The sequence below is a fragment of the Mustela lutreola genome, chromosome 17 (assembly GCF_030435805.1).
Source record: "Mustela lutreola isolate mMusLut2 chromosome 17, mMusLut2.pri, whole genome shotgun sequence".
In the NCBI taxonomy this organism is placed as follows: Eukaryota; Metazoa; Chordata; class Mammalia; order Carnivora; family Mustelidae; genus Mustela; species Mustela lutreola.
The window spans coordinates 33,717,677-33,861,855 of record NC_081306.1 but is presented as its reverse complement, the minus strand read 5'-3'; the positions used below and the strand labels follow the sequence as shown (position 1 = coordinate 33,861,855).

Sequence of the window (144,179 nt, the reverse complement as noted above, 5' to 3'; positions counted from 1 at the left end):
TTCACTGAAGAGACAGTCCTTTCCCCATTTTATATTTTCTGCTGTGTCATAAGTTAAGCCTAAACATGTGTGGGTTGGCTTCTGAGGTTTCTCTTTTATCTTTTCTTTCTCTTCTTTCTTTTCTCTTTCTTTTTCCTTCTTTCTGGTCTTACAGTTTATTTGTTGGGAAAATATTTTTCCTGTTGGAATATATGCAGTGTGTACTTCATCGGTGACATCTTCATACTCTTTGTTATGACTTCTCTCTGACATCTATGGTTTTGTAAATGAGTAGTTGGATCTGTAGCTTCCAACACGTTGCTCATTTGGGCAGAACTACTGAAGTAGTACTCTGTTCTTCCATCAGACTCCAGATTGTGTCTGATTGCCTTCTTTTGTGGTGTTCGCAGTTGTGATGATGGATATCTATGTTTCCTTTTCCATGGTAGGTTTATTAAAGTGAATTTAATTTTTCCTAAAAGTGTGGATTCTAAATCACCCTTATTTTATAATATATGTTTCTGTAAATCAGCATGTTTAAAAAAATGCGTTTATTGGAAACAAGCATTGGAACCAGACATAAATATTAATTCCCATTCAGAGTTAATAATTCTTTTTTTTCAGAGTTAATAATTTTATCAGAGCTAAGTTTAAATATTCCTTTAATACATGAATGATTAAACTTTGCCAAAAGTACTATGATTATGTTTCTGAGCTTTCTGTTGTATTCCATTGACCTGTGTGTCTGTTTTTATGCCAGTACCATACTGTTTTGATGATAACAGCTTTGTAACCTAGCTTAAAATTGGAGTGTGGTGACTCTTAGTCACTTGCTCTCTCTTTCTGTCTTCTTTCTTATCAGGGAGATTATTTATTTATTATTTAAAATAAATGATTTATATATTATTTATTATATTTATTATTTATTTTTGCTTAGTTTACATGTATATTCTAAATGTTTTTCTTTCACTTTTACTATTACCATCATATAATGTGTTCGTTTTAGGGGTACATGTTTGAGATTCTTCTGTTTTACACAGCACACAGTGCTCACAGCAGCACATGCCCTGCCCAATGCCCATCACCAGTCACCCCATTCTCCCATCCCCCTCCCCTTCAGAAACCCTCAGTTTGTTTCCTGAGATTAACTGTCTCTTTTGCTCTGACTCCCTCTCTGGTTTCATCTTTTTTCCTTTTTTCATCTCTTCCTTTATGATCCTCTATCTTGTTTCTTAAACTCCATATATCAGTGAGATCATATGATATTTGTCCTAAGATTGACTTATTTCACTCAGCATAATACCCTCTAGTTCCATCCATGCTATTTCAAATGGCAAGATTTTATTTTTGATGGCTGTATAATACTCAATGTTAACTATATCCATATATATCCATTCATCCATCAACGGATGTCTGGGCTCTTTGCATACTTTGGCTCTTGTGGGCGAAGCTGCTATGGACATTGGAGTGCAGGAGATCCTCCAGGGCACTACATTTGTTATCTTTGGATTAAATACCCAGTAGAGCAGTTGCAGGGTTGTAGGGTACTTCTATTTTCAACTTTTTGAGGAACCCCCACACTGTTTTCCAGGGTAGCTTCACCAGCTTGCATTCCCACCAACAGTATAAAACACTTCCCCTTTCTCCACATCCTTGTCAACATCTGTCGTTTCCTGACTTGTTCATTTTAGCCATTCTGACTAGTGTGAGGTGGTATCTCATTATGGATTTGATTTGTATTTTCTAATGTGGAGGGATGTTAGCATTTTTTTATGTATCTGTTGGCCATTTGGATGTCTTCCCTGGAGAATTGTCTGTTCATGTCTTTGGCCTATGTCTTTTTTTTTTTTTAAGATTTTATTTATTTATTTGACAGACAGAGATCACAAGTAGGCAGAGAAGCAGGCAGAGAGAGAGGAGGAGGAAGCAGGCTCCCCGCTGGGCTCGATCCCAAGACCCTGAGACCATGACCTGAGACGAAGGCAGAGGCTTAACCCTCTGAGCCACCCAGGTGCCCCTGGCCTATGTCTTGATTGAATTATTTGTTCTGTGGGTGTACAGTTTGGTAAGTTCTCTCTAGATTTTGGATACTAGCCTTTCATCTGATATGTGACTTGAAAATATCTTCTCTCATTCAGTTTGTCTTTTGGCTTTGCTGACAGTGTCCTTTGCTGTACAAAAGCTTTCTATCTTGATGAAATCCCAACTGTTCACTTTTGCTTCTGTTTCCCTTGTCTTTGGAGATGTGTCTAGCAAGAAGTTGCTGTGGCTGAGGTCAAAGACGTTGCTGCCTCTGTTCTATTCAAGGATTTGAATGAATTCTTGTCTCCCTTTGAGGTCATTCATCCATTTGGAGTTTATTTTTTGTGTATGGTATAAGTAAATGGTCCAGTTCCATTATTCTGCATACGGCTGTCCTGTGTTCCCAGCACCATTTATTGAAGACACTTTTTTTTCTCTCCCATTAGGTATCCTTTCCTACTTTGAGGAAGATTAGTCAACCCTAGATTTGAGGGTCCATTTCTGGTTTCTCTATTCTGTTCCATTTATCTGTGTCTGTTTTTGTGCCAGTACCATTACTGTCTTCATGTTAAAGCTTAGTGATAGAACATGAAGTCTACAATTGGGTTGTCACCAGCTTTGGTTTTCTTTGTCAACATCTCTTTGGCTATTTGGGGTCTTTTCTGCTTCCATACAAATTTGGGGATTATTTATTCCAGTTCTGTGAAAAATGTGGATGGTATTTTGATAGGGATTGCATTGGATCTATGGGTTGTGCTAGGTAACATAGACATTTTCATGATATTTGTTCTTCCAAGCCATGAGCATGGAATATTTTTCCATTTCTTGGTGTGTTCCTCCATTTTGTTCATGATCCTGGAATCGTTTTCTGAGTGCAGATCCTTTGCCTCTTTGGTTAGATGGATTCCTAAGTATCATCTGGTTTTGGGTGCAATTATACATTGGATGGACTCCTTAATTTGTCTTTCTTCTGTCACATTGTTGCTATAGACAAATGCAAGTGATTTCTGTGCATTGATTTTACATCCTGCCACTTTATGGGATTCTTGGATGAGTCCTAGCAATTTGGGGGTGGAGTCTTTTGGATTTTCCACAGAAAGTATCCCATTGTCTGAAAAGGGTGATAGTTTGACTTCTTCTTTGCCAGTTTAAATGCCTTTTATTTCTTTTTGTTCTCTGATGGCTGAGGCTAAGAATTCTAGAACTATGCTGAACCATAGTGATGAGAATGGGCATCCCTGTTGTGTTCCTGACCTGAAGGGAAAAGCTCTCATTTTCCCCCCATTGGGAATGACAGTCTCTGTGGGTTTCCCATACATGGCCTTTATGATGTGGAGGTATGTACTCTTTATCCCTGCATGGTGAAGAGTTTTGATCAAGAAGGGATGCATTAATTTGTCAAATGCTTTTTGTTCATCTATTGAGAGGATCCTATGGTTCTTATTCTTTCTTCTATTTAGGTACTGGATTCCATGGACTGATTTGTGGTTGTCCAACCACCCTTGCAGCCTAGGCATAAATTCGATTGGGTCATGGTGAATCAGACTTTTAATGGGCTGTTGGGTCCTATTGGCTAGTGTGTTGGTGAGAATTTTTGCATCCATATCCATCAGGGATAGTGGTGTTTCTGTTTTTGGGTGGAGTCTTTGTCTGGTTTGGGGATCAAGGTAATGCTGGTCTCATCAAAAAGTTTTGGAAGTTTTCCTTCCAGTTCAATTTTTTTGGAAAAGTTTCAAAAGAGGTATTAAATCTTCTTTAAATGTTTGGTAGAATTCCCCTGGAAAGCCATCTGGTGCTGGGCTCTTGTTGCCTGGACTATTTTTGATGACTGCTTCAAGTTCGTTGCTGATTATGAGTCTCTTCAGGTTTCCTTTTCTTCCCAGTTCAGTTTTGGTTATTTCTGTGTTTCTGGGAATACACCCATATTTTCAAGACTGCCTGATTGGTTGACATAGTGTTGGCATCCTATGTTCTTATACTTGTTTGTATTTCCTTGGTGTTAGATGTGCTCTCTCCTTCTTGAGTCATGATTTTATTGATTTGGGTCCTTTCTGTTTTCTTTTTGAGAAGTCTGATCAGCAGTGTATCAATCTTAGTAATTCTTTCAAAGAACCAGCTCCTAGTTTCATTGATTTGTTCTACTGTTCTTATGGTTTCTACTTCATTGATTTCTGTTCTCATCTTTACTATTCCTCTTCTCCTTTTTGGTTTAGGCTTTCTACACTGCCTCTTTCACCAGCTCCTGTAAGAGTAGGGTTAGGTTGTGTATTTGTGGCCTTTCTTGGTTCTTGAGAAAGGCTTGTTGCTGCTGCCCCTCGGAACAATTTGTTACTTAAACTGTAACCCCTGGAGGATTTTACTAGTTGCCAAGCACATTTCTATATGGCCTTAAGAAATACATATACTGACAACAGGTCTTTGGGGAGAAGGACGATATACGACCGTGAAGCTGGGCAGCTGGGGATGCCGGGCTCGCTCAGGGCAGAATGCCGCCCCTTCACAGAAGCCAAGCACCCGGGAACGCTGGGTCAGCTCAGGGTGGAACGAAAACCGCCTGCTTCCCTTTTTCCCGTTATCCCGTTATCGCTCATTTCTCTTCCCAGAAGTGCTCGTTGTTAGTTAGATGAGTCCTTTGAATGTGCTTGGTTAACTAGAAACTTGATCCTCCTTCTTGCTTGTCTGCAAGACGGGATTAACGTTTGACCTTCATCAGTCCTTCTGTTGGCTATTGTTTTCTATCTAATAAAAGTGAGACTGTGGAGTTGCTCCTGGCAGCAGTCCTTTCGACTGTTGTCCCCTGCTCCCAGTCTTTTGCAGCTGACTTGTTTGTACCTAATTCTTCTCTCGTCGCTGACTGGAAGCAGCAAGTGGCGCCCAAACAGGGACCGGGGCCAGACCAGACCCGATCTGATCAGAAATAAAACAGGAGAAGAAGCCCCAACATGAGTTTTGCACGGCCGTGCCTTTTTCCCGCTGGTGAGCTGTGGGCAATTATCGCAGGGTATGGGTAATCTAGAGAGCACAAACGATTATCGCTCTTACGTGTGTTTATTGAGAAGGCTCTTGAAGGTGGGAGGAGCAAAAGTCAGCGAGGGCCAACTTACAGAGCTTTTAAAGGTAATGAAAGAACATTGCTCCTGGGTCCCTATATTAGGGACTTTAGATTTACAAACATGGGAAAAAGTAGGTCACGAGTTAAAACTTTCATATACGAAAGGAAAGCAAATTCCAGTCACTATATGGCCTCCTTGGACCCTCATTCGCTCCGTTTTGGAGCCTTTACAAACCCCTGATTCGGAGAGCGATAATGAATGTTTAGGAGAAACTAAAACAGAGGAACCTGAACATGCCATCCAGGAAGAGAAAGAAACTATTAAGGCCACCAGAAAGGAATATAGAAAGGAGGAAACTCCTCCTCCTCCGGTAACAGAGCAAAAGGTGCCCATGTCACTGTTGCTGTCAGAAGAAGGCTGTTCTATAAGAAGGCACCCGTTAATGAAAAAGATGGAAAGTACAGGCTATCGGCTGTTCGTAAGGCCTCCTTGAAGCACAGCGAGCGGGAGACCTAGATGCCTTGCCTTTTAATTTCCCGGTTATTATTACAGAACATGTCACTCCAGGACATGATCCTAACAACCCTAATGGTGTCTATGAGGCCAAGCATGAGCAATTTCCCTTCAAATTGTTGAAGGAACTAAAACAGGCAGCAGTCCTTTTCGACTGTTGTCCCCTGCTCCCAGTCTTTTGCAGCTGACTTGTTTGTGCCTAATTCTTCTCTCGTCGCCGAATGGAAGTGGCAGCCTGTAGTGCTCTATACTCTTAGTGCTTCCCTAAGATATCGGACAGTTGTATTTTCATTCTCTTGTGTTTACATGAATTTTTAAAATTTATCTTGAATTGACTGGTTGACCCATTTAGTCTTTGGTAGGATGCTCTCTATCCTCCATGTATTTGAGTTCTTTCCAACTTTCCTCTTGTGACTGACTTCCATTTTCAAAGCACTGTGGTCTGAAAATATGCAAGGAATGATCCCAGTCTTTTGGGATGAGAGTGAACATGGCAGCCTCCCAGTCTCTGGCCCTGGAGCTAAGAGCTAGAGCTAAGCCCTAGAGTTTCATGACAAAAGACACTTGTAATATGATAACTTAAGAAAAGACTGAAAATGGGTAAGGAAATTATGTCAATCCTGAACCTGCAGGCGAAGAAAAACGATTAAGGAAAGTCTGTAACAATAGCTTTGATCCTACTGTCCAGTTATAATCAGGTGAAAGTGCTTCCTGTGTCAGGATCAATTGTATGAGGGGACAGATAGGAGGTTGGTCACATGGGCAGATGATTTAAAATCACTGTTGTTGGGTTTTATCTGATGAAAACAACTGTACCTCACAGACAACAAGTGGAAGAAATGCAAGATCAGCTGCAGGAGGCCAAGCTCACCTTCAATCACCAGGTAACCTGAGTTGGGTCCAATACACAGACCCCTTAGAACCCCCTGCAGGTGATGGAAGTGGCCCTTAGAGCCCTGAACATGGGCTTCTGGTGTGTTGGCTTTTTTCAGATCACAGTTCAGGAGAGGAATGCTCTGGCTAACTGGGTAAGTGTTTTCTATTTCCTTATCTCCGTTTGGGGCACAGACCGGCACAACTGAAGGTGGGTGTATTTTTCTCCCATGGATGAAGGCTCAGGATTGGGAGAGGAAGATAGTGCAGCAGAGCAGGGAAAACACCTATGTGGAGCAGGTGTGAGAGTTTGGTTAATTTAATTTTTTTCTTTTTCATTTTTTGTTTTTTTTTCCTCGCCTTCGGGTAAAAATTTTTTTTTTTTTAACTGTTACCTTTTTCTTTTTTAACGATTTTTTACTAGTTTATCTAATACATATATTTTTTCTTTTTTATATTTTTCTTAGGTGTTTTCTTTTTTTTTTTTAATTCTTTTCTTTTTTTTTCTTTCTTTTTTCTTTTTTTTTTTTCTTTTTTTCTTTCTTCCTTTTTGAACCTCTTTTTATCCCCTTTCTCCCCCCTCACGATTTGGGATCTCTTCTAATTTGGTTAAAGCATATTTTCCTGGGGTTGTTGCCACCCTTTTAGTATTTTACTTGCCAGCTCATATACTCTTCTCTGGACAAAATGACAAGACGGAAAAATTCAACACAAAAAAAAGAACAAGAGGCAGTACCGAAGGCTAGGGACCTAATCAATACAGACATTGGTAATATGTCAGATCTAGACTTCAGAATGACAATTCTCAAGGTTCTAGCCGGGCTCGAAAAAGGCATGGAAGATATTAGAGAAACCCTCTCGAGAGATATAAAAGCCCTTTCTGGAGAAATAAAAGAACTAAAATCTAACCAAGTTGAAATCAAAAAAGCTATTAATGAGGTGCAATCAAAAATGGAGGTTCTCACTGCTAGGATAAATGAGGCAGAAGAAAGAATTAGTGATATAGAAGACCAAATGACAGAGAATAAAGAAGCTGAGCAAAAGAGGGACAAACAGATACTGGACCATGAGGGGAGAATTCGAGAGATAAGTGACACCATAAGACGAAACAACATTAGAATAATTGGGATTCCAGAAGAAGAAGAAAGAGAGAGGGGAGCAGAAGGTATACTAGAGAGAATTATTGGGGAGAATTTCCCCAATATGGCAAAGGGAACGAGCATCAAAATTCAGGAGGTTCAGAGAACACCCCTCAATATCAATAAGAATAGGCCCACACCCCGTCACCTAATAGTAAAATTTACAAGTCTCAGTGACAAAGAGAAAATCCTGAAAGCAGCCCGGGAAAAGAAGTCTGTAACATACAATGGTAAAAATATTAGATTGGCAGCTGACTTATCCACAGAGACCTGGCAGGCCAGAAAGAGCTGGCATGATATTTTCAGAGCACTAAATGAGAAAAACATGCAGCCCAGAATACTATATCCAGCTAGGCTATCATTGAAAATAGAAGGAGAGATTAAAAGCTTTCAGGACAAACAACAACTGAAAGAATTTGCAAACACCAAACCAGCTCTACAGGAAATATTGAAAGGGGTCCTCTAAGCAAAGAGAGAGCCTACAAGTGGTAGATCAGAAAGGAACAGAGACTATATACAGTAACAGTCACCTTACAGGCAAAACAATGGCACTAAATTCATATCTCTCAATAGTTACCCTGAATGTTAATGGGCTAAATGCCCCTGTCAAAAGACACAGGGTATCAGAATGGATAAAAAAACAAAACTCATCCATATGTTGCCTCCAAGAAACTCATTTTAAACCCGAAGACACCTCCAGATTTAAAGTGAGGGGGTGGAAAAGAATTTACCATGCTAATGGACATCAGAAGAAAGCAGGAGTGGCAATCCTTATATCAGATCAATTAGATTTTAAGCCAAAGACTATAATAAGAGATGAGGAAGGACACTATATCATACTCAAAGGTTCTGTCCAACAAGAAGATTTAACAATTTTAAATATCTATGCCCCCAACGTGAGAGCAGCCAACTATATAAACCAATTAATAATAAAATCAAAGAAACACATCAACAATAATACAATAATAGTAGGGGACTTTAACACTCCCCTCACTGAAATGGACAGATCATCCAAGCAAAAGATCAGCAAGGAAATAAAGGCCTTAAACGACACACTGGACCAGATGGACATTACAGATATATTCAGAACATTTCATCCCAAAGCAACAGAATACACATTCTTTTCTAGTGCACATGGAACATTCTCCAGAATAGATCACATCCTGGGTCCTAAATCAGGACTCAACCGGTATCAAAAGATTGGGATCATTCCCTGCATATTTTCAGACCACAATGCTCTAAAGCTAGAACTCAACCACAAAAGGAAGTTTGAAAAGAACCAAAATACATGGAGACTAAACAGTATCCTTCTAAAGGTGTGAGAGTTTGAAGTGCGTTTTTATGGGTCTTTGGAGGGGTGACGGCTATGCTGTCTAGGAGAGGACGTGGTGTTGTAATTCTTAGAGATGTCCATTCTTTTTCTGTGTTCAAGACTGCACATGATGAATGGAGAGATGCTGCCTGAGAGATCCAGGAGGCAGGAACTGATGCCAGAAAGCCCTGAGTTGCAAAAGCCTCTGTGGCAAGGTAGGGAGCATGATATGAAATGCAGCAGCCTGATTTCTGCTGTGAAACCACACAGTGTCCTTCCCGTTCCTGTGGGTGATCGCTGTGTGTCCTGGAGAGAATCACAAGCCTGCAGGTTGTCTGAAGGGGTGACAGGGTGCTTTCCTCATATGTCCCCAGGCATCAGGGGACCTACCCGTGACAGGTGAAGCTAACGACCCTCCCCAACTACAGACCTTGCCAACCCTTGTACCACCTCCAGAAGAACTGAGCCTGGATGAGTTGGGAGCCCGAGCTCCATCCCCACTTTGACTCAGTGGCCGAGCCTTTTGGGAAAAAAGGACTATTTGAGAAAAAATATATTTATTTATTCTTTATAGTGGTTCCTGTTTTTGTTTTATTTATAATCTACTGTACTACATTCATTAATGAAATTTTTGCATTTCACTCCTCTAATGTTATTGGTATAATGCCTCAGCTTTCTGCTCATTTTCTTTCTTTCTTTCTTTTTTTTTTTTTTTTTGTTGTTGTTCATGACTGTTGTAGTCCATTTCTTTTTAAAATATTTATGTAGTGGCCAGTCACACGTTAGGTCTCATCTATAGACTGAAAGATGGAGCCATCAACCTACAGCCTGAGAAAAGATTGCATGTGTTCACATTGAGGTTTTAGTCATTTTTTAGCAGGTTGAGCTGGGAGCCCTCTACTGCTGTTCTCTTAGCTATGAAAACACCTGAAGCAAGTTTGGGGGCAGTGGTTCCTTCCTTGAGGAGAATGGGTGAGTCTCTCCCTTGTCCTCTGGGGTCAACAGAGACATGTGGGAAATGCTCCGTGTCTGAGAAGGGACCCGAGAATGGGAGAGAGGAACATGGTGGGGGTGGGTTTGGAGGGCTGGTGTGAATTCTGCACAGTCATTGCCCGTCTGAATCCACCTGCATCCATTCTAGGGCTTTGGTCTGACGCTGAAGCTGGCAGGGCTCCCATTAAGAATGATGGCACTGAGAGTAACAGAGACCCAGAGATGGGTAAGGTAACTGCGGTGGCCTTTTTCAGATGTTCCTGAAAGTGTCCCTTTCTGAACAGCACCTGTTCTGGCCTTGTTTCTATTGGGTGGGTCCTGCAGTTTGTCTGTGGCATTGTTCACCTTTCAAAATACAAGCTCTTCACCTGGAGCCCGACAGGCTTCTCTATGATAGATCCCTCCCAAAGCCACAGGCGCTTAGAGAAGGATGGCAGGGTGCTTACCACATGAATTATGCATGTGTCTGCCTGTGTGCGTGTGTGCATGTGTGTGTGTATGCACCCCTGCCTGACCACAGTGCACACTAGGGGAAGTAACTCATGGGAGGAGGACCCCTAACTCCCCAGTGAAGTCTTCTGGCTGGCCGGATGGTTGATGACGAAAGGTGGCATGTTGACTTGTACGTGGATGCCTCTGTGTCTGGAATGTGCTGCTTTACAAGTTTGCAATGATCCTTTTTCATCTTGAAGACACTACTTCTTGCTGGAGAATGTGGGCCGACATGGGCAGTGATGTGTGGTGACAGGCTATTCCTGTAACAGCCATTGCCCTCTCCCCCCTCATTGGACTGGCCCCAGCTGGGAGGGACATGTAAGTTTCCTAGCATGATGCAGCTCTCCTGGAAGGTGGCATTGGAGAAGGAGCTGGGTGCTGAGAGCTCTTTGTCTGGGTTTCTTCTCTTGGTGTTGCAACTTTTGTCTGTTTTGCTAAAATATTTTCTTGTCTGTTCTGCAGGTCGCTAGAGGTGTGAGAGAGTTCCCTCATTGCCCAGGGCTCCTCCGTATGCCCTACCACATGGGGTGGAATGTACCAGACTTCCCTTCTCCTCATTCACCTCCACAGTGGTGGACATGGGGGCCTCAGCCACACTTGTTTCCTCCACCACATGGTGAGATGATCTGTACTGACATGAGTCATAGAGGCTTATTCATAGTTGAACCACTTTTGTCGGTGGAGAGGATGGAGAGGTGGTACCACAAGGCTTTGCAATGCAAAGATAGGCCTGAGTGAGGACATGGTAACATTCCTCCACTTTGGGTGGGCATCCATCTCGTGTACCGTCTGGTTCACCGTACAGAACTGGGCAGAAGGTGTCTGCCATGGAGAAGAATAGTGACATTTCGCAGAGGACAGACCCAGAAGCATTGCACGGGTGCACTGCGCAGACATGATGTTTTGGGCTCTGGGCTGGACGAAGCACAACCTTCACATCACTCTCATGTGTGGGGGCCCCAGTTGCTCAGCATTATAGATTAGTTCTGGAAACATCTGTTCCCAGGCAGAGTGGTCATATCTGTGGGGGTGAGGGACTGTTCCCTCCTTCGTCCACAGGGGTCAGGGGAATCCTGTGAGAAACATGAAGGACCCTCCAGAGGGAGAGCGGGGAATAGGCTGGGGCAGGGGGAGAGGGTTGGCTTGAATCCTGCATGGTCATCACCAGTCTGAATCCACCTCTGTCCCTTCTAGGGCTTCAAAGGTTCCCAATCAGAAGCCTGTGGAGCTCAAGGGGACACTAGCAGCACCGTGCCCAAGAAGGCCCCAGAGAAGGGCCAAGTAAATACAGGGGCTGTTTTCCATTGTACCGATTTCTGGAGTCCTGTTCCTTTCTGAGCAGCACTGTCTTCTCACCTTGTGTCTTTTGGCATTTTGAAAGGTAAACACCATCACACACAGATCCTACGATATACCCAATCCTTCATGCAGAGCTTACAGGCTTCTCTGTTTCCAGATCAAGCACCTTAGGTGGAGCCTCCTGAAGCCCCAGGTGCTTAGAGGTGAAGGACAGAGGGCATTGCCCCTCTGTGTGTGTGTGAGTGTGTGTGAGTGTGTGTGTGTGTGTGTGTGTGTGTGTGTGTGTGTATAACTAACTTGAGGCAGGTGACATTTCACTCCACAGTGAAGTCGGCCAGTCTGGCAGACTCCTTAAAAGTTTGTTTTCTCATGGGAGCAGGAGCATTGTTGGTTTTGGGGCCAGGAGACTAACCTGGGAGGTCTTCAGAGGTCCTCACAGATGGAAAACGGGAAAAACCATGCTATGTCTCTTACTTTGTGCCACGTGCTTTGGGCAGTTTTGAGTGTTGGCGGAGAAGGTCAGTTGTGACCTCATTTGCGTGCCAGGCAAGTTGCCCCCTGGGTGAGATGATGGTGAACTCTGGCAGGTGCCAGGTGTGTCGTAGAAAACACCCCCTGGAGCAGCAGCCCTGCAGAGGGAATCCCGGTGACACCCCGCAGGGCCCACACCTCACACGTGTTTCAGTTGTGCTCCCGTGAGTGGGTTCTGATGGGGTCTGGTGGCTGTGCCAGCTCATAGCGTCTCTCCTGACCCATCCTTGGAGCATTGCACGTGCTCTCCAGACACACCGGTTTGAATTTGGGGATGTCGAGTCAGCCTGTCAGTGGTTCTCAGCACTAAGGACTATGCATTTGCTCTGAGCCTGTGCTAAGGAGCATCAGAAATTCAGGGATACAGATCCAGAGAGCTGGGTCTTGCTCACTCATAGGGGTCGTGCTCTTCCAGATTTGCTGCAGGATCCAGCAATTCCTCAGTTGTGTCTGTGGCTGTGGACAGCCCATGTGGAGACTAGAAGACCCCCTTGTCAGGGAGGGAATTAGAAGGTGAGGCAGGGGCTGGCTGATGGGCAGAATTTTGACTCATGAGGGGCTGCGATTCCACGTGTGCACACTGGGCTTCCCAGTACTTCTTGTTGTGTTTGTTATCACTGAGTAGACATGACAAGCCACTTGGGCCATGCTGGATGAAGGGGGCAGAATGCTCTCGAACACAGATACCTGCCTATCTGACATACATTGCTTATGGGTCATTTCTTGTGGCGTCTGGTCAACTGGTAGAAGATGACTTGACATCCCGCCTTCTCAGAGATGGATGGTACTGTGTAGTGACACTATATTCTTTCCTTCCCTGTTCCCTGACTGTTTGGTGGCACCAAGTCGGGGGTAAGGTTTTGTGGTGCTGGTGCTCTGCTCTCCTGGATGTTCAGTGTGAGCAAGGGGCCAGATGCTGATACCTGATTCTCTGGGGTTCAGGTTGGTAGGTGTTCTCCTTCTGTCTTCTATAGCAACACACCTTTGATTTCTGTTCTGCAGAACCTATGGATGTGAGAAGATCTCCCCCCTACCCAGTGCACTATGGACACCGTGCACTCTTGGGTCTCCCTTCATCACCATCATGAGGCCCTTGGCACATACCGCTCCACCCACCCAGTGGTCTCTGGGTTGTTGCCCCACACCTACACCACAGGGTAAGGTGATATTAACCATAGGAGTTGACATACAAACAAACCATAATTGTCTTCTGCTTTCATAGTGAGTTGGTGGAGCAAAGGCAGAGTTTGTGCTCAGGGCTTGACATTCAAGGGGAAACTGGGCTAGGGGTGTTGTAACATTCAGCAGTTCCTCAGGACACACATGCATGTGCCTGGCTATTTGCACACACTGAGCAGTGGGCAGGTGCCATTGTTGGGGAGGAAGTGTCTCCATTGCACAATGGCAGACATCTGTCTCTTACCATCGTGCACGTCCAGCATCCACATATGTTGTTCTGGGAGGGATGAAACACCTCTCACTTCATCTGCAGCGTGTAGGGTTTGAGCTGTCATTTCCTTAGTTGTATAAATGCCTGACACAGGGAAGTGGTCCCTTCATTGTTCATTAGCATAGGGGTCTGCCCTTGTCCTCTGCAGTCTGGAAACTTGTGGGAAATGCTCTTGTCCCGTTGGGGAAGTGAGAACGAGAAACAGTGGCATATGCCGGAGGCAGGTGTAGAGATTTCGTTGGAATGTTGCTCAATCACTTCCAGGGGGAGAAGCTTCTGTCTTTTCTATGGCATGGGTCAGATATAGATGCTGGAGCGTCCTCCACAAGGACCAGCGGTGCTGCCCACAGGCCTCTCATGTCATGGCAGAGTGAATGCTGCTAAGGACATGGTAACTTTCTTCCAGGAGTTCTGGAGATAGAATTGATGGACCTTGTCTTCCAGTCATACTAATGGGGTTGGCCAGTCCCTTGTGGTGAGGGAGAGCTGCCCTGTTCCGTAAGCTGGGCACAGCAGGTGTGCACACACACATGGTACAGAGATGCTGCTCTGTGCTCTGGGCAGGATGAGGCCTTCTCAGAAATAGAAGGTTGTGGATGCTGAGAAGCCTGGAGGTGCTCAGGGAGAGGCTGGGCTTCTCTCCTGGCAGGCCAGGAGCTTGAGACTGAGTGTGTGGATACCATGCAGTCTACACTGGCATCTGCATGTGTTCACTCATTTTAGACCCAAAGATGCATCCAGATTTAAAGTAAGGATATGGAAAACAATTTACCATGCTAATGGACATCAGAAGAAAGCTGGGGTGGCAATCCTTACATCAGATCAAGTAGATTTTAAGCCAAAGACTATAATAAGACATGAGAAAGACACAGTATCATATGTAAAGGGTCTATCCAACAAGAAGATCTAACAATTTTAAATATCTATGCCCCTAATATGAGAGCAGCCAATTATATAAACCAATTAAAAACAAAATCAAAGAAACACATTGACAATAATACAATAATAGAAGGGTACTTTAACAAACCCCTCACTGAAATGGACAGATCATCTAAGCAAAAGATTAACAAGGAAATAAAGGCTTTAAATGACACACTGGACCAGATGGACACCACAGATACATTCAGTACATTCCATCCCAAAGCAACAGAATACACTTTCTTCTCTAGTGCACATGGAACATTCTCCAGAATAGATCACATCCTGGGTCACAGATAACGTCTCCACTGGTACCAAAAGACTGGGATCATTCCCTGAATATTTTCAGACCACAATGCTCTGAAGCTAGAACTCAATCACAAGAGGAAAGTTGGAAGGAACTCAAATGACAGAGGAGAGAGGCTAAAGAGCATCCTACTAAAGAATGAATGGGTCAACCAGGTAATTAAAGAAGAATTGAAAAAATTCATGGAAACAAATGAAAATGAAAACACAACTGTTCAAAATCTTTGGGATACAGCAAAGGCAGCCCTGAGAGGAAAGTATATAGTGATACAAGCCTTTCTCAAGAACCATGAAAGGCCTCAAATACACAGCCTAACCCTACACCTAAAGGAGCTGGAGAAGGAACAGCAAATAAAGCCCAAATCCAGCAGGAGAAGAGAAATCATAAAGATCGGAGTAGAAATCAGTGCAACAGAAACCAAGGAACAGTAGAAAAATTCGACGAAACTGGGAGCTGGTTCATTGAAAGAACTAATAAGATTGATAAAGTCCTGACCAGAATAATTAAAAATAAAAGAGAAAGGACCCAAATTAATAAAATCATGAATGAAGGAGGAGAGATCACAACAACACCAAAAAAATACAATTGTTAAGAATATATTATGAGTAACTATACACCAGCAAATTTGACAATCTGGAAGAAATGGATGCATTCCTACAGACGTATAAACTAACAAAACTGAACCAGGAAAAAAATTAAAAAACCTGAACAGACCCATAACCAGTCAGGAGATTGAAGAAGTCATCAAATATCTCCCAAAAAACAAGAGCTCAGGTCCAGACGGCTTCCCAGGGGAATTCTACCAAGCATTTAAAGAAGAATTAATACCTATTCTCCTGAAACTGTTCCAAAAAATAGAAATGGAAGGAAAACTTCCAACACCATTACCTTGATCCCCAAACCAAACAAAGACCCCATCAAATAAGAGAATTACAGGCCAATATCCTTGATGAACACAGATGCAAAAATTCTCACCAAAATACTAGCTCATATGATCCAACAGTAAGTTAAAAGCATTATTCACCATGACCAAGTGGGATTTTTTCCTGGTCTGAAAGGATGGTTCAACATCTGCAAACCAATAATGTGATACAATACATTAATAAAAGAAAGAACAAGAACCACATGCCACTCTCAATAGATGCTGAAAACACTTCTGACAAAGTACAGCATCCTTTCTAGATCAAAACTCTTCACAGTGTAGGGATAAAGGGTACATCCTGCAATATCATCAAAGCCATCTATGAAAAACCACAGCAAACATCATTCTCAATGGGGAAAAACTGAGAGCTTTTCCCCAAATGTCAGGAACACAGCAAGGATGTCCACTATCACCACTGCTATTCAACATAGTACTAGAAGTCCTAGCCTCGGCAATCAGACAACAAAACGAGAGAAAAGGCATCTGAATAGGCAAAGAAGTCCAACTCCCACTCTTTGCAGATGATATGATACTTTATGTGGAAAACCCAAAAGACGCCACTCCCAAACTGCTAGAACTCATACAGGAATTCAGTTTAGTGTTGGGATATAAAATCAATGCTCAGAAATCAGTTACATTTCTATACAGCAACAGCAAGACAGAAGAAAGAGAAATTAAGGAGTCAATTCTACTTACAATTGTACGCCAAACCATAAGATATCTACAAATAAACCTAACCAAAGAGGAAAAAAACCTATACTCAGAAAACTATACAGTACTCATGAAAGGAGTTGAGGAAGACACAAAGAAATGGAAAGATGTTCCATGCCCATGGATTGGAAGAACAAATATTGTGAAAATGTCTATGCTAACCAAAGCAATCTACACATTTAATGCAATCCCTATCAAAATACCATCCATTTTTTTTCAAGAAATGGAACAAATAATCCTAAAATTTATATGGAACCAGAAAAGACCCCAATAGCCAGAGGAATGGTGAAAAAGAAAACTGAACTTGGTGGCATCACAATTCCAGACATCAAGCTCTATTACAAAGCCGGCATCATCAAGACAGTATGGTACTGGCACAAAAACAGACACACAGATCAATAGAACAAAAGAGAGAGCCTAGAATTAGACCCCCAATTCTTATGGTCAACTAATCTTCAACAAAGCAGGATAGAATGTCCAAAGGAATAAAGACAGTCTCTTCAACAAATGGTGTTGGGAAAATTGGACAGCCACATACATAAAAATGAAACTGGACCATTTCCTTACACCACACATGAAAACAGATGATGAAAATGGGATGAAATGGATGAAAATGGATGAAAGACCTCAATGTGAGACATGAACCCATCAAAATCCTTAAGGAGAACACAGGCAGCACCCTCTTCGACCTCAGCCACCACAACTTCTTCCTAGAAACATCGCCAAAGGCAAGGGAAGCAAGGGCAAAAATGAACTATTGGGACTTCGACAAGATCAAAAGCTTTTGGACAACAAAGGAAACAGTCAACAAACCCAAAAGACAACCAAAAGAATGGCAGAAGATACTCTCAAATGACATAATAGAAAAAGGGCTAGTATCCAAAACCTATAAAGAACTTATGAAACTCAACACCCAAAGAGCAAATAATCCAATCAAGAAATGGGCAGAAGACATGAACAGACATTTCTGCAAAGAAGACATCCAGATGGCCAACAGACACATGAAAAAGTGATCAACATCACTCAGCATCAGGGAAATACAAATCAAAACCAAAATGAATGCCACCTCACACCAGTCTAAAATTAACAAGTCACAGGACATGATGGATGTTGGTGAGGATGTGGAGAAAGGGGAACCCTCCTACACTGTTGCTGGGAATGCAAGCTGGTGCAGCCACTCTGGGAAACAGCATGCAGGTTCCTCAAAAGTTGAAAATAGAGCTACCCTATGACCCAGAGATCACACTAATGGGTATTTACCCTACAGATACAAATGTAGTGATCTGAAGGGGCACATGCACCTGAATGTTTATAGCAGCAATGTCCACAATATCCAAACTATGGAGAGAACCTAGATGTCCATCAACGGATGAATGGATAAAGAAGATGCGGTGTATATACATAATGGAATACTATGCAGCCATCAAAGGAAATGAAATCTTGCCATTTGCAACGATGTAGATGGGACTAGAGGGTATAATGCTGAGCGAAATAAGTCAATCAGAAAGACAATTATCATATGATCTCTCTGATATGAGGAATTTTAGATGCATGGCAGGGGGTCTGGAGGGTAGAGGAGAAAACAATGAAACAATATGGGATCAGGAGGGACACAAGCCATAAGAGACTCTTAAATCTCACCAAACAAACTGAGGGTTGCTGGGGGATGGGGGGGGACAGGGAAAGGGTTGTGGGGTTATGGACACTGGAGAGGGTATGGGCAATGGTGAGTGCTGTGAAGTGTGTAAGCCTGATGATTCACAGACCTGTATGCCTGGGGCAAATAATACATTGTATGTTAATAAAAATAAGTTTAAAAAAAATTTAAAAATGGTCCTTCTGCATGCACAATTATAAATAAATGGCCTGACTTAGAAATAATGTAGAACTTCAATGGCCATGACGGGGGAGTTTTGATCATCCCAACCTTAATTTTCCCCTAGCTGAATTGGACAACCATGCCTCTAAAATGGGATGCCTATTTCAATCAGTATTTTGAAGCTTCCAAATGCTATCAAGAATGAAAAAATGCATCTCTCTATATATAATTTATAAACTAAATGAAGTAATCATACAACTACAGACAAAACAGAGCTTCTGAGCCCCCTTCTTCCCCTACCTTACCTTTGTCTACACAGAGGAGGCAACAACCTTGTGCTGAGGCCACACCATCAGGCCCCATCTGGCACCATGTCCCTCTGCTCTCTCTGTGCCCTCTAATCTTCTCTGATCCCACCCTCTTAACCTTTTACTAACCCTTCTTTTCCCTCTGAAGCTCCCTCTGCTCCCTCCTTTCCCAAAACTGTTGAAATCAGCCCCTTTGGAGTTAAGTCATCTGTGGATCTAAATAGACCACCCACTTCCAAGTTTCCTCTTTTTCTTTTTCTTACTACAGTTGACACCCAACATGACATTAGTTTCAGGCTCCCAACTAGTGATTTTATAATTTAAATGTTTAAATGTTATGTTATGGTCACAAGTATATCTACCATCTATCCCATTACATCACTACGATTTATACACTCTGCTTTATAATTCCTGTGACCTACTCATTTCATAACTGGAGGCCTATATCTCCCTCTTCCCTTGGCCCATTTTTCCCACCACATGACAGGAAGTGTGCTATGGGCTCTCCTTTGTTACAATATGTAAATGATTGGCATCTTTGCTACCCTCCTGACAGAAGACAGCATCCACCTGGGAAAACGTGTGGCCTTAAAGGGACATAAAGTCTCTAAAGAAAAACTGCAGTTTGCTCAAACTCACATTAGGTATTTAGGTCACCTGATCTCAGAACAAGGACGACCTCTGGATCCAGGTAGACTCAAGGCATCCTTGGTTTCTCACAACCTTAAACGAATCACCTAAACCCAGGCTTTCCCAGACCAGCTGGCTACTGTCAACAGTGGATTCCAAACTCCTCAGCCACTACATGCTTTACTAAAAACTGACAAATCTAACTATATTAATGAGAAAGAGGGGGATAACACAGCCTTTGAAACCTGAAACAGAAGTCTACCAACAGCCCCTTCCCCCGGACTTCCTCATCAACTTCCCTTTTTCCTCTCTCTACATGACCGGGAAGGGAATGCCCTTGGAGTGCTCACCCCAAAACACAGGGACCACCATCACCCCATAGGCTATTAGAGTCAAGAGGTAGATGCCGTGGCTGGGGGACATGCCCCCTACCTCAGAGCCATTCCTGCCCCTGCCCTCTGGGATGAGGCCACTGAGGAACTCATCACAACATCCTATTTCACCATCCCCATGCCCCATGTAGTAGAAGCCCTTCTGAATTCTCCTCACACTCAGCATTTCCCAGCCAGTCACCTGACCTCCTATGAAATCCTCCTGCTTACCACTCCAACATGACTCTTTCTGGTTCCAACATCCTCAATCCTGCCACACTTCTCCCCTCCTCCACGTATGAAACCCCTCATAGCCGCTTCACACTGAGAGATAGATCACTTGTTGACTCCCTGTGACAACTTGCAGCAAACCACTCTAACCGATGCAGACTTCATGCTTTCTTGATGGTTCTTCTTTAAAGGAGGAAAATGATAAATATCATGACAGGTATGCTACTGAGACTCCTTTTGAAGACACTGAGACAGCACCTTTCCCTCTGGCTGCTTCAGGCCAGCAGTAGAAGTTAGACACCCTTACTCCAGCTTCTACATTAGCTGATGGCACAACCATAAACATGCATGTGGATACTTGGTATGTACTTTGGATAGCTCGCTCATAGTTCTGGAATACTATGTAAACAAAGAGGTATCCTTCCCTACAATGGGGATGAGATGAAAAATGGTTCCCATGCCCAAAACTCATCAGATGCCACACTTCTACCTGCAGATATGGCTATTATGAAGGTCCCAGGGATATTCTGCACTTGACTCCCTGGAGGTCAAAGGAAACCACATCACTGATATTTCAGTCAAAAAAAGCTTCTCAAAGGAAGACTGATATCCAGACCTCTGTTATGTTCAGGAGGGATGTCCTACCAACTGAGAAGTTGGAAAAATTGACCAGACATGTCCAACAATGGGGCCCAGACAAGGAGAAACAATGTTGCAAATCTGATGATACCAGGATAAAAGACATTTTAAAATTCCCACTCCTGACAACTGTACCAGCATTAAACCATTGCTCTGCTGACAACTTGAGAGCATTCATGAACCACTATCAGCAGGAAATGTTAAAAATACTGCAAAATGGTGTACCTTGCTTGTCCCACTTGTCCAAAATACAATCCTAGGAAACAAATCCGTACCTCCCCTGGGCATTTTAAACCACTCAATGAACCATCTGATATTTGGCAACTGGATTTCATGCAATTTCCTGATCTCATGGATATAGGCAGGTGTTAGTCAATGTGCCTATATCTTCTCACTGGACAAAAGCTTTCCCTTGGAGAAAGCCAATGACTCTTCTGCGGCTAAAATCCTGTTAGAAAAAATTACCCCTCCCAAGGACGCTCTCTTGAACTATACACAGTGACCAGGAAATCCATTCTACCATGCAGGCGCTTCACCAATTTGCGATGTTTCACTAGTTTTACAACAATTTCATTGTACGTTACTGTCCTCTATCTTCAAAGTTAGTCTCACACAATGACCACAATACTGGGGACTCAATTGGCAAAATCTACAGAGACTTTCCAGGTCCCTGGGTCAAAGGGATTGCCATCACTCCTAAATCTCAAGTCCAAGAGTCTCCACTTGCAGATAGTCACTGGACTCTGTGCATTCGACCACTGCCTTTTGGATTCACAAATGGGGAAAAGGGGATGTATTTAAATAAAGCAAAATCGAGTTGCATCTATTCAACCTAAACACACTGCAGTAGATCAGACTTTTTCATAGTGCACTCCCAGGGGACACTTAACTTGACTGTCACACCTTGCAACCTGGAGATTCTGTTGGGAAAGATCTCCACAAAGATTCTCTCCAACCTCCCCCGAGAAGCCTCTCTCCAATACTGCTAACCAAACCTTGCACTCCCAAACTCCAGAGAATGGACGCTTGGGTCCACGGGACACCTTTAAAGGAAGAACCAAAGCCTGACTTGACCTATACATCATCTGGTCACAAGAAGGTTAATACTGCACCAACTGAAATACAAATCATCTGGGGAGACAGTCTTCCCCACATGTCTGGACCAGGCCTTCATTCCTCTCCTCACTATTGCTCCTTCTCCATATTCTGTGCAAAGAACATGTCATTTTCTGCGTCTCTGAGTCTATTGCAAAAGGAGGAAAATTCTTTGGATTATGGCCTTTCCAGAAAACACTAATTTTGATCTCGTGAGCATTTCTAGACATTGAGTTTGTTCAGAATTCAAAAGCCAGTCCTTTACCTCTACTATTAACTGAATCCTGATTCTAATCCAAATGCATGGTTTCTGAACTTACAACATAACAGACCACTTTTGATAACACATAGAGTTCTAAACTGTTCTTTTAAAAGAACAATACTGTTTGGAAATGTCCCAGAAGTATTCCTATTCTTACAATAAGTTCTCTAATGAATGTTTCACATTTTTCAGTGTACTCTATGTCCCCAAACACACTCCCTGATTTCATTCAGTGCACTCTCACAGTATTTCACTATTTTGCTCATAGCCACTTGTGGAGGACACTTCCAAGAGGCATATAGGACTCTGAGTTGGCCTTCATATGGAGAAACCCTCCCTCCTTCAGGCCAAACAAGTGCCAATATATATTTTTAGCTGGCTCCTATCATATGTAGAGTCCTGGTTTAGAATCACCATATGGTTTGGAATTGTCTCCTTACTTTGGTTCTGTACTTGCTGTTCCTCAAATCTTTTGTGTTAACACCATCCCCAGTGAGGTGATGCTGGCTCACTGGTTTCAATCTTGAGGAGATACAACCTTCACAAGGGGAGTGGGTGAGAGTTTCTCCCTTTTAAGCCTCTCTGTTCCTCAAGGCTCACTTGAGTAGTTTACAACTGTCATGCACATTCAACCAACATGGGATATGCCAACTAGAAAAGGCTTTGTTGGAACTGAAACACAAAACCACTAAATACAAAGAGCTTGATTGTTGATTTGAAATTCCTCCAAGGAAAGTTTCCTGAAGTTGTAATTTATAGTACAATTAACTCACACACACTGTTGTATTCATTTCAGGTGTATAATCATGATTCAGCACTTCCATGCAATAGCTGGCATTCATCACAAGAATACAACTCAGTCCCCATCGTCTGTTGAACCCATCTGCCCCACCAACACCTCCTTTCTGACTAAGAACAGGTTGTTCTCTAGTTAAGAGTCTGTTTCGTAGTGTGCCTCTTTTTAATTTCTCTTAGCTCATATGCTTTATATCATAATTTCCACAAATGAGTGAAATCGTATAGTACCTACCTTTCTCTGACTGACTTATTTCGTTTGATCAGACGGGACAAAGTCATAAGGGGAATGTCACAGCAGAGGGAAGAGGTTTTGGTAGGGGGTGTTATGACACACTACCACTCCAAATAAATGGGGAACCAACAGGAGGACATGGACTTGATCTTGCACATGGGTGTCCAACTATTCCAGCTAGCAGAACTCTATTCTCATCTCTCTATCCAGCCCCCCTACCTCCTCCAACAGGCCTCACCCATGAAAAGCCATAAAGATTTGTACCACCAGATGCCTCCAATGCACTTCTGGTTCTTAACAGCCTTTCAAATTGCCCCCTGTCTCTGACAAGAGTGAACCTCTCTGAAGTTCCCCAATGTGCCAAAGGATCAGTCACAGCTTCTTTGGCCTACATTCAGTTTTCCTTCCTTCTCAACAAACCCAACATTTGCTGGTACTTCTAACCTTGAAGGTTACAAACTGGATGGCACTTTGTTTTTACCTGGGGCTCTGATTGCAGCAGTAATTGGCAAATGGGCCCCAAGTGCATTCTTCTAAGACACTCTGAGAGTCAGCAAGTTGTGTTTTCAGCTCCCTACTACATGCTGCTCCTGTTCCTCTTGAGTCGGGATTTCTCCCAAGAAACAAGCCAGCTTCTGTAACAAACGAACCATGGCATCTCCGGTATGGCATTCCCGTGACCCCTCCATCCAGGGATCCTTGAGTAAAATAGGTCTTGTTCAAATATCCTCGAGGAAAATGAGGACCAAACTGTGGGAACACCAACAAAAATGTAACAATGAGGCGGCTTACCTACCAGCAGGTTTCTGGAAGCCACCCAGAGCTCCCTCCTCAGCTCTCAGCCAACAAGGCCGCTTCTGCATCGCACCACAGGAGGCACCAACCTGCTGCAAAGCCCCGAGGGTCTCTCCAGGGTAGCATCAGAACTGGCTGCAAATGCAGCCCTGGCCCTCTGAGGGGCCATGGTTCCTCAGCTGGTGGCAGAAACCCTTCTGGCTGTGAGGAACGCAGTGTCAGATGACTCCATGGCTAGCCTTCTGCTCCCTAAGTCTGCTGTGGTGCATGTGCAGACAAAGCGCCCCTGCTGGCCTGAGGCGCTTGGGCACCCTCTGCCTGCTTCCCTGGGAATCCCCACAATGCTCTAAGCTGGGGCTGCTCAGCGGGAGGCACTGAGGCAGCTCTGGTTCCAGGGAGCCTGTTCTCTACACCAGGGCAGGCCTCTGTGTCAGCGCCTCAAACACAAAGAAATCACTTCCTTCTTTCTCTGTGAGTGAAAAATGAACCGAACCTGACAAGTCTCTACATAATGTGTAGTACTTGCACCACTCCATTCAATAATAAGACTACTGACATACAAAATGGAAAGTTGCAGGGGCGCCTGGAGGGCTCAGTGGGTGATGCCTCCACCTTTGGTTCAGGAAATGATTTCAGGGTCCTGGGAATGAGCCCTGCATCAGGCTCTTGGCTCAACAGGGAGCCTGCTTCCCCCCCTCTCTCTGCCTGACTCTGCCTACTTGGGATATCTGTCAAATATATAAATAAAATATTTTTAAAAAATGTAAAGATAGATGCGTTTGCCCACAAAAATTGTCATACTACACAATTACACTACTGTAATTTTTTTCTTTCCTTCTTCTTCCTCTTAGGAATAATTTCCAGTCAGGTCAGGATATATGAAAGTACACTGATACAAGACATCATCTAGCACCATGATCTTGATCGTGAGAGTTTATTTTGACCATGCCAATAAAGTGTTCAGTGACACATAGGTGACAGGGTCAAAATGCAAACCTAGAGGGAGCTTCACATGTGTTATGAATTACTGCATGTCTCTTTAGATCGTATTTTCAATGAAAGGTGCTTTAGATATGGTAGATGGATGAAATCATTTCCATCAGTCTGGTAAGGAACCAATGTTACCTTCGAGTACTAATTGCCATCTCTTCACAGGCAGAAGAAAGCTTGGTGAAGTATGACATTTCTGCTTGGTTGTAGGAGAAGGCTGCAGGGATTGAAGCCATCCACCTAACATCCTGTGTCAGGATGGGCAGTGAACTTGAGGATAGCAACCCCTCATCCTACTGCACATTGCCAGCTCCAGAGGGAGAAGATGGACCTTATTCTCAATACTCTGGGTTGAGATCAGCTGTGCCTCTGTGTCAGTTCCAGGCTGCAGGACCTGGGGCCTGGTTCTGGAACTTGAGATAGGCCCTGCTGGTGCAGGAGGAATGCAGCAGGGACAGGGGCAGGGAGAGAGATGGCTCAGGGCCACCTCCCCACGGGGCAAGCACTAGACACTACCTGCCAAAGAGCAGCATGCTCTCCCTCAAGCCACCTCTCTCCCTGACAGATCCTGAGGCTGGGTCCCACATTTCCAGGCCAAATGATGGGGACTCACCTTCCCAAGTGAAATGGCCGCTGGAGGGAGATTGGAGCCCTGGGCTCAGAGAACTCTGATGCTCGGGATTCCTGCATTTTCTTGCCCCAACACTGAAAGCCCCTCCTCCATGGGCCATGGTTCCCCCTCCACACTCCTGGGCCACGTCCCACCTGTCTTCATGCAATTCCCCTTTGTCCCTTCCTCTCGCTATCCCTGTCACCTCTGACTCTTCCTCTCCTACTTTCAGACACCTGGTGGTGCCACACTGTCTGGGTGCTGTCCAGAAGTCCATTGACAGAAAAGCGTATGATGAACCTGTTGACTTAAATTAGTAAGTGTCATGGAGATCCCACACAGAGCAAGCATGAGAATCAGCTTGTCATTTTTCCATGTATGTACATAATATAAGCTCCACACTGACACCTAGTGAAGTTACAGAGATAAGTGGCGTTTCTAGAGATGTTTTAGGTGTAATACCTTCTCTGTTAATATGGGATGATTTGAACACCATAAATCTTTCTATACAAAGTTGAATTCCCAGGACTGAAGGAAGTCTATATTTTTAAAACATTTTTTTCCATTTATTTATTTTCAGCATAACAGTATCGTTATTTTTTCACCACACCCAGTGCTCCATGCAATCCGTGCCCTCTAGAATACCCACCACCTGGTAGCTTGACCGCCCACCGCCCCGCCACTTCAAACCCCTCAGATTGTTTTTCACAGTCCATATTCTCTAATGATTCACCTCCCCTTCCAATTTACCCCAACCCACTTCTCTCTAACTCCCCATGTCCTCCATGCTTTTTATTATGCTCCACAAATAAGTGAAACCATATGATAATTGTCTCTCTCCGCTTGACTTATTTCACTCAGCATAATCTCATCCATGTTGCTACAAAAGTTGGGTATTCATCCTTTCTGATGGAGGCATAATACTCCATAGTGTATATGGACCACATCTTCCTTATCCATTCATCTGTTGAAGGGCATCTTGGTTCTTTCCACAGTTTGGCGACCGTGGCCATTGCTGGTATAAACATTGGGGTACAGATGGCCCTTCTTTTCACTACATCTGTATCTTTGGGGTAAATACCCAGGAGTGCAATGGGAGGGTCATAGGGAAGTTGTATTTTTAATTTCTTGAGGAATCTCCACACCGTTCTCCAAAGAGGCTGCGCCAACTTGCATTCCCACTAACAGTGTAAGAGGGTTCCCCTTTCTCCACATCCTCTCCAATACATGTTGTTTCCTGTCTACTAATTTTGGCCATTCTAACTGGTGTAAGGCGATATCTCAATGTAGTTTTAATTGGAATCTCCCTGACGTCTAGTGATGATGAATATTTTTTCATGTGTCTGATAGTCATTTGTATGTCTTTATTGGAGAAATGTATGTCCATATCTTCTACCCATTTTTTGATATGATTGTCTGTTTTGTGTGTGTCGAGTTTGAGGAGTTCATTATAGATCCTGTATATCAACCTTATGTCTGTACTGTCATTTGCAAATATCTTCTCCCATTCCGTGGGTTGCCTCTTTGTTTTCCTGACTGTTTCCTTTGCTGTGCAGAAGCTTTTGATTTTGATGAAGTCCCAAAAGTTCATCTTTGCTTTTCTTTCCTTTGCCTTTGGAGACATATCTTGAAAGAAGTTGCTGTGGCTGATATCGAAGAGATTACTGCCTATGTTCTCCTCTAGGATTTGGATGGATTCCTGTCTCACATTTAGGTCTTTTATCCATTTTGAGTTTATCTTTATGTACGGTGTAAGAAAATGGTCAAGTTTCATTCTTCTACTTATAGCTGTCCAGTTTTCCCTGCACCATTTATTGAAGAGACTGTCTTTTTTTCCACTGTATATTTTTTCCTGTTTTGTCGAAGATTATTTGACCATAGAGTTGAGGGTCCATATGGCTCTCTACTCTGTTCTACTGGTCCATGTGTCTGTTTTTATGCCAGTACCATTCTGTCTTGGTGATCACAGCTTTGTAGTAAAGCTTGAAATCAGGTAACATGATGCTCCCCCATTTAATTTTGTTTTTCAACATTTCCTTAGCAACTCGGGTCTCTTCTGATTCCACACAAATTTTAGGATTATTTGCTCCAGCTTTTTGAAGAATACCGGTGGATTGATCAGAATAGCATTAAAAGTATAGATTGCTCTAGGCAGTATAGACATTTTAACAATGTTTATTCTTCCGATCAAAGAGCATGAAATGGTCTTCCATCTTTTTGTGTCTTCTTCAATTTCTTTCATGAGTGTTCTGTAGTTCCTTGAGTACAGATCCAAAGAGGTAATTTGGTTAGGTTTATTTCCAGGTATCTTATGGTTCTTGGTGTTATTGTAGATAGAATCAGATCTCTAATTTCCCTTTCTGTATTTTCATTGTTAGTGTATAAGGAACCCACTGATTTCTGTACATTGACTTTGTATCCTGCCACATTACTGAATGGCTGTATGAGTTCTAGTAGTTTGGGGGTGGGGTCTTTTGGGTTTTCCATATAAAGAATCATGTCATCTGCAAAGAGAGAGAGTTTGATTTCTTCATTACCAATTTGGATACCTTTTAATTCCCTTTGTTGTCTGATTGCTGTTGCTAGGACTTCTAATACTATGTTGAACAAGAGTGGTGAGAGTGGACATCCTTGTCGTGTTCCTGATCTCAACAGGAAGAACGCAAGCTTTTTCCCATTGAAGATGATACTTGCTGTGGGTCTTTCATAGATAGATTTGATGAAGTTCAGGAATGTTCCCTCTATCCCTACACTTTGAAGCATTTTAATCAGGAACGGATGCTGGACTTTGTCAAATGCTTTTTCTGCATCAATTGAGAGGACCATGTGGTTCATATCTCTTCTCTTATTAATTTGTTCTATCACATTGATTGATTTGCGAATGTTGAACCATCCTTGGAGCCCAGGGATGAATTCCCCCTGGTCATGGTGGATAATCTTTTTAATGTGCTGTTTGATACTGATTGCTAGGGTCTTGTTGAGAATCTTAGCATCCATATTCATCAGTGATATTGGTCTGAAATTCTCCTTTTTGGTAGGGTCTTTGCCTGGTTTGGAGATCAGGGTAATGCTGGCTTTAAAGAAAGAGTCTGGAAGTTTTCCTTCTGCTTCAGTTTTTTGAAACAGCTTCCGGAGAATAAATGTTATTTATTCTTTGAAGGTTTGGTAGAATTCTCTGGAGAATCCATCAGGTCCTGGGCTCTTTTTTTTTCTGAGGGTTTTGAACACCACTTCAATCTCGTTACTAGATATTGGTCTGAATGGTTGTCAATTTCTTCCTGGTTCAATTTTTCTAGTTTATAGTTTTCCAGGAATGCATCCATTTCATCTAGGTTGCTAAGTTTATTGGCTATAACTGTTGATAATATATTCTGATGATTGTTTCAACTTCTTTGGTGTTTGTTGTGATCTCTCCCTTTTCATTCATAATATTATGTATTTGAGCTTTCTCTGTTTTCTTTTGGATTAGTGTGGCCAATGGTTTATCGATCTTATTGATTCTTTCAAAAAACCAGCTTCTAGTTTCATTGATACGTTCTACTGTATCTATGGTTTCTACCTCATCGATCTCAGCTCTAATCTTGATTATTTCCCTTCTTATGTGTAAAGTTGGTTTGATTTGTTGTTGATTCTCCAGTTCTTTAAGGTGTAGTGAGAGCTGCTGTGTTCTGGATTTTTCAGTTTTTTTGAGGGAGGCTTGGATGGCTATGTATTTCCCCCTTCAGGCCGCCTTTGCTCTATCCCATAGGTTTTGGATGGTAGTATCTTCATTGTCATTGGTTTCCATGAATTGTTTTAGTTCTTCCTTGATCTCCTGGTTGATCCAAGCATTCTTAAGCAAGGTGGTCTCTAGCGTCCAGGTGTCTGAGTTCCTTTGGAACTTTTACTTGTGATTGAGCTCCAGTTTCAAAGCATTGTGATCTGAGAATGTGCAGGGAATCCTCTCAGTCTTTTGGTATAGGTTGAGTCCTGATTTGTGACCTAGTATGTGGTCTATTCTTGAGAAGGTTCCGTGTGCACTTGAGAAGAATGAGTATTCTGTTGTTTTAGGGTGGAATGTTCTGTATACATCTATGAGGTCCATCTGGTCCAATGTGTCATTCAATGCCCTTGTTTCTTTATTGATTTTCTGCTTGGATGATCTGTCTATTTCTGAGAGAGGCGGGTTAAGATCTCCAATGATTAGTGTATTCATATCAATATGACTCTTTATCTTGATTAACAGTTTTCTTATGTAATTGGCTGCTCCCATATTGGGGGCATAGTTATTTACAATTCTTAGATCATCTTGGTGGATAGTCCATTTCAGAATGATGTAGTGTCCTTCTGGATCTCTGATGACAGTCTTCAGTGTTTAAAATCTAATTTGTCTGATATGAGAATTGCTACCCCAGCCTTTTTTTGAAGCCCATTGGCATGAAAGATGCTTCTCCATCCCCTCTCTTTCAGTCTACGTGTATCTTTAGGTTCAAAATGGGTCTCTTGTAGACAACATATGGATGGGTCCTGTCGTTTTATCCAGTCTGCAACCCCGTTCCATTTTATGGGCGCATTTAGGCCATTCACATTGAGAGTGATTATTGATAGATACGTTTTTATTGACATCATGTTACCTTTGAAGTCTTTCTTTCTGTAGATTGTCTCTATATTTCTGTTCAATGCTATTCTTGGGCTTTTTCCTCCTTTAAAGAAGCCCCCTTAATATTTCCTGTAGTATCGGCTTGGTGGTTGCGTAGTCTTTTAAGCCTTGCCGATCCTGGAAACTCTTTATCTCTCCATCCATTTTGAATGTCAGTCTTGCTGGATAAAGTATTCTTGGATGCATGTTCTTCTCATTTAGTGCCCTGAATATATCTTGCCAGCCCTTTCTGGCTTGCCAGGTCTCTGTGGACAGTCTCATGTTATTCTGATGGGCTTTCCTCTGTACGTAAGGATCTTCTTTGTCCTAGTGCTTTCAAGAGGTTATGCCTACAATTATAATTCTTCATTCTTACTTTTAGGTGTCTCGAGGACTTTCAAGAATCTGTAATCTTGGGGGGAAACCTTTCGGCCTCTAGTACATAAACTCTGGTTCTATTCATGACATTTGGAAAATTTTCATGAAGAACTTGTTCCACTATATCTTCTAGACTTCTTTCTTTCTCCTCCCCTTCAGGGATTCCAATAATTCTGACGTTGGAATGTTTCATGGCATCATTTATTTCCCTGATTCTGTTTTCGTGGCTTCTAAGCTGTTTGTTCCAGGCTTCTTCCTGATCCTTTCTCTCTGTTTGTCCTCCAGATCACTAATTCTATCTTCTGTCTCAGTTACTCTAGCATTGAGAGAATTTAGATTACATTGGAACTCATTGAGACCATTGTGAAGCTCATCCCTGGTAGCTTTCAGCTCTTCCCTAATATTGAAATCATTGTCTCTGGTCCTTTTCCATTCGGCCCTAATCAATTCCGTTTGGTCACCCATGGCTTTCTCCAACCTAGCTATTGCTTGGATAATTGTTAGCCTGAATTCTCTTTCCAACATATTGTCTATGTTGATAGCCATTAGCTCTGTTGCAGAAGGTCCATCCTCTGTATTTTTCTTCTGTTAGGCATTCCTCCTCCTAGTCATTTTGGTGAGAGATGGCTGAACGGGTTTAGCTGGGTGTATTGACTGTGGTGCAGTCAAGGTGCACCCTGGAATGCTTCTAAGCAATCAGGGTTCCCCACCCAAATGAGAGGAAAAAGAAAAGGAAAAGAAAAAAAGAGAGAGGGAGAGAGACAGGAACGAAAAGTGAGATAAAAAGAAGGTTTAGCCCAAATGGGTCCTAGGTAAGATTTATGAAGTATACAAACAGACACAGACAAACAAAAAGACTGATAAAAGTATATGACAAGAGAAAAATATATATATATACATTTGCATATATATATGCAAATAAAGGAAGAACCTCATCAAAAAGAACCCTACATATAAGATTTATATACTATCAGGATAAACACAAAATTACAGAAACACTGGTGGAAGAAAAAGATGGGAGAGTGGTTGTAAATTCTCAGTGTGGGTGAGGAAGGTTGTTTTGATTCTTCCTGGATGTATCTTGATATCTTTGTTAAAGGACTCAACTTTCCTAAGATAAGGGGGGATTAGGAATTGGATTACCTATAGGGGTGGCATTGATTGGGGAAAGGGGCTTACCTTGAAGTTTAACTCTATATGAATATTAGAAAATAAAAATTAAAAAAAGGAATAAACTAAACTAAACTAAAATTTAAAAAAAAGAAATTTAAAAAATAGAAATGCAAAAGGAAAACACAGGTGTATGTATCAAAAAGTTCAGGTTAGAAGGTTATTATGGAATTTGATGTACTGCACATCTCACTGTGACAGTAAATAGGTTAAAAAATTATCTATATAATAAAAAATTAACTATATAAAAAAATTAGCCAGAAAAGTGGGATCGAATTAATAATAAAAATTGTCCTATGAAGTAGTGGTGGTTGTTCTCTTGTCATCTATTTTCTTTTTCCCTTTATGGGTTGGTTTTCTGGGGGAGGGGCCTGCCACGTGGGTTTTCAGTCCCTGAAGTTCTCTCAGCTAAGTCCTCCCGCCCCCCTCAAGGGGGTGGGCTCTGAGGAAACTGTTTTTTTCAGGCTTTTGTTCTCTGGAGGTTTTTATATTTGTTCACTTTTGTTTTTCTCTCTTGCCTTGACTGCTTTTGATGGTTTTTGTAGGTTTAGAAGAAAGCAAACTGCACCCTGACCTCCCTCTCAGAAAGAAGCCTCAGTCTGGCTGCAGAGCCCATATAAATCCCCCCTTGGCCGCTGGCAGAGCAAGTTCCCAGTCGTGGTCCCTGGGGACTCAGGATTTTTCGCTGTCTGGGCAGCTCCAGACTGCCAGAGAAGTTCCAAGCAGTGATCACACACAGATTTTCCTGCTGGCCAGGGCTTGGAGTGCCTATTCTTTCCGGTCCTAGAGCACCTGGCTGGCGTTTGTGTGCACCTCTCTCAGGGAAGGGTGCGGGGCATGACTTGGACTCTGATGTCACAGCAGGGCACTTGCGTGGGGAATGAAAAAGACTGTGCTTCTGTTGGCTGGCGAGCCTCCCAGCCCTTCACGGGAGCCGGGCGCACTCTCAGGCCCACTGGTGGTTCAGGGACCGAGACCTGGTTTCTCTGCTGCACTCTCTCTGGCTCTGTGCCAGGGGTAACTGTCCTGGGTCTGGGGACTTAAGCCCCGACCCTAACAACCCAATCCCAGCAATTCCCCGCCCCCCCACCCCCCGTGATCCTTTGCTCTTTTTGAGTGCTTTCTACCAGACTCCGGAGTTAATGCTGGTCCCCAGGTGCAGGGCACTCTCGTATTGGGATATTACTTTCCAATGGGTCGCTTCTGGTGGCTCCATTTGTTTATCTTCTGATATCTGTCCGACTTTCCCACTCCGCTTTACCTGTCCACTGGCGTCTTCTGCTCCAGTAGAGATCTAGACGTGTATAATTCTTATCTCAGGCTGATTTGGTGGGTGATTGGAGATCTTTGGAAGGTAATCAGCTCACTTTAGGGTGCAGGTTGAAAGGGCGCCTCCTCCTACTTCCCCGCCATCTTGTCTCCCCCCTGGAAGTCTATGTTAATACCACATATGCAGTATCATTTTCATTCATATCATACCGGTTATTCCTATGAGATTCCCTTTTGCAGTTTTATTCAAAAAGCTATTCAATTTCCAAATATATGGGGAAATCCTAGTTATCCTTTCTTGATTAATCCAGCACATTTGCAATTATGATCAAAGAACAACTCTTGTGGTTTTCATTCTTCTGAAATATATTGAGACTTCCTTTATTTCCAATGTATAATTATAGTTGAATTCAATTCCTTCTTTGAAATAGACTAATATCCAGGCAATCCTGGACTCCAGACTGGGGCCCATTCCCCCTTGGAGGGCCAGGATATAAGGAAAGTTAGAGCAAGACCTTCGTTCATACTCACACCCCCTCCTGCTAACTAGAGGGGATCAGGAGAGATGGTGGACCCAAGGAACTTCCAACACCTGAAGAGTAGGAGTCTGGAGCCAAGATGGATCTTGGGAAACCTTGGAGAGCAGAAAAGGAGGAAGGGACATGGAAAGTGGGAGCAGGGGATGTAGGGTTGGATGAGAGTGAGCCTAGGACTGGATCCAAAGATAAGGACTGGACATGAGGTGAGGGTGAGTATATTACCAAGAAGTACCCTTATGGACAAAATGGAAGTCAAAGAAGAACCTTCAAGAGATAGGATGTTTGAACTCAGTAACAGTACCACTGATAATGATACTACAATGTATGTCTCCTTCCAGCCTGAGCATTCCACTTTGTGTGACAAGTTGAATAATCTCACTATTATCTAGGTCACTCTACTGCCTTGCATGCATGGATTTTCAGTTCTCCTACACAAGGGAAAAATGTAAGTTGGTTCTCATGACTGAGCTTTGAGATCTCCCAAGAATGTGTGTGTTTTAAAAGGTAGATCCTCTCCTGGGGCACAGAGAGACAACACCCACCATTGTTGGCAGCACCAGGAGTTATGAGGGGTTGGGTGCCTCAGAAAGTGACTCTAAGACATTGATGTGAGTATAAGTAGTTTCTCTGGAAGGATCTTTGGTGGGAAGAAATGATGGGAGCTAAGATGTGAAGAAGGAGGGCAGCCAACACAGAAGACAGGGTGTTAGTTTAGAGGTCACTGCTTGGGCAACTCTGTCTCCATCCACTGGGAACGTTTTAAATACATGCAGAACAGCCCTGAGTCATCCCATCCAAGTGCAAAAAGACCTGCACGGGATGAGTGTTGCTCTTATGGACATTGGTTACCTGGCTTCCGAGCTCACTGCCATGGCCAAAGAAGCCAAGGAAGCCAATGGACACCCTCGGGTAAAGAGCTGCAGGCAACTGTGAAGGCAGCCACTGTGTGTACAAGACAAGGCTTGTCAGTGAAGATACCAGAGGGCACCAACCCTCTCCTCTCCTCTCCTCTCCTCTCCCTATCATGACCCATGGGATCTGAAATATTGAGAATTTAGTGTAGTGCTGCCCATCATACACCAAATGACTGCCAGGATGCCTTACTTTCCTGATCACTTACAGTCCCAACGCTGATACTTCTTAAATAACAAGTAATTTCTGTCCCATGACTCCTCCAACCCCACTCTTTCACTCCAGAAGTTTCAGTTCAAGCAACTCTTCTTGAAAGCACTCTTCAAATCTTGCCAGGAACAAAGACATGCACCTTTAGCAAGGGATGGAGGACTATCGACAGCGTATACCTTGTGCCAAGAATAATGAACACTTTTGTCCTCCAGGAAAAAATTCCTATTCCTTGCAGTCTCGGAAGTCATAGGATCTGAGGCTTAAGAGTGCTCACTATCCTTGAAATCAGTATTAGTAAGTGCAGCTTTATAAGCTGAACAGCAATTGACAGTAGATTGCAGTAGTGACAAAATAAAAAATCTAATTATGGTCCCTTCCTATAAACATTAACAATTAACTGTGTATCTTGAAATCAACCATTTATACATACATACATGCAAATACATATATATATATATATATATATATATATATATATATATTTTTTTTTTTGAGAACGAGAGAAAAAAGACTGAATTGGTGGAGTGGGCTAGAAGGCGATAGAGAATCTTTTTTTAACAAGGTTTTATTTATTTATTTGACAGACAAAGAGATCACAAATAGAGAGGCAGGTAGAGAGAAGAGAGAAGCAGGCTCCCCACCAAGCAGAGAACATGATGTGGGGCTTGATCCCAGGACCCTGAGATCAAGACCTGAACTGAGGGCAGAGGATTAACCCACCGAGCCACCCAGAAACCCGAGAGGGAGAATCTAAACAGACTCCATGCTCAATGTGGAGCCTGATTTGGGATTAGTTTCATGACCCTGATATAATGACCTCAGACAAAAATCAAGACTCTGATGCTTAACCAATTGAGCCACCAAGGTGGTCCCCCCATATCAACTCTCTTTTAGCCCCTCCAGTAACCTCTAAATAGCCTTTGTTGGTATTAATCATTCTAGTATTACAGCCATGATTTTTCTCTCCATGAGTAATTAGCCCCTGGAATGGCAGGCACCAACTTCATAGAGCGCCATGTAAGGACACACCCATTCTAGATTAGAAAACTACATTATGATAGAATACAAAATGTTATATATGTTTTACCTTAACATAAAACATCTGTAATTGCTCTGTGATTTCTATATTGTGTATTACTCAATTTTGTTAACATAAATGCTATTATTTAAATAAAACAACAGGGGTGCCTGCGTGGCTCAGTGCGTTAAGTCTTTGCCTTTGGCTCGGGTCATGATCTTGGGGTCCTTGGATGGAGACCCACATCGGACTCTCTGCTCAGCGAGGACTTTCTCCCCCCCCCACCCTGCCTATCTGCCTACTTGTGATCTCTCTCTCTGTGTCTAATTAATAAATAAAATGTTTAAATAATATAAATGAATAGATAAATAAATAAATAAAACAATAGAAGAGAATAGGTGTCAATTACTAGTAAGTAGTGGTAGGAATAATTATGCTACATTATGCATTTAAAAATAAAAAAAAGATTACTAATAAACTTTTCACTTTGTAATAGGTTTAGACTTACCAACAAAACCAAATAGAAAAGACAGGACTAAACATTTCCATACACCTAACACAGTTTGCAAACTATTTTCCTTTTTTGTAATTCTTTAATTCCAATATGGTTCACATATATTAGTTTCTGGAATACAACAGAGGGATTCAAGACTTTCATGCATTCTCTAGGGCTCATCAGGACAAGCAGCTCCTTCATCCCTATCACCTACTTCACCCATGCTGCCAACCAACAGTTTGTTGTCTGTCGTGAAAAGTCTGGATAAAAGAGCTCAGACTGAGGCAGGAATCCACCAAAATCCTAGAGGAGAACACAGGCAGCAACATCTTTGACCTCAGCCACAGTAACTCCTTACTAGATGCACCTCCAAAGGCAAGGGAAACAAAAGTGAAAATGAACTTTTGGGATTTCATCAAGATCAAAAGCTTCTGCGCCACAAACGAAAACCATCAACAAAACAAAAAGGCAACCCACAAAATGAGAGAGCTTATTTGCAAATGACACTACAAAGGGCTGATATCCAAGAACTATAAAGAACTTCTCAAACTCAACACCCAAAAAACAAATAATCGAGTCAATAAATGGGCAGAAGATGGGACCAGACACTTCTGCAAAGAAGACATACAAATGGCTAACAGATGCATGAAAAACTGTTCATCATCATTAGCCATCAGGGAGATTCAAATCAAAACCACACAGATACCACCTTCCACCAGGTAGAACCGCAAAAACTGACAAGGCAAGAAACAACCAGTGTTGGAGAAGTTGGGAGAAAGGAGAACCCTCTCATACTGCTGGTGGGAATGGAAGTTGATACAGCCACTTGGGAAAATGGTGAAGAGGTTCCTCAAAAAATGAAAAATGAAGGATACTATATTTTACACCAGGGCTGAACCTGTTAAGAAGATTACATGTGGCCAAGTGATTCATGTTGGCTGGCTCAATTGTTCTCATGATACCTCATTTTTCTCTTCCTCCCCTTCATCCTCTTCAGCAGTAACTAGACAATCAAATATTTCATTTTATAAAGACATTCCAAGACTGGAAGGATGTAGAGTGAGTTCAATGAGTTTCAGGCGGAAGGAAAAGATGTGACAGTAACATGGAACCTCCATATCCTGGGGGACTGACAGGTTTGCAAGAGGGGTGGCCCATCACAGTATTAATCCTTCCAATACTGGGGATATTGAAGTGAGTACACATGAGCCTAAGTAATGCCTTTCTGCAGCCTGGATGGGGTGCGTGGTCTCTGCCTCAGGGATTTAGAAGGCCAACAGTTGTTCAGGGTCTTTTAGAACTGAAGGATTAATCTGGATTGCTTGATTGACTCACTGACTTTATTTATGTTAAGAAAATGTTGGTCACAGTTTCACGACATACAGAATTGAGGCAGGCAGTCAATACCTAAACATCTGCTCTCCAGGGTTATGTTTTTAAAAGACTGGATGTGTAGAAAACAAATCTGACTTAGGTACCAGCCACAGGTCTTTAGCTCATGGGTTGCAGCCTGCCAATACACAGGGGCCATCTCTGGCTCTCTGATATCACAGAACAGAAACAGAATCTGTTACAATGAAGATGTAATATTTCATCATGAAGGTTTTCTTTTTTTCCAAACAAAGGTCACAAATTACTCAAACTCATAATTTATTCTGTTTATTGAAAGCCCAAACTCTGGAAGGATTCTGAATTTGAGTATTATAGATTATTATAGTGTTTATATGCCTAATCATATAGTGATAGTAAGATCTAGTCTTATATGTATAACAAAATTCAAAAATAATTTGTAATGCTACTACAACATTATATTAGACCTGAAACACTATTGACAATATTCAAAGAAAAATGCTATCCCCTGGTTATTGACGGGAAACCGGTAAAGCCCATCAGTGAGGAAAAGCTTCAATTATAAGAGATGTCATATTAAGAATGTCATAAGGGGGGTGCCTGGGTGGCTCAGTTGTTATGCATCTGCCTTTGGCTCAGGTCATGATCCCAGAGTCCTGAGATCAAGCTCCACATTGGGCTCCCTGCTCTATGGGAAGCCTGCTTCTCCCTCTCCCACTCCCTCTGCCTGTGCTCTCTCTCTCTGTAAAGCTAATAAATAAAATTAAAAAAAAAAGAATGTCATAAGGGGAGCACCTGGGTGGCGTTAGAGCCTCTGCCTTAGGCTCAGGTCATGGGTTAGAGCCTCTGCCTTAGGCTCAGGTCATGATCCCAGGGGTCTGGGATTGAGCCCTGCATCGATCTTTCTGCGGAGCAGGGAGCCTGCTTCCTCCTCTCTCTCTGCCTGCTTCTCTGCCTACTTGTGATCCCTGTCTGTCCAACTAATAAATGGAATCTTAAAAAAAAATGTCATAAGGGTGTGCCTGGGTGTTTCAGAGGATTAAGCACCTGCCTTCTGCTATGGGCATTTCTCAAGGTCCTGGGATCTAGCCATGCAGCAGGCTCCCTGCTCAGCAGAGTCTGCTTCTCCCTCTGCCTAACCCCCTCCATACATGCTCTCTCTTTCTCTGTCTCTCAGATTAATAAATAAAATCCTAAAAACAAAGAATTGGGTCATAAAGATAGATACATTAGTTGATTTTCTTAGCATGGAGAAGAAATAAGGATATGTTAATTTATGAAATCAATAAATGGTTTAAAAAAGGATACCGTCAAAAGATTGCTTATATCCATACACTGCATGTTAACTAAGTAGAACTTAAATAAAAATTTGAAAAGAAAAAATAATTGCCCATATCCAGACATAAGATAATGGAGCAACTGCAGCATGTTTGGAAAAGAATGGAAGACATTTTTTCTTCCCTCACAATGATTACGTCCACTTGCACCTTGCTCAGAAACTAACCTTAAGAGGGACATCATCTCCATTTAGGAGATGCAAACATGCATCTTTCATATTCCATATTTCAATATGCAAACTTTCAAAATTTCGTACTTAGGATATATGATTTTTCCAAATTCAATGGACCTGGGAGATATTCTTAGGCCTTAGTCATAAACAGAAAATCTCCAACAAATACACTATAATTAAATGAAATCATATGGATGCATATAGATTACACTTCTTTTGTAATATGTCAAGGTGGCATGATAGTTTTAAATGGGTGAGAAACGTTAATAGAGATGTAAACAACAAATCCTGAAGGGACACAACGTTGCACGCTCACCACAAGGTCTGTTTTCTTTACAAGTCACAAAGGAACTTAAAAGTACGTGTGAGGCATGGAAAACTCAGGAAGAGCTATGAATATGATATCTGAATTAGAAATAAGCAACAAAGGAAAAGAAAAAAGTGGGAAGTGCATGAATTGGTCGATCTAAGCATCTATTTTAATATCTTCCACAAATAGCAGCAGCTTTTTTTCAAATGCTGATTCACAGATTTTGCTTAGTACAATCTTTCGCATATTGAGAAGTGGTCTTGACACTTTGAACAGAAGAAATCTCAGTGGAATCCTGCAAAAGAGCTCTTCCTGAACTCTTTAACCAATTTAAAACTGCTGAAGATTGTTACCGACTCATGACAAAATTAGAAAACATAGCAAATCTCAGTTGAAAAGAGATAAGCAGGGGCACCTGCGTGGATCAGGTCTTGATGTCAGGATCCTGGGATCGAGTCCCACGTTGGAGTCCCCACTCAGTGTTGAGTCACCTTCTCCCTCTGCCTCTGCCTCCCCCTCCTCACCACTGTACTTGCATAAAATCATTAAAAAAGAAAACAGAGAAAAGGAGATGAGGTAAAAGGCACGTTTTGAAGATATTATTGATGAGTTTCCTTCCAATGATCACGAGAAAGGATCAATAAAACAATTCCTGTTTTCCTTGTAAATTTAACCTTAAAAAAAATGAAAGGTTTATGGAATCAGGGACCTGTCAAGTTTGCACTTGTTTTCCAACTACTGTAACATTGTTGGAAAAAAATAAACACTGAAAAGTAATAAAAGCATCAGTGCAGGACAGTCTGTGCTTTTACCTGGGGTACTGGGTCTAGCAGAACTCAGAGAGCGGGATCCCAGCTCCTCTTTCTAGAAGGTCCTGAAGGTCAATGGTTTTTGCATTCCTGGCCCAACCCAATGTAGCTCCAGTTTCTCTGAAGCTGAGTCACGATTTCTCCCCAGAAACAAGTCGGCATTGGTGAAAAACCAACCACAGTATTTCTGTTGCAGTGTCCCGTGACCTCTCAATCCAGAGACCCCTGAGTAAAATAGGGTCTTCAAATGTCCTCAGGGACAATGAGGACCAAACCCTGGGAAGAGCCCCAATATGTCATTGCCTGTACTTTCTCACCTACCAGCATGTTTTGGGGAAGCTCCCAGAGCCCCCTACTCAGCACTCAGCCAACAAGGCCGCTTCTCTGTCACACTTCAGGAGGCAGGAATTTACTGCAAAGGCCCCAGGGTCTCCCCAGGGCATCGGGTGAACTGGCTGGAAATACAGCTCTGGCTCTCTATCCTGGGGCAGTGAGAATGGAGCTGGACCCCATGACCTGGGAAGAAGGAGGGCTCTGCTGCAGAAGGGATTGGGAAAAAAGGGCCTAAAAGGGGACAGAAGCATACACACCCAAATCCTCTTGCTGCTGAAGAAGGGATGGGTCTCCTTTCGGGGACCTCTGCCCTGCCCATCCCTCAACAGGGAAACTGTGGGAGGACTGTGGGGCATCATGGGTCTTACCACAAACACTGCCACCATCAGCTCCACTCAAGGCCCCCCTGTGGTTGGGGGGCAGCTGGTTAGGTGAAAACCCTGCACAAAAGCTGGTTTAATGCAGGGCCTCCTCACCAGGCTCTCAGGGCCTCACAAGACACTTCATTCTCTGCTCACTGTCACAGTAGACCACTGCATAGGGACAGCCACCTGTCCTGCTGATCACTACCCCCCTAAACAAGAGGGTGCCATGTGCTCAAGAGGATCTGTCACCAGAGTTAATACAAACACCAGCAGATCTAAATTCAACCTGGGCCCCCTCCCCAGAAAGTCCCTTGCAGTAGAAGTACCACGAAGGGTAATCTTGCTCTATCGTCCATGCCCCACTGCTGCCAGGGTGTTATCTGTGTGAAGGCTTCATTCACCCTGTGCCCTCGAAGGAGAGGGACTGTAGGTCCCCATGAAGGGAGATGCTGACACAGAGACAGAACCATGAACAGTTTATTGGGGAGATACCAGGAGAGACAAAGCACAGGGTACAGGATGGGCAGGGAAAGCATTCAGACCACCAGGCAGAAACATTCATATCTTGACTAGATATAAACTCATTGGAGCCTGGTTGTTGGAGGTCAAGGAAGTCTTCAGATTACAAAATGATTACCCTGTAAGGCAAGAGGATTTGGGTTAGTACAATGGGAACTTATGTTTTCCTAAATGCTCTCTTCCTTCCATACTGTATCTGAGGCCTTGGATGAACACTTGGGTGTGTGGCCACATCTGTGAGTCTGTATGTAATAGACAATAACTGTCTTCACATCTCACATAGAAATATCTGATTGTACCTGTTCTCTTAACTATATTTTACTACATTGTGGCTAGGACCTGACATTTAATAGAAAAAAGGGGGCTCTTTGCCTTGTCTTTAAAATGAGAATTGCCACTGCCGGGGCTGAGGTATTACACTCTTAGTGTATTTTATGGACTTAAACAAACACTTTTTGATGCTCATTGGCATGGAGCTATTTTCATTTAAACGGTGAGAATGGTGAATGGTCAGAGCCCAGATTCTTTGCCAATTATTATTATTATTTTTTCTTTTTGAGACAGAGACAGAGAAAGCACAAACTTGTGAGCGAAGAGGGATGGGGGAGAAGTGAGGGAGAGAGAGAATCCCAGATAGGCTCCACACTCAGCACCGAGCCCGACTTGGGCCTCAATCTCAAAAGCTCAAGATCATGACCTGAGCAGGAATCAAGATTCTGCTGCTTAACCCACTGAGTCGCCCAGGGGCCCCAGCAGGTTCTTTATGTACTTCAACTCCTATTGTTCTAGTGACCTCAGAATCCAATATGTTCTCTCTATGACAGATTAAAATAAAAGCTGAGGCCCTGAGAAGGCCCCACTGAGAGCTGGTATTTGGACTGAGAAATCTGGAATACAGGCAAATCTGGACACTGGGACTGAAGTCCCAGAGAAGTGCACAGCTATAGGCAGGGTGGTGACGCAGATGCGGAGGCCTGGTGACAGGGCTCCAGCTAGGGCTGCTCCTGGCCAACCCTGACTCTCCCACTAACAGTCTGACTCGGGCTGAGGCCAGGGCGGCCACCATTCACTGGTTCTCCATCTTGTCTTCATGTTTTCTCGCTGCTGGACTTAAATTCAGTCAGACAAGAATCCCCAAAGGCCAAGTTAAATTTCCAAATCTCCACGATACTCTTTCACATAGTTCAGAATTTTCAGAAATTCAGGGAAACAACGCTCTTCACAGACTATGAGTGAAGGGATTCATGGCAAAAACGACATTCTGAGACAAATAACGGCGTGATCCACACTGTGTGATTGAACACATGCTGCAGTCGGTGTGGACGGCATGGTGTCTTCACACTCACTCTCAAGCTGCTGGCCTGCCAGGAACGGCCTCACCCTCCCTTAGAGAAGCCCAGAATCTCCCTGAGCACCTCGGGCTTTCTGGGCATCCACAAACTCCTGTTTCTGTGTGACTCAGGGCTCCCTCCCTTCTTTCTGGATACATCTCTAGTTCTTCCCTTATACAGAACACACGGTCTATGTCCTGTCATCAGTGTGTCCCTCCCTTCTCTCAGACACACACCTTCAATTCCTCACATTAAGGCCTCAGCCCTCCCGGAGCACAGAGCATCGTCTCCATACCATATGTGTGTGAAACCTGCTGTGCCCAGCATTCGGAGAAGGGCAGGTCTCTGCCACCACAAGGAACCTACAACCCTCTCAGTATGACTGGAAGACAAGGTCCATCAATTCTAAGTACAGAACAACCAGAAGAAAGTTACCATGTCTTTAGCAGTCTTCACTCCCTCATGCCACGAGAGGCCTGTGGGCAGCACCGCTGGTCCTTGTGGAGGACGCTCCAGCATCTGTATCTGACTCACACCATGGAAAAGACAGAAGCTTCTCCACCTGGAAGTGACTGAGCAACATTCCAGCAAACCCTCTACACCTGCCTCCGGCATGTGCCACTTTTTCTTTCATTCTCACCTCCCAGACCAGACAAGAGCATTATCCACAAGTTTCTAAGCTACAGAGGACAAGGGCAGACCCCTACGCTAATGAACAATGAAGGGACCACTTCCCTGTGTCAGGCGTTTATACAACTAAGGAAATGACAGCTTAAACCCTACACACTGCAGATGAAGTGAGAGGTGTTTCATCCCTCCCAGAACAACGTATGCGGATGCTGGATGTGTACGACGGTAAGAGACAGATATCTGCCATTGTGCAAGGGAGACACTTCCTTTCCAACAATGGCAACTGCCCACTGCTTAGTGTGCGCAAATAGCCAGGCACAAGCACGTGTGTCCTGAAGAACTTCAGAATCATACAGCGTCCCCAGCTTGGTTTCCCCTTGAATGTCAAGCCCTGAACACAAACTCTGCCTTTGCTCCACTGACACAACCAGAAGGTGATGATCTGGAAATAGACGCCTGTAAGCTCTGCAGAAGACTTGCCACTTTAAACGGGAAACGACACCACACACAGACCCCAGGATATACCCAACACACAGAGGTCAGGACACTGTGCTGCCCAGAGAGGAACAGGACTCCAGAAATGGGTACAACTGAAAACGCCCCAGCATTTACTTGGTTATTCTCTGGGACCTTCTTGGGCATGGTGTTGCTATTGTCCCCTTGAGCTCCACAGGCTTCTGATTGGGACCGAAGGCCGAGAAGGGACAGAGGTGGTTTCAGACTGACGATCACACAGGATTCAAGCCAACCCTCTACCCCTGCCCCAGCCTATTCCCCTCTCTCCTTCTGGAGGGTCCACTGTGTTTCTCACAGGACTCCCCGGACCCCTGTGGACGAAGGCGGGAACTGTCCATCACCCTCGCAGATACAACCACTCTTCCTGGGACATATGTTTCCAGAACTAATCTATAATGCTGGACAACTGGGGGTCTCCACATGTGAGACTGATGTGAAGGTTGTGCTTCGTCCAGCCCAGAGCCCAAAACATCGTGTCTGTGTAGTGTACCTGGGCAATGCTTCTATGTCTGTCCTCTGTGGAATGTCACTTTTCTGCTCCATAGTAGATGCCTGCTGCCCAGTTCTGTATGGTGAACCAGACAGTCCATGAGATGGACGTCAGACAAAGTGGAGGAATGTTACCATGTCCTCACTTGGGCTTATTGCTGCATTGCAAAGTCTTGTGGTACCACCTCTCCATCCTCTCCACCAACAGAAGTGGTTCAACTATGAATAAGCTCTATGACCCATGTCAATTCAGATCATCTCACCTTGTGGTGGAGGAACAAAGTGTGGCCGAGGCCCCCATGTCCACCACTGTGGAGGTGGATGAGGAGGAGGGAAGTCTGGTACATTCCACCCCATGTGGTAGGGCATACGGAGGAGCCCTGGGCAATGAGGGAACTCTCTCACACCTCTAGCAACCTGCAGGACAGACAAGAAAATATTTTAGCAAAACAGACAAAAGTTGCAACACCAAGAAAAGAAACCAAAAGAAAGAGCTCCCAGCATCCGGCTCCTTCTCCAATACCACCTTCCAGGAGAGCTGCATCATGCTAGAAAACTTACATGTCCCTCCCCGCTGGGGCCAGTACAATGAGAGGGGAGACAGCAATGACTGTTACAGGAATAGCCTGTCACCACACATCACTGCCCATGTTGGCCCACATTATCCAGAAGAAATAGTGTCTTCAAGATGAAAAAGGATTATTGCAAACTAAAGCAGCACATTCCAGACACAGAGGCATCGACATCCTGAACAATACTTCCTCTATCCTCCTCAGACACCAGAGATGATTTTGCTTTGGGCCGAATAGAGAGAATGTGACGAAACTGAATGCCCTTTCTCCACAAAGTTTCCGAGCCACTTGAGGGGAATCGTTGGCGTATAAGTCCCTGACTCTCCCCACGCTGCCTCGCTCCTGACAAAGGGGTCCTCTACTCTCTACAGTTTCTGTCCATGGCTACAAAGACACTTGAGGAATTAGGGCCTTGTGGTCTGACAGGGGCACTGGAAAAGTGTCGTCCGAGGGACATGATATCAAAAACCTTTATTTACACTGAGCAGCTGTGCTTGTATTTTTTTTTTTTAAGATTTTATTTATTTGACAGACAGAGATCAGAAGCAGACAGAGAGAGAGAGAGGAAGGGAAGCAGGCTCTCTGCTGAGCAGAGAGTCTGATGTGGGGCTTGATCCCAGGACATAGGATCATGACCTGAGCCTAAGGAGAGGCTTTAATGCATTGAGCCACACAGGCATCCCCTGTGGTTGTCTGAAAACACAGTCATTTGGAAATTTCAACCTACTGAGTTCCAGAGTAATTTTGTACAATGGGAAATGAAGATGGGAAGGCCATATGAGAGAATTCACAAAAGGGTATATGCTTCCCAGTGGAAAACTCCACACTTGTGATGAGAAAAGAAATCAACTCTCACAGTAACTTAGAACCCAACGACCTGCTCCTGGAAACCCAGCTGAAGGGCTGGGAGGCAGTGATCATGCACGTAATCACTGATGTCCCCCTTCAAAACGTGTGACCCAGTGTGCGATTATGACAGTGCACATAAGAGCTTTGAAACTTCAAAATACTTGTAGAAAGGGTCTTAAGTGGGCTGGTTCTGCAAGGCACGTTTTCCAGCAGAAGTAAAATGGAGACGACTTGTGAAACATGCCCTGAGAACATTGCAGACTGCAAAGGAGACAGTATAAAATGCAGAGAGAGTTTTCCCCAGTTTCCGTTTGTGAGGATTACCAGACCCATCTATCCCCAGCATGAGCACAACACCAGTGCACCTGAACGTAACCTAAAGGGAGTCGGGCTGGCCAGAGGACTTCACTGTGGAGGGAGGGGCCCTCCTCCCCAAGTTACTTCCCCGGAGTGCACTGTGGGCAGGCAGGGGTACACATCCGCACACACATCTTCCCCACCACCATGTTCCAATACTATAGCATCTGTGCCAGAATGGCTATCCGCCCCCTGGGTCTCACCTAGCACCTGGGGTGAAGAGATTCCATGGGGAAAACTACTGTAACCACATGTTAATATAGATCTGCACACCTCGACAGAGACAAGAGTGTGACACCAAGAATAATCAACTAAGGAAAAAACTCCATTCACGACAGGCCAGTATCTACAGCTGGGACCACACCTCCCCCATAACAGCAAACAGAGCAGCTCCTTCTATACATTGAGAACAAACAAAATGATAGGCCCTGGAAAGCCTGTTGTCCACACGTGGAAGTGCATGTGCTTATGGGTCAACCGGAAGCCCACCAGCATCCCCCCTGAACAGCTCTGCTTCCCTCCCTGACAATGGGATCTCCTACACTCCACAAGGGCTGTCCATGGCCACAGACACCGCTGAGGAGATAGGAGTGTCCGGAGTCCTGCAGAGGACCTGGAAGAGTGCTTTCTGAGAGTAACAGGACCCCTTTGAGTGAGCGAGACCAGCTCTGTGAATCTACGTCCCCGACATTCGGACAGTCCTTAGCTCAGGCACAGAGCAAATGCCTAGTCTTTGGTGCTGAGACCCACTGATGGGCCGATTCGATACCCCCAAATGGCAACCAGTGTGTCTGGAGAGCAGAGGCAATGCTCCCAAGATGGGTCGGGAGAGACCCTATGAGTTGGCACAGCCATCAGACCCCATCAGAACCCGCTCATGGAAGCACGAGTAAAACACGTGTGAGGTGTGGGCCTTGAAAAGAGTCACTGGGATTCCCTCTTCAGGGCTGCTGCTCCAGGGGGTGTTTTCTATGACACACCTGGCACCTGCCAGAGTTCATCATCATCTCACCCAGGGGCCAACTGGAGGGATTCCAGCTGTCGTCTTCATCCACTCAGAAGGGACGCACAGGAGGTCACAGCTCACCTTCTCCACAAACACTCAAGCTGCTCAAAGCATGTGGGGCAAGTGTGACGCGGTCCTGGCTTTTCCCATTTTCCATCTGAGGACCTCTGCAGACACCCTCCCAGGTTAGTCTCCTGATCCGAATACTAAAAATGCTCCAGCTCCCGCAGGAAAGCAAACCGCAAGGTTCAGCCGGACTAGCTGACTTCACTGTGGGGTGAGATGTCACCCTCCTCGAGTTATGTACACAGACACATACACGCACGTCCACACACACACACATACACACACAGACGAAGAGGTGAGCATCCTACCATCACGTGTCTCAAAGCATCTACTGCTTTGGGAGGAAGCACAAAATTGAAGATCTCTAACGGAGCAGGCAGAGGCTCCTGGGTGAACAGCGTGCACTCTGAAAGGGATGATCGCAGGACACACACCAAGGCCACAGGCTAGGACAGGGACCTGTCCACACTGTAATCCATTTCAGAAACGGACACAACTAAAAATGCCCAAGCACTTACCGTATGCATCTCTGGGTCGCTTTGAGGGCTAGTGCTGCTGTTCATCCTGGGAACCACTCTAGATGCTAGATCAGACAAAGGTCAGAGTTTTATATTGGTTTAGTGCCCTCCATGCCTTCCTCTCCCCATCTTGCACTCTTTCCCACACTTGGGTCCCTTATCAGAGGGTTTCACCCGTGACTCAAGTGAGTCCTTGGCAACGAGAGACACCAGTCTCCTCTTGCCTGAGACACTCCAGGGCCCTGGTTCCAGTGTTTCTGTAAGTAACCCATCACGTGTAAACAGGTCGGGATACAACTGGCTATCAACACTAAAATTGGGGTGCTCAACACACATCAGAAAAAAATCACTTTATCTTCATAGATTAAACACCTAAGTGACAATAGCCTTGCGTGGGGACATCCACAAACCCTCAACATGAACAGCCCATGTTCTCTTCTCAGGCCACAGGTGAAAGGTTCATTTGTCCATCCTGCATTTGGGACCTAGAATGCGTGACTGGCCAACAAATAAACATTTCAGGGAAGAAACAGACTTTGACATTTGTATAGTTACGAAAAAAGAAATCATAGACAGATTGAGCAATAAAGCTATGGCATTGCACCGATAACATGAGAGGAGTAAAATATATTTCATTCCTCAACATGGTCCTATAGATGACAAATAAAACAAAAATATAGAAACCTCCATAATGAGTAAATAAATGCCCTTTTTCACAAATAGTCTTTTTTTTTTGTCAAGGTTTGACCACTGAGTCAAGGTGGAAAGGGCGCTCGTCTCGCACCTTCTCAGGCTCAGCTGATCCGGAAGGGGGTAGCAGGGGGAAGGTGTGGAGTGGCGTGAGCTTCACCTGTCACGGGGGCAAGTGTCCTGCTGCCTGGGGACATATAAGAAAAGCAACCTCCTGTACCCCTTCAGACAACCTGCAGGCTGGAGGTGGACACACAGCAATCACCCACAGGAACAGGAAGGACACCGTGTGGTTTCACAGCAGAAATCAGGCTGCTGCATTTCACATCGTGCTCCCTACCTTGCCACACAGGCTTCTGCGACTCAGGCCTTCCCGGCATCAGTTCCCACCTCACGGATCCCACAGGCAGCATCTCCCTTTGCATCATGCGCAGTCTTGAACACAGAAAAAGAATGGACATCTCTAAGAATTACAACACCACGTCCTCTCCTAGGCAGTAAAAAGCATAGCCGTCACCTCTCCAAACACTCGTAAAAACGCACATCAAACTCTCACACCTGTATTTCAGGTAGGCGTTCTCCCTGCTCTGCTGCATCATCCTTGTTTCCCAATACCGAGCCTTCATCTGCGGCAGAAAAACACACCCACCTTCAGTTCTGCCCAACTGTGCCGCAAACGAAGATGAGGAAAAGGAAAATACTTACCCAGTTAGCCAGAGCGTTCCTCTCTTGAACTGCGATCTGAAAAAGCCAACACACCAGAAACCCATGTTCAGGGCTCTAAGGGCCACGACCATCACCTGCAGGGGGCGCCAAGGGGTCAGTGTGTTGGACACAACTCCCATTACCTTGTGGTTGAAGGTGAGGTTAGACTCCTGCAGCTCTTCCCGCATTTCTTCCACTTCTTGTCTGTGAGGGGGACAATTGTTTTCTTCAGACAAAACCCAACACTGGGTGTGATTTTCAATCATCTGCCATGTGGCCATCCTCCTCTTATCTGTCCCCTCATACAATTGATCCTGACACAGGAAACACTTTCACCTGACTATAATTGGACTGTGGGATCAAAGCTGTTCTTACAGCCTTTCCTTCATCATTTTTCTTTGCCTGCGGGATCAAAACCGACAAAACTTCCTTACCCGTTTTCAATCTTTCCCTCAGTTATCACATGACAAATGTCTTTTGTCATGAAGCTCTATTCTCCTTTAACTTCTATCCTCACTATGGTTCCCAGGTTTGCAAAGACCAGCACCATCAGATGCCACTACTGGGCTTATGGGAAAGACTCATCCTAGGACAAACTGTTTTCCTCCAAACACCACCTCAAGGACGCTGGTATGGAGCTAGTTTCCACAGTCAGGCCAACACTGGGGATCCGGATATGTTTAGTAACGTAATTGTTTTGTGCCTTATCTTTCTGTGTCAGTTAATTTGCTCTGGATACATCCTCTGAATTTTAGTGTATATTACTTAATTGAGTCCTCAAAATGTACAAAGATTAACAATCCAAAGGGAGGGAGGAGTCAAGATGGTCGAGAAACAGCAGGCTGAGATGACATCAGGTAGCAGGAGACGAGCTAAATAGCTTATCAAAACATTCCAAACACCTACAAATCCAACAGGAGATCGAAGAGAAAAAGAGCATCAATTTGAGAAACAGAAAATCGACTACTTTCTGAAAGGTAGGACCCACGGAGAAGTGAATCCAAAGCGACGCGAAGAGAGACCCTGGGGGGAGGGTCCGGCTTCTGAGAAGCAACAGAGCACAAAACCAGGACTTTTAAAAGCGATGCGCACTGAGGGATGTCGCTCCAGAGGCTAAACCGGGCTGAAGCCCGTGCAGGGACAGCGTGCCCCCAGGTCCTGCAGGGTCACAGAAGGCCCGGGGGTGTCTGAGTGTCATAGAACACGCAGGTATTAGAGCAGGGAAGCCGGGAACAGAAAGAGATCCAAGGAGTGACCTCTCAACTCAGCGTTACCTTGAACTGTAATCCATGGCACAGGATCTGGGGAAATCCCCCCAAAAGAGCTCAGCGATCTAAGGGTTTCGGAGACTCCAGGTGGAGCTGTGTGCCAGAGACAGAGACTCTTGGTCACAGCCTGGGTGAGGTCTGAGCGCAGCCGGAGGCCAGGGAGAGGGAAATGATGAGTGCTTTTCCCTGAGGGCGCACTGAGGAATGGGTCCCTGAGCTCTCAGCTCCTCCAGGCCAGAGATTGGGAGGCCACCACTTTCATTATTGATCTCTGGAACTCTACGGAAAGTGTTCAGGAAACAAAATCTCCTGAAAGCGACCCCAGCGGATTACTTAGCCTGGCCTCTGGAAAGGGTGGTGCAATTCCGCCTGGGGCAAAGAGACCTGCGGATCACTACAACAGGCCCCTCCCTGAGAAGACCAACAAGAAATCCAGTCAAGACCAAGTTCACTTACCAAGGAGAACAGCGGAATACCAGAGGAGGCGAAAGCAAACCATGAATTCACGGCTTTCTCCCCATGATACAAAGTTAATTTTTTTAACTTTACTTTTTTTATCTTCAGCTTATTTTTTTTTAACTTTTACCGTATCTTCTTTTAACGTTTTTTAAACTTGTTTATCTTAACAATACTTTCCATTAAAAAAATCTTTTTCGAACCTTCATTATTATTGTTGTATGTTATCGTTCATTGTATCTAACTTCAGTTTCTGTATACACGTAGGGTTTTTTCTTCTAAAAAATTTGGGGTACAACTTCTTCTAATAGATGAAACTACACCCTAAATCTACCACCGGGCTTGTTCTACTCTCCAGCCTGAGCAATTCTTCTCCACTTTCTTTTTCTTTATTCTCGCAACCAACTTACATATCAACTCTTTCTTTAGAAATTAAAAAAAAAATTCTTTTCATCTTAATAGTCATATTCTGTCCTTTCATTGTGTTTACTCTTATATATGTTTTCCATTCTTTAAAATTTTGGGAGGTAATTTCTTGTAAGAGACAAAAATACACCCCAAATTAAGTGAATGACCCTGTTCTAGTCACCAGTCTAATATGTATATATATTTTTCTTTTTTATATTATTTCATTATTTGCATTCTTTTAAAATTTTTTTCCCTGAACTTCCTTTTACCCCCTTTCTCTCCCACCATGATTTGGGGTCTCTTCTGATTTGGCTCAAGCACACTTTCCTGGGGTCTTTGCCACCCTTTTAGTATTTTAATTGCTCCTTCAAATATTCTTATCTGGACAAAGTGACAAGGTGGAAAAACTCACCACAAAAAAAAGAACAAGAGGCAGTACCGAAGGCTAGGGACCTAATCAATATGGACATTGGTAATATGTCAGATCTAGAGTTCAAAATGACGATTCCCAAGGTTCTAGCCACGCTCTACAAAGGCATGGAAGATATTAAAGAAACCCTATCTGGAGATATAAAAGCCCTTTCTGGATAAATAAAAGAACCACAGTTTAACCATGTTGAAATCAAAAAAGCTATTAAAGAGGTGCAATCAAAGATGGAGGCTCTTACTGCTAGGATAAATGAGGCAGAAGAAAAAATTAGTGATATAGAAGACCAAATAACAGAGAATAAAGAAGCTGAGCAAAAGAGAGACAAACAACTACAGGACCACTTGGGGATTATTCCAGAGATAAGTGATACCATAAGACAAAACAACATTAGAATAACTGGGATTCCAGAAGGAGAAGAAGAGAGAGCAGAGCAGAAGGTCTATTGGAGAGAATTATTGGAGAGAATTTCCCTAATATGGCAAAGGGAGCAAGCATCAAAATCCAGGAGGTGTAGAGAACCCCCCTCGAAATCAATAAGAATAGGTCCACAACCCGTCATCTAATAGTAAAATTTACAAGTCTTAGCAGCAAAGAGAAAATCCTGACAGCACCCCGGGACAAGAAGTCTGTAACATACAATGGTAAAAATATTAGATTGGCAGCAAACGTATCCAAAGTGACCTGGCAGACCAGCAAGGAATGGCAAGATATATTCAGAGCAATAAATGAGAACAATATGCAGCCAAGAATACTATATCCAGCTAGACTATCATTGAAAATAGAAGGAGAGGTAAAAACATTCCAGGATAAACAAAAACTGAAAGAATTTGCAAACACCAAACCAACTCTACAAAAAATATTGAAAGTAGTCCTCTAAGCAAAGAGAGAGCCTAAAAGTTGTAGATCAGAAAGGAACAGAGACAACATACAGTAACAGTCATCTTACAGGCAATACAAGGGCACTAAATTTATATCTCTCAATAGTTCCCCTGAATGTAAATGGGTTAAATGCCCCAATCAAAAGACACAGGGTATCAGAATGGATAAAAAAACAATACCCAACCATATGCTGCCTACAAGAAACTCATTTTAGACCCTAAGACACATCCAGATTTAAAGCGAGGGTGTGGAAAACAATTTACCATGCTAATGAAAATCAGAAGAAAACTGGAGTGGCAATCCTTCTATCAGATCAATTAGATTTTATGCCAAAGACTATAATAAAAGAGATGAGGAAGGACACTATATTATACTCAAAGGGTCTCTCCAACAAGAAGATCTAACAATTTTAAATATCTATGCCCCTGACATGGGAGCAGCCAACTATATAAACCAATTAATAACAAAATCAAAGAAAGACATCAACAATAATACAAGAAGAGTAGGGGACTTTAACACTCTCCTCACTGAAATGGACAGATCATGCAAGCGAAAGATGAACAAGGAAATAAATGCCTTAAATGACACACTGGACCATCACAGATGTATTCAGAACATTCCATCCCAAAGCAACAATATGTATTCTTCTCTAATGCACATGGAACATTCTCCAAAATAGATCACATTCTGGGTCATAAATCAGGCCTCAACCGGTATCAAAAGATTGCGATCACCCCCTGCATATTTTCAGACCACAAAGCTCTGAAGCTAGAACTCAATCACAAGAGGAAAGTTGGAAGGAACTCAAATGACAGAGAAAGGAAGCTAAAGAGCATCCTATTAAAGAATGGACGGGTCAACCAGGAAAATAAAGAAGAATTGAAAAAAAAATTCATGGAAACAAATGACAATGAAAACACAATGGTTCAAAATCTGTGGGACACAGCAAAGGCAGTGATGAGAGGAAAATATATAGCGATACAAGCCTTTCTCAAGAAATAAGAAAGGTCTCAAATACAGAACCTAACCCTACACCTAAAGGAGCTGGAGAAAGAACACCAAAGAAAACCTAAACTCAGCAGGAGAAGAGAAATCATAAAGATCAGAGCAGAAATCAATGAAATAGAAACAAACAGGGGCGCCTGGGTGGCTCAGTGGGTTGGGCCTCTGCCTTCGGCTCAGGTCATGATCCCAGGGTCCCAGGATCGAGCCCCGCATCGGGCTCTCTGCTCAGCGGGAAGCCTGCTTCCTCCTCCCTCTCTCTGCCTGCCTCTCTGCCTACTGCCTACTTGTGATCTCTCTCTCTGTCAAATAAATACATAAAATCTTTCAAAACAAACAAACAAACAAATAAACAAAACAATAGAACAAATCAATGAAACTAGGAGCTGGTTCTCTGAAAGAATTAATAAGATTGATAAACCCCTGGCCACACCTATCAAAGGAAAAGAAAAAGGACCCAAATTAATAAAATCACAAATGAAAGAGGAGAAATCAAACCAACACCAAAGAAATACATACAATTATAAGAACATATTATGAGCAACTCTTCGCCAACAAATTTGACAATCTGGAAGAAGTGGGTGTACTAGTAGAGACAATATTATCTACCACAAGTGAGCCAGGAAGAAATAGAAAACCTTAACAGACCCATAACCAGTAGGGAGACTGAAATAGTCATCAAAAATATCCAAACAAATAAAAGCCCAGGGCCAGATTGCTTCCCAGGGGAATTCTATCAAACATTTAAAGAAGAATTAATTCCTATTGTCCCGAAACTGTTCCAAAAAACTGAAATGGTAGGAAAACTTCCAAACTCGTTTTATGAGGCCTGTATCACCTTGATCCCCAAACCAGACAAGGATCCCATCCAAATAGAGAATTACAGATCAATATCCTTGATGAACACAGATGCAAGAATTCTCACCAAAACACTAGCCAATAGGATCCAAGAGTACATTAAAACGATTATTCTCCACCACCAAGTGGGATTTATTCCAGGGCTGCAAGGTTGGTTCAACATCCGCAAATCAATTAATGTGATACAATACATTAAGAAAAGAACAAGAACCACATGATACTCTCAATAGATGCTGAAAAAGCATTGGACAAAGTATAGCATTCCTTCCTCATCAGAACACTTCAAAGTGTAGGGATAGAGAGCACATATCTCAATATTATCAAAGCCATCTATGGAAAACCCACTGCAAATATCATTCTCAATGGAGAAAAACTGAGAGCTTTTCCGCTAAGGTCAGGAACACGGCAGGGATGTCCATTATCACCACTGCTATTCAACATAGTACTAGAAGTCCACGCCTCAGCAATCAGACAACAAAAAGATATCAAAAACATCCAAATCGGCAAAAAAAAAAAAAAAAAAAAAAGTCAAACTCTCACTCTTTGCAGATGATATGATACTATATGTGGAAACCCCAAAAGACTTCACTCCAAATCTGCTAGAACTTGTACAGGAATTCAGTAAAGTGTCAGGATATAAAACCGATGCACAGAAATCAGTTGCATTGCTTTACACAACAACAAGACAAAAGGACGAAAATTAAGGAGTCAACCCCATTTACAACTGCACCAAAAACCACAAGATAATTAGGAATACAACTAAGCAAAGAGGCAAAGAATCTATACTAAGAAAACTCTAAAGTACTCATGAAAGAAATTGAGGAAGACACAAAGAAATGGAAAAAGGTTCCATGCACCTGGATTGGAAAAACCAATATTATGAAAATGTCTTTGCTACCTAAAGAAATTCACACATTTAATGCAATCCCTATCAAAATCCCATCCTTTTTTTTTTTCTTTCAAAGAAATGGAACAAATAATCCTAAAATTTATATGGAACCAGAAAAAACCTCGAATAGCCAAAGCAATATTGAAAAAGAAAGCCAAAGTTGGTGGCATCACAATTCTGGAATTCAAGCTCTGCTACAAAGCTGTCATCATCAAGACAGAATGGTACTGGAACAAAAACTGACACATAGATCAATGGACCAGAAGAGAGAACCCAAAAATACACCCTCAACTCTATGGTCAACTAATCTTCAACAAAGCAGGAAAGAACGTCCAATGTCCAAATGGCAGTCTCTTCAACAAATGGTGTTGGGAAAATTGGACAGCCACATGCATTAAAATGAAACTGGACCATTTCCTTACACTACACAGGAAAATAGACTCAAAATGGACGAAGGACGTCAATGTGAGAAAGGAATCCATCAAAATCCTTGAGGAGAATACAGGCAACAACATCTTCAACCTCAACCACAGCAACTTCTTCCTAGAATCGTCATCAAAAGGGAGGAAATCAAAGGCAAAAACAAACTATTGGAACTTCATCAAGACCAAAAGCTTCTGCACAGCAAAGGAAACAGTTAACAAAACCAAAAGACCACTGACAGAATGGGAGAAGATATTTGCAAACAACATATCAGATAAAGGGGTAGGATCCCAAATCTATAAAGAGCTTCGGAAACTCAACACCCAAAGAACAAATAATCCAATCAAGAAATGGCAGAGGACATGAACAGACATTTCTGCAAAGACATCCAGATGGCCAACAGACACATGAAAAATTGCTCCACATCACTCGGCATCAGGGAAATTCAAATCAAAACCACAATGAGATACCACCTCACACTAGTCAGAATGGCTAAGATTAACAAGTCAGGAAATGACAGATGCTGGCGAGGATGCATAGAAAAAGGAACACTCTTACACTTTTGTTGGAAATGTTAAGCTGGTGCAACCAACTCTGGAAAACAGCATGGTGGTTTGTCAAAAAGCTGAAAATAGAGCTACCCTATGACCCAGAAATTGCACTACTGGCTATTTACCCTAATGATACAAACGTAGTGATCTGAAGGGCCACGTGTACCTGAATGTTTATAGCAGCAATGTCCACAATAGCCAAACTACGGAAAGGACCTAGATGTCCATCAACAAATGAGTGGATAAAGAAGATGTGGTATATATATATATACAGTGGAATACTATGAAGCCATCAAAAGAAATATCTTGCCATTTGCGACGACGTGCATGGAACTAGAGGGAATTATCCTTATCGAAAGAAGTCGACCGGATAAAGACAACTATCATAGGGTCTCCCTGATATGAGGAAGTGGAGATGCAACGTGGGGGGTTGTGGGGTAGGAAAAGAATAAATGAAACAAGATGTCACAAAATAAACTGAGGGATGCTGGGGGGAAGGTTGTAGGGAGAGGATGGTGGGGTTATGGACACTGGGGAGGGTATGAGCTATGGTGAGTGCTGTGAAGTGTGTAAGCCTGGTGAAAAACAGACCTGTACCCCTGGGGCTAAGAATACATCATAGGTTTATAAGAAAATTAAAAAATTTAAAAAAAAAATCCAAAGGGAACATTTCAGGAGCCAATATTATGTAGTGTCTGAACTTACCTGTACTTCTCCATTTCTTCTTCAGTTACTTTCAGATATTTATCGGCAGCTAACAGCTCATTCTTAGTTGCATTCAATTCATACAGTTTCTCTTCTAGCTTCCTAAGATGGGAGAGATATATACATTGTCCAGTAGCCACGGTCCTGAATTTTTGCCATTTATTCTTCTAGCACACTTGATGGCCTATGTTGGAATGTCCCTGCTAAAAGCACAGACTGACAACACAACAGGGAAATGAATGAAGGCCCCATTTAGGGTTGAAGAAACATCGAACTTTTGCTGCTGGCCAAGCTCCCTGAAATCGGGGCTGTCTTTTTACTTGTCTACTTTAATTCATTCACCATGTCACCAAATCATATTGCACTCTGTGCCCTCTTGGAATGCGTCTTTGGTTTGAGATGGTGAAGGCTCATTTCAATTCAAAGTGAAAAGCCAAGCCTGACGAGCTACACTCATTAGGATGAATAGGGGCCCATCATTAGTCTCTGTGGGGAGCCCTGATCCTCAGACCAAGGCTGTGCCCCCACATTCAGCCCAAAGGAACTTCCAGAATATGGCTTCACTGGTATGGAAACTCACTCCCACACATCTCTAGGCTTTAGAAGTACAACCCCTGGCCCCTTGTGAAAGATCCTGGTATAGGAAAAGGCCAATCTTAGTGCCGAAAATATGTCCTCATATAATCCATGTGAACTGTCACATACTCAGGGTGTTATCTCAGTGGAACATAGTTCAGATGTAAATCTGTCAACTCCAGTGACTCTACCTTTATTTAAAAAAAAAAAAAAGATTTTATTTATTTATTTGAGAGAGAGAGAGATCTCAAGTATGCAGAGAGGTAGGCAGAGGGTGGGGGGGGGGAAGCAGGCTGTCCACTGAGCAGAGAACCCAATGCTGGGCTCCATCCCAGGGGGACCATGAACTCAGCCGAAAGCAGAGGCTCTAACCTACTGAACCACCCAGGCCCCCCAAGTCAACCTTCTTGACCAAAACCAGCTTCATGGATGGTGAAGGCAGCAAACGGTGATGCTTAGAAAGTTTGGTCTGCTGGGCTGCCCTCAACTCTTTTGTTCATGGTGTTCATTCACAAGGTTTCAACAGGACACTTGTCAAGAATCACATGCAGAAAGACTTAGGGACAGACAAAAGTTCTAGAAAGAGAAGGACAGGAGCATCTGCTTCTGGTCTCTCAACCATCCTTCAGCAAATGTCTTCTGGAGCGGCAGTCAGTGTGTGGCTCAGGGATATGGTGTTGAAGAGAGAAAGGTGGTCAGGACATTGGGCCTGCACCAAGAAGTTCCTGAAGTACGTACATTAAAAGTAAGACTCCTTTCTTTGCCTGAATTGTGTTCTAACAGCAGAAATAAAAGTAATGAAATATTCTTATTATTAAAATTAATATTATTTCAAAGATTGATTTGAGAGAAGGAAAGAGTGAGGGGAGTGGGTCTTTACCAATGAACAGAACCCAAGTGCCTGTGAGAGAGAGTGGCCCCCACCCCCGATGTGGGAAGGAATAACACAAAGCTGAGTCTCCAGGGTAGACAGGGAACAGTTTTGCTTTTCCACATGAATGAGGGACTCCAACGTCCTTATCTCTCCTGGGAAATAAAAGGACACACTGGACAAGACAGCAAAATTGTGAGTGAATGCACCCAATTTCTAAAGAGCACATGAAGAAACATGATAATCAGATGGAGAAGAAGGAAGCCTAGGAGAAAGCCAGCCTGGCAGTGGGAGCCAGTTTCCGGAGGACACATCAGTGAATTCTAGAACAGGCGAGTGAATACAAAGTAAATGAACAAGCAACCTTTTGGGGACAGGTTGGAATGCAACAAGTGAAGCTCTCATCCAGCCAGCAAAGATGAGACTTAGTGAAACTGTAGGCTTTGGTTGGGATCCAAGAGACATACACCTAGAAAATCGTGTGGAGGGGCACCAGGATGGCTCAGTAATTATCTGCTTAAAAGTATTTGGTACAGGTCATGATCCCAGGGTCCTGCAATAGAGCCCCACACTGGACTCCCTGTTCGGCGGGAAGCCTGCTTCTCCCTCTCACACTCCCCCTGCTTGTGATCTCTCTCGCGCTGTGTCTCTTTCTGTCAAATAGATAAATAAAATCTCTTAGAAAGAAAGAAAGAAAAAAAGAAAGAAAGAAAGAAAGATAGAAAAAAAAAAAAGAAAATCAGGTGGTCAGGAAATACCCTGGCCTTCTAAGGTATTGGGCTGCAGCGAATGATCTCAGTTGGTACACCAGATAAAGGGACCCAGTATTGTTGGAGCCCCAGCACACTTTCCACAAAGAAACTTTCCCTGTTTCTGCAGGAAGAGAATTCCATTTTTCTCTCCATGTTCTGGACCCAAGTCTCATACTGAACAAGAAATGGACCTAATGCAGGAGTGGTCAGAGCATGTGATGAGAGTTAAAATGAAAGGGAAATGTAGACTGATCCAGAGGGGATCCACGTATCAAAGTGATTAATGCTGGTACCTTCCCCCTTCTTCCCCAATGAATCACACAATAACATGTGGCAAGTCATTAGAACAGAAAGGAACATTCAGGTTACACAAATCAAGACAGGAAGGGCAGGCACAATTCTACAGAATGCATTTGGCAAAAGTACACAAAGATCCAATTCCAGAAGATCCAAATACTGGCCGCCACGAAAATTCATACAACAATATCTATGACAACACAGCAATAGCTTACTCTTCTGCAGTCAGTTTTCGGTTTTCAGAGAACTCCACCACCATATCCAATTTTTTCTTTAGCAGGTTCAATTCTGCTTCTTTAGAACTCAGGGCATTACACTGGTCTTCCAGGAATGTTTTCCTTTCTGTAAAGGATGAGTTTAATTTTCTATGTTTGTGCCATGACTTGAGAACTTGGTTTCAATGGGGAAAGGAGAAGGGCAAGGCTGTGAAGGCAGAAAGGCATTCTCTCCCTGCCCGATGCAAACTCATTGCCACCATATGGAGATTTCATCCCCCAAAACAAAGTACCTTTCAGTTCTTGGTTTTTTGATGTCAAGGCTCTCAACTCTTGATCCGCCAGTGCATCTTGGGCCTTTAAGACAGATTTGAGAAAAGATATATGAGGGCACCTAACAGGACAGGATCATGGAGGGCAACAAAGAAAGCCCTTGAGGCATAAATGGAATAAGGGGCAAGTAAAGAACCTAGTTCATGTCAAAAACCGCACAAATGGCTTTCTTAGAGGAACTGATATAAAATAATATTCTACTATACATATTGGGCTTGCTATCATCCTTCACTGCTCACGTATTTTGTGGGATTTTCTATGTAACTTGGAGGGCAGCGCTGAATGATGTGATGATTACCCAGCTGTGAAATAGACCATACTTCCTAGGCCTTGAAATTGCAAATCTCATCGGGGTGGTCCTAAGTGAAATCACAGTTCACGGTTCAGTAGAGGTTCCTGTTCCCAGATGCCCACGCTCTACTGCGCAAACAGCACAGGAGTACACTGCACTCACCTCACCCAAATAAATCAAAAGCCTCCCAAGCCACATTCTAGTACAACTAACACCTAACTTTTACCACATCCACATTCTTAATATTCTTTTCTCTCTGAGCTTGTAAGAGAGCCTGTTTACAATGAAGGGAGTCCTTCAAATTTTCATTAATCTCTTCCACCTTTTTGATGTTCTCCTTCAAGAAAACATATTGAATGAGTAACAGTGATTCATTCCTTGGGGCACCTGGGTTGCACCTGGGTGGCCCAGTCTGTGGAGTGTCTGACTCCTGCTTTCGTTTGCCTCAAGTCCTGATCTCAGGGTCATGGGATTGATCCCCGCATCAGGCGAAACACTCGGCACGGTGTCAGCTTGGCATTCTCTCTCTGTCTCCTTCAGACCCCCTCCCCTCACTCTTTCCTTCTCTCAAATCAATCTTTGAAATAATAATAATTTTAATAATAATAATAATATTTTATTACTTTTATTTCTGCTGTTAGAACACAATTCAGACAAAGAAAGGAGTCTTACTTTTAATTTACGTACTCCAGCAAGGGAACGCTTATGTTCTCTCTTCGTTTCTGCTTGCTTCTTTGCTTCCCTGGCCTACAAAAAATATGAAAAAGAATCAGAAGTCCAAAATAGCATGTTAAAGAAACCTATATTTGTGCCTCTCCTTTTGTGACAAAGAAAGAGGCAGTACTCTACATTTGTGAAGCTTCTCTTACTCAAGGACCATTTCTGGGTTGCATGATATAGATCGATAGAATGAACTACCAGAGGGTAAGTAATCAATATGAAATCACAAAAAAATATTTGAAAGGGCACACATACCTTCTCCTCCCAACTCGCTATGTTTTTTTCAAGATCCCTGTTTTCGTTTTTAAGGTTATTAATCTTCATCTTGATTTGGTCTAAAGTAACTGAAAGGAGAAAAAAGAATTTTAAGATAATTAGCAAAAACAGCGACATTGAATAATTCAAATATATTAGCACCAGAGTCCATTCTCTGACATTTGGGTGTCACTAACTTGCTAGCATTCCCATTGTGCCTGAAGGAAGCATGTTGTAGCAGCATTTGAAACCTAAGACATTCTATATCAGTGAGATTCCTACTTAAAATGTTTTTCAAACATAAAAAAAGAAACAATCGAAAGCTTTCTCATTTTTCTCCCACCTGTAAGCACCATTCTTGGAAAATTCAAACCTTGCATATGCTAATGTCATCGCCAGAGATGTGACCGAAAAATCAAGCATCCTAGCAACTAACATCTCTCTCCTCCAGTGATTCAGATAGATACAAAAGCAGGTCCCTGCAAACAACACATAATGAGCAAAACTATACATTGTTCCTGCTCAGTGGATGGTCCACTTCCAGGTCCTACTTGGAATTCCACACAAGGAAAGCTCAAGATGTCAGGTGAGTGACAACTCACAGGCCTTCAGAAACTTTCTGCTGCTCCCAGATCGCCTTTCATGGACCCCAGGCTGGGGGCTCTGGAGGACCAGTTCTCTGCTATACACACATTTGGGTACAATCTCCACGTTACAGAGAGTCTTCGGAGGTCCTGGATAATGCACAAGCCTGAGAAGACAAGCTTTTTTCATCACAACAGGAGAATGTTACCCTCCACCTTTAAAGGAAAACAACACTCATGAGGAGACTGATGGCAGCTGCATAACACTTGTAAGGTCTAGAACACAGACTCCTCTAAGAGCCACTTAATTTTCTCATCGTGGGGCACCTGGGTGGCTCAGTTGGTTAAGGGTCTGCCTTCTGCTGGGATCAGGATCCTGGGTCCTGGGATCACATCCCACATCCAACTCTCTGCTCAGCAAGGACCTGCTTCTCCCTCTCTGTCTGCCTCCCACTCTGCCAGCTTGTGCTCTCTCTCTATATATATCTAGTGAATAAATAGAATCTCTTAAAAAATAATTCTCTCATCTTGCCTCAAAGTGCAAACTTCTCTTCTCCTGACCCACTGTGAGTGCTCTCCTGCTCTGAGACCTCTCTTCTCACCAGAACCACTTCCACACTCACAACAACGAACAACGACATTCAATGGTTTCCTAAGTGCCAGGTGGCCACCCAGGCCGTCCACAGCCAGCACCATGGAATCACCACAATCCATGATCCCCACACACTATCCATTATCCCCGCTGGCACAGGCTTTATTCCATTCATTCTCCCCTGGCAGGCAATAACCCCTCCACTTCAGACTTAAAACCACAGTTTACTTCTCTCCTGTAACACACGCTCTGCATGGCAATATCTGCCTTCTTCCCTATGTGTAGCCATTTTGCTAGACTCAGAGAGTTTTCTCCTCTTGACATTTCACCAAGAGCCAGCTCATGGTGAAGTACTCACTCCAGACCTCACGCTGTCATCATCACTTGCCTCCTAAACATGTCTCTGCAAAATTACACCTTGTATTTTCCCTAGTCCCACGAAGAGTTCCTTCTCCTGGTCTCTTAGAGATGGCAACTCCCTCCACACTGCCACTTAGACTCCACATGGGGAAGAGAAGCATTTTCAAGACTTAAGTCAGTGAGACATCAGAAGTCACCATACTTATCCCTCATCAAATTAAACACACATCAAATACGGGTACTGAGAATTTTTGGCAAAGAAAACTGAAGCCCCAAATCTTACCTTCGTATTGTCGAGGCTTTATCTAAGAGAGGAAGAAACAAAGATAAGCTGGATGACAAAACATATTATGAGTAATAATCTATAGTACAGATAGTACCACAATTATAATCCAAAGATATGACAACAATCACTTTGCTTAGCAGCATGAATTCACAGGATTAAAAAGGAAGATAAAATTAGAATTTCTGATGAAGTCATCATGGTTTACAATCAATTTATGATAACGAGCACAAGTTGTGTTTAACTTATTTTTGCCCCCAAATTCTATTCAATGAATGTTCAACCTCTTCAATTTTGACAAGGGATCATGCAGACATTGAAAAGATATCCTTTAATTCATTATTTCCCTAGCTGTTTTTTATGTTAGTCACTACACAGTCTGTCATTATTTTTTGTTTTCTTGTTTTTTTAATTTTTTATTTATTTTCAGCCTAACAGTATTCTTTGTTTTTGTACCACACCCAGTGCTCCATGCAATCCAAGCCCTCTCTAATACCCACCACCTGGTTTCCCCAACCTCCCAACCCCAAGACTTAAAACCCCTCAGATTGTTTTTCAGAGTCCATAATCTCTCATAGTTCAACTCCCCTTCCAATTTCCCCCAACTCCCTTCTCCTAACTCCCCATGTCCACCATGCTCCACCAATAAGTGAAACCATATGATAACTGACTCAGCATTATTTCACTCAGCATAATCTCCTCCAGTCCCATCCATGTTACTAAAAAAGCTGGGTATTCGTCCGTTCTGATGGAGGCATAATACTCCATAGTGTATATGAACCACATCTTCCTTATCCATTCGTCCATTGAAGGGCATCTTGGTTCTTTCCACAGTGTGGCAACTGTGGCCATTGCTGCTATAAACACTGGGGTACAGATGGCCCTTCTTATCACTACATCTGTATCTTTGGGGTAAATATCCAGTAGTGCAATGGCAGGTCATAGAGAAGCTCTATTTTTAATTTCTTAAGGAATGTCCACACTGTTCTCTAATGAGGCTGCACCAACTTGCATTCCCACCAACAATGGAAGAGGGTTCCCCTTTCTCCACATCCCCTCCAACACATATTGTTTCCCGTTTGGTTAATTTTGGCCATATCTCAATGTAGTATTAATTTGAATCTCCCTGAGTGCTAGTGATGATGAACATTTTTTCATGTGTCTGATAGCCATTTGTATGACTTCATTGGAGAAGTGTATGTTCATACCTTCTGCCCATTTTTTGATATGATTATCTATTTTGTGTGTGTTGAGTTTGAGGTGTTCTTTGTAGATCCTGGATATCAACCTTTTGTCTGTACTGTCATTTGCAAATATCTTCTCCCATTCCGTGTGTTGTCTCTGTGTTTTATTGACTGCTTCCTTTGCTCTGCAGAAGCTTTTGATTTTGCTGAAGTCCCAAGTTTATTTTGGCTTTTGTTTCCTTTGCCTTTGGGGACATATCTTGAAAGGAGTTGCTGTGGCTGATATCGAAGAGATTACTGCCTATGTTCTCTTCTAGGATTCGGATGGATTCCTGTCTCACGTTGAGGTCATTTATCCATTTTGAGTTTATATTTGTGTATGGTATAAGAGAATGGTCGAGTTTCATTCTTCTACATATAGCTGCCCAGTTTTCCCAGCACCATTTATTGAAGAGACTGTCTTTTTACCACCGTATATTTTTTCCTGCTTTGTCAAAGATTATTTGTCCATAGAGTTGAGGGTCAATATCGGGGCTCTCTACTCTGTTCCACTGGTCTATGTGTCTGTTTGTATGCCAGTACCATGCTGCCTTGGTGATCACAGCTTTGTAGTAAAGCTTGAAATCAGGTAACGTGATGCCCCACATTTTATTTTTGTTTTTCAACATTTCCTTAGCGATTCAGGGTCTCTTCTGATTCCATTTAAATTTTTGGATAATTTGCTCCAGGTATTTGAAGAATACTGGTGAAATTTGGATTGGAATGGCATTAAAAGTATAGATTGCTCTAGGCAGTATAGACATTTTAACAATGTTTATTCTTCTGATCCAAGAGCATGGAATGGTCTTCCATCTTTGTGTGTCTTCTTCAATTTCTTTCTTGAGTGTTCTGTAGTTCTCGAGTACAGATCCTTTACCTCTTTGATTAGGTTTATTCCCAGGTATCTTATGGTTCTTGGTGATATTGTAGATAGAATCAGTTCTCTAATTTCCCTTTATGTATTTTCATTGTTAGTGTATAAGAAATCCACTGATTTCTGTACATTGACTTTGTATCCTGCCACATTACTGAATGGTGTATGAGTTCTAGTAGTTTGGGGGTGGGGTCTTTGGGTTTTCCATATAAAGAATCATGTCATCCGCACAGAGAGAGAGTTTTACTTCTTCATTGCCAAATTGGATACCTTTTTTTTCTCTTTGTTGTCTGATTACTGTTGCTAGGACTTCTAATACTATGTTGAACAAGAGTGGTGAGAGTTGTCAACCTTGTCGTGTTCCTGATCTCAACGGGAAGGCTGCAAGCTTTTTCCCATTGAGGATGATATTTGCTGTGGGTCTTTCATAGATAGATTTGATGAAGTTCAGGAATGTTCCCTCTATCCCTATACTTTGAAGCGTTTTAATGCATCGGATGCTAGATTTTGTCAAATGCTTTTTCTGCATCGATTGAGAGGACCATGTGGTTCTTCTCTCTTCTCATACTAATTTGTTCTATCACATTGATTGATTTGCAAATGTTGAATTATCCTTGTAGCTAAGGGATAAATCCCACCTCGTCATAGTGGACAATCTTTTTAAAAAGCTGTTGGATCCTGTTTGCTAAGATCTTGCTGAGAATCTTAGCATCCATATTCATCAGTGATATTGATCTGAAATTCTCCTTTTTGGTAGCGTCTTTGCCTGGTTTGGGAATCAGGGTAATGCTGGCTTCATGGAACGAATCTGGAAGTTTTCCTTTGGCTTCAATTGTTTGAAACAGTTTCAGGAGAATAGGTGTTATTTCTTCCTTGAAAGTTTGGTAGAATTCCCCTGGGAATCCGTCAGGACCTGGACTCTTGTTTTTGGGAGATTTTTGATCACTGCTCCAATCTCATTACTAGACATCGGTCTATTCCGGTTGTTGAATTATTCCTGGTTCAATTTTGGGAGTTTATAGTTTTCCAGGAATGCATCCATTTCATCTAGGTTGCTAAGCTTATTGGCATATAAACTGTTGATAATAACTTCTGATGATTGTTTCTACTGCGTTGGTGTTTATTGTGATCTCTCCCTTTTCATTCATAATTTTATGAATTTCGGCTTTCTCTCTTTTCTTTTGGGTTAGTGTGACCAATGGTTTATCGATCTTATTGATTCTTCCAAAAACCAGCTTCTAGTTTCATTGATACGTTCTACTGTATCTCTGGTTTCTACCTCATTGATCTCAGCTCTAATCTTGATGATTTCCGTTTTATGTGTGGAGTTGGTTTGATTTGTTGTTGATTCTTCATTTCTTTAAGGTGTAGAGACAGCTGCTGTGTTCTGGAATTTTCAATTTTTTTGATGGAGATTTGGGTGGCTATGTATTTCCCCCTTAGGACCACCTTTGCTGTATCCCATAGGTTGTGGACCAAAATGTCTTCATGCTCATTCGTTCCCATGAATTGTTTCAGTTCTTCTTTGATCTCCTGGTTGATCCAAGCATTCTTAAGCAGGGTGGTCATTAGCTTCCAGTTATTTGAGTTCCTTCGGAACTTTTCCTTGTGATTGATCTCCAGTTTCAAAGCATTGTGATCTGAGAATATGCAGGGAATCATCTAAGTCTTTTGGTATCAGTTGAGTCCTGATTTGTGACCCAGTATGTGGTTTATTCTTCAGAAGGTTCCACGTGCACTTGAGGAGAATGAGTATTCTGTTGTTTTAGGGTGGAATGTTCTGTATATATCTATGAGGTCCATCTGGTCCAATGTGTCATTCAGTGCTCTTGTTTCTTTATTGATTTTCTGTTTCGATGATCTGTCTATTTCTGAGAGAGGCACGTTAAGATCTCCTACTATTAATGTATTCATATCAATATGACTCTTTATCTTGATTAACCGTTTTCTTGTGTAATTGGCTGCTCCCATATTGGGGGCATAGATATTTACAATTGTTAGATCATCTTGGTGGTTAGTTCTTTTAAGGATTATGTAGTGTCCTTATGTATCTCTGACTACAGTCTTTAGTTTAAAATCTCATTATCTGATATGAGAATTGCTACCCATCCTTCTTTTGAGGCCCATTGGCATGAAAGATGCTTCTCCATCCCTTCACTTTCAGACTGGGTGCATCTTTAGGTTCAAAATGGGTCTCTTGTAGACAACATATGGATGGGTCCTATTGTTTTATCTAATCTGCAACCCTTTGCCATTTTATGGGAGCATTTAGGCCATTTTCATTGAGAGTTATATTGATAGATATGTTTTTATTGACATCGTGCTACCTTTTAAGGCTTTCTTCCTGTAGATTGTCTCTATATTTCTGTTCAATACTATTCTTAGGAATTTTCCTCTTTTCTAGAACTCCCCCCTTAAGATTTCCTGCAGCGTTGGCTTGGTGGTTGCATAATCTTTTAAGCCTAGCCGGTTTTGAAATCTCTTTATCTCTCCATCCATTTTGAATGTCAGTCTTGCTGGATAAAGTATTCTTGGCTGCATATTATTCTCATTTAGTGCCCTGAATATTTTGCCAGCCCTTTATGGCTTGCCAGGTCTCTGTGGACAGGTCTAATACTATTCTCATGAGCTTTCCTCTGTAAGTAAGGAGCCTCTTAGTGCTAGCGGCATTCAAGAGATTATACCTACAATTATGATTCCTCAATTTGACTATCAGGTGTCTTGATGTTTTTCTGGAATCTATAATCTTGGGTGGAGAACATTTGGCCTCTAGTACATGAATGCTGGTTCTATTCACTAGATTGGGAAATTTTCATGAAGGACTTGTTCCACTATATCCTCTAGACTTCTTTCTTTCTCCTCCCCTTCAGGAATTCCAATAATTCTGACGTTGGAACGTTTAATGGCATCATTTATTTCCCTGATTCTGTTTTTGTGGTTTCTAATCTGTTTGTTCCAGGCTTCCTCTTGATCTTTCTCTCTGTTTGTTTTCCAGATCACTAATTCTATCTTCTGTCTCAGTTACCCTAGGTTTGAGAAAATTTAGATTAGATTGGAACTCACTGAGAGCATTGTGAACATCAGCCCTGGTAACTTTTAACTCTGCCCTAACATTGTGACCATCCTGTCTGGTCCCTTTCAGCACGGCCCTATTCAATTCCGTTTGGTCATCCATGGCTTTCTCCAACCTAGCTATTGCCTGGATAAATGTTAGCCTGAATTCTCTTTTCGACATATTGTCTATGTTGATAGCCCTTAGCTCTGTTGTGGAAGGTCCATCCTCTGTATTTTTCTCTGTTGGGATTCCTCCTCCTAGTAATTTTGGTGAGAGATGACTGAACAGATGTAGCTGGATATATCGACCGTGGTGCAGTCAGGGTGCACTCTGTAACACTTCTGAGCAATCAGGATTCCCCACCAAAATGAGAGAAAAAAGACAAGAAAAAGAAAAAAATAGGAGATAGAGAGAGACAGGAAAGAAAGGGAAGATGAAAGAGAAGGTTCAGCCCAAATGCGCCCCAAGGAAAGATTTATGAGGTATACAAACAAAAGACAAACAGAAAGACTGATAAAAGTATATAACAAGAGAAAAATATGTAAATATATGCAAATACAGGAATAACCTTGTTGAAAAGAACCCCAAGTGTAAGATTTATATACTATCAGGACAAACACAAAAACACAGAAACACTGGTGGAAGAAAAAGATGGGAGAGTGGTTATAAATTCTCTGTGTGGGCAAGGAAGGTTGTTTTGATCCTTGCTGGATGTAATTGATATCTTTGTTAAAGGACTCAACTTTCCTAGGATAAAGGGATTAAAAATGGTTTACCTCTAGGGGTAGTATTGATTGGATAATGGGGATTTCTTTGAAGTTTAACTCTATATGAATATTAGAAAATAAAAATAAAAAAGGAATAAACTCAGCTAAACTAAAAATTTTAAAAATTCAAAAAAAAGAAGTGCAAAAGAGAAACACAGGTGTATGCAACAAAAAGTTTAGGTTGGAAATTTATTATGGAATTTCATGTGCTGGACAGCTCTCTGTGATGGTAAATGGGTTAAACAATTATCTATATACAAAAAATGAGCCAGAATAGTGGGAACAAATTAAAAATAAAAGTTTTCCTATGAAGTAGTGGTGGTGGTTCTCTTGCAGTCTTTTTTTTTTTTTTTCTTTCCTGGTTTGTTTTCTTGGGGAGGTGCCTGCCACGTTGGTTTTCAGTCAGTAATATTCCCTGAATTAAGTCCTCCAGTCCCTGTCTAGGGGGTGGGCTCTGAGGAAACTGGTTTTTTCAGGCTTTTGTTCTCTGGAGCTTTTTATGTTTCTTCACCTTTTACCCCCCTCTCGCCTTAACCTGTTTTGATGGTTTTTGTAAGTTTAGAGGAAAGCAAACTGTACCCTGACGTCCCTCAGAGAGAAGCCTCAGTCTGTTCTGTGGGTGTTGCAGAGCCCATATAAACTTCCCCTTGGCTGCTGGCAGAGTAGGTTCTGAGTCACGGTTCCTGGGGATGCAGGATCTTCTGCTTGTACCCAAAAGCATGGCAGCGGCGTCTGTCTGGGATCTCCAGACCGCCAGAGAGGTCCTAAGCATGGATCGCACACTGAGATTTTCCCGCTGGTCCAGGCTGGGAGTGCCTAGTCTTTCTAGGTCTAAGAGCACCTGGCTTGCATGCACCTCTTTTGGGGGGAGGCTGTGGGTCGCTTGCACGTCTCAGGCTCTGAGAACGGGTGCAGGTCCAAAAGCACCAGGCTGGGCCTTCCAGCACCTCTCTCCTGGGAGAGTTTGGGGTGCCTTTGTTAGGCTCTGAAACAATGGCGCATATCAAAGAGCGCTGGCTGGGCCTTTGTACCTCTCTCAGGGAAGGATGAGGGACATGCACATTAGAAGCTCTGTAGCAGGGCTCACACATTCTGCCATTCTGTGTGGCTCCCAACCCCTTACAGGAGCCAGAACCAACGCAATCTCGGGTTTGCTGGCGGCTCTGGGACCAAGATCTGGTTTCTTTGTCACACTCTCTCTGGCTCAGATGCAGGGGAGGCTGTCCTGGGACCGAGGACTTAAGCCCCTGTCCCTAGCTGCCCCGATTCCAACAATTTACCCCCCACGTTCCTTTGCTCTTTTGGAGTGCTTTCAACCAGTCTCCAAGTTAATGCTGGTCCCCAGACACTGGGCACGCTCGCTCGTATTAGGGTATTACTTTCCAAATGGTCAGTTCTGGTGGCTCCCTCCCCCTTTTGTTTATCTTGCAATATCAGTCCGCCTTTCCCACTCTGCTTTACCTGCCCATTGGCGTCTTCTGCCCCTGTTGAGATCCAGATGTGTAAAATTCTGATCTCATGCTGATTTCATAGGTGATCAGAGTTCTTTGGTAGGTAATCAGCTCGCTTTAGAGTACAGGTTGAAAAGGTGCCTCTTCCTACTTTCCCGCGCCATCTTGTCCCTTCTGTCATTAGTTTTTGATGTAGTGTTCCAGGATACACTGTTTGTGTATAACACCCAGTGCTCCATGAAATAGGTAACCTCCTTATTACCCATCACCAGGCTCCTCATACACCTCTCCTCTAAAACCCTCAGATTGCTTCCCAGAGTCCATAGTCTCTCATGGTTCATCTCCCCCTCTGACTCTTCCCCCCCGATTCATTTTTCCCTTCCTTCTCCAAATATTTCCTATGCTATTCCTTATGTTCCACAAATAAGTGAAACCAAAGGATAATTGACTTTATCCACTGGACTTATTTCACTTTGTATATTTCCCTCACATTTTTGCAACCCAGTATCTGCACTGAAGTACAGAATTTGGGATTATTTTAAAATACTGAAAGAAAGAAAATGGAAGGAAGGAGGAAAGAAGGCAGGCAGGCAGGCACGGGAGCAAAGGCTGTGTCAAGGATATGCCACCTCTTTCCTTCTCTACAAAGCTATCTTGAAACCTTACAAAGAGTTGGCTGTTTGCTGAATTCACACACAGTTATGACATATCAGGTGCTATGCAGTTTCCCAGACTGTTTAAATGCAGTGTCATCAAAAAGAAGTGAAAGCCATCAGATGAGGTAAAGAGTGGCCCATTATGAGAAGAAGCATAAGCCATGACAGAAATGACAGCTGATGGTTCCAAAAAGGGAAGTGAGGCAATTCAGATTTGAGTCACCCTCATGTTATTATAGCTCAACAACACCTAGGCAAGACCTCACTTTGACACCATAAACATATTTCCTGTTTTAAAAGGTTTACAGGATGATGAGAGGCTGGGGCCAACCTGCAAATCTTGCCAGGATATTGGAATATCACCATGCTATCAATAAACCAGTCATAGTATGTTGTTGGGGAGAGTGCATCAGAGGAGGGAAATCAGAAAGCCATGGTTATTCCTTTGATTTCACATGTTGATTAGGAACCTCTGAGCTCCTGTGGCCTATGTCACCAGCCCCATGGGCAGGGGAAGTGGAAAGGTCAATGGCTACACCAAATATATAATATTTTTCTTTTCTCTTTGAAGGGAAGTTTTCTCCATTGTGAGGGAGAGGGGGAATAGTCCCACGGAGAAAGAAACTCAAAAGAGTTCTTTCTTCTTACAAAGGTCTGCCCTCAAATGAAACTATGTCTCCAGAGTCTAAATGGGGGTTTCCCAAAGACTCAGCCACAGAGGTGAGGGAAATCATCAACTCCAGTGCCATCTCCTCCCTGTCTCACCGGCGAGGACCTCAATCTAACTCCGAGCCAGAGAAGCAGAAAACCTCACCCTAACTCCCACTTACGTCCCTTCCTTCAGCAGGACACAGTATCTAGCTTTCAACACAACCCTACAAGGCATGCTGCAGGTAAAAACCATGACAGCAAGCACGAGAATCACACTTCCTGTGGCAGAAGTGATGGGGAGAGCAGGCTGGACTTTCAAGTCTCTTTGATGTAAGATACTGGGTCTGAGGGAAAAGTGCACAAGAGGAAGAAGAGATGGTAAATGTGGGCAGAGATAGGAAGCCCTAAGATTGTAACATGTTGTCTAGAAAGAAAACAACACCATTATAAAAATCAAGAGTGCTTGCTCTGGCTTCATGAAGAGACTCAAAATAAACCAGAGGAAAGAATCATTGACAGGAAAGAAACTTCCAAAAGAGAAACACAAAGACAAAAATTACACAGACAACACAGAAAACCCAAGACTGATAGGTCATTACAAAATGTGTAACACACACATAACAGGAATACCTATTCCTATAGGAGAGTGGACGGAGAGCTATTTGAAGGAATAATGACAGAGGATTGTCTGAAATTAATGGAGTTACCTAATCAAGATCCAGGAAAATCAAAACATTGAAAGAAGGATAAATACCAAAACACACACACACACAAACAATAAACCAAAACCACCAATGTTTCCTAATCTAGAATATTCAGCTACAGATCATTAAAAACAAATAAATTGTTCTGGAAATCTGGAGCAGGGATTGGGAGTGGGTGGGGAAGGGGAGAGGTGAGCAGTAACACCTTACTCCAGAGAAAAGGATAAGAACGACATCACACTTCTTTTCAGAAACCATGCCATCAAGAAGGATGAAGTGTTTATACTGTTTAAAGGAACATCAAGCTAGAAATCTTTGGCCAGTGAAATGGTCCTTCAACACACACCACACAGTAAGGAAACCCGTCAGGAATAATGGCGGACATTATTTCAATGATGAAGGGGTCAATTCTCCAAAAAGACACAACAATTTCTAATGCGCATGCATCAACAACAGAGTGTCAGAGCACATGAAGCATAAACTGAAAATACTGCTGGTGGGAACAGATGAATCCATTCCTACAGCTGGAGAATTCAAAATCCTCTTATCCCTCATTGACAGACCCAGAGATGCAGAAGATCCATGAGAACACAGGTGAACTGACCAGCATCACCCATCCACCCTATCCACTATCATCGGCAGAATACTTCATTCAACAATGAGGTATAGACATTCTGCTCGGGCTGACATGAAACAGTCACTAAGAGAGCCAAAATTCGGGGCCATACAACACATGTGAACCACCAAAGGAATTGAAATCACTGGAACTATGCTCTCAGACCCCAGTTGACTTAAACTAGAGATCGAGAACAGAAAGATAGCTGGAGAAATGACCAGAGAGAGAGAGATTCAACAGCCCACTTCTAAAGAAGACATGGGTGGAAGGGCAGGTGGGTGGAGGGATGGGTGAAGGAGGTGAAGGGAAAGAAGAGCGCACTTCTTCTGCTGAGCACTGATAAATGTACAGAATTGCGGAGTCATGTTGTACACCTGAAAGTCACATTACACTGTTTGCCAATTATGCTTGAACTTAAAAAAAGAACATATGGATCAAGAAGGCACTTCAATAGAAATTTAAAACTACATCAATCTAGGTGATAATCAAAATTGACATATTAGAGGGAAATCTGTAGTACTGAATGGACATAAAAATGTCCAGGGACTCTAACATTTTTTGCTTATTTATGAGTGAAAGTACAGCACGTACATTAATATACTTACAGCGAGGATGGTTCTCCAGAGGTATATGAGAAAGGCACAAGTTCCCAAGAAGGCAGTTAAAATGAGAAGCTTCCACAGAACTTCAATCCCATGAGGGCCAAGACAGAAAGGATCAGGCAAGGAAAGGACCAGCTGAAATACCATTTGAGACAATGAGGAATCTCAAAGACTTTTACTGTGTATCTGTCACAAAAAATCAACTTTACAAACCCTCAGTCAGCCTCCAGGAGGTGAGCATACCTCTTAACTAGCTCCTCCTGGAGGAGAAGGAGCACAGAGGCATTTCCAAGGAGCTGGGGCAAACTTTTGGCAGTGATGAGTGTGTTTACCAACTTACCATGATGATGGCTTCCTTGTTGCTTCCCTATGTCTAATATCAACAAAAAGTATTCTTTGAAAAGATGTTGTGATCATATATACATTATGACACACTAAAGCTGCAGGCAAAATCTAATAGACAAATCTTAAGAGATTTTATTTTATCTACAAGCACATTGCAACTGTTTTTTCTATAGCTAACAGAACCTGAGAATTTATAAGCCAACATAAAATAAACAAGGTAAGTCAATGTAAACTTAGAATAGGTAAGGAGTCAGTGACTTCTATTGTATATCCATGGAGGACCTGGAAAAACTCCTTTGGACCATTTCCAAAACTACACCCAAAATTTAAGGACGAATGAGGGAAAGCATGAATAGAATTTGTACTAGAGGTACAAATGAGCACATTATATGGACACATGTTTATAGATCAGGACATAAGTGAGAGAGACAGGAGGCTGCTCGTTAATACGACATGTGATTATTGCCCAATAAAAATAAATCAAAGTTACTGATTAGTTTCTGAAAACATTGATGTTTTCTTTCAATGCTCACTCTGATTCTGAATCGCAAACCCAGATGTCAGATTTCTGAAGTACATAATCAGGTGATCATGTATGTTCTAAGCATATCTGTGAGGGTTAGTATCTCCAAAAAGCCAATGGAAGCAATTCATGTTCCTATTTCTTGGTACTGTAAGTAAATCATGCAAGAGCAACTTAAAATTTAACTTTCTAAACAGGGAAAATATTAACAAATGTATTTATTTATTTGAAAGAGAGATGGGAAAAGGCAGAGGGAGACTGAGTAGCTGAGTGGCAGCTGAGCAGGGAGCCCAACCAATCCCAGCACCCTGGGATCATGACCCAAGCCTAAGGCAGACACTTAACTGCCTGAACCACCCCAGGTGCCTGTGAATTATAATACAAAATTCCTGGATACAAACACATCATTTTACAAAAACTACACTTAGAAGTATTTCAGGAGAAAAGACACTAACAATGCAATTCATACTAATTCACACCAAGCTTGAATTTTGTGCAAACACACCTCTCTAGAAAGGAGCTCCTGAAATCTAAAACATTTTCCTCTTCAGCCCTCACAGCTGAGGTCAGGAAAATGTGTGCTGGTGGGAAACGTACACTGCCTTTAATAGCCACTGTCTGGAAGAGAGCAGTAGCTGTCAGCACAATGGTTGGTCATGGGGATCAAATGCACAAAAGACAGAGGCTGTCTTGTCAGGAATGTAAAACACGCCCAGCTGTGGGCACTCAGTACATCTGGCAGCTGTCTGGATGCTGATATCAGTAGCTGAGTCTTAACTAGAGGACAGCCAGTGGGGCCAAAAACTCTAGGTTCTCCGACAGTGGCCATGAGCAGGTGGAGGTGGGAAATGCAACACCAGTTCATTTAGGCAAGAGTTCAGAGATGAGGAAGGGTGAGAAAGGTGAACTGATCCATGAGATGCAGCCCAGGTAGAGGGGAATGATTCCAATCCAGACGACCAAGAAATTCCCTCTTCTGAAGACTCAAATGAAACAGAATGGGGTCTACTTTGACTAGAGGTCTTCATGTGGGATGGGTCTGCCTCAATACAAGCATCCTTCTTGACTACTGACACTTCCAGATCCCTCTTTCATAATCTGGTGCAAGCGGATCTAAAGTAGTCTACTTATTTCCAGGGGTGTTCCCTAACTGTTGGCTGACTCTCTCTCTTTCTCCTGGGGGTACAGGGTTTACTTTTTCATGACAGAGTGAAATATTCATGCTGGGAACCACGTATTTCTTTATATTTGGACAATCCTAAGGACATCCAGAACTTTCTTATTTTGGGAAAATCAACACACTGCACATACTTGGTCAAAGAAAGGACAACAACTCATTCACTTCCTAATCACATCACTCCTAGTGATTTTCCTGTGACATATATCCCAGCAGGTTGTGGTCTATTAGTGTCTTCTGGGATTCTCAGGTCTCCATGGACCTGGTGGGACACACAGTCCCTGGGGACAGCCTCCAACCAAGAAGCAGAGCAAAAAGGATATTTCACTTCTTAACACTCTAGTCCCAACACCAATGCTTAAGATACCCAGGGATGTCAAACTTTACAAATATAAACAATGCGCTGACACAAAAACAAACTAAACAGAAGCTGGACCCTGAATTTACCAGGCTTGCAGTAGGATCTTCACCAGGATCCCAGGCTACAATCTAACACCCCTAGCTCCTACTAAATTAGAGTTCCTGACATTTTTGAAGAGAATTTTAAAGAGATATAATGTACATATCACACAAGCCCCCTATTTAGGACAAAGAGCTCAATGGCTTTTCCTATCTTCACAAATCCTTCCTCCTGACACTATAAACCTGGTGCCTTCAGGTTTCCATCCTACCAAAGCTGTGCTTCTTGGACCCAGCAGCACAGACAGGACCCGAAATACGAGGGAAATGGCTGTGGCCTCAACACCTTCAGGTTGACCCTGAAACCTGCCCTGTGGTGCCCAGTCATCAGGAAGAACTCTCGTTCTTCTGAAGTTACCTTCAAGAACCCCATGAAAAAGCTGTGATTAAATAATCCAGTTGGAAGGAAGAAACCACTAGCAGCTTATGGACACCCAAGTGGCTCAGTCAGATACGTGACCAAGTCTTGGTTTGGATCAAGTCATGATCTCATGGTCCTGAGGTTGAGGCCCACTTTGGGCTCTGTGCTCACTGCACAGCTGGTTTGGGATTTTCTCTTTCCCACCCTCTCTGCCCCCTACAAATGAGCCCTTTTTCTCTATTCCTCAAATAAATCATATCAGAAGAAGAAGAAGAAGAAGAAGAAGAAGAAGAAGAAGAAGAAGGAGAAGGAGAAGGAGAAGGAGAAGGAGAAGGAGAAGGAGAAGGAGAAGGAGAAGGAGAAGGAGAAGGAGAAGGAGAAGGAGAAGAAGAAGAAGAAGAAGAAGAAGAAGAAGAAGAAGAAGAAGAAGAAGAAGAAGAAGAAGAAGAAGGAAGACATGAGTGAAGTGTCACATTTACTCACATTTGGGTTGGGGGAACAGGGACACTGGAGCAAGACAAGCCAGAAGAGTAGCTTTTGCACCATCATGTCCTGGTCCTTTTAAGGGGCACTGTGGGCCCAGGGAGGAAGTGGAGATGGTTGGGGGGCAGGGGAGGGTGGGGTGGGGGTGTTTGGAAGGGGTGGGGAGGGGCAGGGTGGTAATTAGGGAGGGGAATAGGGAAGAAATAGAGGGTAGGATGGGGAAGGTGTTGGTCAGGAGGAGGGGTCAGGGACAGTGTCAGGCGGTGTCAGGGTCAGATTAAGTACTCAAGGGGAAGTAGCACGGTTCAGAAAAGTTAGGAGGTCAGCAGGTTAGTAAAGGACAAGGTCAGCAGGACACATTAGCAGGTCAAGTGAACTCTCAGGAGCAGTTGGTGTGGAGAATCCATCCTCCATCAAGCCTTCCCGTGTTTGAACGTTTCCTTAGCAACCTAGAAACATTCTAATCTCTCCACCAATCCCCTGCCTTTGCCCCTAGTAGCTCAACATGGATGCCACAGGTACAAAGCCCCTTCCCACCTGATACCCCAACACATGCCATCACAACGACAGATCCTCTCTGGATCTTTAGCCATCCTTCTTGTTTACTTCCTCCAACCCAGGTCCCTGTTCCCTCTTCTGGGCACTCTCTCCTTCCCTTCCAAACTCCCGTCTGAGAGCCACTGGCTGAACAATGTAGAAAGCAAAGGAGAACCAAACTGCAACAACAAGCAAGTACACAACCAGAGTAGGAGGTTAGAGCCTCTCTCAGCAACTCAACCCAGACAGAACATCCACAAGATGTAAATCTTAATGGCAAACCATCTGAATCCCATAGCTGTCTCCATACATCTGTCCACATCCACATCCACTGATTTTAGGCACATAGGAGACCATTACAAAAATACGCCCGATTTACTTTAGCCATAAGGGAAATTTCAATTTTGTTTCAGATGCATCAATTCAGGCAACTACAGAGCATCTTGTGGTAATATAATGTGCTAGAAATCACTGATAAAAAGTGAACTAGAAATTCCCATATGTTTAGAAATTGAGAAGTACCTCTATCATGGGAACAGGAGTAAAGAAATAGAAAAAACAGGGGCTCCTGGTGGCTCAGGTCATGATCAGGTCCTATAATCAAGCCCCACATCGGGCTCTGTGCTCAGGAGGGAGCCTGCTTTCCCCTCACTCTCTGCCTGCCTCTCTGCCAACTTGTGATCTCTGTGTGTGTGTCAAATAAGTAAATAAAATCTTAAATAAAAAAGAAATAGAAAAGGAAAAGAGCAACACTGGAACTGAATGATACGACGATGATACAATTGAAATCAAATATGTCTTCTGGGCTGGAATATCCTCCGGTATTAGTCTGAGAAGACTTCATGGTCTCAAAATCATCCCCAATTGGCTGAGACATTGGAACACCTCCGACAGAGTAGATCTGTCACTTCTCTTTGTGACCCTCCTACGCACTAGCTTTGGCTTTACATGAGGAAACTTTACAGGGAAACAGTCCAATCAGACTCTCATGTCATCTTCTGGGACCTCCAGGAATGAGAGCATTTTAAGAGAAGACTTTCACCAGCTTCTCCCCTGGCAGATCTAGGATAACACCCAGAGATCTGGCAGCTCCATCTGTGCTGGGTAGGGACAGCCAAGCATGTGGGCAGGGCCAGGGACCCAGGAGACTAGACAAACCCCTTGTTATCCTCTCTCCTGGGGCCTGTCCTGAGCTGAACTTCCTAAACTGTGTCTCTCTAGGACTCTCAAATGCTTCCTCAACTCCTTCTGGCCCAAGACAGCTGATTTTCAGTGCTCTACAAACCACCACTTTATTATTGTGTAAATTTCTTGTAAACAGGAACCACTCTAGTACTGCTTAAATAGAACAACAGCTTGTTTTTTCTAATTAACGTATAATGTAGTTTTTGTTTCAGGGGTAGTCTGTGATTCATCAGTCGCACACAGTTCAAGCACTCACCAAAGCACATACCCTCTCCAATGCCCATTCCCCAGCCACCCCATCCTTCCCACCCACTTCCACTCCTGCCACCCTCAGTTACAACAATATCCTAAACATACACATACAGAAACCATAAAAAATAAGCCAACAACAAAATAAGGATAACAAAACAAAGTATTAAATTCTGCCTAGATGCCGCTGTCCACCTCAAGAACCCCAGAGTTGGGCTGCTCTGGTTGTAGAAGGAGACCAGCTATGGAAGGGGTGGAGTCAGACTATCCCAAAAGGGAACAGGAGAGAGGCCCAACCTGTAAGGGGGCCAGGGACTTCCATGGAAGATGGCCAGAGTCACCTTGATTAGAACTGGAATTGGGAGCAGGGAAAGAAGCAGGGAATAGAGTTTGGGGGCCTCAAATAGGTGAGATCAGTCATGGAGTTGATGAGGGGTCCCCAAAGCCAGTGTCAGTCTCCCATCTATGAAACACTTTGTGGCCCCTGGAGACAAGCCAGAGGCTAGAGTTTGAGATCCAGCTGTCCTGCTTACCTGCTGTTTGGCCTGGTGCTCATTTCCTTCACTGAACCGGGAGTGTCCATGCCCATGTCCATAACTGTGTGGAGGACAAGAAGTCACATGTTGAGAACACGCAGACATTGACGTCATCACCGCCAGGGGCTCAGTGTCTCTGGAGATCCAGTGGCTCATGTCTCACCCCTTTTAATGGCAGCCCAGGTGACAACCACCGGTCCCTCCTGTTTCAGGCCTGTGCTATGCCCTGCCCTTTGCCAACATCAGCATTCCGGCACCAGATGGCAGGAAGACCCCATGAACTGTGGGGTGAGCTCTGGGCCCCTGGCAAGACTGAGAGATTCCTGGACTGTGGGAAAGGTGATCAAGTGAGGGATTATACAGGACTGGGCAACTGAGCTCCGGGGCACCCTGAAAGGAATGGGGGTTTGGGCACCTGTGGAAAGGGCTGGAGGCATCTTACAAGATTCCTGGGTCCCCACAAGGCAAATCCCTCCTACACTCCTGCTGGTGCTGGCAGGGATCTGGAAGCACCAGCAGCACCAGCAGCAGAAGTCGCAGCAGATCAATGGGATGCTGGATGGACCTGGGAAGAATGGTCTGGCAGGTAAGTAAAATCACCAGGCTGGGATGCCCTTGGCCTCCTCCTCCTTCCCCAGCCACCTCTCAACCTCTGACTCTGACTTCACCTTCCAAAAAGGCATGGGAAAGCCAAGCAGAGGTGGACACCCGCGGCCAAGGAAGGGTCCCTCCCCAGAGCTCTGTGTCCTTGTTTCTGAACAGACAGAAGGAGTCACCCGGGGACCCTGGAACAGGGAGGGAGAATCTGGCCCCAGAGCCCTCTCTGATGGGGCCTGGGGAGAATCCTGGAGGGACAGAATGTAGCACTGGTTCGTAGTCTAAAAAGTCTATGTTTATTAAGGAAATGGAAAAAACAAGTTGCCAGTTGAGCCTCTGGAAGAGAACAGGACCAGTTTCCATTCTTCCAATTTCTACTCTTTGCCTGGATAATTACTTCACCTCTCCAAACTTCTGTGTCCTTCTCTGTGATGTGGGGACAGCATGGATTCATTCCTCAGGGCATGGATGCAAAGATTCATCGAGATCCGTCATACAAAGCTAGTTTAAACTGATATTTATACCTATCACTATCATCATTTTTTCTTAAAGATTGAACTTGTTTTTCTCAACATTATGCTAAATAAACTTTTATATTTACTTTCTTCAAAAGATTTTATTATTTGAGAGACAGTGAGCACAAGTCGTGGGCAGACGCAGAGGGAGAGGGAGAGGCAGCCTCCTCTCTGAGCAGGGCTCAGTCTCAGGACAATGAGATCAGGATGCCAGGTAAATGCAGATGCTTAACTGACTGAGCCACCCAGTCACGGAGGGCTCCTGAGAAAGAGCCCCCAGGGCTGCAGCAGTGGGAACAGCCCCAATCCCGATCCCTAGTGGGAGAGATACATCCCCAGTGCCAGGATATCCTCCAGCCCCGGGAACTCCATCTTAGCAATGCCTGCCTCCCCCCACCCCGGGTGGCCCCAGCGTCCAGCCTGTTCCAGTCCCTGCCTGCCCCCAGCCCTTCCTCCCATTCCACCCCCTCCGCTCCATGCAGGTACCTAGTCAGGCTCTTCTTGTGGCCCATGGTCAAGGATGGGCTGTACCCCCGCCCACCCGCTAAAAGCCGAAACCAGCACTGCTTGGAGGAGTAACGCCATAGGTGGAGTCCTCGTGGTCCGCCCCTCTTCCTTCACAGCCCCGGACCTCAGCCCTACCTAGGCCACTGGGCCTTGAGCACCCTTCACCGACGCTACCGCCTCTGCTGCCGCCCCTTGAGCCTCCACAGCTGCTAGTCTCCTGAGACCAGCTCCCACCTGCGCTGCCTCCACTGAGTGCATGTCAGGGAGTGTGTGCTCCTTGGGCGCATGCGGGCCTCTTGGTGACCTAGTGGCCCAGCGAGGTGGAGCGTGTGATTCCGGCAAGTGGCGATGGGCTCCAGGCCCTGCAAGTCTGCCTTAAGGGGCTGTAGTGGGGACCCAGTCCCGAAGCCGTTGCCAGGGATGCAGTTCCCCACACTGAGGCTTGCAACTGCCAGTGCTGCTTGCTATGCCTCCAGGCTTGGAGTGCCCTGGGAGCCAGCGGGCCTCTTTCTTTTGGCCCCAGTTCCCCTGCTCCCTTCTGCTCTTCTGCCACCAGGAGCTTTGGAGCAGCCTCTCCTAAAGTCCTGGCCTCTTGCCCATACCCCAGGCGGAAGCCCCTTCCCAGGCTCCTGAGGCAGGTAGAAGTGTGCTGACAAAATAAAGACAGCAATGCATACCCTGGAAAGCGAAATCCACACGTGACAACACAGAGACCAAAGGTTAATTACACGTGCTCCATCAGACCCTGTCCAGACACCACTGCCCTGTGTGGGGGGCAGTCATTCACAATCTCTCTCCTGCCTGGGACTACTGATTTTAATGATGGCATGGCATGTTATTTTGAGGAATTGTGTAATTTTCTGAATGAGTCAAGTGACAAACAGTACAGTCAGCAGTGTTATACTACATATTCTCAGCCCATTTTCAGGGCTCAGAGGGTTAAGCGTCCCCCTCCCGACTCTGGCTCACTTCATGATCTCAGGGTCCTGGGATGGAGCCTTCAGTCTGGCTCCTGGCTCAGTGCAGAGTGTACCTGACATTCTTACTCTCTTCCTCTACCCTCCCCATGCCCCGGATGGAGACTCTCAAATAAATAAATATCCTTAAAAGGATAAATAAACCTTTAAAAGAAACAAAAAAACAAAAACAAAAACAAGAAAAAAACCCTCCTTACCTAAAAAGGAAGGAGGGAACCATGGGGGCGAAGATGCCACCCACAAAAAGGCCCTCCTGAAAGAGCCAAAGAGAAAGTGAGAGCCAAAGGACTGCAGCACACGTCATTTAGGTGTCGGAGGCAGGCCCCTGACCAGGGCGGCCTCCGCCATTAAAAGATGGCGCCTGGCTAGTTGCCAGGTTAGGATTGCCTCATGAGACTAAGCAGAATGCCCAAAGAGGAAGTAAACAGCATTGGTTGCTAGCAAAGTTGTTCGTTTAGGTGTGCAGCCTGATTCACTCCCTCCTGTACCCTGCTCGCTGACTGCTCAGGTAAACGTATATAAGTGTGTAGACTTGCGGAAATAAAGAGAGAGAAGATACATCTGAACTGGGGCTTCTTGTCGTCCTTGCGGGTCGAGGGCGATAAATGGCGCCGGCACCCGGGAACTAAATAAAGGAATCTTGCAAGGTAATTCGCAGGAAAGCGGGGAGTAAAGTTCCGCAGGTCAGCGGGGACATTAGCCACGTTCAAAAGTGGGAATTCCGCGGTAAAGCAGGGAGTAAAGGCCACGTTCAAAAGTGGGAATTCCACGGTAAAGCGGGAAGTAAATGTCGACTGAAGCATATGCGTGTAAACAGTTGATGTGTTAGTTACTGTCTTTAACGTCCGCGTCTGTTGTCTGTGTGTTCATAATGGGATCTGAAGTATGTAAAGTGCGGTTGGAAGAGTCTTTAAAAGACCTGCTGAAAGCCAATGGAACTTCACTAAAAGCAAAAACTGCTCGGGCCTTTTTGAATACAGTGGAAAAGGCGGCTCCATGGTTCCTAGATGAAGGCTTGCTAAACATACCTCAATGGGACCACTTAGGGGAGGATTTGAAGAAACAGGACAATAAAATGCCTTTGCCACCCGGGTCCCTGGCAATATGGACCTTAGTCCGGGGATGACTGGTGGGGCCTAAACCCAAATATTAATCAGCTCTACAAGAGGGAGCATTGGCATTGGAGGAAGTGAAAGAGGAGCGGTCTTCTCGTGCCTCAGATGGGGGTAGTTCTAGTGAAGAGGAAGAAGAAATGTCAGGGGAGGAGTTAGGCCATAAAATGCATTGCAACTTTGAACAGTTGAAACTATCGACTCCAGCGACGCCTAGTGCCCATCCGCCGTATAATCCTATGGCGTGCCAAGGAGCTTGTAGCTGCTGCACCACATGTGGTAGTGGCAGGGTTTCGAGCTGGAGAGATCATGACCTGGCCTCTGCCTTTCCAGTTTTAGAGGACCAAAACAACCAGCGGTATCATCAGCCTCTTGATTTTAAACTGGTTAAGCAATTAAAGGAAGCAGTCATGCAGTATGGCCCTCAGGCAGCCTTTACGGTATCTTTGTTGGAGACCATAGCAGGAATGAACTTAGTCCCTGAAGACTGGGGTAACCTAGCCTGCGCAACCTTGTCGGGAGGGCAATATCTAGTATGGAAAACAGCTTGGCAAGAATACTCAGAGGACACTGCCCGCCGTAATGCAGCGGCTGGAAATCCTCAGTGGGACCTAGAAATGTTAATGGGAATAGGACCGTACATGGGAAAGCAGGCCCAAATACAATACAACCCTGCGGTGTATCTGTAAATAGCCGCGGCGGCCACTAAAGCATGGAAGACAATTCAAGGCAGTGGGGATTTACAGGGTCAGCTGTCTAAGGTAATACAAGGACCAAATGAAGCATATGCTGATTTGGTAGCGAGGCTGATGCAAACAGCTGGTCGAATATTTGGGGAGGTAGAGGCAGCCATGCCATTGATAAAACAGCTGGCTTATGAGCAAGCTAATAAATGGTGTAAAAAAGCCATCAGACCTTGGAAAAGCAAAGACTTGAGTACATATATTAAAGTTTGCAGGGATATCAACGACAGTGTTATTCAAGGGCAGGTTATGGCTGCAGCTATCACTCAAGGTTTATAAGGATTTCAGGGAGCTCAACAATATAAACATAGGGGTACTCCTGGAGTTTGCTATTACTGCAAGGAGCCAGGACACCTTAAGCGTGAGTGCCCAGAGAGAAAGGTGTCCTATCAAGAGCCTAAAAAACCAGGTATCTGCCCAAGATGTGGGAAGGGTGCCCACTGGGCATATGAATGTCGCTCAATAAGGGATATACAAGGAAACTCTCTGCCTCCAAGAGGGTCAAAAAATGGGAAGGGGGGCCCCACACCCCAGGGCCCTCAAATGTATGCGGTGCTCCAACAGGTGGCTCGCTCGCATTATCCGCCGACGAGCCAAGGCGAGCCACAACAGGGAGTGCAGGATTGGACATCCGTGCCACCACCAGACTCATACTGACTCCAGAGATGGGGACCCAGGTAGTCGAATCAGATTTTAAGGGTCCATTACCTGAGGACACCGTGGGCCTCTTGCTAGGACGGAGCTCCATGGCGTTATCAGGACTCCTTGTTCACCCCGAGTTATAGATGCTGATTATAAAGGAACGGTGAAAATCCTGGTATCCTCCCCACGTGGAATTACAGCTGATAAGGTGATAAGATAGCTCAATTCCTGGTATTGCCTTGTTGTCACAAGCTTTTTGGAAGCCATGAGGTTACGCGGGGACAGAAGGGGTTCTGTTCATCTGGAGTTCCTCTAGCATGCGTCATGCTAGGCATGGAAAATAGACCCTTTTACTCTTTATGGATAAGAGACAAGAAATTCATGGGCTTATTGAACACTGGAGAAGATCGCAGTATCATCAATGAAGCTGATTGGTCTAAGGATTGGCCTGTGCAAAAGGCTGATCAAACACTTCGAGGATTAGGGATTGCTCATAGACCCATGTGCAGTGCAGCTACACTGCCATGGAAGGATGATGAAGGCCACCATGGACTTGTGCAGCCATGTGTCCTTAAGATTCCCATTTCATTGTGGGGATGGGATGTCTTGGCCCAAATGAACCTGAAGTTGACTACAGAATTATTCTATATTGAGGAAGCTCAAGCCTTAATGACTAAGTCTGGTTATCCTGGAACGGGAGGCCTAGGAAAACAGCTGCAGGGCACCCCTGAACCTATTCCCTTGACTAATTACTTCTCTCAAAGAATAGGTGGGCCGGGGCTGGGTTTTTCTTAGGGGCCACTGAACCTCTAAAAATTCAATGGAAAAACAGTAAACCCGTGTGGGTTCCTCAGTGGCCCCTGCCTAAAGAAAAATGTGAAGCTGCCCACACGTTAGTAAAAGAGCAACTTGCCGCCAGCATATTCGGCCCTCCACATCACCATGGAATATGCCTATTTTTGTGATTAAGAAGAAGTCGGGGAAATAGCGATTGTTACATGACTTACGAGCGGTTAATGAAAAGATGGTGGCCATGGGAGCAGTACAGCTGGGGGCTGCCTTTAGTCTCAGCCCTGCTCTCTGGTTGGCCCTCTGTGGTAATCGATATTAAAGACTGTTTCTTTTCCATCCCATTGCACGCCGAGGACACCCAATGTTTCGCTTTCACAGTACCTACCATTAATCATTCTTGTCTGGATCAACACTATGAGTGGGTAGTATTGCCTCAGGGCATGGCCAACAGCCCTACAATGTGCCAATTATATGTGGACCAAGCCCTGAAGGAGGTTAGAACACAATTTCCCCCGCTCATTGTGTATCATTATATGGATGATATTTTGCTGTGCCATAAAAAAGAACAATATATTGAGAAGGCCCTTTCCTTTCTTTTCAAACATTTTGAGAAATTCGGATTACACATAGCACCAGAAGAGGTCCAAATGACGCCCATTAAAGAGTATTTGGGAACTAGGTTAGAGAATACTAAAGTCAGAGCTTTAAAGATAACCCTGCGGACGGATCACCTAAACACGTTAAATGATTTTCAAAAATTGTTAAGAGATATCAATTGGATGAGGCCCTATCTAAAACTCACTGATCAGGAATTGTCACCCTTATTTGAGACACTTAAAGGAGACCCTAACCTCACCTCTCCTCGTCAGTTGACTGAGGGGGCAAAAGAAGCCATCAGTCTGATCCATAAAAGGCTAGAAGCTGCTCAGATAGACAGAAATGACTACTCCAAACCTTTTCCTCGTAACAAATGCTAGCGAGCTGAATGATACGTTAATTGCACTAAGAATTGCCATCGTTCCCAGGGCTGGAATGTAACGGCCTTCAAGCTGGCTGTGATTATACGTATCCCTACCCATGTTCCTATCCCAGTTTCCATTCCAGAGGACAAGTTACTGGTGGTGCTATCCAGAAAGAAGAGAGATTTTGGTATCACAGCCGCCGTTGTGACAGCACTGGCTATATCTACAGCAGCTGCCACGGCAGCAGCAGTCTCACTTGCTACAACTATACCCACTGCAGAAGTTGTGAACACCCCTGCAGAGGAACGGCGGCTGTCCTTCAAACAGTCTCAGATCAATGCACATCTGCAAGCAGGAATCCCGATAGTCAACCAGAGACTGGATTTGGTTCAAGAACAAGTGGACATATTGGGGGCCCTATTGGGACTGGGATGTATAGCACCCTTCCCGGCAATTTGTGTAACTCCCATAGCCTATACTAATATGAGTGACTTACAGAATGTCTCCTGACAGCTCTCCCAATACTTGCGGGGGAATTAGTCCGCAGAATTCCAAAACTACACTCAGCACCTGCTACTAGGCATAACAAGGATAAAGAACACCAGAGATGAGCTGGCAACCCTCCCAGAGATAATCAAAACATTGCAAGATGTGTTACCCTTTATGAAACAAGCGGCTAGCGTAATTTGTCTGATGATAATCCTCGTAGTGGGCTTGATTCTGCTAGTAAGGAAACTGCAAATTTGGAGGCGACAGCAACATAGGCAATGGCAAGCCATGGTGCAGGACTTGTTAGCCATCGAGGCTGGAACATCCCACCAAGTGTGGCTAAGTATGCTGGATCGGTAGTCAACAACGGGTAAGATTGGTGGGGGAAATATACCAACCTAAGACAGGACACAGATCATTGATATCTGCCGTCTGATGATGGGTAAGGGTATTCCCCGCCACTGACAACCTAAGAGAGGCACAATCCCTGCCATAATAGAAAAAAGGGGAGATGTCGGAGGCAGGCCCCTGGCCAGGGCGGCCTCCGCCATTAAAAGATGGCGCCTGGCTAGTTGCCAGGTTAGGATTGCCTCATGAGACTAAGCAGAATGCCCAAAGAGGAAGTAAACAGCATTGGTTGCTAGCAAAGTTGTTCGTTTAGGTGTGCAGCCTGATTCACTCCCTCCTGTACCCTGCTCGCTGACTGCTCAGGTAAGCGTATATAAGTGTGTAGACTTGCGGAAATAAAGAGAGAGAAGATACATCTGAACTGGGGCTTCTTGTCGTCCTTGCGGGTTGAGGGCGATATTTAGGGATCCACTATTACCTGAAGTTCTACTGAACTGAGTTAGTGCTGACAACTTCCTCAAGTAGCTGCCGTTTACCAAAAGAGCTTTTAATAATCTTGGAATTTCTTCAGCATTGACAGAAGCACAGGAGAAACCTATGCCACATGAGGAATGCACTCCAACCTCCCATCCCAGTAACTGACAGGATACACTGACAAGTTAGCTGGCCTGGTCTCAGGATGTGGCAGGCAACTAAGGAAAGGTTGATTAGCCTGTCCACGAAGGTTCCACCTTTAATTCTCCCCAACCCCAGGAGCTAAATGGCAGAGTCTTCAGAAATAACCTAGAGAAGTAACTACCCCTTGCCCCCAAATGAAAGGAGCGTGCACGCTGCACAAAAAGGCAAAGGTGTACCTTAACACTGTCTAGAACGAGTTTCTCATCACTGTGTAGTTTCACATTCTGCTCTGATTTCTCAAAACACTTGCCACTGGCCACAATTATTTCACTTTTCTGTTTACTTGCTGAATTTCTCTTCTTCTCCACAGTATTCCAAACGCAATGAGAACAAGGACATTGTCTGTTTTTCCACCACTAGACACCAGAGCCCATTTCGTGGTATGCTCCAGAAAAACCTGTCAAATAAGAACAACTACCCAGGTAATTTACTGGAAGGTTACCAAGTAGACAAGATCAAGTCAGTATCAATAAATCACTAAGTCCAATGTAATAGCAAATACAAACAAAATTAGCACCGTTTTGGGATAAGGGCGATCTTAGAAGCCAAAAGGTTGGGTAAATTAGATGGCTCAGAAGACATGTAGTTTTTCCACGTATTTCATGGAGAAGGTTTATTAAAGACAAACACTACAGTAAAACCCATGTGCTCTAAGGAGCAAAATCACTGTGGTGGATGACCCCAAACCACAGGGAAGAAGCCTTGCTCTACTCCAGGTTAGCTACACCCCAGCCCTGTTTTCTGGGAGTTGTTCTTTTTTTTTTTTTTCAATCTGAAACTCATTACCTCAGGGAGATGCACTTTTGAGGCAAGATTCGAACTTTCATGTCTCGCTAAGGATGAATGTTTACCTTGAAAACTTCTAAAGTACTTCATGACTATCCAAGGGCTATTGAGTTGTTAGGCTACCTGAATTTGAGGAGAGAAATGTCCAAACTTACAACTTCAAAAAGTGAGGGAGCTCCAGAAGAAAGGAAAAGTTTTACAAACAAAACAGTGTACCAACTTTTCATTCAATATGCTGAGTACCAACTTTTTTTCCTTTTAAGACATAATTTTATGACACATCTAAAGTAAATTCCTCACATCTCCCTGCAAAAGCTCTACAAACTTCTCAAGGAGATGGTGTGCAAATAAACTCGAGTTGACCCTAGTATCCCAATAAAATTGGGCACTGAAAAATATAAAAGTTCTAAATCCATGGGAATTACCCTACACCAAATTTTACCAACTTTCTAGTGAGTGTCACATAAGCGGTAGGTGAGGGTTCAAATGCGGCACTATGATCAAAGAGGCACTAATCATCTCCTGCTGCAGCAGTAGCTTGGCCATCTCTACTTCCAAAAAAGACATGATTGGATTCAGAGAAGCAGCAAGACTGAAGCAAAGAACATCGAATCTAAAACCGAGTCAAAGAAGTTACTCTGCTCAACACTCAAGAATGTCCACTTCACAAAAGGGTTAAGTAAAGTTGTTCATTTGCAGGGGTAGCTCATCCTAAAAGCCGATGGCATCATCCTTCATGACACTGGCAAACCCTACTTTATCCGTCTCCTCTTATCACAGAGGAAAGGGACAGAGTTTCCTCCCCACACACAGCCACCTTCAATATACACCACTTTATTTCCTATGTTGAAAGGCTTAGGGTAGAGTTCTCTCAGCATGGTGAGGAGGCAACCTTCCTGGCCAGGAGCACGTGACCCCTCCAGGCTCTTAAGTTGTATCACAGAACAAACAGGAGCCAACCACAGGATAGGATGGAAATCTTCCCAAACTGGTTTGTGGTGATGCTTGCACAAGTCTTTAAAACAACTGAAATTCAATGAATTGTGCACTTAGCATGAGTGACTTCGACAAGATGGGAATCATACCTCCATGAAACTACACAATAATCACCAGCCAGGGTCAGACTGCGATGACACAGTTAGAAAAAGGAGTGTATCCAAGACCCACAGAGACCCTCCATATGACTGACACACCCAATATACATCTCTGTTGCTCCCTGAACCTCCGAGGATCCTGTTCAGTATTTCCTCCTGCTTCCCTTCACATGTTCCTCTGGCACATCTGACCTCCTTCCCATTCTGCTCCAGAGCAGACCTTATGAATCCCTTCCACGAATCCACCTGGAGTATTCAACACATAAAGCACACCTGGCAATAACAATGAAAAGTTGGCAGGGGATCTTGTAGAAATCGATTCCTTTTTTCAGAAGAAATGGGAAGGAAAAGGAGGCATTCGAATTGACTCCCCTAGCCAGACTGCTCTAATCCCCCAGACAGCACCTTATTTATACCTGTCTCCGAGGCTGTAAAACTTGATTCTTCTCATCCTAGTGCCTTTCCAATCAACTCCTTCCCCACCCCTCGCCAATATCTTGACCAGTACCTTTCCCCTCCTAGGAATTTCATAAATGCTCTTTGGGGAAGTTATTATTCTCCTCACCCAATTAAGTGATACCTGTTCTATCCTCAAAGGGTAAATACAGTTCTGTGTCCTACTGGACCTACCACTCATCAAACTCTGACTTCCTTCCTAGACTTGGTCGATTATGGCAATAAAGACCAAAATGATGAACAAACTCCAGAATGACCACGGGTTAGACCACCGGAGAGGCTGATGTCATCATACGAATATGAAATAAGCTCAGAGCTATAAAACCTAACTTCTACACGAGCCAACAGGTTAACGAATCCCTTTTAAGATTTTTTTAAAGATTATTTATTTATTAATTTGACACAGAGAGAGCTCACAAGTAGGCAGAGAGGCAGGCAGAGAGAGAGGAAGGGAAGTAGGCCCCCTGCTGAGCAGAGAGCCCCATGTGGGACTCGATCCCAGGACCCTGAGATTGTGACCTGAGCCGAAGGCAGTGGCTTAACCCACTGAGCCACCCAGGCGCACCCCTTTTAAGATATTTAAAGGTTGTTCTAAAATCCCAAATTCTTACCTCCTCCTCAGCATCCAAACCCAACAAGTTTTCTACTGTCATCAATACCAATATGCAAGACAGAAAGTATGAAATCTTTGCAGTACCAAAAAAGAATTACAAGAAAAAGACCCAGGAAGATCACAGAGCAGTAACTAGGATGGCAGGGAAATTAACCAACTGTTTCTATACCTCATGACACCTGGATGAAGACCTGTTGAAAGTCCCCTTCCCACAGGAATCCCATTTCTAGCCTAAGAAAGCCCAAATGGGGTCTGCTTTCCAATTAAAGATGGCTTCAAGAATGTTTCTCCAACACCTAAACACTGACAATAACCACGGGGTGAAAAAATAATGAATACTGTTATGCTGAAAATAAAGAAATTAATTTAAAAAAAGATGAAACAAAAAGGCCACAGAAAGTTGGTGCCACTTTTCAGAGTGTTAAGTCCTCTGATCTTGGAAATCTGAGTTCAAATCCCACTCAAGCAGAGACCTCAAAAAATTACACAAAAACCCTTAAAGAGAAGAGAGAAGTACCCTTTCCTAAAACAGTCTGACTTCAGTAATCTCCTAGATTCATTAAAAATCAGAATGTCACTCTCAACATCTATAACTCTGGAACAAACTTCGAACATTTCTATGGCTTTTAAAATCTAAACCTCGGGGCACCTGGGTGGCTCAGTGGGTTATAGCCTCTGCCTTTGGCTCAGGTCATGATCCCAGGGTTCTGGGATCGAGCCCTGCATAGGGCTCTCTGCTCAGTGGGGAGCCGGCCTCATCCTCTCTGCCTACTTGTGATCTCTGTCTGTCCTATAAATAAAATCCTTAAAAAGAGAGAGAGAGAGAAATCAGCATCTTCTATTAAAATAAATAAATAAATAAATAAATAAATAAAATCAAAACCTCTCATGTACTTCCAAAATTTGGTAAATCAGAATTTTTGTAAGGAACATGTAGAAACTGAAATGCATATCATAGGAAGATAATTATGCCCTGCAATAAATACATCAGTATAAACTTGAATTTGGTTTTGGTCTTCTCTGGTAAATTTCTCAAGTTCTTAGGAGTTTCCTAAGCCATTTACTTGAACATCATCTAAGGGAACACTCAAAGCAGTACCACAATAAAGAGGTTTGGCCTCTGCGGGATTCTACATGTAAAAAAACAAAAACAAAAAACAACAGGACACATAAATTAAACACAATCACACTGCTTTATATAACATTTCTAAACTTTCATGCCATTTGATGAAACTCCCTGTTGCGGAGAGCGAAACAAAATCTATTCAGCTCCCATTAAGTGCTTTTTCTTTTCTTTTCCTTTTTAAATAGATTTTATTTATCTGACAGACAGAGATCACAAGTAGGCAGAGAGGCAGGCAGAGAAAGAGGAGGAAGCTGGCTCCCTGCTAAGCAGAGCCCAATGCAGGGATGGATCCCAGGACCCCAGGACCATGACCCCAGCTGTGCAAGGCAGCATGGTCCAGGCCCAGATGTTGCGGGGTGCCAGTGGGAGCGCCCTGTCCACTCCCCAATCCCTGTTTCGGTCCCTGGAAAGTGTGGGTGGGTGGTGGCCCAAGCCATGGTTCCAGCCCAGGATTCCTAGGAAATTGCTATGGCTCACCAGCGCCTGTGTTTTGCTGTTTCTCCCCACTTTTCCCCTTTTCCAGTTCCCCACTCCTCACTCCTCCTAAAGCCAAAAGGATCAGCAAAACTGCCACAGACAAAGGCTTTTGGGATTGGAGCGTCTCCACCTTCAGAAGCTGCGCTGAAGCCTTAAAATGCAGTATCTGCACTGTGAGGGAAGCCACCTCCACCAGATACTTGAAGATCTGGGTTAGCTTTGGCAGAAGGACTTTTGTTGCTTAAGGTGTGGGAGAGGGTGGAGCGCTATCCTTGAGGCCCTCTTTCCAACTTGTTGATGATGGCTTTTTTGCATTTGGGGGTGGTTGATGTGTGGTTTTGGTTGTGTCTATTTTGTGTGTATTTCCCCACCACAGCCTCTCCCTGTCCCTGGCCCACAGCAAGCCCCCAGCCCTCCCTCCCTTCCACCCCCTGAGCTCTGAGCAGGTACCTGGTCAGTGATATGCTGTACCCCCACACACCCACCCCCGCCCCAAGCGGGAAGTGGAACTGCTGGGAGGAAAAACGCAGTCCCCCTCCCTTCCCCGAGCACTTCAATGGCCCAACCTCAGCTGGACCTCAGCCCCTGGGACTCAAGCTCCCAGGCCACCTCCGCTTGCACCACTGCAGCTGCCAGTCTCCCTGCCAGTCTCCCTCCAACCTGCACCGCCTTCTCCAAGTGACTGATGAGGGGCAGGGCCAGGCGCTGCACTGAGGTGTGCAGTGGCGTGGCATGGCACGGCGTGGTGTGCTGTGACATGTGCCAAGCTGTCGGTGTGCCTGCCTGGGTGGGTGTGCTAGCTCGGGGCGCGCGGGACTGCTGGTGACCTGGGGGCCCAGCGAGGTGGAGCCTAGGAGCCCCACAAGCAGTGATGGACTCTGGACCCCTCGTGTGCCCCTTACGGGGCTGCATTTTCAATTCCTGAGTTTTGTGATCATGGGTTTTTTTTTTTTTTCCCTATGCAATTCTTTTTTATTTTATTTTATTTTTTTTTATTTTTTATAAACATATATTTTTATCCCCAGGGGTACAGGTCTGTGAATCACCAGGTTTACACACTTCACAGCACTCACCAAATCACATACCCTCCCCAATGTCCATAATCCCACCCCCTTCTCCCAAACCCCCTCCCCCCGGCAACCCTCAGTTTGTTTCGTGAGATTAAGAGTCACTTATGGTTTGTCTCCCTCCCCATCCCATCTTGTTTCATTTATTCTTCTTCTACCCACTTAAGCCTCCATGTTGTATCACCACTTCCTCATATCAGGGAGATCATATGATAGTTGTCTTTCTCTGCTTGACTTATTTCGCTAAGCATGATACGCTCTAGTTCCATCCATGTTGTTGCAAATGGCAAGATTTCATTTCTTTTGATGGCTGCATAGTATTCCATTGTGTATATATACCACATCTTCTTGATCCATTCATCTGTTGATGGACATCTAGGTTCTTTCCATAGTTTGGCTATTGTGGACATTGCTGCTATAAACATTCGGGTGCATGTGCCCCTTTGGATCACTACATTTGTATCTTTAGGGTAAATACCCAATAGTGCAATTGCTGGGTCATAGGGCAGTTCTATTTTCAACATTTTGAGGAACCTCCATGCTGTTTTCCAGAGTGGCTGCACCAGCTTGCATTCCCACCAACAGTGTAGGAGGGTTCCCCTTTCTCCGCATCCTCGCCAGCATCTGTCATTTCCTGATTTGTTGATTTTAGCCATTCTGACTGGTGTGAGGTGATATCTCATTGTGGTTTTGATTTGTATTTCCCTGATGCCGAGTGATATGGAGCACTTTTTCATGTGTCTGTTGGCCATCTGGATGTCTTCTTTGCAGAAATGTCTGTTCATGTCTTCTGCCCATTTCTTGATTGGATTATTTGTTCTTTGGGTGTTGAGTTTGCTAAGTTCTTTATAGATTCTGGACACTAGTCCTTTATCTGATATGTCATTTGCAAATATCTTCTCCCATTCTGTCAGTTGTCTTTTGATTTTGTTAACTGTTTCCTTTGCTGTGCAAAAGCTTTTGATCTTGATGAAATCCCAGTAGTTCATTTTTTCCCTTGCTTCCCTTGCCTTTTGCGTTGTTCCTAGGAAGATGTTGCTGCGGCAGAGGTCGAAGAGGTTGCTGCCCGTGTTCTCCTCAAGGATTTTGATGGATTCCTTTCGTACATTGAGATCCTTCATCCATTTTGAGTCTATTTTTGTGTGTGGTGTAAGGAAATGGTCCAATTTCATTTTTCTGCATGTGGCTGTCCAATTTTCCCAGCACCATTTATTGAAAAGGCTGTCTTTTTCCATTGGACATTCTTTCCTGCTTTGTCGAAGATTAGTTGACCATAGATTTGAGGGTCTATTTCTGGGCTCTCTATTCTGTTCCATTGATCTATGTGTCTGTTTTTGTGCCAGTACCATGCTGTCTTGATGATGACAGCTTTGTAATAGAGCTTGAAGTCCGGAATTGTGATGCCACCAACGTTGGCTTTCTTTTTCAATATCCCTTTGGCTATTCGAGGTCTTTTCTGGTTCCATATAAATTTTAGCATTATTTGTTCCATTTCTTTGAAAAAGATGGATGGTACTTTGATAGGAATTGCATTAAATGTGTAGATTGCTTTAGGTAGCATAGACATTTTCACAATATTTATTCTTCCAATCCAGGAGCATGGAACATTTTTCCATTTCTTTGTGTCTTCCTCAATTTCTTTCATGAGTACTTTATAGTTTTCTGAGTATAGATTCTGTGTCTCTTTGGTTAGGTTTATTCCTAGGTATCTTATGGTTTTGGATGCAATTGTAAATGGGATTGACTCCTTAATATCTCTTTCTTCTGTCTTGCTGTTGGTGTAGAGAAATGCAACTGATTTCTGTGCATTGATTTTATATCCTGACACTTTACTGAATTCCTGTATAAGTTCTAGCAGTTTTGGAGTGGAGTCTTTTGGGTTTTCCACATATAGTATCATATCATCTGCGAAGAGTGATAATTTGACTTCTTCTTTGCCGATTTGGATGCCTTTAATTTCCTTTTGTTGTCTGATTGCTGAGGCGAGGACCTCTAGTATGATGTTGAATAGCAGTGGTGATAATGGACATCCCTGCCGTGTTCCTGACCTTAGCGGAAAAGCTTTCAATTTTTCTCCATTGAGAATGATATTTGCGGTGGGTTTTTCATAGATGGCTTTGATGATATTGAGGTATGTGCCCTCTATCCCTACACTTTGAAGAGTTTTGATCAGGAAGGGATGTTGTACTTTGTCAAATGCTTTTTCAGCATCTATTGAGAGTATCATATGGTTCTTGTTCTTTCTTTTATTGATGTGTTGTATCACATTGACTGATTTGCGGATGTTGAACCAACCTTGCAGCCCTGGAATAAATCCCACTTGGTCGTGGTGAATAATCTTTTTTTTTTTTTTTTTTTTTTTTAAATTTTTTATTTTTTATAAACATATATTTTTTATATACATATATTTTTATCCCCAGGTCTGTGAATCACCAGGTTTACACACTTCACAGCACTCACCAAATCACATACCCTCCCCAATGTCCATAATCCCACCCCCTTCTCCCCAACCCCCTCCCCCCGGCAACCCTCAGTTTGTTTTGTGAGATTAAGAGTCATTTATGGTTTGTCTCCCTCCCAATCCCATCTTGTTTCATTTATTCTTCTACCCACTTAAGCCTCCATGTTGCATCACCACTTCCTCATATCAGGGAGATCATATGATAGTTGTCTTTCTCTGCTTGACTTATTTCGCTAAGCATGATACGCTCTAGTTCCATCCACGTTGTTGCAAATGGCAAGATTTCATTTCTTTTGATGGCTGCATAGTATTCCATTGTGTATATATACCACATCTTCTTGATCCATTCATCTGTTGATGGACATCTAGGTTCTTTCCATAGTTTGGCTATTGTGGACATTGCTGCTATAAACATTCGGGTGCATGTGCCCCTTTGGATCACTACATTTGTATCTTTAGGGTAAATACCCAATAGTGCAATTGCTGGGTCATAGGGCAGTTCTATTTTCAACATTTTGAGGAACCTCCATGCTGTTTTCCAGAGTGGCTGCACCAGCTTGCATTCCCACCAACAGTGTAGGAGGGTTCCCCTTTCTCCGCATCCTCGCCAGCATCTGTCATTTCCTGATTTGTTGATTTTAGCCATTCTGACTGGTGTGAGGTGATATCTCATTGTGGTTTTGATTTGTATTTCCCTGATGCCGAGTGATATGGAGCACTTTTTCATGTGTCTGTTGGCCATCTGGATGTCTTCTTTGCAGAAATGTCTGTTCATGTCTTCTGCCCATTTCTTGATTGGATTATTTGTTCTTTGGGTGTTGAGTTTGCTAAGTTCTTTATAGATTCTGGACACTAGTCCTTTATCTGATATGTCATTTGCAAATATCTTCTCCCATTCTGTCAGTTGTCTTTTGATTTTGTTAACTGTTTCCTTTGCTGTGCAAAAGCTTTTGATCTTGATGAAATCCCAGTAGTTCATTTTTTCCCTTGCTTCCCTTGCCTTTTGCGTTGTTCCTAGGAAGATGTTGCTGCGGCAGAGGTCGAAGAGGTTGCTGCCCGTGTTCTCCTCAAGGATTTTGATGGATTCCTTTCGTACATTGAGATCCTTCATCCATTTTGAGTCTATTTTTGTGTGTGGTGTAAGGAAATGGTCCAATTTCATTTTTCTGCATGTGGCTGTCCAATTTTCCCAGCACCATTTATTGAAAAGGCTGTCTTTTTCCATTGGACATTCTTTCCTGCTTTGTCGAAGATTAGTTGACCATAGATTTGAGGGTCTATTTCTGGGCTCTCTATTCTGTTCCATTGATCTATGTGTCTGTTTTTGTGCCAGTACCATGCTGTCTTGATGATGACAGCTTTGTAATAGAGCTTGAAGTCCGGAATTGTGATGCCACCAACGTTGGCTTTCTTTTTCAATATCCCTTTGGCTATTCGAGGTCTTTTCTGGTTCCATATAAATTTTAGCATTATTTGTTCCATTTCTTTGAAAAAGATGGATGGTACTTTGATAGGAATTGCATTAAATGTGTAGATTGCTTTAGGTAGCATAGACATTTTCACAATATTTATTCTTCCAATCCAGGAGCATGGAACATTTTTCCATTTCTTTGTGTCTTCCTCAATTTCTTTCATGAGTACTTTATAGTTTTCTGAGTATAGATTCTGTGTCTCTTTGGTTAGGTTTATTCCTAGGTATCTTATGGTTTTGGATGCAATTGTAAATGGGATTGACTCCTTAATATCTCTTTCTTCTGTCTTGCTGTTGGTGTAGAGAAATGCAACTGATTTCTGTGCATTGATTTTATATCCTGACACTTTACTGAATTCCTGTATAAGTTCTAGCAGTTTTGGAGTGGAGTCTTTTGGGTTTTCCACATATAGTATCATATCATCTGCGAAGAGTGATAATTTGACTTCTTCTTTGCCGATTTGGATGCCTTTAATTTCCTTTTGTTGTCTGATTGCTGAGGCGAGGACCTCTAGTATGATGTTGAATAGCAGTGGTGATAATGGACATCCCTGCCGTGTTCCTGACCTTAGCGGAAAAGCTTTCAATTTTTCTCCATTGAGAATGATATTTGCGGTGGGTTTTTCATAGATGGCTTTGATGATATTGAGGTATGTGCCCTCTATCCCTACACTTTGAAGAGTTTTGATCAGGAAGGGATGTTGTACTTTGTCAAATGCTTTTTCAGCATCTATTGAGAGTATCATATGGTTCTTGTTCTTTCTTTTATTGATGTGTTGTATCACATTGACTGATTTGCGGATGTTGAACCAACCTTGCAGCCCTGGAATAAATCCCACTTGGTCGTGGTGAATAATCTTTTTAATGTACTGTTGAATCCTATTGGCTAGTATTTTGTTGAGTATTTTCGCATCTGTGTTCATCAAGGATATCGGTCTATAGCTCTCTTTTTTGGTGGGATCCTTGTCTGGTTTTGGGATCAAGGTGATGCTGGCCTCATAAAATGAGTTTGGAAGTTTTCCTTCCATTTCTATTTTTTGGAACAGTTTCAGGAGAATAGGAATTAGTTCTTCTTTAAATGTTTGGTAGAATTCCCCCGGGAAGCCGTCTGGCCCTGGGCTTTTGTTTGTTTGGAGATTTTTAATGACTGTTTCAATCTCCTTACTGGTTATGGGTCTGTTCAGGCTTTCTATTTCTTCCTGGCTCAGTTGTGGTAGTTTATATGTTTCTAGGAATGCATCCATTTCTTCCAGATTGTCAAATTTATTGCCGTAGAGTTGCTCATAGTATGTTCTTATAATAGTTTGTATTTCTTTGGTGTTAGTTGTGATCTCTCCTCTTTCATTCATGATTTTATTTATTTGGGTCCTTTCTCTTTTCTTTTTGATAAGTCGGGCCAGGGGTTTATCAATTTTATTAATTCTTTCAAAGAACCAGCTCCTAGTTTCGTTGATTTGTTCTATTGTTTTTTTGGTTTCTATTTCATTGATTTCTGCTCTGATCTTTATGATTTCTCTTCTCCTGCTGGGCTTAGGGTTTCTTTCTTGTTCTTTCTCCAGCTCCTTTAGGTGTAGGGTTAGGTTGTGTACCTGAGACCTTTCTTGTTTCTTGAGAAAGGCTTGTACCGCTATATATTTTCCTCTCAGGACTGCCTTTGTTGTGTCCCACAGATTTTGAACCGTTGTATTTTCATTATCATTTGTTTCCATGATTTTTTTCAATTCTTCTTTAATTTCCCGGTTGACCCATTCATTCTTTAGAAGGATACTGTTTAGTCTCCATGTATTTGGGTTCTTTCCAAACTTCCTTTTGTGGTTGAGTTCTAGCTTTAGAGCATTGTGGTCTGAAAATATGCAGGGAATGATCCCAATCTTTTGATACCGGTTGAGTCCTGATTTAGGACCGAGGATGTGATCTATTCTGGAGAATGTTCCATGTGCACTAGAGAAGAATGTGTATTCTGTTGCTTTGGGATGAAATATTCTGAATATATCTGTGATGTCCATCTGGTCCAGTGTGTCATTTAAGGCCTTTATTTCCTTGCTGATCTTTTGCTTGGATGACCTGTCCATTTCAGTGAGGGGAGTGTTAAAGTCCCCTACTATTATTGTATTATTGTTGATGTGTTTCTTTGATTTTGTTATTAATTGGTTTATATAGTTGGCTGCTCCCACATTGGGGGCATAGATATTTAAAATTGTTAAATCTTCTTGTTGGACAGACCCTTTGAGTATGATATAGTGTCCTTCCTCATCTCTTATTATGGTCTTTGGCTTAAAATCTAATTGATCTGATATAAGGATTGCCACTCCTGCTTTCTTCTGATGTCCATTAGCATGGTAAATTCTTTTCCACCCCCTCACTTTAAATCTGGAGGTGTCTTTGGGCTTAAAATGTGTTTCTTGGAGGCAACATATAGATGGGTTTTGTTTTTTTATCCATTCTGATACCCTGTGTCTTTTGACAGGGGCATTTAGCCCATTCACATTCAGGGTAACTATTGAGAGATATGAATTTAGTGCCATTGTATTGCCTGTAAGGTGACTGTTACTGTATAGGTCTCTGTTCCTTTCTGATCTACCACTTGTAGGCTCTCTCTTTGCTTAGAGGACCCCTTTCAATATTTCCTGTAGAGCTGGTTTGGTATTTGCAAATTCTTTCAGTTGTTGTTTGTCCTGGAAGCTTTTAATCTCTCCTTCTATTTTCAATGATAGCCTAGCTGGATATAGTATTCTTGGCTGCATGTTTTTCTCGTTTAGTGCTCTGAAAATATCATGCCAGCTCTTTCTGGCCTGCCAGGTCTCTGTGGATAAGTCAGCTGCCAATCTAATATTTTTACCATTGTATGTTACAGACTTCTTTTCCCGGGCTGCTTTCAGGATTTTCTCTTTGTCATTGAGACTTGTAAATTTTACTATTAGGTGACGGGGTGTGGGCCTATTCTTATTGATTTTGAGGGGCATTCTCTGAACCTCCTGAATTTTGATGCTCGTTCCCTTTGCCATATTGGGGAAATTCTCCCCAATAATTCTCTCCAGTATACCTTCTGCTCCCCTCTCACTTTCTTCTTCTTCTGGAATCCCAATTATTCTAATGTTGTTTCGTCTTATGGTGTCACTTATCTCTCGAATTCTCCCCTCGTGGTCCAGTAGCTGTTTGTCCCTCTTTTGCTCAGCTTCTTTATTCTGTCATTTGGTCTTCTATATCACTAATTCTTTCTTCTGCCTCATTTATCCTAGCAGTGAGAGCCTCCATTTTTGATTGCACCTCATTAATAGCTTTTTTGATTTCACCTTGGTTAGATTTTAGTTCTTTTATTTCTCCAGAAAGGGCTTTTATATCTCTCGAGAGGGTTTCTCTCATATCTTCCATGCCTTTTTCGAGCCCAGCTAGAACCTTGAGAATTGTCATTCTGAACTCTAGATCTGACATATTACCGATGTCTGTATTGATTAGGTCCCTAGCCTTCGGTACTGCCTCTTGTTCTTTTTTTTTGTGTTGAATTTTTCCGTCTTGTCATTTTGTCCAGATAAGAGTAAATGAAGGGGCAAGTAAAATACTAAAAGGGTGGCAACAACCCCAGGAAAATATGCTTTAACCAAATTAGAAGAGATCCAAAATCGTGAGTGGGGAGAAAGGGGATAAAAAGAGGTTCAAAAAGGAAGAAAGAAAAAAGAAAAAAAAAAAAGAAAAGAAAAGAATATTTTTAAAGAAAGAAAACACCTAAGAAAAATGTAAAAAAATATATATATATATATTAGATAAACTAGTAAAAAATCGTTAAAAAAGAAAAAGGTAACAGTTAAAAAAAAATTTTACCCGAGGGCGAGAAAAAAAAAAAATGAAAAAGAAAAAATTAAATTAACTGCAAGACTAAAAAAAATCACAGGAAAAAAGCCATGAGTTCCGTGCTTGGCTTTCTCCTCCTCTGGAATTCTGCTGCTCTCCTTGGTATTGAAACCGCACTCCTTGGTAGGTGAACTTGGTCTCGGCTGGATTTCTTGTTGATCTTCTGGGGGAGGGGCCTGTTGTAGTGATTCTCAAGTGTCTTTGCCCCAGGCGGAATTACACCGCCCTTACCCGGGGCCGGGGTGAGTAATCCGCTCGGGTTTGCTTTCAGGAGCTTTTGTTCCCTGAGCGCTTTCCGTAGAGTTCCAGAGGACGGGAATACAAATGGCGGCCTCCTGGTCTCCGGCCCGGAGGAGCCGAGAGCCCAGGGCCCCACTCCTCAGTGCGCCCTCAGAGAACAGCGCCCAGTTACTCCCGTCTGCCTGACCTCCGGCCGCGCTCCGAGCTCACCGAGCCTGCGACCGGTTCAAGGTAACACGGAGCTGCAAGCTTACTGTCGGCTCTGTCTCTGTAGCCGGCTTTCCCGTTCCAATACCCGCAAGCTCTGCGACACTCAGACACCCCCGATCCTTCTGTGACCCTGCGGGACCTGAGGCCACGCTGACCCCGCGTGGGCTTCGCCCTGGTTTAGCCTCTGGAGCGATGTCCCTCAGCGGAACAGACTTTTAAAAGTCCTGATTTTGTGCGCGGTTGCTCCGCCGCTTGCCGGGAGCCGGCCCCTCCCCCCGGGGTCTATCTTCCCGTCGCTTTGGATTCACTTCTCCGCCGGTCCTACCTTTCAGAAAGTGCTTGTTTTTCTGTTTCCAGAATTGCTGTTCTTCTTCTCTTCGATCTGCTGATGGATTTTCAGGTGTTTGCAATCTTTAGATAAGCTATCTAGCTGATCTCCGGCTAGCTGAAGCAGTCTCAGCTTGCTACTTCTCCGCCATCTTGACTCCTCCTGTCTGATCATGGGTCTTTTAAGTATGAGTTTGCCTGAGTATGTATGACTTTTGTGATTATGTCAAATTTATTCCTAAATCATTTAAGGTTTGATGTTTTTTGTAACTGGGATTGTTCTTAATCTCTTAATCTCATTTTAGCGCTGCTCAATTTTGGTGAATAAAACTACAACTTATCTTGAGTACTGATCCTGCATTGTGGAACTATGCTGGACATACTGAGGTCTAATGGCAATTTTGCAGATTAATTTTGTTCTACAGAAGAATTCTACAGAAGAATTTTTTTCTATAGTATCTTATGAAAACAAAAGACATTTTCACTTCTTCCACTCTTATTTATACTACTATTATTCCGTTTTCTTCCTAAATACCCAAGACAGAATTTCCAATAAAATGTTGAATAAAAGTGGCAATTGCAGGCTTTCTTTCTTGTTCCTGACCTTAGGGACGAATCATCTAGCCTTTTACTATTAAATATGTAAGTGTGGGTTTTCATATACAGCTTTTTATTACGTTAAGAAAATTTTATTTTATTCAGTTGACAGATTATTATCACCAAATGGTGTTGACATTTAACCACTTTTTTCTTCTATATTTATGGAGGTAATCATGTGGTTTACCCTTTATTAATTTAATATGGTATATTAATTACAGTGATGAAATATAATTTTATTTATTTATTTATTTAAAAGAGAGAGAGAGAGAGAGACAGACAGACAATGAGTGAGGGAACACAAGCAGGGGAAGTTGGAGAGGGAAAAACGGGCCCTCTGCTGAGCTGGGAGCCTTATGCAGGGCTTGATCCCAAGACCCTGGGATCATGACCTGAGCTGAAGGCAGATGCCCAATGACTGGGCAACCAAGGTGCCCCTAATTATCACATTTTGAGCAAACTTTGCATCCCTGAGATAAATCCTCTTTGGCCATAGCATTTTATGAGTTGCTGAATTCAGTTTACTAGCATTAGTATTGAAGACTTTTGTGTCTACAGTTCTAAGAGATATTGGTCTATAATTTCATTTTCTTGTGTTATCTTTACCTGGTTTTGGGATCTGGCTAATACGGACTCTCACAGAATGAATGCGAAGTGTTCTCTCCACTTCTACTGTTTGAATGATTTTTGAATCTTCCTTAAAAGTTTTCACAGAATTCACCAATGTGCCATATGGACCCAGATTTTTCTTTATGGAAAGTTTTTGGATTACCTGTTCGATTATTTTACTTGTTTAAGTTCCATTCAGATTGTCTACTTTGGGATTAAGATTGAGGAATTTGAGTCTTTCTAGGAACCTGCCAAATTTCTTTAGTTTTCTAATTTATTAGCATGCAATTGTTCCTCGTATTGCAATTTAATTCTTTTTATTTCTATAAGGCTAATAGGAATGCCTCTCTTTCATTCCAGATTTTTTCAAAATTTGGTATTTTTATCTTATTTTTGGTAAGAATAGCCAAAACATTGTCAATTGCTCATCTCTTTAAAGAATTAGCTTTTGGGGCACCTGGGTAGCTCAGTGGGTTATAGCCTCTGCCTTTGGCTCAGGTCATGATCTCAGGGCCCTGGGATCAAGCCCCTGATTAGACTCTCTGCTCAGCAAGGAGCCTGCTTCCCTTCCTCTCTCTCTGCCTGCCTCCTGCCTACTTGTGATCTGTCTCTGTCAAACAAATAATAAAATAAAATCTTTTTTTTAAAAAAAGAATTAGCTTGGGCGCCTGGGTGGCTCAGTGGGTTAAAGCCTCTGCCTTCAGCTCAGGTCATGATCCCAGGGTCCTGGGATCAAGCCCCGCATCGGGCTCTCCACTTCTTGGGAGAGCCTGCTTCCTCCTCTCTCTCTGCCTTCCTCTCTCTCTGCCTACTTGTGATCTCTGTCTGTGAAATAAAAAAAAAAAAAAGAATTAGCTTTTGTATATATTGATTTTCTCTGTTGTGTCTTACTTCATTTATATCTAATCTCATCTTTCAAAATTTCTTTCCTTTTGCTTGCCTTTTAACTCATTCTTCCTTTATTATGTTTTTATTTTTATTTCTTTATTTCAGAGACTGAAAGAGTGAGTGAGAAGGGAAGAGCAGAGGGACAAAAGCAGTCCTCAGTGAGTACAGAGCCCAACACGGGGCTTGACCCCACAACCCCGAGATCATGACCTGAGCCAAAACCAAGAATTGGTCACCTAACCAACTGAGCGACCTCTAAGCCCCTAATTTGTTTTGTCATTTCTTAAGATGATAGGTTATGAAAGTAACACTTTCTTCCTTTTTAAATATATGTTTACAATCCTAAGTTTCCCTAAAAAAGAAAAAAACTTAACTGTATCCCATAAGACTTTGTATTTTATATTTTCACTTTCAAGAGATGAGCAAGTGGCCGATTTTTGGCTTTCATTCATCTCAAGGTATTTTCTAACTTCTACCATGATTTCTTTTTTGACTCATGTCTTATTTAGGAGTGTGTTATTTATTTTCCACATACTTGTGAATTTTCTGTTTCCTTTTGTAAACCACTTTTATTTTATTGCATGGAGTTAGAGACCATACATTGAGTGACTTTAGTTCTTCAACATGTATACTACATTTATAGGTCTTTTGGTTTTTCAGACTGGATAATCTCAATTGATCTCTATTTATATTCCCTGATTATTTCATCTATTACTACCACTGAGCTCATCTGGAGAATATTTTGTTTCAGTTATAATGCAACTTTCATTTCATTCTAATTTTATTTTTATTATATTCTTGATTTGGTGTGGCACCATTCTTGTACTTCCTGTGTATTCTTTTTTTTTAAGAGTTTATTTATTTATTTGACAGACAGAGATTACAAGTAGGCAGAGAGGCAGGCAGAAAGAGAGAGAGGTGGAAGCAGGTTCCCTGCTGAGCAGAGAGCCCAGTGCTGGGCTAGATCCCAGGACCCTGGGATCATGACCTGAGCCAAAGGCAGAGGCTTTAACCCACTAAGCCACCCAGGCACCAGTGTATTCTTTAAACATGGTTTTTCTTCAGTTCTTTAACATATGGATACAGAAGAATGACAGTTTTTGTCCACATCTTTATCCATTCAACCTATATCTGGAGTTCTTGGGAAATGGCTTTAATTGAATGTATTTTGTTTTTTGTTTTCCTAGTGTATAGATAGCTATAATTCCCTTTTGCTGAAGTATTGTGCGATTTCTTGAGAAAATTAAGGTTTAAATTATATAATGTGGTAACTATAGAAAGTAGATCCTCCCCCTGGGTTTTGAAAGGTAGCCTAAACATCAAGGCCAGATCTCCTGAGACTACATTTCACTCTGTTTCCCCCCTACATACACATATTTGCACACTTCATCTGACTGTATTTTAATTATTAAACTGGGTAGTGGAAAGCATATGTCTATTTACTTATTTACTGCTGTTTAATTTTGATGTTATTTTCTAATTATACAATGATTCTCTTTTAGCTGCTACTCCATGGAGTGTGCATCAAGAATGCAACAAAATTCTATTGGCTTTCTTACCACAAATGTTGTTTTTCATTTCACAGATGAAATGTGAAATTTTCACAAATGTAGGCTTTCATTTGACTTGAGCTCCCCAATGCACTCAAATCAAGAAAGATTATTAAGTACATAGAAAAATGGGGATTCAAATTGTGTCATGCTTTCTGCCTACGCATAATAGACATGTGATGTAAAACGGATATCGAGACAAAAGATTTAGCTTGGTTTTTAATCGTTGCACCTAAACACTGTCAGACTGCAGACAAATCAATCATTATGTTCTTATTTGTAAACTGTGAATAATATCAGCTCTATTTAATACTTTAATATTTTTACATCAAATGTTACATATTTCTACATAAACGTTATAAAATGCATTTTATTGAGATAAAATGTGTATATTTTCTTGTGTACCTACGTAGTTACTATATAATAGATAGGGTTATAAATTACTTTCCCAAAGTTACACTCTCTTAAATTCTATATCTGAAAGTCAACCTTTTCTTTTTTTGTTTTTTCTTTCCATATGAAACTATGCAAATTTATTGCACAGATGTTCTTAGCTCTATTCACAATGCCACAAACTGGAAAACTACATATATACACAAGTATATGCATACATAAGCACATATGTATATATATACATGTATACACAATGGAATAATGTTTTTTTTAATTTATTTCTTATTTATTTTCAGCGTAACAATATTCATTATTTTTGCACCACACCCAGTGCTCCATGCAATCCAGCGCTCTCTAAAACCCACCACCTGGTTCCCCCAACCTCCCACCCTCCCCGCCCCTTCAAACCCCTCAGATTGTTTTTCAAAGTCTATAGGCTCTCATGGTTCAACTCCCTTCCAATTTCCCCCAACTCCTTTCTCCTCTCTATCTCTCCATGTCCTGCATGCTATTTGTTATGCTCCACAAATAAGTGAAACCATATGATAATTGACTCTCTCTGCTTGACTTATTTCACTCAGCATAATCTCTTCCAGTCCCTTCCATGTTGCTACAAAAGTTGGGTATTCGTCCTTTCTGAGGGAGGCATAATACTCCATAGTGTATATGGACCACATCTTACTTATCCATTCGCCCGTTGAAGGGCATCTTGGTTCTTTCCACAGTTTGGCGACCGTGGTCATTGCTGCTATAAACATTGGGGTACAGATGGCCCTTCTTTTCACTCCATCTGTACCTTTAGGGTAAATACCCAGGAGTGCAATGGCCGGGTCATAGGGAAGTTCTATTTTTAATGTCTTGAGGAATATCCACACTGTTGTCCAAAGAGGCTGCACCAACTTGCATTCCCACCAACAGTGGAAGAGGGTTCCCCTTTCTCCACATCTCCTCCAACACATGTTGTTTCCTGTCTTGCTAATTTTGGCCATTCTAACTGGTGTAAGGTGATATCTCAATGTGGTTTTAATTGGAATCTCCCTGAGGGGAGTGATGATGAACATTTTTTCATGTGTCTGATGGCCATTTATATGTCTTCATTGGACATGTGTCTGCTTTGCACCCAACAGGAAATACACACAACCAAAACCACACATCAACCACCCGAAAATGCAAAAAAGCCATCCTCAACAAGTTGGAAAGAGGACCTCAAGGATAGCCCTCCACCCTCTCCCACACCTTAAGCAACAAAAGTCCACCCACCAAAGCTAACCCAGATCTTGAGGTACCTGGTGGAGGTGCCTATCCCTCACATGGCAGAGGCTGCCTATCAAGGCTTCAGCACAGCTTCTGAAGGTGCAGATGCTCTAACCCCAAAAGCCTTTCTCTGCAGCAGGTTCCCTGGTCTTTCTGGCCTTCTGAGGAGTGAGGAGTGGGGGAAATGGGAGGGAAGAGACAGGGATCCAGTTAAAAAGGAGGAGAAACAGCAAAACACAGGCACTGGTGAGCCCTCGCAATTTCCCAGGCATCCAGTCCTTCAAACTTGGTTCAGATACCAACCACCCACCCACCCATTCCAGGGACTGAAACAGGGACCGGGAGTGCACGGGGTGCCCCCATGCGCACCTCACAACCTCTGGGCCCAGACCATGCTGCTTTCCACAGGCAGCGGAGATGGCAGCGGCCTGAGAGAGGCCAAGGCCGGCATAGGGAGCAGTGGACTTGTGGACTGCAGCATCGGATTGGGGGGGTGGTGCGGCAGGGGAGACACTGGCTGGATCTGGAGGGAGCATGTAGAGGCAGCCAGAGGCCTGTGGCGGGGAATGGGCCAGCTCCTTCCCTCTGCCCTCCCAGGCTGGTTCCCTCCCTTCCTCCCTACCTGGGTAAATCTCCCTTTGCCTGGGAGGAATGGCCATGGCAGTGGCAGCGGCCCAGGGCCACTGAGGAGGAGCTGCCAGGGCTGCTGCACTCAGAGCCGCCAGCCTCCAGCGGGAGCGATGGCGCCCACTGCTGCCTCAGCCTCCTCCAGCCCCAGGATCTCCATTTTAGCAGCGCGGGCCTCCCTCCGCCCTGGATAGCCACGGAAACTTGTCTTCGCCAGGTCCCTCTAGACCCCAGCCCTCCCTCCCCTTCCACCCTCTCAGCTTAGAGCAGGTACCTGGTCGGGCTCTCCTTATCGCACAAGGACAAGGGTGGGCTGTACCGCTGCCCGCCCCCCCCCCCCCCCAAAGCCCAAAGTGGCGCCACTGGAAGGAAAATGCCGTCCACGAAGTCCTCCCAAACCCGGCCCCCCTCCCTTCTCGGCGCCAGTCCTCAGCCCTACCTCTGCCCTTCCTCAGTTGCTGGCCCTCGAGCTCCCGCTGCGGCCGCTTGCACAGCCCCAGCCGCCGCTCCGCCGCTTCCATCTGCGTTGCTGCCATCTGCGCCACAGCCGCCACTTGAGTCGCCAACACTGCTTGTGCAGCCGACGCAGTCTGCGCTGATGCCGCTATGTGCTCCACCGCTGCTACCGCCGCCGCCGCTGCCGCTTGAGCCTTGGACGCCCAAGCGGTCGCCGCTGGTGCAGCCCAGCTGTCTGCGCCAGTGCTGCTTGCACCGCCAGCACCGTCGTCTGTGTCGCCGCCCCTTCGGCCGCCAACACTGCCTGCGCCGCCGCCGATGCCGCTTGTTCCGTCGAAGCCAGCACCGTCTGCACCGCCGCTTGCGCGGCCGAAGCCGCAGTCTGCAACGTCGCTGCTACCGCCGTTGCTGAAGCCGCTGCCGTCTGCCCCGTCGCCATAGTGCGCCGAGGCCGCTTGCACCCTTGACGCCGTCGTCGGAGGCGTTGCTGGTTCCACCGCTGAAATCGCCTGCGCCGCCACCGACGCCACTTGTGCCGCCGCTGAAGCCGCTGCCACTGCTATCCCCGCCGACGCCAACGCTTATGCCGCTGCCGCCACCGCTTGAGCCCCGGAGGCCTTCGGAGCCGAAGCCGCTTGTGCAGCGATGCCCCTTGGTGACCTCGAAGCCACTGTCTGCGGCGTCACTGCTTCCGCCTCCGAAGCCGCCTGCGCTTCTGACGCTGCCGTTTCCGCCGCCGCCGCTTCCGCCGCCGCCACCATCTGCGCCGCCAGCGGCGTCAGCCCCCATAGCGGCGATGCCGCAGTTGGGGCATCGGCGGCCTAAGCGGCGTCTGAGAAGGTGCAGACGGTGTTGGCCGGAGAAGAGGCGGCGGCGTCGCCAAACAGGCGGGGATGGAGTTGGCATCGGCGGCGCAAGCGGCCTGGGCTGTACAAGCGGCGTCGGGGTTCAAGTGGCGGCGGCGGTGTAGACGGCGGCGGCGAAGCGTCGGCGGTGGCGGCGCAGACGGTAGCGGCGGCGGCGGCAGAGTCGGCAGCAGAGTCGGTAACAGCGGCGGTGCAGACAGCGGCGTTGGCGGTGGGGCCAAGGGCGGTGGCTTGGTGGCGGTGGCGGCGGAAGCAGCGGCGGCGCAGACGACTGCGTCGGCGGTTCAGGCGGCCTCGGGGCAGACAGCGGCGGCGGTGCACAAGGCGGCGGCTTCGGCGGCGGCGGCAGAGTCGGTGGCGGCGGCGGTAGCAGCGGCGGTGCAGACAGCGGGGTCGACGGTGCAAGCGGGGCGGTGCAGAGGGCGGTGGCTTCCGCGGCACAGGCGGCATCGGCGGTGGCGCAGGCGGTGTCTGCGGCGGAAGCGGCGGAGGTGCAAGCGGCGTGGGCGCAGACAGCGTCCGCTACACAAGTGGCAACGGCTTAGGCGTCGAGGGCTCAAGAGGCGACGGCGGCGGCAGCATAAGCGGTGTTGGCGGCGGTAGCCATGGTGGTGCGGACAGCGGGGTTGGCAGCGCTTGTGGTGGCGGAGCAGATGGAGGTGGCTTCCGCGGCGGCGACACAAACGGCGGCGGCGGCGGCGCAGGCGGTGTTGGCTGCGGCACAGACGACGGTGTGGGCGGTGCAAGCGGTATTGGCGCAGACAGCTGGGCTGCACAGGCCGGCAACCGCTTGGGCGTTTTCAGCTCCAGCAGCGGCAGCGGCGGCGGCGGCGGCGGTAGCAGCGGTGGAGCAGACAGCGGCCTCGGTGCAGACTGCGTCGGCTGCACAAGCGGTGTTGGCGACTCAAGCGGCGGCTGCGGCGCAGATGGCAGCAACGCAGATGGCGGCGGCGGCGAAGCGGCGGCGGGGGCCACGCAAGCGGCAGCAGCAGCAGCTGGAGCGAGGGCCAGCAACTGAGGAACGGCAGAGGTAGGGTTGAGGACTGGCGCCGAGAAGGGAGGGGACAGGTTTGGGAGGAATTCCTGGATGGCATTTCTCCTTCCAGTGGTGCCACTTTGGGCTTTGGTGCGGGGGAGCGGGCGAGGGTAGAGCCCACACTTGTCCTTGCAAGATAAGGAGAGCCCGACCAGGTACCTGCTCTGAGCTGAGAGGGTGGAAGGGGAGGGAGGGCTGGGGGCGAGAGGGGGCTGGCGACGACCAGTCTCCGTGGCTACTCAGGGCCGAGGGAGGCGCGCGCTGCTAAAATGGAGATCCTCGGGGCTGGGGGAGGCTGTGGGGTCAGCGGGAGCGGTCGCTCCCGCGAGGGGCTGGCTGCTCTGGTGCAGCAGCCCTGGCGCCAGCTCCTCAGCGGCCCTCCGCCGCCGCCACCGCCATGTCCATTCCTCCCAGGCAAAGGGAGATTTACCCAGGTGACTTGGGAGGGAGGGAGGGCGCCAGCTTTGGAGGGGAGAGTGAAGGAGCCTGCCCACTCCCCGCCACTGGCCTCTGGCTGCCTCTGCGTGCCCTGTCCAGATCCAGCCAGAGTCTCCTCTGCTGCCCCCGCCCCCAGCCCCACGCTGCAGTCCACAAGTCAGCCCGCTCCCCGCGCCCACCACGGCCTCTCTTGGGCCGCTGCCATCTCCGAAGCCTATTCGAGGTAGCATGGTCTGGGCCCTGAGGTTGCGGGGTGCCCTTGGGGAAGCGCGGTGCACTCCCCGGTCCCTGCTTCGGTCCCTGAAAAGGGTGGGTGGGTGGTCTCCAAGCCAAGTTTGCAGCACTGGATGCCTACGAAATTGTGAGGGCTCACCAGTGCCTGCGTTTTGCTGTTTCTCCTATTTAACTGGATCCCTGTCTCTTCCCTCCCCTTTCCCCCACTCCTCACTCCTCAGAAGGCCAGAAAGACCAGGGAACCTGCTGCAGAGAAAGGCTTTTGGGGTTAGAGCATCTGCACCTTCAGAAGCTGTGCTGAAGCCTTGATAGGCAGCCTCTGCCATGTGAGGGATAGGCACCTCTACCAGGTACCTCAAGATCTGGGTTAGCTTTGGTGGGTGGACTTTTGTTGCTTAAGGTGTGGGAGAGGGTGGAGGGCTATCCTTGAGGTCCTCTTTCCAACTTGTTGAGGATGGCTTTTTTGCATTTTCGGGTGGTTGATGTGTGGTTTTGGTTGTGTGTATTTCTTTTTTTTTTTTTTTTTTTTTTTTTTAACAATTCTAAGAAATTTTAATGATAGTTACTAACATTGCAATCTAGAAAATTTTTTTTTTTTAACTGATCTTTTTTTTTTTTTTTAATTTTTTATTTTTTATAAACATATATTTTTATCCCCAGGGGTACAGGTCTGTGAATCACCAGGTTTACACACTTGACAGCACTCACCAAATCACATACCCTCCCCAATGTCCATAATCCCATCCCCTTCTCCCAAACCCCCTCCCCCCGGCAACCCTCAGTTTGTTTCGTAAGATTAAGAGTCACTTATGGTTTGTCTCCCTCCCAATCCCATCTTGTTTCATTTATTCTTCATCTACCCACTTAAGCCTCCATGTTGCATCACCACTTCCTCATATCAGGGAGATCATATGATAGTTGTCTCTCTCTGCTTGACTTATTTCACTAAGCATGATACGCTCTGGTTCCATCCATGTTGTTGCAAATGGCAAGATTTCATTTCTTTTGATGGCTGCATAGTATTCCATTGTGTATATATACCACATCTTCTTGATCCATTCATCTGTTGATGGACATCTAGGTTCTTTCCATAGTTTGGCTATTGTGGACATTGCTGCTATAAACATTCGGGTGCATGTGTCCCTTTGGATCACTACATTTGTATCTTTAGGGTAAATACCCAATAGTGCAATTGCTGGGTCATAGGGCAGTTCTATTTTCAACATTTTGAGGAACCTCCATGCTGTTTTCCAGAGTGGCTGCACCAGCTTGCATTCCCACCAACAGTGTAGGAGGGTTCCCCTTTCTCCGCATCCTCGCCAGCATCTGTCATTTCCTGACTTGTTGATTTTAGCCATTCTGACTTGTGTGAGGTGATATCTCATTGTGGTTTTGATTTGTATTTCCCTGATGCCGAGTGATATGGAGCACTTTTTCATGTGTCTGTTGGCCATCTGGATGTCTTCTTTGCAGAAATGTCTGTTCATGTCCTCTGCCCATTTCTTGATTGGATTATTTGTTCTTTGGGTGTTGAGTTTGCTAAGTTCTTTATAGATTCTGGACACTAGTCCTTTATCTGATATGTCGTTTGCAAATATCTTCTCCCATTCTGTCAGTTGTCTTTTGATTTTGTTAACTGTTTCCTTTGCTGTGCAAAAGCTTTTGATCTTGATGAAATCCCAGTAGTTCATTTTTTCCCTTGCTTCCCTTGCCTTTTGCGTTGTTCCTAGGAAGATGTTGCTGCGGCAGAGGTCGAAGAGGTTGCTGCCCGTGTTCTCCTCTAGGATTTTGATGGATTCCTTTCGTACATTGAGATCCTTCATCCATTTTGAGTCTATTTTTGTGTGTGGTGTAAGGAAATGGTCCAATTTCATTTTTCTGCATGTGGCTGTCCAATTTTCCCAGCACCATTTATTGAAAAGGCTGTCTTTTTTCCATTGGACATTCTTTCCTGCTTTGTCGAAGATTAGTTGACCATAGATTTGAGGGTCTATTTCTGGGCTCTCTATTCTGTTCCATTGATCTATGTGTCTGTTTTTGTGCCAGTACCATGCTGTCTTGATGATGACAGCTTTGTAATAGAGCTTGAAGTCCGGAATTGTGATGCCACCAACGTTGGCTTTCTTTTTCAATATCCCTTTGGCTATTCGAGGTCTTTTCTGGTTCCATATAAATTTTAGAATTATTTGTTCCATTTCTTTGAAAAAGATGGATGGTACTTTGATAGGAATTGCATTAAATGTGTAGATTGCTTTAGGTAGCATAGACATTTTCACAATATTTATTCTTCCAATCCAGGAGCATGGAACATTTTTCCATTTCTTTGTGTCTTCCTCAATTTCTTTCATGAGTACTTTATAGTTTTCTGAGTATAGATTCTGTGTCTCTTTGGTTAGGTTTATTCCTAGGTATCTTATGGTTTTGGATGCAATTGTAAAAGGGATTGACTCCTTAATATCTCTTTCTTCTGTCTTGCTGTTGGTGTATAGAAATGCAACTGATTTCTGTGCATTGATTTTATATCCTGACACTTTACTGAATTCCTGTATAAGTTCTAGCAGTTTTGGAGTGGAGTCTTTTGGGTTTTCCACATATAGTATCGTATCATCTGCGAAGAGTGATAATTTGACTTCTTCTTTGCCGATTTGGATGCCTTTAATTTCCTTTTGTTGTCTGATTGCTGAGGCTAGGACCTCTAGTACGATGTTGAATAGCAGTGGTGATAATGGACATCCCTGCCGTGTTCCTGACCTTAGCGGAAAAGCTTTCAGTTTTTCTCCATTGAGAATGATATTTGCGGTGGGTTTTTCATAGATGGCTTTGATGATATTGAGGTATGTGCCCTCTTTCCCTACACTTTGAAGTGTTTTGATCAGGAAGGGATGTTGTACTTTGTCAAATGCTTTTTCAGCATCTATTGAGAGTATCATATGGTTCTTGTTCTTTCTTTTATTGATGTGTTGTATCACATTGACTGATTTGCGGATGTTGAACCAACCTTGCAGCCCTGGAATAAATCCCACTTGGTCGTGGTGGATAATCTTTTTAATGTACTGTTGAATCCTATTGGCTAGTATTTTGTTGAGTATTTTCGCATCTGTGTTCATCAAGGATATCGGTCTATAGCTCTCTTTTTTGGTGGGATCCTTGTCTGGTTTTGGGATCAAGGTGATGCTGGCCTCATAAAATGAGTTTGGAAGTTTTCCTTCCATTTCTATTTTTTGGAACAGTTTCAAGAGAATAGGAATTAGTTCTTCTTTAAATGTTTGGTAGAATTCCCCCGGGAAGCCGTCTGGCCCTGGGCTTTTGTTTGTTTGGAGATTTTTAATGACTGTTTCAATCTCCTTACTGGTTATGGGTCTGTTCAGGCTTTCTATTTCTTCCTGGCTCAGTTGTGGTAGTTTATATGTTTCTAGGAATGCATCCATTTCTTCCAGATTGTCAAATTTATTGCCGTAGAGTTGCTCATAGTATGTTCTTATAATAGTTTGTATTTCTTTGGTGTTAGTTGTGATCTCTCCTCTTTCATTCATGATTTTATTTATTTGGGTCCTTTCTCTTTTCTTTTTGATAAGTCGGGCCAGGGGTTTATCAATTTTATTAATTCTTTCAAAGAACCAGCTCCTAGTTTCGTTGATTTGTTCTATTGTTTTTTTGGTTTCTATTTCATTGATTTCTGCTCTGATCTTTATGATTTCTCTTCTCCTGCTGGGCTTAGGGTTTCTTTCTTGTTCTTTCTCCAGCTCCTTTAGGTGTAGGGTTAGGTTGTGTACCTGAGACCTTTCTTGTTTCTTGAGAAAGGCTTGTACCGCTATATATTTTCCTCTCAGGACTGCCTTTGTTGTGTCCCACAGATTTTGAACCGTTGTATTTTCATTATCATTTGTTTCCATGATTTTTTTCAATTCTTCTTTAATTTCCCGGTTGACCCATTCATTCTTTAGAAGGATACTGTTTAGTCTCCATGTATTTGGGTTCTTTCCAAACTTCCTTTTGTGGTTGAGTTCTAGCTTTAGAGCATTGTGGTCTGAAAATATGCAGGGAATGATCCCAATCTTTTGATACCGGTTGAGTCCTGATTTAGGACCGAGGATGTGATCTATTCTGGAGAATGTTCCATGTGCACTAGAGAAGAATGTGTATTCTGTTGCTTTGGGATGAAATATTCTGAATATATCTGTGATGTCCATCTGGTCCAGTGTGTCATTTAAGGCCTTTATTTCCTTGCTGATCTTTTGCTTGGATGACCTGTCCATTTCAGTGAGGGGAGTGTTAAAGTCCCCTACTATTATTGTGTTGTTGTTGATGTGTTTCTTTGATTTTGTTATTAATTGGTTTATATAGTTGGCTGCTCCCACATTGGGGGCATAGATATTTAAAATTGTTAAATCTTCTTGTTGGACAGACCCTTTGAGTATGATATAGTGTCCTTCCTCATCTCTTATTATAGTCTTTGGCTTAAAACCTAATTGATCTGATATAAGGATTGCCACTCCTGCTTTCTTCTGATGTCCATTAGCATGGTAAATTCTTTTCCACCCCCTCACTTTAAATCTGGAGGTGTCTTCGGGCTTAAAATGTGTTTCTTGGAGGCAACATATAGATGGGTTTTGTTTTTTTATCCATTCTGATACCCTGTGTCTTTTGACAGGGGCATTTAGCCCATTCACATTCAGGGTAACTATTGAGAGATATGAATTTAGTGCCATTGTATTGCCTGTAAGGTGACTGTTACTGTATATGGTCTCTGTTCCTTTCTGATCTACCACTTGTAGGCTCTCTCTTTGCTTAGAGGACCCCTTTCAATATTTCCTGTAGAGCTGGTTTGGTATTTGCAAATTCTTTCAGTTGTTGTTTGTCCTGGAAGCTTTTAATCTCTCCTTCTATTTTCAATGATAGCCTAGCTGGATATAGTATTCTTGGCTGCATGTTTTTCTCGTTTAGTGCTCTGAAAATATCATGCCAGCTCTTTCTGGCCTGCCAGGTCTCTGTGGATAAGTCAGCTGCCAATCTAATATTTTTACCATTGTATGTTACAGACTTCTTTTCCCGGGCTGCTTTCAGGATTTTCTCTTTGTCATTGAGACTTGTAAATTTTACTATTAGGTGACGGGGTGTGGGCCTATTCTTATTGATTTTGAGGGGCATTCTCTGAACCTCCTGAATTTTGATGCTCGTTCCCTTTGCCATATTGGGGAAATTCTCCCCAATAATTCTCTCCAGTATACCTTCTGCTCCCCTCTCACTTTCTTCTTCTTCTGGAATCCCAATTATTCTAATGTTGTTTCGTCTTATGGTGTCACTTATCTCTCGAATTCTCCCCTCGTGGTCCAGTAGCTGTTTGTCCCTCTTTTGCTCAGCTTCTTTATTCTCTGTCATTTGGTCTTCTATATCACTAATTCTTTCTTCTGCCTCATTTATCCTAGCAGTGAGAGCCTCCATTTTTGATTGCACCTCATTAATAGCTTTTTTGATTTCACCTTGGTTAGATTTTAGTTCTTTTATTTCTCCAGAAAGGGCTTTTATATCTCTCGAGAGGGTTTCTCTCATATCTTCCATGCCTTTTTCGAGCCCGGCTAGAACCTTGAGAATTGTCATTCTGAACTCTAGATCTGACATATTACCGATGTCTGTATTGATTAGGTCCCTAGCCTTCGGTACTGCCTCTTGTTCTTTTTTTTGTGTTGAATTTTTCCGTCTTGTCATTTTGTCCAGATAAGAGTAAATGAAGGGGCAAGTAAAATACTAAAAGGGTGGCAACAACCCCAGGAAAATATGCTTTAACCAAATTAGAAGAGATCCAAAATCGTGAGTGGGGAGAAAGGGGATAAAAAGAGGTTCAAAAAGGAAGAAAGAAAAAAGAAAAAAAAAAAAAAAGAAAAGAAAAGAATATTTTTAAAGAAAGAAAACACCTAAGAAAAATGTAAAAAATATATATATATATATTAGATAAACTAGTAAAAAATCGTTAAAAAAGAAAAAGGTAACAGTTAAAAAAAAATTTTACCCGAAGGCGAGAGAAAAAAAAAAAAATGAAAAAGAAAAAATTAAATTAACTGCAAGACTAAAAAAAATCACAGGAAAAAAGCCATGAGTTCCGTGCTTGGCTTTCTCCTCCTCTGGAATTCTGCTGCTCTCCTTGGTATTGAAACCGCACTCCTTGGTAGGTGAACTTGGTCTCGGCTGGATTTCTTGTTGATCTTCTGGGGGAGGGGCCTGTTGTAGTGATTCTCAAGTGTCTTTGCCCCAGGCGGAATTACACCGCCCTTACCCGGGGCCGGGGTGAGTAATCCGCTCGGGTTTGCTTTCAGGAGCTTTTGTTCCCTGAGCGCTTTCCGTAGAGTTCCAGAGGACGGGAATACAAATGGCGGCCTCCTGGTCTCCGGCCCGGAGGAGCCGAGAGCCCAGGGCCCCACTCCTCAGTGCGCCCTCAGAGAACAGCGCCCAGTTACTCCCGTCTGCCTGACCTCCGGCCGCGCTCCGGGCTCACCGAGCCTGCGACCGGTTCAAGGTAACACGGAGCTGCGAGCTTACTGTCGGCTCTGTCTCTGTAGCCGGCTTTTCCGTTCCAATACCCGCAAGCTCTGCGACACTCAGACACCCCCGATCCTTCTGTGACCCTGCGGGACCTGAGGCCACGCTGACCCCGCGTGGGCTTCGCCCTGGTTTAGCCTCTGGAGCGATGTCCCTCAGCGGAACAGACTTTTAAAAGTCCTGATTTTGTGCGCGGTTGCTCCGCCGCTTGCCGGGAGCCGGCCCCTCCCCCCGGGGTCTATCTTCCCCTCGCTTTGGATTCACTTCTCCGCCGGTCCTACCTTTCAGAAAGTGGTTGTTTTTCTGTTTCCAGAATTGCTGTTCTTCTCTTCGATCTGCCGATGGATTTTCAGGTGTTTGCAATCTTTAGATAAGCTATCTAGCTGATCTCCGGCTAGCTGAAGCAGTCTCAGCTTGCTACTTCTCCGCCATCTTGACTCTGATTCTTTATTTTGAGGACTTTCTTGGGCAGTGCCGGTTGTGTGTATTTCTTGTTCAGTGCAAAGGGGTCCTATTCACAGCATGACTTGAGGGAGGACATTTGTCCAAGTTTTTGTCTCATTTCTAAGGGGCTGGATTGGTTTGACACTTGTGTCCATTGGGTTATTGGTATGGATGGGCTCAAAAAGAGAGGAAGCTGGGATTTTTCTATGGATTGGAGGAGTTTAGACGTTTTCTTTTGACCATGTGTAGAGTGGTTTTAATTTGCCTGTCCTGAATTACGTTTTCTTCTCCTGAGCGATTCGGTGGTGGAGGTACAGTTATGCTGGTTGTTGTGCTTTTCCTGTTTTGAGCGGCAAATGTGTGTTCCTTTCTTGTGTTTGAAGAAAAACGTTGGGGTTGGATAAAGAAAGTGTAATTTTTTGGAAAGCTGAACTGTCAGTTTGTGTTTGTTTGTTTTCTGATGATCACTGCAGTGGGGTGATGGGTGTCTTTCTAGACAGCGTTAAGGTACACATTTGTCTTTTTGGGCAGCACTCAATCTCCTCTCTCTTGGGGCAAGGGATAGTTAATTCTGTAGGTTATTACTGTAGGCTTTGCCATTTAGCTCATTGGGTTGGGGATAATGTAAAGTTGAGACCTTTGTGTAGAGGCTAGTCTGCTTTTCCTTAGTTGCCTGCCATTTTCTGAGGCCAGGCCAGCTAACTTGTCAGTGTATGCTGTCAGTTGCTGGGACGGGAGGTTTCAGTGACGTAGGTTCATCCTGTGCTTCAGTCAATGCTGAAGAAATTCCAAGATGAATAAAAACAATTTTGGTAGGGACGCCTGGGTGGCACAGTGGGTTAAGCCACTGCTTTCGGCTCAGGTCATGATCCTGGGGTCCTGGGATGGAGTGCCCCATCGGGCTCCTGGCTTGGCGGGGAGCCTGCCTCTCTCTCCACCTCTGCCTGCCTCTCTGCCTGCTTGTGTGCTTTTTCTCTCTCTTTTTGACCAAAAAAACCAAAACCAAAAACAAAAGCAAAACTATTTTGGTGAATGGCAGCTGGGTGAGGAAGTTGTCAACACTAACTCAGTTCGTTAGAACTTCAGGTAATAGTGGATCCCTGGATGTCTCCTCTGCAGTCTGAACTGAAACATGCTGTATTCTTTGGCTCTCAGTTTCTCTATGGCTCTGTCACCTGGGCCCCTTTGGTTGTGTTGTCTTCCTCCCCATGGGGAAGTTCTCTTCTTCTTTTTAAGGGAAGGGGTTTTTTGTTTGTTTGTTTTTAAGGCCTATTTATTATCTTAAATATGCTTATTTCCTTGAGAGAGTCTCTGTGGGGGCAAGGGAGGGCAGAGGGACAGAGAGAGAATGTCAAGTACACTCTGCACTGAGCCAGGAGCCAGACTGAGGGCTCCATCCCAGGACCCTGAGATCATGACTTGAGCGAGAGTCAGGAGTTGGATGCTTAGCCCATGGAGCCACCCAGGCACCCCTTTAAGTCAACTTTTTGAACCTCAGCATATATACAGAGAAGTGCACAGATCATAAGCCAAAAGCTTGAGGAACCTCCACAAGGGGAACATACCATGCGACTTTATACCCAGGATCCCAGAGTCTGTGATAACCCTCTTGAGGGTCACTTCTGCCACGGTTCTTGACTGCCGTTGCTGGGGAGCTGTTGTGCATGTTCCTGAATTTGGTGTACGTGGAGTCATCCAGTTGGATGCACTCCTGGGTTTGCCTTACGGAGAGTCATCCGTGTTTGAGTCTGTGGTGGTGAGTTGACCAGTGCTGCTGTTTCATCCTCAGACTATTTTAGAGCTCCACTCTGCGTGTAGACCCTTAGACATTCTAGAAATAGGATAGCTCCTTGGTGCCTTTTAATTACCTGCATTAAAACAGGTAATTTTTTAATGAACAAAAGGTGTTCATTTGAACACAGGTGTCTTCTTTCAGCTGTAGTGTAAGGATCAAGCCTGGTGTGTGGAACTTTTCTACAGCCCATAAACAGACAAAGCTTTTGCCTCCTCAGTTGTAGAGTTCTATCAGTCACTGCTCTTTCAAGTCATTGGTGAAGTGGATAGAAAATGCCTGCTTTCAGGGAACCGAACGGATGTTGAAAAGGTGAGACAAAAAAGGTCTTCAGTGGTGGGAGGCGCACCCTTGGAATAAGTGAGTCCATGGGAGACATAGTTGGTCTGTGTGGGTACTTGGGGAAAGGCCTTACTGAATCTGGGATTTATGATTCTTGGAGGTCATTTGTTGGGCAGGCCAATACACGTTAGTTTTTTGTTCCCTCCTCCATCCTTTTTCAGCTCTTCCTTCACTTCAGAGGTCATCCACTCCTTTCCACTTCTCCCCACAGGCTGGTAACTCCCATTCACTGTATAATAACCATCACCAGCCTTATGCGTCCGGGCCCGAGGCAGGCAAATCCAACTCTCTCTGCTTGGTCCACTGGCAGTTTTCATGCCTTTTCTTTTCTTTCTTTCTTCCGTTTTTTTTTTTTTTCTTTTTAAAGATTTTATTCATTTATTTGACAGAGATCACATGTAGACAGAGAGGCACGCAGAGAGAGAGAGAGGAGGAAGCAGGCTCCCCGCTGAGCAGAGAGCCTGATGTGGGGCTAGATTCCAGGACCCTGGGATCATGCCCTGCACCCAAGGCAGAGGCTTTAACCCACTGAGCCACCCAGGTGCCCCTCTCGTTGCCTTTGAAATAAAGTCCAAATGCCAAGCATCACGAGGGGCTCCTGATTCAGTTCTTTTGTGTTCCTTTACGATTTCTGCAAGCAGACTGCCACCAATCCCCATATGCCCTCCACATATAGGGGTCTGTGTTTCCTGCCAACTGCTTTTGTCTTGGGCTTGGACCATGGGACCTCATTTCCATACCTTCACACCTTCTCTTCCTCTGGGTTTTCTCTGAAATGCTTTACCTTGCTTCTGTGTCCTGCCTCATTTGGACTCCTAGATGTCTCGGGAAGCCTTTTCATCAATCCAGTCAGGTGTAGCTCATCTTTGTAACACTCGAGTTTTATTTTTATTGGCTTACCTCACCCTCCAAATCATGTACAATTCGTTTAACACTTGAACAGAAGTTTTATTGGATCACCTATTACATTTTACCATTTTTGAGGGTAGGACCTTTTGAAAACAAAACAAAACAGAACAAAGAAACCTAATGATTTTGAGGGGGGTGGGGACAGAGGGAGAGAGAAAGTTTTAAGCAGTCTTCATGCAGACTCTGAGCCCCACATGGGGCTCCGTCTGATGACCCTGAGATCCTGAGCGTCTGACCCTTAACTGATTTGAGTCCTGTCAAAGAAGAATTGTCAGTAAAGACACTGCAAGAAACCTGCAGTGTTAGTCAGAAATCAGGAATAGTGGAAATCATAAGGTAAACAAGGGAAATTTTAATTTTTCAACAGGATTAGATAATGCTCTCTTTTCCCTCCCTTTCTCAGTTTAGAAAAACTATTTAAGTGATCCTTTGGTTGAGAAAAGAAACTGGTAGAAGGGATACGTTAAAAATAATCTTACTTAAAACTTCATATTAAGAGCATTCGCAATACATTTTAAGATGAAGTTACTTTTGCGGGGGACAGGAAATTAAAGGGGATGTAGGCTGCCAGTTATCAGCCTGTATTGGATCTTCAAATCTGTCGAGTACTTGGTGGTTAGTCAGGGAGAAAACAAAAGACAACCAAACATAAACCTGATGACTGCTTTCTGAGAAGAGATGAGATTTCCTATGTACGGTAGAAGGTTTATACACTGTTCATTCTTTTCTAGAAGTAAAAGTTGTCGAATATCATAAGTCTGCCAGAATATTTGAGGTTTCAAGAAACAAAAATTCAGCTTAAAACGACCTTCAGTCAAAACCAAACCGTTCTGTGGTCTTGGGGTGCCTGGGTGGCTCAGTTGGTTAAGCATCTGCCTTTGGCTCACGACAGGATCCTGAGGTCCTGGGATTGAGCCCCACGTCGGGCTCCCTGCTCAGAAGGTCTTACTTGGAGGGAAATGGGGCACTTACCCAGGTGGATAGGAGGTAGCTACCGTAGTAACACCTGCTTGTAACCAGGTTAATACCCATGTGTTCACTTCGAATTTCAAACTTTAATAAGCATGAAGGTTGGAACTCGGTTTATCTGGTACTACCAAAGCCTCTTTTGAATTTTTATCCCGCGAAGGAGAGAGATTATCAGCACATTGGTCAAATTTAAAAAATAAGTGATGTATTTGTAGGGTATGTTCCTGTATCATTCCATATATTCCTGATTCTCCTTTCTTTTGGTTGTGAAGGTGGTAATACATGCTTGGATGGAATTAGGGGACAAAACAACATGAAGGTCACTTTTATTCTGCCCATGCAGAATTACTTTTATTTGACCAATTTATTTGTTAATTCCCTGGACCACAAATATTTGCATAATTATAGTTTTCCTGGTGCTGTTTAATATGCTAGTTCATTGAATTTTGAATGTGCTATAGGTTGTAGTTCCATGTAGAAATGGGGGTATCAGGCAGTATATGATACAAAACTAATTGAGTCTCTGGTTTGAAAGACATCAGTTCTGACCTGTTGGTTCTCTGTGGTTCATTTTGGGTTTTTCTTCTCTAAGGAAATTTTTTTGTGATCACTTCATAGTTTTAGGGATTCCTTTTTGTAGGAAATAAAGCTAACATCCAGTTTCCAGTTTTCTTTTTGTTTTGTTTTCTTTTGTTTTGCTTTGGGGGAGAATGAAAATATGTCTCTGGATTCTTAGGATCTGTGGCATGATTAGCTTTGCTGAAGTCTTTCATGAAAAGAAAAAGTATGGAAGACAATCCAGATTTAATGTTTTTCTACTAAATTTGTTTAACATTGTGGAGCTCCAACGTTCCTATGTATCGGAATCCCCTGGAATGCTTGTTGAAACACATTGCTTGATTTCCGGCTCTACCCACCACCTTCTGGGTTTTTTTTATGAAGTAGGTCTGGGGTAGGGCCTGTGAATTTGCATTTATTTCTTAGAAGTTACTAGGTGATGTTAGTGCTGCTAGTGCTGGTCTAGAGAGCGCTATTGGGAACTATTGGTTAGATGACCTTAAATGCGAAAGAGAGGCCAGCCATGTTTCTTAATGAAACTGGAGATAGTTTTATTGTTACAGAAAATTGACATCTTGGTATTTCACAGGGAATTTAAGAGAAGTGATATGCATTCACGTTTTAGTTAATTAATTAATTAATTAAAATGATTTTATTTGTTGGGGGAGGTAGGGGAGAATGAGGAAGCACAAGCAAGGAGAGAGGCAGGCAGAGGCAGAATCAGGCTCCCTGCTAAGCGGGAAGCTCCATGCGGGACTATATCCCAGGACCCTGGGATCATGACGGGAGCTGAAGTCAGTTGCTTAAGTGCCTGAGCCACCAAGGCTTCATTGCATTCATTTTTTTTCACTTAGAGCTGGAATTAGATGCGGTTTCTTAATAAAGACATTGTGTGTAGTAGAAGAGCAGTTATCAATTGGGGATCCATATCCACTAAATTTTTATCGTCCACATTGAAAAGTCAGATATTGTCTTGGGCTATTAATATGTGTTGGATTTCAGATACATGTAATTTTAAAGGATGTTTCTTTTTAACATATGTTTGAGCCAAGTTTGTTAGTCAGTAAACTAAACTATCAATAGAATATTGGCCAAAGAATATGAATAGGTAGTTAAAGAATGACAAATTAAGTCCAGCAACATGAGAAATATATAACTTCTATTACTTCAATACAAAACAATCTTTTTGGGAAGTCAAATTTTAAAGACTACAAAATTGTTAGTGCATCTAGTAGTAAGAAGTGGACATTGTAACAGCCGTGGTGGCTACGATAAGCTGCTTTACATTTTCTGAAGGGCAGTTGGTAGCAATTCCTTTAAAAATATTTGTAGCTTGTGACCCATCATTTGCACTAGGAATTAGTGTTCTCTGCATATACATTTTCTGTGTAAATTTATTTGTTACATCGTTGTTACAACAAAAAATAGCTTCCTGGCCAATATACTCATTAAATGTTGGTAGTTTGCTTCATGAGGGGCAGGTCTTTTGCTAAGACAACAAGGGGCTGTGGCCCAAAAAGTAGAGTTTGATAGTAATTCTTGCTGCAAGTTAAAAACAACCAAACAAAACAGTCTACATAGAGGTCAGGGAATTGATACAAAACTGTGTAATAGTTACAAATATTTTGCAGGTCTTTAAAATGTCAGCTTTACTTTTTGTATGGTAAAACTGGAAATAACCCAAATGTCCTTCTGTAGACGAGTGGCACATCCATACCAGATGGAATACTTCTCAGCAATTAAGAAGGAACAAACTCTGGATGCATGCAACACCTAGTGTGGATTTCAAGGGCATGATGCTGAATGAAAAAAAGCCAGTCTGTACAGGTCACACACTGTAGGCAACCATTCACGTTTTTGTTATCACAAAGTTAGATTAGCAGTCACCAAAGGGTTAGGGCTGGTGAGGTTGGGGGTGGGGTGGGTGGTTGTGACTGGAAAGGGTTACCAAGAGGGAACGTTTTTGTGTTGATGAAATCTGATCTTGATTGTGGTGGTTGTTACCTGAATCTACACTTGTGATAAGGTGACCTAAAATGGTACACATGTGTTCCAATGTCAGTTTCCTGGTTTTCATGTACTGTAATCCAGAGGATGCAACCCTGTCTGGGAAATGGGGTGCAAATTATATGGGACTTGATACTGTTTTTGCAACACCCTGTGGTTCTGTAGTTATTTCAAATTAAAATGTGAAGTTTTATAAAGAATATATAATAAAAGGAAGTGTTCCTAGGGAAGTGGGCGGTAAGGATCCCATGTGTTGGAATGTCACATAGACCATGATGGGTTTCAATATTTACTCTTTCACGTCAGTGTCTTCTCCAAATGACATAAAGCTATGAAATTGGGTAATTTCCCCTTGCCAAACATTTCCCATGGGTTAAAAATTGCAGGGCAGCCACACAACTTTTAGAGTATAGGATGGCACAATATCCTAGTCCATTCACCGGGCACCCATCTGTAGCCTAGGATGCGATGGGGAAGAAGAGGGATGCTGGCACCCCTCCAGGGCCTTTTATGGCAGGAATGCATTCCCGAGAAGGTAGAATGGTGATCAATAGCGAGGTCTTGAGGGACACCTTCTTGAGGGTGGCTTTTGACATATGGGCAGCTCTGACATATCCTGTGTGGGACGCCACCCAGGCATCAGGGGGGATTTGGTAATGGACCTTCGTTCCTTCTCTGGGAGCATGGCCTTAGTAGGCTTCTTCAGTCCCAAGGACTCTACCATGGGATGCTTTTGAACGCACTGGAAAGAATTTGGATTGCAAAACTTAGGAGAGGACTGAGCTCCTGTAACACTGCATGGCCTCAGTGGGATCTATCAGTTAGATCTCCTGTGCAGGAAAAGGGGTGAATGAGCCTAGGGTGCCTTCATTGTTCATGCCTAGGCCATCATTGCTCTACACTAGGACCCTGACCTAAGGGCGTTTTGCAGAATGTGTTTGCCTGAACGAGTGAGCTACTCAACTCCCTCCTGACATATTGGGTGATAATTACGTCAATAAGCCTTCTAGTAAACCCAGGTTGCTAGGCCACCCCTAGGAAAGGGGACTCTGACTTTCCCTCTCTCTGTTTCTCCTCATAGATTGGGGGGGGGGGGGCTTCTCCTTTACTCATTTCTGTGTTAATGGCTATAACTGGAGGCAACTGGGGTTAGTCTAACTCGAGATGGAGACTTTGAGGAATATTCCCAGGCAGCTGCCAAAACTCCCTTTGTTTCAGGGAAATTCCCTTTCTTCTTTGGCCTGACATGGACTGCTTAACCCCTCCTTCCTGGCGGGAAAACATGGCTTTTGCTCCTCTGTTCGAGCTGTCCTTTTAACCATTGCTGGTTCTCTAAGGTTTGCTCTTCCAGACTAAGGAAACTTTATTCTTAAGAGGTCTGTGATTTAGAGCTATGTAAAAATATTTATTTTTAAATAAAGCCTTCAACTTTTCTATCTGAACCCTCTAAAACTCAAAAGGTCTCAGGAAGTATTTTCCTCCATCGCAATCAGTCGTTTTAATAAGTTCAATAAGAATCTGTTCTCCTTGTAACAGAACACCATGGGAAACATGGGATATTTTGCCAAGGCTTTGACTGGAATGCCCTATTTGAGAAAGACAAAAAGAACAACCCAGATATGACCAGACAGCTTTAAGGAACTAAGGTTGCCTTTTTGAAACCTGGAACCATAAAGCCCCTTGAAACTGTTGGCCCAATACCTGGCTTACAGTGTTCCCAGCAGCCTCACCAGGTGAGTAAAGAATGTCACTTTCTGGCAGGTGCTGGAACCTCGGGATACCCTGGGGGACCTCAAGAAGAGGAATTCACCCAAATTGACAGGTATTGCAGGCATGTCTGATGGCAAGTACATGGCTTGGCTTCTGGCCTGGAGAGGCTATAAAAAGTTCAACCTAGAAATTCCTTACAAGAAGTTCCAGTAAAGCAGATTCTAAAAGATCTATATGATCGCTCACTGTTCTTGCTGAGCTTATGTAAATAATTAGGCCACATCTGTTAAAACTGGACTTGTATTTCAAATAAACTAGTCCTGATTTGCCTATCTCTGGAAATGAGGGTTATTTTAGAGAGAAATTTACGTTTTAATAACACACCTTTATGAAGGTTACATTCTAGATTGAATTGTCTTTAAATGTTTGTTTACCTAAGCTAGAGAATTTGAGGTGCACTTCAGAAAAGTTGCACAATAGCTCATTCCGAGGATCTCTTTGCATTTTTATTCTGTGGGGATAATAACAAGAGCCCATGGCACTTGGTTAAACCACTGAAAAATAAAATTGATTCCCAAACAGTTGTATAACTTAACTATCACCTTGACCATTGTACTTCTCTATAGAGCATAACTGTTCAGATGTTACTGATCTTGCTTACTGTATTTGGCCAGATTTAAGATGCCCCTGTTTAAAATACAAATGATAGTTGGTTTACTGATGCCATTAGTTTTCATGAAAATAGTAAGAAAATCTAGGTGTGCCATAGTGCCCATTAGCACTTTGTAATTGCCAAAGCCTTAAAAAGTTAAATATATCCTGCATTTAGCCTGGCATCCAAAATCTTCTGGAAAGGTAGAAAAAACTAATCCTACTTTACAATGTCATATTACTAAGCTTAGTCTATAAACCCAGGAAAATTGAATTACTCTCCTACCAATAGGACTTCTCACGATGAGAACTGCTCCAAAACAACCTGTAGGACTCAGCCCTTTTGACTTATTACATAATAATATTATATAATAATTATTATAATTATATAGGAATGAGTTATTATATATATACATATATAAAATATCTCTTTCCATAGATCTGTTATTAGATGAAGATTATAATGCCTTATTAAATACTCACTAGAGGCTGGTTTAACTTATAAGATACTCAATGAAGATACTAATCATATACTCCCCAAACCTGATTTAATTATAGCTGAAAACCCACCCCATGTAAATCTCAGAGACATGGTTTATTTAAAAAAAAAACTGGAAGACACATACAACAGAAAGCCTACATCCAAACTGGAAAGGTCCATATCGGGTCATACTATGTACCCCCACTGCAGGAAAGCTAGAAAGATACTCTTCATGGGTGCGTATATCTAGAGTAAAACCCTAACCTCCTTCACAGAAACCGAGTGAGCAAATGAATGGTCCTTCTTACTCCTCTGAGCCCATAGAAGACCTCAAACTTCTCTTCAAACCAAAATGAAGGTTGTAATTCTCTTTATCTTCCTTTCACCTATCTTAACTGACTGTTCCTTTCTACAGTGGGCACAGCAGTATACTGAACTACATAATCAGTTTGTTGGATATGTGGAATTTTGCCTATGTCAAGTACATCCAGTTTACCCTGGTGTGTTTTGCCTTTACAGGGCACTGATTGGCATTCTCTGCAGGATTATATTTCAGATATAATATATGGAGACAGTACGTACCAGGATAACTCTATCACTACTCCAGATGTTTCTTCCTGGCCCATCCTCAGTGAAACATAGAGTTCACCAGGACTCCATGACCAAACTTTTTCATACTCTCAAGCTATTAATGTCTTACCTGACCTTATAAGCCTACAAATTAATACCCAACAACTAGGGCCTAAGCCTAAGCAAAAACCCTCCTCATTGCTATACCAAGGATGGCATATATCAAATTTGGGATACATATTTGTGGGTCCTACCCACCATTGGACAGCTCAGTCAAAAGGCAGTTTTATGCCAGGAACAAAGAAATCATACATATGATACATGGGCAAAATGCACACGACATCTAGGACGGCTATCATTAGAAATATGTTCTGAAATAATAGTATTCCAGGCTACTGACTGGTTTGCTACTGATTGGGTAAGGTGTCCTGGCATTAGATGGACAGCTCCAGACGGAACCCACTGGATATGTGGAACTAACCTGTGGCCCTGGCTTCCTCCAGGGTGGATAGGTTGCTGCACCTTAGGATTTGCCTGGATTCATGGACGCGATACTAAAATCATCACTACTCCAGCTAGTCTCCCAGTTTAAAGCAAAGATGGACACGATCTGTTTTTAAGTGCTATGATCATTTCACATCCATTTTTGCTCCATCTGTGAGACTAGAGGATGTCATTTGGTATGTAGAAGCCCTTAATAAATATACTGCAAAGGCACTCAGTGATTCACTAAATAGCATCTCCTTACTTAATATTGAAGTCTCACAGATGCGCAAGGCAGTCCTACAAAATAAGATGGCCTTAGATGTCCTGACAGCAGCATAGGGTGACACATGTGCAATTATCAAAGAAGAATGTTGTGTGTACATCCCAGAATATCAGAAATGTCACAGGACTAGTAAAAGATAATATTACCCAGATTGAGAGTCTTCAGGATCTCTCTCTCTCTCTCTCTCTCTCTCTCTCTCTCTCTCTTTCTCTTTCAGTGATTGGTTAAGTTCCTGGTTTAAAGGAGGACTGTGGCCAACAATTAAATATCTCCTTTTTGGCGTTCTCATCCTTCTGGCCTTGATAATCTTAATGTGTTGCCTTGTTCAGTGTTTCTCTGCTTGGTGCCGAGCTCCATTGCTGCAATGACTTCATGACAACAGATGATACTTAACACACACAGAGACACTTCCTCACTGTCAGCGCTGGATTCAGCTGCCTCCCTCTTTTGTAACTTTCTTACACATTCCTCAACTGATCAATGTTGACCCGAGTAGGTAGGGACCACTCTACACCCCTATTCAGCAGGAAGAAGTTACAGAAGATGAGACCTTCCATCTTCAACTACCGTAAAGATTTAAGGGTCAACATAGTTCAGGGGGGAATGATGTGGGAAACAGAGGCAGAAGAAAAATTATTAAATTTTCTTACCTACTGACAAGCCCTTAGAACAGGCATAGTGACCCTCCTCTAGGGACTCAACTACCCCCACCTTCAGGCTTTGCTAAGGGCAAAGGGCAATCCTAGCCTGCCTGACCCCTACCCCCAACCAGGATCCTATAAGTCTACTTTAACAATTCCTTTGGAAACTTTATATCTAAACCTCCAAGATAGTGTTGATAAACATTCCCAAGCATATGGCCCACTGGTAGACATCGAAAGGGTCTCACATAAAGGTTTAATTACTGGTAATGAATAACCTTTTCCCCAAAACAATAGCTAGCCCCTCGAGGTCCTAGAAACTTGCTTCCATAATTCCTTAGAGACTGACACCATCCCTAACTTATTCCCTCCCCAACTTATAAGTACATAATAGACCACTCCTGAAAACCCCAGGGCCTCTCTTCTTGTCTACCAAGCCTGTAAATGTACAAAGAATGCCTTAGCATTCTTTATGAAGAACTCATTTCTGATTTTGGTGAATCTTAGCAGCATGAAATTCTGCAATTAGAGTGTTTTTTTTTTCTTTATTGAACATTTGTGAGGATTGTGGAATGTGGCTGTCCAGACTAAGTGAAATTCGATATAATGATGTTTCATAGATTTTTTGGTTTTTTTTTTCTCAGTACTTTAGGGTGTCTTAAAAGTTTCAGTATACACAGTGTCTGTTTATTGCCATTACTTTGTGGATAAAAGCTTTAAAAATATCACATTGAAGGATATTATGTATGTGTAGACACATGCAGGTTGGGATTTTAAACGCTGGGTTGCAGTTAATTGAAGTTCACTGAAATTCATGGAACTGGATGATTTCTTGGTTTTGCCAGTTATGCTGTGATTTATGTCAGTTTTGGCAGTTTCTAATGCAATAATGAAATATCTTGATGCCAAATTACTTGTCTAACGTTTATTGAAAATAATTTATTGGTAATGTCTCACTCCTCCACCCCCAGGATATGTCAGTAGCTATTTATACATTTCCAAATCTCTGAATAGGAAGGTTTTCTCTGTTAAAACTTGTTGGCAAGAGTATGTGTAGTTGGAGATGCTGGGTGGGTCAGTCGGTTAAGCGGATGCCTTTTGCTCAGGTCATGATCCCAGGGTGCTAGGATTAATTCCCTCATCGGGCTACTTTTTAGGCGGGGAGCCTTCTTCTCTCTCTCCCTTTGCCTGCCACCCTGCCTGCTTGTGCTCTCTCTCTCTCAAATAAATAAAATCTTTTTTAAAAAGTATGTACAGTGGAAATTTCCTTATTTAAGTTATAATTAAGCTTTATATTTTGAAATCCTTCACTAATAATCCTTCATTTATGGACTTAAATATATTTGCCCTTCTCTTTCCCAGTCTAAGAATTTAAACTCATCACAGACTGACCAGATGACTAGATACAGTAATCCTCCTATTTACAGATCTTTAAGAAAAGATTTTTCTGTCAAAACACCTGGTGTGGAAGGTGTATTCCCTACAGAATCGAGTACTACAGCCCGAGGGGTCGTCATAGTCTTTGCTGTTTAATTAAAAGAAAGACTCAGGGCTTCGCTTTTTCTTTATCGTTCGTTCTGTTTTTAATTTTGTTTTTGGAAAGTGTATTACTGAAATAGTTAATACTGTGTGATGCCCCAAGGTAACGTTTGGTTCTGTTAAACAGGTGTACATTTGTACTTTTTCATGCTTAGTGTTTATTGAATGGCCATTATTTTTTTAATGTTTTTATTTATTTATTTGACAGACAGAGATCACAAGTAGGCAGATAGGCAGGCAGAGAGAGAGAGAAGAGTTAGCAGGCTCCCCACAGAGCAGAGAGCTCCATGCGGGGCTCGATCCCAGGACCCTGGGATCACGACCTGAGCCAAAGGCAGAGGCTTTAACCCACTGAGCCACGCAGGCACCCTTTGAATGGCCATTATTGAGGGAGTAATCGGAACAACAGACGGAGAAGGAGCTTCACTGGGTATCAGGAAGAAGAGTGGGACACCTTATCAAGTCTTCATCTGTAACCTACACTCACCCTAATACGAATGCTGATAAGGGCCACCACTTAACCTGCATTTAATAAGTGGGCAGTATATTAAGCCTATTTCATGGATTGTCTCATTTAATCCTTTTAAGGGTATGATAATTCGCTCCATTTTGCAGATAACAAAATGAGCCTTAGAGTTTACATTTCCAGCTGGGTTTATATTGTCCTATTGCACTTGACTCAGATCTTTTCCTACTTCACGTTCATATTGTTTTTAATAATTTTTTTTCTGAAAACGGTATTGCCATCACTACAGCCACCAGTCTGTACGCATCATTAGACACCCACTGTAGTGGTCAGATGCCAAATTCTGTTGTTTTATTCTTCCTAAGGTCACTACCACCTTAATTTAAGTCCTCATTCTTTAATTTTTCAGTTCACTGTGAACTTCATTAATTGCAAATCTCTACAGTACAGACCTACACCTGGACTCTTGGAGTAGCTTTGCTCAGCCAGGTGTCCAGTGATCTCTCTAGGAAACATAGAGCTCATGTAGCTTGTCTGCCTAGAATTCTTGGTTACTGCTTGATGGCCGCCTGATTGCCTGAGGAGGTATTGCCTTTTTTCCTTGAATGACCTGTGAGGCCTGGTCACAGTCTGGCTCTGTCCTACCTACCAGCTCATCTTTGCCACTTCTTACCATGCACCTTTGGGTTAAACTTGTGTTCCTCAGCATGATCTCTCATGTCCCTGTGTTTCCTGAAGACTTTCCACCTCTTAGTTTTACTGGTAAAAGCCACTTTTAGATGTAAGACCAAGCTCATGTAAACACTTTGGGGAAACCTCTTGATTCCTTTTTTTCTGTGGTCATTGAAGAAGTATGTGTATTTCATTTTATGGTGGAATTTCCTTTTTACATTTTTGCCCCAGATTTAAATTGGAAGCCCACATGGCCAAGGATAGTGCCTCTGACACAGTTAAATCTTCAGAGGCAAGGTCCTAATGTGCTACAGTATTTGTACTCTTAGGTATAATTTTAAAGTGTAATCCATTCTCTCAATCTCTAGTTATAAAGTGTAATCCATTCTCCCAATCTCTAGTTTTAAAATGTTTCCTTTGAAAAATAATGTCCTATATTGGTCAGTTTTTTTCTGCAAATAGGGTATTTCTATTAAAATTTTCAAAAGGCACTGGGGGCGGGGCACCTGGCTGGGTCAGTGGGTTGAACCGCTGCCTTTGGTTCAGGTCATAGTCTCAGGGTCCTGGAATCGAGTCCCACATCGGGCTCTCTGCTCAGCAGGAAGCCTGCTTCCCTCTCTTTCTCTCTCTCTCTGCCTGCCTCTCTGCCTACTCTGTCTGTCAAATGAATGAATAAAATCTAAAAAAAAAAAAAACTTTAAAAAAAAAAAGCACTTGAGGGGTGCCTGGGTGGCTCAGTGCGTTGAGCCTCTGCCTTCAGCTCAGGTCATGATCTCAAGCTCCTGGGATCGAGTCCCCACAGCAGGCCCCTGCTCCGCGGGGAGCCTGCTTCCCCCTACCCCAGCCCTCTCTCTTTGCCTCTCTGCCTACTTGTGATCGTTGTCTATCAAATAAATAAATAAAATCTTTTTTAAAAAAGCACTTGGCAAATGACGTAGATACACTGCCAATATTCGTTTACTTCCTCTCTTTGGTTTTTAATTTTACTCTTTGTATAGCCCCTCTTTAAAATTTTGTTTTTATTTAATTTCTTTTCAGTGTAGCAGATTTCATTGTTTATGCACCACACCCAGTGCTCCATGCAATACCTGCCCTCCATAATACCCACCACCAGCCTCCCCCAACCTCCCACCGACCCACCCCTTCAAAACCCTCAGATTGTTTTTCAGAGTCCATAGTCTCTCACAGTTCATCTCCCCCTCCAATTTCCCTCAACTCCCTTCTCCTCTCCATCTCCCCATGTCCTCCATGTTACTTGTTATGCTCCACAAATAAGTGAATCCATATGATAATTGACTCTCTCTGCTTGAATTATTTCACTCAGCATAATCTCTTCGTGTTCATGTTGATACAAAAGTTGGGTATTCATCCTTTCTGATGGAGGTATAATACTCCGTAGTATGTATGGACCACATCTTCCTTATCCATTCATCCGTTGAAGGGCATCTTGGTTCTTTCCACAGTTTGGTGACCATGGCCATTGCTGCTATTAACATTGGGGTAGAGATGGCTCTTCTTTTCACGACATCTGTGTCTTTGAAGTAAATACCCAGTAGTGCAATTGCAGGGCCACAGGGAAGCTCTATTTTTAATTTCTTGAGGATTCTCCACACTGTTCTCCAAATTGGTTGCACCAACTTGCATTCTGTCCAACAGTGTAAGAGGGTTCCCCTTTCTCCACATCCTCTCCAACTCATATTGTTTCCTGACTTGCTAATTTTGGCCATTGTAACTGGTGTAAGGTAGTATCTCAGTGTGGTTTTAATTGGAATCTCCCTGATGATGAACATTTTTTCATGTGTCTGATAGCCATTTGTATGTCTTCATTGGAGAAGTGTCTTTTCATGTGTTCTGCCCATTTTTTTTGACATGATTACCTGTGTGTATTGAGTTTGAGAAGTTCTTTGTAGATCCTGGATATCAGCCTTTTGTCTGTATAGTCATTTGCAAATATCTTCTCCCATTCCGTGGGTTGCCTTTGTTTTGTGGACTGTTTCCTTTCTTGTGCAGAAGCTTTTGATATTTGACATGGATTTCTTACATGCAGATATGATTGTGTTTCTTTTTTGTAAATATTGTAGTCTTTGCCTTTTTAAAGAGACCGTTTGGGTTTTTATGATTATTGACATGATTTGTTTTAAACCTGTCCTGCTATTTGTTCTCTGTTTTTCCCACCCATCCTCTTTCCCCTTTTCTTCTACTGTCTTTGGCTTAGTTGAATTGGTTTTTATTTTAAATCCAGTTTATATCATTTCTTCTTAGCTATAACTCTCTGGTTTTAGTTGTTCGTTTAGTATACCTCTTTAGTATGTTATCTAAGGTTATCTTCCAGATTTTTTCCCTATCCAGGTGACCCCTGACCAGCTTGGGGATTAGGGATGCCAGCCCCATATAGAGTTGAAATCCCAATATAACTTATGAGTCCCCCAGAACTTACATACTTCCAGCCTACTGTTTACAGGAACACTTACCAATAACATAAGCAGTCAGTTAACGTATTATGTATGCTATCTATGGTTTACAGTGTATAATGTGGTGAATTAAGTTAGAGAAAAGAAAATACTAAGAAAATCATAAGGAAGAGAAATACTGTGTGATAAATACAGTATTTTTCATACCATGTATTTTTTGAAAAAAAAAATCCACTTGTAATTGAACCCACGTAGTTCAAACCATGTTGTTCAAGGTTCATCTGTAGTTGAAGAGTACAGGTGTGTGGCCACTTTCCTGTAACTAGCCTTTCTGCGATAGTGTTGTTGTAATCCTCCGTAAAAGAATTTTTATATAGTCACTTATCTTTTAAAGAGATTGCGAAATATAAAAGAAGAAATCTTTCCTATTTTTCCACATATGTACCAGTTCTGGTGCTCTCCATTCCTTTGTGTAGAGCCAGATTTCCATGGGGAATGTTTTCATTCTGCCTGAAGGACCTCCTGTAGCATTTTTTTAAGGTTTTATTTATTTATTTGACACAGAGAGAGTTCACAAGTTGGCAGAGAGGCAGGCAGAGAGAGAGGGGGAGGAGGCAGGCTCCCTGCTGAGCAGAAAGCCTGAAGCAGGACTCAATCCCAGGACCCTGAGATCATGCCCTGAGCCGAAGTCAGGGGTTAACCCTCTGAGCCACCCAGGTGCCCCTTCCTGTAACATTCTTATAGTTTGCGTCTGCCAGTGATTCATTCTTCTGTTTATTTCTCAGTTTTTATTTTGCTTTTCTTCTGATAACAGCTTTTTGAGCTATAATGCATATATAGTATGGTTCATGTAGTTAAAGTGTGCGGTTCATTGGTCTTGAGTGTATTGGCAGAATTATGAACTGTGGCCTCATTTCATCACCCCCAAAAGGAATCCCCTGGTTTTTCCTTGTCACTGTTCAGGGTGCCCCCAGTCCCAGTGCACACAGCCATCCCCAGTGCTAGAGAACCCCTGATAAACCCTCTCTCTAAAGATTCAGGGTTCTGGGTATTCCGTATAAATGGAATCAGATGACATGTGGTCTCTTGTGACTGGGTCCTTTCACTATCATCATGTTTCTAAGGCTCACCTTGGAAACATGCATGTTGTAGCATGTATCAGTACCTACAACTGTTAATAGCCAGATGATATTCTGTTGTATAGGTAAACCACCTTTTGGCTATAAATGAATAATGCTGCCATGAACGTGAGTGTACACGTTTTTGTATGGATCCATGTTTTCATTTCTCTGGGATTTAGGCTTAGACTCGGAATCACTGGGACAAATGGTAACTCGTTAACCTTTTGAAGTATAGGCTGTTTTCCAATGTGGCTGCACCATTTCATATTGCCAACGGTGTATGAGGCTTCCAGTTTCTGTCCTTGTTTTGAAAGACGTTTTCAGTGGGTATAGAATTCTGGGTTCAGTTTATTTCTTTCAGTACCTTAAAGGTGGTGTTCCATTGTTTTCTGGGTTTCATGATTTCAGGTGAGTAATCTGCTGCCATCTCCCCCCCCTCATTTTTCCTTGTCTACAAGGTGTGTCTTAGTTGCTTCTAAGATTTCTCTTTATCCCTGGCTTTTAGCAGTTTATGATGGTCCTTGGTGTTGTTTTCTACATGTTTCTTGTGCTTAGGGTTTGTTGAGCAGCACTGAGCTTTCTACTTAAAGCCTGTAGTCTGTTGGGAAATAAATAAGGAACATTTTTATAAAATGAACTAATGTTCAATCTACATTCCTAATGACTATAGTTGCAGCTGGCCCAGAAGAGCTAGAATTCCTTGAATTGCCCCGGGTACTGTTTTTCCTCCATGGAAAAATTGCTTTAGAATGGACCTTAGAGATCATTTTATCCAGTCATTACATCCAGGAATCCAGTGAGCTTAAGTGACTGGCCCCAAGTCATGAAACAGGTTAGTAGTAATAGAACCTGGACTAGACTTCTCGACTAGTTTTGTCCTCTTCTGCGAAGTTGTATCACCTTTCTGACAGACCAAGCATTAGGAAGATGATAAGAGGCATTCCTCTGTACTCTGCAGTATGAGTGCTATTATGCCTTAGATTTTATGGTTTCTTTACATTGAAGATTCAGAACTGTGGTAGACACGTGTGTATTTCATAATGAAATAAGAATTATTTCTTCTCAATTCCAGCTCTCATTTTTTCTGTAGAAAGCACTTCCGTGAAATACTCCCCGTTTCAGTCTGAACTATCTTAGACTTCTAATACTTGGGTGTTGTCATAGGAAGCCCTGTGATTTGGTTTGCACAACAGGGATTTTTGATACAAAGGGATTCAGGGTGTGAATTATCTTTCTCTTGATTTGTCTGTGGACCTAATGTCTCCCAGTGGGAGAGATGTATGAATGTGCATGGTGATTTGTAGTTGTTGCCATCACATGCATAAAACTCCCTAAGATTTCCTTTGTTTTTCGACTCCTTTCCTTTGATGATTCTTCTCGGATGATTTTCTTCATAGATGATTGTGGAGCTCCTGTAGTACTTTGGCAGAGGCAGAATGCTTTACATGCTTTTATCCTTTTTGAAGTTTATGAGATTAGCTCTACAAAACATGCATTGGAAATACTGGATTGTCTCGTCATATGGAACATCTGGTTGTCTTGGAGTTGAAGTTTGATCAGTATGGTTATATGAGGCTTTCAGAAGTACATTTAGAAGTACATGATGAGAGTATTTGTTAGAGAAGTTTGAATGGAGTTTGGAAAACTGAAATGTTAAAATATTTTAAAGAATATACTTAAGAAAAGGATGTTTTTTTAAAGGTTAGATATACATATACAGAATAGTCAGATTAATCTTTCTTGGTGTACAGGTCTGTGAATGTTCATGAACTTATTAACCCTGTAATTACAAGCAGTAATAATATTTGCATCATCCCCAAGAGAACCATTTTGTTTTTCATCATCAACAGTGTAGAATTTGTTTGTGCATCCTCAGTATTTGACATTGCTGGTTCTTTGTCCTTTTGTAATACCAATATAATAGATTTAATGGTCTATCTTTGTAGTCTTAATTTGCATTGCCTTAATGACTAATGATAAGTGTCTTTTAATGCGTGTTTTTTTTTTTAAGATTCAATTTATTTAACAGAGATCACAAGTAGCCAGAGAGGCAGGCAGAGACATAGAGGGGGAAACAGTCTCCCCACTGAGTGGAGATCCCTAGGTGGGGCTCAATCCCAGAACCCTAGGATCATGACCTGAGCCGAAGGCAGAGGCTTTAACCCACTGAGCCACCCAGGCACCCCATCCTTTCATGTGTTTCTATGCAAGTCACCCATCTATCTCTGGGGAAATGCCTTCAGATATATTTTTTTGCCCATTGCATTTATTACTCAGCTTTCATACAGGTTTTCATATATTCCAAATAACAGTTTATTAGATACATATGTTGCATATTTTCTCTCCTAGTCATTGGCTTTTCATTTCCTTCGTGGTGTCTTTCAGTGGGAGAGGGAATTTGAGGAAGGTGGTCAAAAGTCACAAATGCCAAGTTAGAAATAAGTACTAAGGATGAAATGTACAGCATCATGACCATGAGTCTGTTGTATTATGTATAGGAAAGTTGTTAAAGGAGTACATTCTGAGAGTTCTTACCCAAGGAGAACTTTTTTCCTTTTTATTGTATTTAGAGAAGATGATGGCTGTTCCAAACTTGTGGTAATCATTTTATGACATATGTAAATCAAATCTTCATGCTGTTCACCTTAAACTTTTATAGTGGTATGTGTCAATTATTTCTCAAACCTGGGGAAATGCCCTCTTTCAGAAAATGGAGATTTTTAATTTTTTGAAACTCAATATATGTATTTTTTTCTTTTGCAGGTTATGCTTTTTATGTATTGTTTTTTTTTTTAAGATTTTGCTTATTTGACAGAGATCACAAGCAGGCTGGGAGGCAGGCAGAAGGAGGGGGGTGTGGGGAAGCAGGCTCCCTGCTAAGCAGAGAGCTCGATGTGGGGCTCCATCCCAGGACCCTGTGATGAGGACCTGAGCGGAGGGCAGAGGCTTTAGCTCACTGAACCACCCAGGGGCCCCTGCTTTTTATGTTTTATCCAAGGAATCTTTGCATAGACATGGTCCTAAAGGTTTTCCTTTATTTTTTCTCAGAATTTTATAATAACTTTAGTTTTACAATTAGGTATTTAATTCATTCTTATATATGGATAAGAATATGGATTGAGGTTCTTAATTTTTATTTGTGGACATCCCTCCTTTATCTGTACCAGTTATTGAAGACTCTCTTTTCTCTAATGAGTTAAATTGGTATCTTTGTTCAAAATCAAATGATTTTATGTATGCGTGTATATGTATCTGAACTTTGTGTTTTTGCCAATACCACACCATCTTTAATTACTATTAGCAGTCATCATAAATCATGAAATCCAGTAACATCAGTCCCTCAGCTGGGTACTACTTTTTCAGAATTTAAAAAAAAAATTACTTTCTTACTCATTTAGAGTCTATGAGGTCCTCTCTTCTCATCCTCATTTCTGTGAAATTCGGTGAGATTGTGACTGGATTGCATTGACTCTGTAGCTAGCAATGTCCAGTAGCAATAAGAATTCTTGTAATGAGGGGGATGTTTCCCATCTACACTGTCCAGTATGGCAGTGATGGACAACATGTGACTTGAGCTCTTGAAAAGTGATTAGTGAAATTGAGGAAACGAATTCTAAATTTTATGTGATTTTAATTAAGTGCAAATGTAAATAGCCATGTAACTAGCGACTGCTGTGTTGTGTATCATAATTACAGGTCATTTTGAGGAAAATTGATTTTAACATTAATAAGTTTTCTCACCTAAAACCTGGTATAGCTCTTACTCAGTTAAGTCTCTGATTCTCTCATCAGTGTTTCGTATATTGTAGCGTACAGGTCTCCTACATATCTTTTTACATTTATCCCTGAATAGTTAATGTGTTTTTTATGCTATTAAGTTGTACTTTATGTTTTATTTCCAGTTGTTGGTAATATGTCAATAATATTGTATTTATTTTAGTATTTTCATGTTTCAGGTATGAAAGAACTTTGCACTCCTGGTATAAACTCAATTCTTTATTACGTTTTACCCTTTTTATGTATTGCTGGATTCAATTTTCTAATTTCTTAAGGAGTTTTGGTTCTATATTCTTGAGAGAGCTGGATAGTTCTCTTGTGTTGTCTTTCTTTTTGGTGTTCTGATAATGCTGACTTCATAACACTGAGTTGAAAAGGGTGTTCTTTTGGGAAGGAAGAATTGGTGAAGAATTCTTTCTTAATTTTTTGGTAGAAATTTCACCAATGAAGTTGTCTTGGTGGGGGTATTCTTTTGGTTTTGTTGTTTTAATTGTTGAAGTCTTTAAGTACAGATCAGTTATTTTAAATATATATATAGGTCTTGTACTTCACCTATTCTTATGTAACCTTTGATAATTGGAGAAATTCTTTGAGACATCTCATCTAAGCTGTCACATACACAAATTGTAAGTTTCCCTTATCCTTTTAATATCTATAAGACTTGTAATGATGTCTTTTTCTTGATTCTTGGTAGAATTTGCCTCTTCTTTTTTCCTTTGACTTAATGTAGTTTTCCGTTTTGAAACCTTTGGAAAGACAATCTTTTAAACTAATAGAAAAAGACGAAGTAATACGCATTCCCTAAATTTAAGAAATGTTAATAACTCTTTTTGTGCATTTGATTTGGATAGTTTTTTTTTTAAATTAAGATTTTATTTATTTATTTGCCAGAGTGAGAGAGAGAGAGAGAGCGAGCACAGGCAGGCAGAGTGGCAGCAGAGACAGAGGGAGAAGCAGGCTCCCCACCGAGCAAGGAGCCTGAAGTGGGACTCGATCCCAGGACACTGGGATCATGACCTGAGCCAAAGGCAGCCGCTTAACCAACTTAGCCACCCAGGCATCCCTGGTTTGTATCGTTTTGATTAAAATATTCAAACACTGGGACACCTGGGTGGCTCAGTGGGTTGGGCAGCTGCCTTCGGCTCAGGTCATGATCCCAGTGTCCTGGGATCGAGTCCCACATCAGGCTTCTTGCTCAGCAGGGAGCCTGCTTCTCCGTCTGCCTCTGCCTGCCATTCTGTCTGCCTGTGCTTGCTCTCTCTCTCTCTCTCCCTCTGATAAATAAATAAAATCTTTAAAAAAAATAAAAATAAAATATTCAAACACTGAACAATTTGCAGGAATTGAAACTGAGCACATCTTCTTTTTCTCCCTCAGTGCCTTTCCGAACCACCGTTACTGAAGGAGATCTATATCATTCCTTTGCATATTTCTGTATTTTTTGGTACATATTTGAATGAATTCATCATCTGCATAAACCTTTTTTCTAGTTGGAAAATCTGTCTAAATGGTGTACTTTACGTATCTTTTTGCATCTTGGGTTTTTTGTTTTTGTTGTTGTTGTTTGACTTAGCTTTGTGTGACATACAACCATGTTGATACTGGATCTAGCATGCATAAACAGAATTCCAATTTTCTTGTAGAATACCAACAGTTTGGGGTTATCAGGTTTCAGGTCTAGAAAAGAGAGTGGAAAATGGGAGGGTGGTAAATGGTATTCGAATCTTTTACTGTACATTTACCTTATCCAGAAGTATAAACTTCTTTTCGTATGTTTGTTAGCTGTTTGAAATTCTTCTGTTTGTTAACTGTGTTGGAATGTTAAGAAAGTATAATCTTCTGGACATTGTTCCCAGAGTTATAATTTGAACTTTGGTGTTCCTTTCATTTAGTGCCTTTATACACTTTTCTTATGTTTTCTGTCCTTTGTCTTGTTACCTGTAATTTCAGGGTGCAAAAGGACCAGAGTATGTGCCCGTCTTGATTTTCTTTCTTTTATAAGTTTCAGGTAATGTAAGGATGTTACAGTTTTCAGATGGCTCCTTTACTGTTGCTTGTTACTTTGAAATGGGAAGGAAAGCTTCTCCACCTTTACTCTCTGCCTTTCTTTTTCTGGCAGCATCCATTGCCTGTGAAGTCTTGCTGGGTGCCATCAGTAGGTCACCAGGTGGAAAGGGGATAGCTTTGCATGCTTTATGTGGCGTTAAGAGACAAATCAGGCTCCCAAAAGATTTCCACTAACCAGATATCCTATCAGATGCGAGTTGAAGGTATCAAGGTGCTAAGAACCTAGGTTGGTGATTTGAACTGACTTGGTAAACTTGGAATTAATAATAAAGTGTATGCCTTTGTGTGTGTCCTACAATCTCGAAGGCATGGCTGCATCTGTACCATACCTTTCTGATTGAAGAGATTGTTCCAGGGTTTTTGGTTAAAAATTTAAATCCACCTCTAGAGATTGTTTTTTGCAGCTCAATGTAGAAGATTTCAGTGCTGAATTTCTTTCTTATGTTTGTTCTCTGGTGTTTAAGAATCAATAGCTAATGGTTGTTTGAAATCACTTTTCTTTGGTCTGCTGTGTGTAGGGTTTATACCCCATAAAGAAGATTCATATATTGCAAGACTTCAAAAGTGATGCAGCCTCAGAATATGTGAGCTACCGGTATTCTGTAGAGGTAGCAGTGCAAATATGCTATGTGGAAATTTTTTTAACTTTAAAAAAATTTTATCTTGAAATACTTGTAGATTTATATGCAGTTATAAGAAATACTAGAGACATCTCACATCTCCTATAACCTTTATCCTGTTTTTCCCAGTGATAATGTCTTGAATGACTGTAGGAAACAGTAACACATCCAGAAACTTGACACCGGCACAATCCAGACTTTATTTAAATTCCCAAGTTTTACTTAGACCTATCTGTGACATTGCCGAATAGAGGAAATGAGAAAGAAAGAGAGTGTATGCATAATTAGTTGTAGGTAATGTCACCATACATGTAGTTTGTAATTCCACCATCACAGTGAAGATACAGAGGAAGTCTGTCACAAGAATCCCTACAGTCCAGTCCTCTGCTCCCAGCCTCTTCGGCAACCACTCATCTGGACTCTCTCTAGTGATGTTGTCATTTCAAGAAAGTTTTGTAGATGGAATCCTATATAGGATTTCACTTAATCATAATTTATTTAAGGTGAATTCAAATTGTGTGTTTTACTAGTTATCCCTTTGTACTCTTCAGTTGGTATTCCATGCTGTGGACATACTGAGGCTATAATATCCACCCATTGTATGGTATTTGAGTTGTTTTCAGTTTTGGGCTATGATCAGATAAAGCTGCTAGAAACACTTACATAAAGGTTTTGGTGTGAAAATGGGTTTTTCTTTCTTTAAAATAAATGCCCAAGAATATACTTACTGAGCAATGTATTGACTGTGTTTTGGCTTTTTTTTTTTTTTTTTGACCATGTAGATGAGAATGAAATACCTGCTGTTAGACATTGCTAAACAATACACCTTAAATGGAAAACTGTCATCTTAAGTTCCTTTTAATTCTATTACACTTTGTGTTTGAAAACACAATCTTTTGCCTTTGGTAACTGTGAGAATTTGTTGAAAACTAAATTAGCTTCTACTAAAACTTTTGGAGGGTTGGGTTTTCACTTATAACAGCATTTTTTAATATTATTATACACAATTCACCTGTCAAACAATTTAGTGAGTTTATACATGTGTCCATTAAACAGATATTTGTGGAGAGAGGGAGAGAGAATCCTGAAGCAGACTCCCCACTCACGATGAAGTCCAACGCCGGTCTGGATGCCAGGACCCTGAGATCGGGACCTGAGCTGAAACCAAGAGCTGACCGTGCATACCATTTGGTTTAAATGGTAAAGATGTTTCTTAATTCCCAAGATACCCATTGAAGGGCAAAGGTCAAAATGGCTTCAGATTGCCTTAGAGATCCAGGCTCTCTCTGCTACTTCTTGTTTCCCTAAGGCTGGTTCCTCACAGTTAGCAGAAGACCTTCACTGGTAATTTGGGCTTCAGCTCCTGGTTTAGAACACTAAAACCTTGGTTCCTTGTAGCATACACCAGGGAGAGTTTAGGCTACCATAGCATTTTCCAGGTTGTGTAGATCAGAGTTCAGGCTACTGTACCATTTTCTAGGTTGTAGCTATTATGTTTTTTGGTTCCTGGTTTTCCCACTGGGACATGCCTAAGGGATGTGAAGGAGTGGTACCTATTACAGAGCTGGGGAAAGGCTTAGGAAGTCATTCAAGTGAGTTTTAGGAAACAATCTTGGAGCTCTTTTCCCATAGACATAGAACTTGGGGTCGAGCAGAGTTGTCTGACTGGCTCTTGCCAGTGAGTTTGCTGAGAGAATAAATGGTGGCAGTTCTTCTAGGTGAGGTATGAGGTGAGATGCTGTGCTCCGTAGGGTCCTGGGAAGGGAGTTACGCACCTGAGCAAATAAAGAGAAGAAACGGCTGCTGGCTTGGGGTGGAATGGTGAGGGGCTGTGTACGTGAGCACCAAGACAGATGGCTGAGTCTGCTGAGGTTTGTAATGGTGCATGAAATGTGCCTCTGATGACCTTTGGAGGTAGCTGATTGTCCTCCTTGACCTGCTTCCTGAGAACTGGGCCCGAACCTATTGACCTCCCCTCACCTGCCTCGTTTCTTCCCCTCTAGGTCTGCAGTAAGCGTCAGCTACTGGCATGATCCTTCCATCCAGCATTTTATAAGACTGTCTAAGGAGAAGAAGGCCTCCAGAATTAACAAAGGCAAGTGACTCCCTCCAGTGTCCCCTCATCAGCCCAGAGGCCTGAGGTTTTAGGGGTTCATTCTTCAAAAGAGAGAGTTCCAGTGTTCACTCTCTCCGGTGGCATATGAAAGTGCTCGTTTCCCAACATCCTCACCAGCACAGGGAACTTTTCATTGTGGTTCATCTGTTATGCAAAAAATGTGATCTTACATATATTTATGTTACTGTATTCCTATTATTTGGGGGCTGAAATTAAGGATCATTTTATATGCTTAAGA

The 144,179-nt window shown here is 43.2% G+C and overlaps 2 protein-coding genes across 2 annotated transcripts; one reads left to right on the top strand and one right to left on the bottom strand.

The window, feature by feature from the left end:
* Positions 1-41,050: 41,050 nt before the first annotated feature.
* Positions 41,051-108,990, bottom strand: LOC131820058 (uncharacterized). Its single transcript, XM_059155541.1, has 17 exons — positions 108,646-108,990; positions 108,185-108,597; positions 79,286-79,349; positions 73,437-73,568; positions 62,835-62,856; positions 61,016-61,104; positions 60,713-60,787; positions 59,709-59,772; positions 59,416-59,542; positions 56,705-56,806; positions 48,979-49,039; positions 48,836-48,871; positions 48,689-48,756; positions 48,471-48,565; positions 47,441-47,505; positions 44,336-44,489; positions 41,051-41,225 (listed from the first exon to the last, which is right to left on the bottom strand). Exons 1-17 carry the CDS (start codon positions 108,988-108,990, stop codon positions 41,221-41,223), a joined length of 1,917 nt encoding a protein of 638 aa, XP_059011524.1. The 3' UTR covers positions 41,051-41,220.
* A 104-nt stretch (positions 108,991-109,094) lies between these two features.
* Positions 109,095-111,074, top strand: LOC131820057 (uncharacterized). The gene is made up of 3 exons (XM_059155540.1): positions 109,095-109,391; positions 109,438-110,097; positions 110,997-111,074. The coding sequence occupies exons 1-2, from the start codon at positions 109,095-109,097 to the stop codon at positions 110,083-110,085; spliced, it is 945 nt and encodes a 314-aa protein (XP_059011523.1). The 3' UTR covers positions 110,086-110,097; positions 110,997-111,074.
* Positions 111,075-144,179: the final 33,105 nt, after the last annotated feature.

Coding starts and splice junctions, on each gene's coding strand:
- LOC131820058 (XM_059155541.1), bottom strand. CDS start 108,990: ATGGGGGCTGACGCCGCTGGCGGCGCAGATGGTGGCGGCGGCGGAAGC. Junction 60,788..61,015: donor TAGCGAGTTGGGAGGAGAAG/GTATGTGTGCCC, acceptor TATTTTTTGTAG/GCCAGGGAAGCAAAGAAGCA. Junction 44,490..47,440: donor GCGACCCAGAGATGCATACG/GTAAGTGCTTGG, acceptor TCTGTCCTGCAG/GTTGCTAGAGGTGTGAGAGA.
- LOC131820057 (XM_059155540.1), top strand. CDS start 109,095: ATGGAGTTGGCATCGGCGGCGCAAGCGGCCTGGGCTGTACAAGCGGCG. Junction 109,392..109,437: donor CAGCGGCGGCGGTGCACAAG/GCGGCGGCTTCG, acceptor CGGCGGCGGTAG/CAGCGGCGGTGCAGACAGCG.